General features: G+C 39.6%; 1 protein-coding gene across 2 annotated transcripts; it reads left to right on the forward strand.

Annotated features, from left to right (window-relative positions):
- Nucleotides 1–22,121: 22,121 nt before the first annotated feature.
- On the forward strand, nucleotides 22,122–97,567 carry LOC124596196 (AN1-type zinc finger protein 4-like). Of its 2 annotated transcripts, none has more exons than XM_047135241.1 (5): nucleotides 22,122–22,743; nucleotides 69,611–69,812; nucleotides 78,221–78,370; nucleotides 85,892–86,012; nucleotides 95,676–97,567. In XM_047135241.1, the coding sequence occupies exons 1-5, from the start codon at nucleotides 22,581–22,583 to the stop codon at nucleotides 97,227–97,229; spliced, it is 2,190 nt and encodes a 729-aa protein (XP_046991197.1). In that variant the 5' UTR covers nucleotides 22,122–22,580; the 3' UTR covers nucleotides 97,230–97,567. The 2 variants fall into 2 exon arrangements, with proteins under 2 accessions (XP_046991197.1, XP_046991198.1); XM_047135242.1 differs by having other exon boundaries at nucleotides 95,679–97,567.
- Nucleotides 97,568–144,179: the final 46,612 nt, after the last annotated feature.

Consider the following 144,179-nt stretch of genomic DNA (forward strand, 5'->3'; position numbering starts at 1 on the left):
AAAACTGAATCAAAGCTTAGACAGGGTTTCTGGACCAAAAGCAAATGTAATTATCTGTGGTGACTTAAACATTAATATGATGAAGCCTGATAAGGCTAGCAACATATATGTGAATATTCTAAGCTGTTACGGAATATCCTCCCTTGTTAATTGTCCAACTAGAATAACGAAAGAATCCTCCTCATCTATAGATCATGTAGCTACAGATATTGATAGTAAAAAATGTCATATTGTTGTCCAAAACCTGGGCCTAGCAGACCACCTCTGCCAGATCTTAAAAACTAACATTCATGTAGAAACTCCTCCTAAACTTTGTACATACAAAAGAATGTTTTCCAAATCAGCCCTGCATCAGTTTAAATCCCAGCTAGAATATGAAGATTGGAGGGAAGTCTATGCAGAAACCAACGCAAATCAGAAATTTATCAAGTTCATGTCAATTTTTAAACTCAGATTTGAAGAGATGTTTCCCAAAACTCTTTATCAAATTAAAACTACAAAGAGAAATCAGTGGGTGACTACAGGTATCAAAAAATCCTCAGAAACTCTTAGATATCTCAACTCCATAAAAAATAATCAGTCTAACCCAGAAGTTCTGCAATCCTACAAAAAGTACAGGAAAATTTACAGAAAGGTGTTGCTAGCCGCAAAAAAACTTTCAAACAACAAAATATTACTTGAAGCTGAAAACAAGAGCAAAGCAGCCTGGAACATCGTCAAACAGGAAACATCTAACTCTGCTAAAAAGGACCTCAATTCACATATTAAAAACAAAGATGTACCAGTAGGTAACCCTAAAAAATTAGCTGATTTTGTAAACTCATATTTCAGTAGTATTGCAAAAAAATTACAGCAGAAATTTCCAGATACGTATGATTTACCTACTCAGAACCAGCCAACAAACTCAATGGTGCTCTTGCCAACTACAGAAAGGGAAGTGGCACTAGTAGTACACCAACTAAAAAATAAAACTTCAGTAGGACTTGATGAAATTCCAGTCTGCGTAATTAAAGATTGTATAGACTCCATAAAGGGCCCATTAACAGACATAATTAATGAATCTTTCGAGTCTGGATACTTTCCGGAGTACCTAAAACAAGCAAAAGTTATACCTATCCTTAAAAACGGAGATGTGGAAAATGTAGAGAACTACAGGCCGATCTCTATACTGTCTATCATTTCTAAAATAATAGAAACACTAGTCAAAAAGAGACTGCTAAATTACCTGAATAAATATAATCTTCTTTCCAATGACCAATTTGGTTTTAGGCCCGGAAAAGGCACACAATATGCTATAGCACAGTTCACTAAAGCAATTTTAGAAGCACTGGACAAAGGTGAAATTTGTAAGTGGTATCTTTTTAGACTTGTCCAAGGCCTTTGATACAGTTGACCACAAAATCTTACTTCATAAATTAGGGCAAATAGGAATAAGAGGTGTGACAAAGAAGTGGTTCAAATCATACTTGGAAAACAGAGTTCAACGAGTTGAGATATCACAAGTTTCAAACAATTCCCTTATAAAACACCTGTCTGACCCAGAAAATGTGAATATAGGCGTCCCACAGGGAAGTGTATTAGGCCCAATATTGTTTCTTATATACATTAACGACTTCCCACAAAGTATCAGACATGGCGAAAAAATACTTTTTGCTGATGATAGCAACATAGTAATAACAGGTGAAAATCCAACACAACTGTCAGAAAGAGCAAACGAGGCTCTCAATGATGTCCACAACTGGTCATTAAAAAATAAAGTAACCCTAAATGTAAAGAAAACTAACTATATTAACTTCCAATTGAACAAAAAACACAATGCCACTAGAATAAAAGTTAATAATAATGAATTAGAATGTGTAACAAGTACCAAATTCTTAGGGATGAATGTAGACAGCCAACTGAAATAGACAAACCATGTCAACATTTTGGCAAAGAAATTATCCACAGCATGCTATGCTCTTAGAATCCTTGCACCGGTATGCAATAATACCTGTCTTAAAATAACATATTACGGATATCTACACTCAGTCCTCAGCTATGGGATCATGTTTTGGGGAACAAGTGCCAGTAACATACAAACTGTGTTCAAAGTACAAAAAAGAGCCATAAGGATAATAACAAATAGCAACAACAGGGCCCACTGTCTAGAATTATTTAGAAAGCTAGGAATTCTAACTGTTTCTTGTGAGTATATCTTTCAGAACATAATGTTCATTAAGAAAAATCTTAACATGTACAACACAAACAGCCTAATACATGACCATGAAACAAGAGCTTGTCACCACATCCATCTAGATAGAAAGATCAAGGCAAAGACACAAAAAAGTATATTTTACAATGGGATAAAACTGTACAACAAAGTACCACAAGAAATTAAAGAAATAAATGAGCCCCTCACTTTCAGACAAAAGCTTAAAACCTTTTTAGTAAGTAAAAGTTTTTATGCTGTAAAAGAATATTTAACATAGATGTAGATTATTAGCAACATATGACATTATCACCAAAATATTATGTAAATCATAAATATGTGTATGACTAGTTATAAAAACTACACAAAATATGAGAAACCTGTTTAATTGTAAATGTAAATGTGTGCTCATGTTTTGTAATCTGACGACATCCATACAATATTTATTGTTCCACGGATGAATAAATAAATAAATAAATAAATAAATAAATAACTCTGTAAGTAACATATCAGTATGAACATCATTATCATCATCATCTAAAACATTCTCATCAGAAACATTATCATCACACTTAATACTATTTTCAACACCAAACTCATTTCTCTCTTCACACACTTCTTCAACAACCTCAACACTGTGTACTCTGTTCTACCCCATCTTCATTTTCCTGTCTATTATCTACTGCAATTTCATCTGGAATTATTCTGTCATTTTCATTTCCATTCCCAATCACATAAATACCAGCTTCCACACATACAGCACCATATCAGCTTTTTCACTCATTTCACAGTCACTCAACTTTCCCACTAAACCATACTCATCAGATCTGTTCTCATTACTATCAACAACTACTACTGCATTACTACTGTTAAAGAAATTTGTCAAAATGTTTTCTTCTGCTTTTAATTCAGATTTTCTTTTCTTTCTTTGTTCATCTTTGTTTTCAGATAGAAAATTCTCCCAAAATTCCCTTTCAAAATTTATTCTGTTCACTTCAGGTTATCTTTTGGATGCATAGTTTTGGTATGTCCTGTTTGTTCTACCCCTTCCCTTTCTGAAATTGCAGGCTCTGTTTCTACTTCTACTGCCATCTTGCCTGTCATTATAGATTTCATTTCTTTCCCAGGATAAGTCTAAAAGGTCTACAAATCTTAAAAATTCCTCAATAGTGCTGTCAGGACCATAGGCCAAACTCCACTGTACCCTATGTGGCAATCTACATTTTAAAGTATCTTTTTGGATCCTTTCATCAAATGGTTTATGAAGATATAGTAAAGTTCTTAACTGTTGTTCACAAAAGGTTTTCATGTGACCATTACATTGCTTGAAATTTGACCCATTAAAAAATTCTGACTTAATTCTGGTTTGTCTAGTTTCTGACCAGAATTTGTTCATGAAAGCTTGTTCTACCGCATTAAACGATATTTCGGGTTTGATTGATTGGTTCACTCATGAGAAAGCCTACCCATCTAAAAACTTTTAAAAACTTAATTTTCAAATTATCGCTCATTTTATAATTGAAATTCTCTTTTATCTGCTACATGAAATCAACTGGATGTATATTTCCCTACCTAGTAAATGTTTTAATGTTAACATTATTCGACAATGTACTGTTACCCGGTAACTACAGAAATATTTCACAGTGACAGAAACTTCGATTTCTTGGAATTTAGTTTTGAAGTTCGAAATTTCGCCTAAACAAGTGCCTACATCTTCTTTTAATTCTGCGAAATTGTCATTTGCAATTTTAGTGAAATTTTGTATACTTCGGTCTGTTTCTGTGAATTTCTTTATGAAATCTTTGTTAAGCTTTTTCAATTGTAACACTTCAACAGTAGCAACTATTTCGAAATTTTCCATGGAATCTAGCCTCTCTTCGAAATTTTGGTGTTCCTGTTTCAAGGTAACAATTTCCCCTTCTATAGTCGACACATTTCTGATATTTTCATTCACTTTTTCCTGGCATTTCTCTAAATTCTCTTTTGTCTCAAAAAATTTGGATTCCTTGTTTGTCTAATTTTTATCGATCGAATCAAGCTTTTGATCAAGGGTGATTCTATGCTCATCAGTTGACCGTTTTTATTCTTCCATAACCTGAACAAACCTATCCAAGGCTGATACATTAGGTTCAAATCCACGAAAGGGTGAACATACACTATTGTGATCACTATCCTCTCCGATTTCATTGTCCCAATTAACTACCAGTGCATTATTATCAGTAATATCTACGCCATTTTGAATGTTTCCATTAACCTCCCCATTATAGTCAACTTCCCTATTGTTGTTAACCTCACTGTCATCCTCTATAATGACAATGCAGATGAAAAAACAATTTCCAAAAGTAAAAATTCAAATACGTTTTGTACTTACAGTTAGTTCTCCAAGATGCGTTTTCACACAAGTATCATTAAGTCCTTTGTAGTGTTACTCACTTTCTTCATTGTCCAGTTTTCGAAAAAATGGAATAATATTTCAACAAGCGTATTAACTCTGAAACAAAATACAATTAGTTTACAGAATTACACTGCATCCCAACTCCATACACCACATAAAACGTTACTATGCGTTAATTTAATCATCGTAGCAGGCAATCTGTTGCAGCAGAAGTCCTGGAAAACAGCAACTGTAGGTTTTTATTACAAAGTTCTGGAAACTATATGTTTTCTGTCCAAATACACACTAAGTACTGACCCCTTTGCCAACATGGCTGTAACTATTTATACATTCTTAACAATCCCGAACAATCCTCGTAATTGTTTAGAATCATTTTTGTTTAATTAACAATTAAAATTGACATAGAAAAGCTGAAAATACATATATAAATGTGTGTTTACTCCAGAACAGCTAGTACACTACGATATTAGTACATGCCTGTTATTTTATTCGAGAATAACTTCTCGAATATGTATTTACAATAATACATTTACATTTGTTATTAATCACTAGAGACTCCCTTCAGGGGAATTGTTCCCTTCATTTACAGAGCTTCTACACTTTGAAGTGAATGAGATTAAACAGTTATTTTTTCAGTTATAATTTTTTCATGACGTGTTCCATAGTTTGTTTACATGTGCGATCCTGAATTAGACTGGAAAATGTTCGTTTTAAGTGGATCTTAATGGGCTGTTACGTTTCAACAAACTCTTTGTATTCTGAACATAAGATTTTGTAGCGTTGCTTGCAGATATTGTATTCCAACATGTCTGTAAATCATTCTATAGATCTTCAATATTATACACATATCAAAAGAAGTTTTGCATCACACCGGTTCCCAGAACTCTTGAGGATAGACGTTGACTGTGGATATTGTGTCACAGACACAGTCCCTTTGACTGTTCAGAGATGTCACTAAATCCGCCCAAAGATCAAAGATATAAACAAACATGCATGGGCGGCGCCTATTAGACGGAGGGAGTCCAACAGCCCATCAGTTCCAGTCATTCCACTAGGAAGGAGGTACGCAGCTCGTGTTGTCTGTAGTTCAAACGTGCCTAGATGGTCAATACCGCTGTTCGATCGAGTCCATATTGTTACTTTGTGCCAGGAAGGGTTCTCAACAAGGGAAGTGTCCAGGTGTCTCGGAGTGAACCAAAGCAATATTGTTCACACATGGAGGAGATACAAAGAGACAGGAACTGTCGATGACATGCCTCGCTCAGGGCGCCCAAGGGCTACTACTGCAGTGGATGACCACTACCTACTTATTATGGCTAGGAGGAACCCTGACAGCAACACCACCATGATGAATAATGCTTTTCGTGCAGGCACAGAACGTCATGCTACGACTCAAACTGTGTGCAATAGGCTGGATGATGCGCAACTTCACTCGGGACGTAGATGGCGAGGTCCATCTTTGCAACCATGACACCATGCAGTGAGGTACAGATGGGTCCAACAACATGGACTGCTCAGGATTGGCATCACATTCTCTTCACCGATGAGTGTCGCATATGCTTTCAACCAGACAATCGTTGGAGATGTGTTTGGAGGCAACCTGATCAGTCTGAACACCTAAGACACACTTTCCAACAAGTGCAGCAAGGTGGAGGTTCCCTGCTGTTTTCGGGGTGGCATTGTGTGGGACCGACGTACGCCGCTGGTGGTCATGGAAGGCGTCGTAATGGCTGTATGATACGTGAATGCCATCTTCTGACCGATAGTGCAACCATATCGGCAGCATATCGGCGAGGCACTCGTCTACATGGACGACAATTCGCGCTCCCATCGTGCACATCTTGTGAATGACTTCCTTTAGGATAACAACATCGCTCGACTAGAGTGGCTACCCAGTTCTCCAGACATGAACACTATCAAACATGCCTGGGATAGATTGAAAAGGGCTGTTGATGGACGACGTGACTCACCAACCACTCTGAGGGATCTACGCCGAATCGCCATTGAGGAGTGAGACAATTTGGACCAACAGTGCCTTGATGAACTTGTGGATAGTATGCAATGAAGAATACAGGCATGTATCAATGCAAGAGGACGTGCTACTGGGTACTAGAGGTACTGGTGTGTTCAGCAGTCTGGACCACCACCTTTGAATGTCTCGCTGTATGGTGGTACAACATGCAATGTGTGGTTTTCATGAGCAATAGAGAGGGCGAAAATGATGTTTATGTTGATTTCTATTCCAAGTTTCTGTACAGGTTCTGAAACTCTCGGAACCGAGGTGATGCAAACTTTTTTTGATGTTTTTATTACCACAGTTTTCTGTACTCTCTGTCAAGTTCTTCCCAAAAGAGTCCAATGGGATATAAGTCAGATGACTGACTTGACCAGAATGTGTTCATCAGTTCTCCACATTTATCTTCTATTGACATACTCCCTGCACAATTTAGAAGGATGTTTCGGATCAGTGTCCTGCTGCAGAATAAACATGTGACCCATAAGTCTCTTGCCAGACAAAACTGCAATCGTCCTGTGATATTCTTCCTTCTTTAATGTTCCATTAATTATCACTAGACCACTGATTTTATCACCCACAAAACATCCCCATACCATGACTGACGCTCAACCATGCTTCACCATTTGTGTCATGCACTGTCTTCATATTTTCTCCACAAAGTCGACGAGCAAACATTCAACGATTGCTTCCAAAAACTTCAATCTTAGATTCTGCTATGAATAACACTTTGGACCATTGTCGTCCACTCTAGTTTTTATGTTGCTGTGCCCATTATAATCTGTTCACCTTATTTTGTTTGTATAATAAAAGTTTTTTGGTCGCTGTGCACCCGTTTGAACTTTGTTCACATAGATGGCATTGCACTGATGAGATAGAGATTGGAGCAGCTTGTATACTCATTACTTCCCTACGAATTTCAGGTGCAGTACGACTCCTCTGAAGTTTACTCTGTACATATATTAACTCATTTTGCCTGTATGATGTTACTCAGGGTCTTCAATATCACGAAAACTTGCTTTGGTATCAGTTTGCTTGAACTGATGCAGCTTATACACCACTATATATTGGGCTATGGGAACTTCTGTTGCTAGTGTCCTTCTAGAATAGCCTTCCTGATATAGAGCTACAATTACAGCACTGTATTAAATTCTGGTATCCCCCTTTTGTCCCATTATGGTTCAATGTGGTATCAACATGATCAGGTATACAAACACACTGCTAGAAGCACATAACATATTGGAACCTAATGCGAACTACTTGCTACACTCTGTGTAGGAATAAGGCCCATTTTAACAGAAAATCTTAGGTAAAGGCATGTTAGTATTGTTATGGATACTGATCAGTGTCCCTCTATGCGAACAACCAGTCAAATACACAACAGATGTGCTTAGTCTTTACATGTTTACATATGTTTTGTTATCAGAACAGGAGTATGATAGAGTATTCAAAATGGAGTCCCTGCTTTAACTACAAATCCATAGTTGTGATAGGTAATCGAAATCTTTTGGCTGTTAGTGTATATGTAAGGTATTGTAATATACTTCTACATTCATTTCATAATGCTGAATCTTGAAACACTTTAACTAGGCTTTCACGGATAGTTGGAATCTATCTCCATGTGGCTGCTAGTTCCTATTTTTCAGATATCATCTCTACAACACTCTGCCATGAATCATACAAATTTGTAATCATACGTTCTGCCCTTCTGTATAAGTTTAGTATCACCTCATGGTTCTATTTGGTAGGGGTCCCACACGTTTGAGTAACATTCCAAGATGAGTTTCAAGGGTGTATTGTAAGCCCCTCATTTGTAGACCAACAGCATTTTCACAGTACCCTACGAATGAATCAAATTCTACTCCCTGTTTTACCTATGACTGAGCCTATATCGGTTTCCCATTTAATATTCCTACAAATTGTTATACAATCGAACCTGTATAGGAGAGGCCTTAATGAGCGAGAGAAAAACTCTTATAAGACAGTCTAATCGTCAGGATGCATCATTTTCACTCCATAAAACCTCTGCAGAGGGGAAGGTAGAAACCTTCCTATAAGTCAGAGTCATTTTTCATGCTTGGAACTCTGTAAGTGGGACCACCTGACCTTCCACTTCTATAAGCGATTGTAACTTGAGGGAAATACAGAGAAACAATTTACCTAAGTAGTTATTTTACCCAGAATTTTAAATACATACACAGTAAACATGTGCCTATTGTTAAAAATGACTGAATCTACATGCATTATAACATACTGGAATCTAATGTGAACTAAGTGTGTGGATATGAGACTAAGACGAATTAGTTGCCAAAGGTACCCATCATGTTCTCAGGATATTGAAGCAAAAAATTAAACTCCTTGTTAAGAGGCAGACATAAATGTCGAGTGTGTTTTAAAATAGGAAGTAATGAAGTGAGATTCCACAACAGTTTGGGTTACCTTAACACGCCTTTTACAAGATCATTATAAGAAAAGCATGCCACATCAGCTCTGTATTCTGAGGGACATGAAAATATTAAGGGAAATAGAACCATTGAATTTCCTAATTTTGATCAGAATGTTGTGGAATGAATCAAACAAACCCTTGCTAAAAATATTCTCATAGGTGGACCACTGTTGCAAGTAAAAGCTCATGACTTTGATAAAACAGAATTTTTCAACTATCAGTGGTTGATTAGACAGTTTTAAAAAGTAACAATGAAAACAGTCCTTTGGATCAAGGTGTATGTAAGCCAAGAAGGGAGATGGCCTTGCGTAGACTGAGAATAAGCACTGACTGGTGCCAAGGGGCAAGACAGTCCGCCTTCTTTTTGAAGCCGAAACAAGGGTTCCTCCCTTAAGACCCTGTGTGAAACTAGCCGTCTCTACTTAAAGCCGGAGGAATACTCATAATCAGACAATTGAGAGCCTAATTTGTTGATACTTATTCGTCGAGCATTGATTACATCTTGGCGAAACAAACGATCATTTTAATTTAAATCGAACTTTTAGCTGTTACAATTAAAAGTACAAACAGCACAAGATCCCTCCAATAATTTCACTTCCAAAAAGTACAATTCTGAGGACATAACCACCGAAATGGCGCTTCTTAGTCAGAAGTAATGTATAATAGTGTATGAAAATTGTTGATTGAACTTATGTGCAACTAAGCATCATCACTCAAATCAAAAGCTTACACTTGATTTCAGCTAAAGTTTAGCTTTGTCTCTCTCACAAATTTTACCTCTTCTATGAATGTTTAGGTTATTCTATACACCATCAATTTAGTTTGAAATTTTGCTCAGTCAGGAATATATGTTTCAGCCTTGATTTTAATTAGCCATTATAGTCACTGGTGCTCTTACGCTCAGTTATGATGTCTGTAAAAAGGAATTTTAACAACGAATGGGTTAGATATTTAAATGACTTTTTTATATGCTACAAAACAATACTCCAGCGCTTTATGAAACTAAATTTGTATTTCACTTGCAGAAACAAAACAAATTTGAATCTTATTAACCAGCACACATTGTCGTTCAAAGATAATTAGATTATGGTATTCGCATTCACTTTTGTTTCTGTGAGAAAAAGATTTTCAGCACTCTCACTCCATGAGCCACACTAGACTGTAATACCAAGTGATTATCTGGTGGTGACCACTGATGTCTCATGAGAGCAATGAAGTTCAGTAATAAAGTCTTGTTTAAATACTTATCCATAACTTCACTCCTAATTAAATCAATAAATTCCATGGAGATACATACTACATTACTTCTGAAACTAGGTGCCACTTATTGTTCTAAGATGTGGAAAGTAAGATGTAACCCTGGCATATTTCATATACTCTTACAGAATAAAAGTTAAGAACTGATGTAAAAGACCTCAGATCTGAGCCACATTTTGTAAGAACAACAGAACATGTTGTCTTGGCAAACTGAAGTGGAAACTCTTCATTTAATTGGGAATTCTGAAAAGTCCCCCACCTGTTAATGAAAATATAATTTATGGTTTGAAACAAGTTTTATGTTTGAGCATAAGCTCCTCTCATATCAATACTTCTCATTCAGAGGTGTTCCAGTGCCATTATCCCCCCCCCCCCCTCCTCTGTAGTGTTCCTCTAGAAATTCTGCAAAGAAACCACATACAGCAGCAATGGTGTCTTGATTGCAAGAAAAGTGCTGACCAGTGAGGAATGTCTTCAATTTTGAGAGAAGACGGAAATCCTAGGAAGCTAACTCTGGGGACTTGGGTGGATGTTTAGTGATTCATAGTGGAAATTCCTCAATTTACCCACTGTTAAGACACTTTTGTGGGTAGGCGCAGTGTCCTGATAGAGGATGACTCTTTTTCTTCTTTAAGGTGAGTCTGTTTTCAAGCATTCTTGCGACTACTTTCATTGAAGGTTGAGATTACTACTCTCTAGTTATGGTTTTACCTTTTTCAAGACAGTAAATGAACAAAATTCCTTTCGCATCCCAAAAGGCCGACGCCATGGCCTTCTCTGCCATTGGCGCTTTCCTTGCCTTTTATGGGGCTGAAGAACTGGCTTCTGTCCACTACATATATTGCTGCCTGGTCTGGGGGGAGGGGGGGAGGTGCGGTGATGAATCCATATTTCATCCACTATCATGTATCGGTGCAAAAAGTCGCTTCTGTTTTTCTTAAAACGCACTAAGCACGTTTCGGAAAGTGTCATGCAAATATGTTTGTGATCTGCAGTGAGCACACCTGCCACCCAACTTGTGGAGAGCTTTCTCATGTTCAATTACTGTTGCAAGATGTGACAAACATGTTCCTTTGATATCCCTAGAGCATTAACAATTTCACGCACCTTTATATACCTATCTTCTAAAATCATATCACGCACTTTGTCAGTGAATTCCGGTGTGCTTGCATCTTTTGGATGGAAGATCTTGGAGCCTTTCATGGCCATGTTTAAACTAGGGCGCCCATTCCTTCACAATGTAAACTGAGGGTGAAGAATTGCGATTGGTATTAAACCTTCTTTTACAAAGAATTAAATCATTGCACAGTACTCGATTTTTTCCATTTTCAAAACCACACACACCACAACTACTTCAAATGACTGTCTACGGTCAGTTGCTGCCTGGAATACTTGCAATTTTACTTGGTACCTACTAACACATGTACCAATGAAAGGGGGAAAAAACTACATGAGTAGTGCTGCAGCTCCTGACTAAGACCGAGAACTCTGAAGACAGACCTTGTACACTGAGTACAATGTTAAGCACTGAAATACTCTGCATCTATGTAGTTTTGCAAGGTCTTTATCACGGTTTTCTATCTGTTTGCGTGTTTACTTTACATTCAGTGTACAACTTTCTCTTGATATGGTCATCTGTGTCAAGAGGTGGTGCATCCGGGCTGAGGGGAAAGTCGTTTGGAAACATCAAAAAACATACAGATGTAAAAAATTGGCATTTCTGCTATAAAATTAGCATTTCTGACACAGAAGTTTCCAAAATAAAGAAAACTCTCCCAACATAGCAATTACCACAGAGCAGGATAATTATATCTGTGCAAGAAAAGAATTAACATTTTGAAAATTTTTAATGAATAATTTTTTGCCTAGTCACACCATTAATTCATTGGATTATCTCAGACACAAAACATTTAAATAAAATATGCTGTGTGTGGACAGCTACTGTGACACCAGCTGCCAACAGTAAAGGTAAACTATTTTAACATCAAATTCTGTCAAATAAACATGTGTCATACGCTGAAACATTACAATCATTTACGAAAAATCTAGGGTAAACGAAAAAATGCAAGACTCTAATGCAAACACATGATGCTGAAGTTCGACCAAATTGAATTTAGGAGAAACGATATGAACATATTGTGCTAATATGACTAGTTTTCAGTGCTTTAATCCACAAGCTTTTCCTTGCGCTCTTCTTTATGGAACCTACATATTGTAAACAAAAAAGTGAGTGAGACATCGAAATGAACTGACCATACCTAAACCAGCAGTAATATCTTAATTAAAGCATTTACTTGTAGAAAGTAACAGCAGAGTTTCTGCTTCTATTTGTGCATCCATAGGTAACATGACTAACCATTTCACTCAATATTTACCTTTGTTTTTAGATGTGTATCACTAGAAAACACACACACTGCTCACAATGAATTTGTCTCAGACATATGGCAGAGTGTACAGTCGCTGGCCCCACATTTACAGTGTTAAGATATCTCCATAGATACAGATTTCTTTGATGTAAGCAGTGTATTGAAGACCTAACAATACTTTTAGTTGGGTATCATCCAGACATCACTTACAGTGGGAAGGAGAGTTGTTTTTTTCTTTTTTTTTACGGCTTTCAGGACAAAATCTATACGTTTAGGGGAGAAAAGTGCCAGTGAGATAAACAAAGTAATGAGCATCTCCCTATTACTACTTTATTACTAAAATCTGCATCATTATGAGTCATGACTGGATAGACTGTGTCAAGATTACATAATATATGAGTTATTTACGATTTTTCATATGCATGAAGATAAATGAAACAGTATTATTTTGTCCATTCACTTTGGTCACTATTGAAGAATTCTCCAATAGCGTATAATGGGCACTCTTCCAGGTCCTGTGCTATTTTCCTTTTGATTGGTCCTGATGGTAGGGTTTGCACTTTTCGGAGTAATGAGTTAAACATTTATAAGGCAATCACTGAAAAACTGTCTCATGTTCCAGACAGTCGACGGCTTGGTATATCAATATTCATTCCTCTTGTTACAGGTGTCATGATTATGTATGTCTTGCCTCACCATGAAAACCACTTCGTTTTCTTTTACACTGATGAGGATGAAAACAGCTCTGCAGCGGAGTGTGTGCTGATATGAAACTTCCTGGTAGATTAAAACTGTGTGCCAGACTGAGACTCGAAGGCAAAGGTCCCAAGTTCGAGTCACGGTCTGGCACACAGTTTTAATCTTCCAGGAAGGTACTGGCTGAAGATCGTCATTATTCCTAACCAGGTGAACACAGGCTCACAGTGCTCCAGTATTTTTGTTCATGCAACGATTCTGACTGTTTTATTTTGTAGCATTAGTGCATCCATGCAGTCTGCAGAATGTCCCCATAACAGTAAACCATAATTTATATGGTATGAAATGGTGCGTAATACAGTCTAATAAGGAAAAGGTCAGTTAATACACCTTTTAGTCTCCTCAGAAGGTATATTACACAGGAGAGTTTGGAGCACACATAAACTGTGTGCTCATTCATTAATAGTGTGGTATCAGTCTCGAATCCCAGCAGTTTGACAGCCTCCATATTATTGTGGTACACAACGTTGCATATCAGATGTTGTGTTTTTCTACATTCATTTTCATTTTGTTATCCATGAACCGTTCTTTGATGTTTTCAAAGGGCACATTTGTTGTTTTCAGAGCTTGTGCAGCAGCTTTTCCTTTTGCAAAAAGAATGGTGTCATGAGTAGACTGTAACATGTGGTTCTCCTCCATATAAACGTAAATGAAGTGTACACATTGCTTCTTTTCGTCATCTGGAAACCAAAACAGCACAGATGTTTTACAGGTAAATTTGCTATACCATATTGCACAATCATTGCATATACTGTACCAGATGTTTACCTTTAAGTACGAGATTAGGAGCACAGCGATGCCACCCATGCAACAGTTTACTGCATTATTGCACTACAGCACAGTAATACGAAAGTGAAGAAAACGTATCTTATTGCAGAAAACGAAAAAACTCTCTGCATCTTTGCATGATCAGCGTCTTTTGCAAAGCAGATCTGGCCAAGCTTATGGAGGGCAACAGTGATTTCTGATACTATTGGTCTCGTAATGAATGGGAAACCTTTTCCTCTGCCCAAGTAATTCTAATTTTCTAGTGGGATTAATCTTCAGGTACTTTGAACGACAGGGAGCGAAAATACTAATTGAATTTATAGTATAGTAATTTCAATAATATGCTTTTGTCTTTGCCATATTTTATTATTATACTCCTTATTATACAATTCGCTTTAACAACATCATCAGTTAGATCTTCAGTACAAGGGACTAACATTAGAATGAATGAAACATATTTTTATAAAATAACTATTATTAGAGTAATTACGGTGACACGTTAGTTGAATTACATACCTTATGGATGCATGGTGTCCAGTCAAAGTTAATATCTTACACAACATCAGAAGGCAAACTGCCTCACACCATGCAGCACATTACAAGGGAAACATGTTTGGCCATGAGACGGCTGAAGTAAAAGAAGTATATTGAATATGATTATATTTTAATGTGAAAAAATTATACCCATCATTAATATTATAATTACTGCCTATATCTTTTACATGTTATTACTTTACAGTAAACGTTTATGTGAATCAATAGTATTTAGCTTGAACAACATGATACTCCATTTATAAGGGGCAATCAAATGAAAAAAGATCGCCCACCAGAATGGGACAATGGAATGGGTCCACACACTACATGCGTTGAAACTTTTATCCCACTGGGAGACAAGACACTTAGTTCCATTTTCGTAGAATGTAGTTGGCCACTGATGGATCCACAACTGCACCCACTCTTGCACTTCCTCATCTGACGTTCACGCATGTGTTTCTTCAGATCTACAAGGACCTGAAAATCACACTGTCAAACATCCAGGATGCACAGAGGATGTTCCCGCGCTCCCCCAAACAAGTTGCTGAAGTGTAGCCGTCGTCTGATTAGCTGTGTGGGGCGGGCATTGTCGTGCAGCATGATGATTCCATTCAATAGCATTCCAACAGCCCATGGGCAAAAGGCGAAGCAAACAGTGGAAACATCTCACATCACCCCCACCAAAGAATACCAAAGCTGTTAACAGACCTTCCGGTAAATTCATGGTGACCTTCTTGTTTCGACTGCATCGCTATGAAGACACTTTGCTGAAACTGCAACGTGCTATGTAGCCAAAACGCCCAGGAATGCTGTTGGATGTAATTAACATGATTCATTATAATGCACGACCCCATGTTGCCAATTGGACGAAGACTATGCTTTTGCCCTTTTGTTAGAAAACACTGCAACGTCCTCCAAACAGCCCGTATCGGACATTGGTTTCAGTTAGGTGAGCAAGTGCAAGAATGGGTGCAATTGTGGAGCTACTAGTAGCCAACCTTGTTCTATGAAACATGAATTGAGGATCTCGTTTCCCAATGGAATAAATATCTTAATACGTGTGGTGACTACTTTTGAATGGAATCATTCAATAGTACTGTTGCGGCAGGTGTTCGGTTTTCGTTTGACTGCCCCTCATTCACTACATTTTTAAAAATAAGCAAAATTACAGTTAATACATGTACAGTAGAAAACATATTACCACAATATTAATAACATAAATCACGACTGTGATATTTATATTTAGAGGAGGTGGGAACCTTATTTTGAGGTCAGAAGAAAAAAGAAATCCCTTGTATGACATCCTAAATAGAGGATCATATAAAAAAACCTGTAATGGCAGTAATGACTGTAACAACACAAGTGATACTGAACAGTACAGACAATAATAATACACAGTGTGACATGGCTGTCAGAACTGTTGTAAGTCTAACAATCTTGTGAAACTTATTTGCAATAGACCCATTACTAATATTTGTCATAAAAATGTGTCTAATACATGTAACTTTGTCTGGATTTTGAACAAAAACAAAAACAAAGCATCAACACTATGTGCAATGCAGCAAGTGAGATGCATGATTACAAGACAATCTTGCATGACAGGGATGTCCATTATTACATATACAAGCAAACGAAATGCATTATGAAGAAAGCACTGCTCTATGAGAAAATAATGGCAGCAAGATCACCAATAGCTTCGTTAATTGTCACTTTATGTCTGGCTCATAGTCAAAATTACACAAGTGTAATACTGCAAGGAAGGAGTCAAAATATGTTAGAAAGCATATCTGAAATAGCATCGCATATGTCAAAGTTTCGAAAACACCATTTAATCTGTCAGCCAAAAAAGTCATTTGAAAACCATGATGTCCACTGTTACTCTCCAGGAAAAGATTCACAGTGAGACAGAGGCTTACTCAAACCATATGGGTGCCATAACAGTTGTCAAAGTCGTCAAGGAATCCACCTCCCACGGATCCACAAAATATTATTGAAGCAAACATGGTCGCAGACACAATGCAAGAGCTATGTCCAAAGTAATTTAACTGTTCACAGGTGTAAGGGCTCTGCTGCTTGACTATGACAGTAATATGAAGGCTTGGATGACAAAGGAAACATTTATGGGGTGGTTGAAAGAAGTTGATAAGAAAATGAAGAGCAAAGGAAAAAAATCATTCTTTTTATTCACACCTGCTTTGTTCACACGGATTTTCCAATACTCATGGTCATAGTAGGTTCTAACAGTTGGATCATGGTATCTTACATACTTTTGGGCTGTGGAGTGTAGACAGCCTCCAAGATGGTGCCTCTATGGAAACGGTTTGCACAAGCAGACAGCTAAAAGTCTACACAAATGGCGACCACGCTAGATGTTGCTTCTCTCACAGTCGAAAACTACAGAGGTGGCCATAGAAACCAAACAATAGTACCCCTAAGAAGCCCCACATTAAAGACATGGGTTCTCAGGTTCGCGTTTGCAAGTTAACATAGAAGGCTCAGATAGAGACAAATGCGAGTAGCTTAGTAGATTAGCGATGGATTTTAATATAGACATTGTAGCCATGCATGAAACACACTTAAAAAATAACTAACAAACTGATGTTTGAGGAGACATTTTTGGACATAGGAGTGTAGCTGGTTTAACATCTGATGTCTATGGTTCGATGATGTACCCAAGAGATGTACCTTTTGATGCGAAAGAACTGGAAACCTTTCAGTCTGCAAGATGGCAAACTGATACAAAACCAAATCTTTGCACAGTAGCAACAAATAATTCAGGAACTTCTTTGCAGCACACAAGCTGAGTTCTGCCGAGCTTCGCAAAGAGCCACCAGAGCAAGTAATACTTAACATAAGATTAGAGCTGCCTTCAGCAACCAAAATGTAATTTCAGGAAAGCAAACTGGGATGGAAGCACCAAAGAGATGAACCCTCACATCCAATGGATTACCCCCACAGCAAAAAATTACTCTCTGTTCACTGCAGCATTGATCACAGCAGCAAAGTTCAACATACCTTGGAGGCTGAGGAAGAAATGCGTTCCTTGCGGGAACCACGCCACAGAATAACTGTACATGGAATACTAAGACGAATGACCAAAAACTATGAGAAGACATACAGCTATCAATGAACAAAAAACGTAAAGCGAGATGGGAAGAACTAACAGAAAAATCTAGACTTCATCTACTGTAGCCAGAAAGTGTGGTTTGTAATAGGTAAATTGGGAGCTGCAAACAATTTACAAACAGGAAACTTAGATGTCTTCATCTCAGATTGCCTTACATATAAAATAATGAGCACAAGAAGTTCCCCTGTACTGTGAGTTCAAAGATGAAACAAAGCGACATATAAATGAACTATATACTTAAGTTGAAGAGGATGCCAGTGTCTCTGTTTCATTCACAGAGCCCGAATTAGAAAAGGCTATAAAAAAGCTATTGCCGGTGCATCGCTAAATGTCTGCTATAAGCTATTAGAAAAGCTCATCTATAACAGAATATTGATGAGGGTGCCCCTTCCTACCAGGCAGGATTTCATACAGGGCATAGCTGCTGTAAGCACATTCTGGCCTTAAACTTACATAGACTAAATTTCTTTCGTTTTTCTCTATAATCACAAAATTTCCTGGTCCTTAGACTTCTGGATTCAGTGGTCGGTATTAAGAAATCGATTTACGAAATCCCGTTTTGGGAGCCCCATGTAAATGGCATGATTGTTGCGGATTGTGTTAGCACGCCCTAGAGTAGAAATAACAATGATTATGAAGACGATTGTACAAACAAAACAAGAATTTTTAATTGCGATAGAGACAGTCTACAGATTTCAGGAACTTATCAATTTATACCGATCAGTCAATGTTCAAAGTAAGAAAATGAAAAAAAAAAAAAAAGAAACTAAGAGACTGTCAGTTTCTTTAATTAAACATATCATTGTACATAGTTTTTTTCTAGGTAATCATGTTACAAGTCGTTACTACATTCCTTGAATATGAGTGTATTTCTTATCCTGTTTCTAATCTTCTCTTAAACTATCATGAAAGCCTTCCTAACGCAACGATCTGTCTGCGCAGATATCTGCGCAAATGTTTGTACATGAAATAGATTGCTGCAAATATGGTGGGTTCACATGACACAAGTTCCTATCCACTGCTCACCCGCCATCTGTCGGTGTAGAAAAGAAATTTCAGTGGCAAGCGACTGCGCTCTCGTAACTTCAAAATTTACTTCATGTATTCAGAAATAGAAGAAATTCTACCATGGTCTGTGTTTGCAATTTGTGTTGCAAAACAGTTGCAAACAAAATGAAAGGCACAGGAAGACTGATCGAAGTGCCCTGCTTATGAGATCGTAGTTCTCGCACATAAATTCACTTCATGAGTTGCAGGCCGAACCCAACGACCGCTGTAATTATTTGCTGGTGGATTTGGAAATGAATGGTTGTCTTTTGACATTCATAACTCCTCATATAATATGAAAAAATACTTGTAGGCGGACAGCAGTTTCTGCACATGAGAGCCTCTTAGTGACTTTAAGATTCCTAGAATCAGGAAGTAGCCACAAATACCTAGAATTTTCTACTGCAGTTTCGAAACAGAGACTGAAAGACATCATATCCTACATATGCGAAGCTATTTACCCATCCTGCAGGATGACTTCATGAAGGCAAGTACAGTATTGAACCTCAGTTCTGAGTTACAGATAATATTTTTACAGTTTTAGACGTGTTTGAAGCACAATATATTCTTACAAATTGTATACGTTGTCAGTGAGCTACAGTTTACTTTGTTTCCGAGTTGGGATTTTCTGTTCCCTGCCTAAAGTGTACCAGGAATCTGTAGGATTTTTGCACCAGAATATATAACTTCGTTCTGAACTGTAGACAGGGATTCCCAGTTTATCCGGAAATTTTTACTTCTAGTATTGTGGTAGTGAATTCTACAGTTCACCTCTCAAGCACTTTTGACACAAACCACATATTATATCAGGAAGTAAAACAAGCGTAATTATCCGTATGTCCCTAAAGCCACTGTTTCAACGCATTGCATTTTCAGTTTAACACAATATTCCGACAGAGCTCATCCTTAGAGCAAATAGGGCCTACTCTTCTTTTTCCGGCGCCAGATCGAATAGATTACGTTCCTGTGTTTAAGCCCGGTCCACACGCAACGATCTGTCTGCGCAGACATCGGCGCAGATGTCTGTACATGCAAAAGATCGCTGCAAATGTGGTGTGTTCACACGACACAAACCCCAATCTACTACTCGCCCGCCATCTGTCGTTGTAGAAAAGAAACATCAGCGACTACGCTCCCCGTAAACGTCAAAAATTTAATTCAGTTATTTTGAAATATAGAAACGGACGAAGTTCTGTTGTGGTCTGTGTTCGCAAATTGTGTTGCAAAAAAGCATTCAGACCAACCGTAGGAAACAGAGAAAGCGGTCAAATTGGTGTAGACAGTGGCTGCTAAAGCGAAAGTAGTTCTCTCACGTAAATTTACTGCGAGAGTTGCAGAGCGAACCTAACGACTGGCGAAATTATTTGCGGATGGATGTCGAAACTTATAATTATCTCTTAAAGCTTGTAACCCCTCATATGAGAAAAAATACTTGTATGAGAAGTGCAATTTCTCCTCATGAACGGCTGGCGGTAACATTAAGATTCCTAGCAACAGGAAGGAGCTACAAGTATTTGGAATTTTCAACTGCAATATCGAAAAAAGCGTTGAGTGAAATAATACCCAACACATATGAAGCTATTTACACTGTCTTGAAGGATGAGTTCTTTTTATAACAGTAGTTAATTTTCTATTATGTTTTCACACAAATATATTCTTTTGAATAGACTTTTGATAAACGTATGTGAAATATATTGTTTTACATTACCTCGCGTTCCGTTTCCTCGCACATTGACACTCCAATTTCGTCTTCAATTGTACTCCTGCTTGGTCTAGTCGTTTCTTGATCAGTAAGAAAGCCAAGCAGATCAAAATACCATAACGTTGGCTGCTATACTTGATCTAATCCTTCACCAGATCTTCTAGATTTCTGAACTTTGGATAACTCTTTTCGGTAAACAGTTCGCAACCAATTTTTTTTATTACAGTTTCTCTGTTTGCGAGGCGTCAACTGCCCGCAATTTTTCAAGTATAGCATTGTATGCTGCTGTCTTTTTGCCTCGGTCACTATATTCTTTACTTTTAATCTTCGACAAACATGGGTGGTTTCTGTATATTTCAATGAATTCACTTACAAACTCTCGAGAACACTGACGAGTATCAACCATTTTAAAGCCCTGTGCGCACAAATACAAACACTAGACTGAGCAAACAGCTGTTTCGCGCCAGATTTGCGGCGATCTCCTGTCCACACGCTCCAACTTGTCTGCGCAGATGTGGTTTGAACCCACAGATTTGAAAGGTTTCGCACACACCTCAGGTTGGTGCAAATCTTCTGTCCACACGCAACGATCTGTCTGCGCAGATGTGATGTGCGCAGACATTTGTGCAGACAGATCTTCGCGGTAAACAGTCTGCAATGAATTTATTTATCATTTTCATTGCCGTTCCTCTGCTCAACCGCATACTAAAGAATTGTAAGAAGTTACTTTCTTATGTCTTTTGCTGTATTCTCTCCTGTTAATTTTTCACATACGTATATGACTCGTGTACATTTCTACACACTCGGCAATGACCTCTCTATACCACTTACGTGTACCTGAAGTTTTAAAATTCGCTATGCACACACGGACGAGAAAGTTTGGGCTGAACAAACGTCTAACTCAAACACGTTCGCGCGCCAGAATTCTGACGATCTCCTGTGTACACACTTGGACTTGTCTGTGCAGGTGTGATTTGAACCCACAGATTTAAGCAATTTCGCTGAGACCTCCAACTCCAGGTGTCTCATATCCATGCAAATCTCCTATTCATACGGAACGATCTGTCTGCGCAGCAGGCATAATGTGCGCAAACATTTGCACGGACAGATCGTTGCGTGTGGACGGTTCTTACTAAATAGACATTATAATTGGCTCTGTTAAAAATATTCTGTTATGAGCACGTCCGTAATCAGAACTGCACCTTGGAGATTTCTCCAAAAAATTGTAAATAATCGTCAGCGATACTTCGTGCAGAAAAAACTATAATTTACGAGTTGTCTTGAAAGTTGTTCAGAAAATTGAGGTCATAGTATTTGAATATTTTATTTGGTACTTTGCACTATTCTTCGTCACAATAATCTTCAGCTCGTTTGCTAATTCAAGCCGGTTTCTTATCCATAACAGTATTGTGTATTTAATTTCCTACAACATTTGAAATACTGAAAACGCTTTGTAAATAAAAAGTTTTATAGGCTAGAAGCTGTGTACTGAAATGTGACCTTCATTACCATTGGCAACCCTGCAAGATTCTTTGGAGTTACTAAAGAAACTAAAAGATGGTTTAGAAAGATTTGTTTGTGAATTGAAACTGTGAAACAAAAAAATATATATTGTTGATTCTGTTGATTTAATCTACACACGAGTTGATCGTTCGTAAATTACAGGTTATAAACTCACTACTCTCTGACAGCACCGAACTTGATTTGCTCTTTACACATTTAACTTCAAAACTGCTGAAAGCAATTGTGGATATAATAAAGTCATATGTGAAGTACTTGTCCGAATAAATCTGCTTCATTGGAAAATAAAATATCAAGCTCATCGGGACATGTGTACAGTGATATAACGTCAAAAAAATGCAATGTTCCGTAAATTATGCGGATACGCCATACACAGTTCCGCTGTGTTCCTCAGAGAATATAGATGATGATGATTAATATTGCGCATTTAAGCGATTAGATTGGGAAAAGTGCAAATGTATGATGTCGCAGCATGGATCACGGCCGAAGTATCGGTCATCATTACAACAAGAAGGAACGATGGATCTTTTCATTGAAACACTTACGGGAACAGCATTCGAAATGACAGTGTCACCCTTCGATACAATAATGTCCATCAAATCTAAAATCCAACGAGTTGAAGGTAAGAAACTAATGAACTACTTATGTTGTAGTTATACTTGTTATCACATGGCAGTGAGTAACCTATAACTGAGTTAACATATTGTGGGTTAAAATTATATGTGACATCAGAGGCAACCTTGATTTTAGAAACCAGCTTACAAACACCAGATCGAAATTGCCCTAGCCGTACATTTAATTGTAACATTTCACTATTTCCTGAATGAATGAGAGTAGAGTACTTGTTTTGCTTTCCTTGGCCCCTTATTTATGAGATTCTTCCCTTTTCTGGTACATTAGTGAGAAATTGTTTAATTTTAACTTTTATGTTTGTTGAATTTTTGTCGTAATTACATGACCTATTATTAGGTTCATTTGCGAACCTGCATAACTGTACCTTAAAATTTAAGTGTGATTTCCTTTTGTACATAGGTCTCAGCTGTCAGACTCTATCTGCCCTTGCCCCTATACAAAATGGTAACCCATATACAAATTGATGGAGCTCTAAGCATAATTATCTGTTTACCGTTGCTTAGTGAGGCGAGCAATATATTTGTACTTGCAATACTGTATAACTTCAGGTGTTCCTAAATAATATAATCATTTGCATATTTGATACTTACCATCATTGTTCATAGGACACCTTCTGTTGAGAAACACAGTATTTTATCAAAGCTTGCGTATGTATTCATGATCACTATAGAATTTTCATTGTAAATGAACTAGCATACGCTTAAGTTAATTCTTAGTGTTTTGTCGCCCACACAACAAAATGAACTATGGAGAGAATGTGTGTGGTAAACTTAACAGGGCAACACAAAACATATCACATAATTGGTATTCCATATAGGCCTAACTAGAGCACGTATCTGCAGCTTTGGCTTTGGGAAGGAAGAGTACACATACTCCGCTACCTTCTGACCTTATTATTTCTCTCATTGTGTTTTATTATTGTCATTCCAGCCGATGTGCACTAAGTTTCTAGTCTTCTCATTTTTACTATTGTTAATCTCCTGGCTAGAAGGCATTCTCTACTGTTATTTTTGCACTTAAACTGGTTGGTGCAGGGGGGGGGGGGATGACATAGGAAACAGGTGGTGTTTCTCTCACCACAGATGAGCTCTGAGAGATCCTTTGTCTGGACTGAAACAGGTGGTGTTTCTCTCACCACAGATGAGCTCTGGGAGATCCTTTGTCTGGACTAACCTACGTACAAACACAACCTGTATATTTTTACTTCTCCTTTAATTATTGCTTAGTTCTAGCATCGTATTGCTTTCAATGCCTTGATTTTTACCATTCCTTTCATAATCCGATTAAATTTCTGGTGGACGTCACTAAAAGCAAAATTTTACTGTACAAAGTTGGTTAGTCAGTGAAGTAGACTATTTTAAATTCTTAGGACCAAGGCTAGACAGACAGCCTTTTTGAAAGTATCAAGCTCAAGATCATGTGCAGAAAGTGAATGCTGTCATCTTCACTATTAGAGTAATCTCCTGTGTGTCTAACACTAAAACACAAAGCCTTTATTGTGCTTACTTTCACTTTATTATTTCATTTGGTGTTATATTTTGGGGCAACTCTGTGTACTCACCAAGAGAATATTCTTAGTCCAGAAATGGACAGTCAGGTTGATCCACGGTGTCAGTTTGCGAACTCCATGGATGTCTTTGTTCAGGTGTCGTGCGCAGTTCCAACTGTGCCATAAGTGTACATATATTCCATCATGGGTTTTGTTGTGGACAGTAATGACTCATAAGAAGAAAATATAACATTCCTTCACTGAACAATAGGTGGAAAAATGTGCTCAACTGAAGAATGGGATACAGCTTGTTGGCTTTGACCAGTGACATCATATTTGTCATAGATGAGCCATAGATGATAAATCAGTTATCTTCTGCATCAGAGTGTCATAATCATAAATTAAAATAAATGAATGTGTTATTAAGAGATAGATATTGTGTAAACTTTTTGCCATTTGTGGCAGTTTTAAATAATTTGTGTATCGTTTTGAATTATACCTTTGTGTGACAGTAAATTGTTCCAGTGGCTGTTTCCTCTGCAACTTTTTCGTATCCTATTCAACTGAAGACTAGGATATTAGTACTAGTGAAAGCAAAATAAGCGACGACATCTTGTACCTCAGTTGAAGTATGAAGGTTGTGTCCTACTGTTCAGTTGACCTGTATACGTCAGCTGAAGTACAGGTTACAAATTTAATGTTTGTCACTTTTTTCACCTTCACTAGTACTAGCATCCTATTCTTCAGTCAACCTGTGTAGGATACAAGTACAGGATACAAATTTTACATTTGTCACTTTTTTCGCTATCGCAAGTAGGCCTACTAGTATCCTATTCTAGATCAGCTGAAGAATGTGATACTAGGACTTTATACTGCAATAAAAGCAATATATGTAACATTACATTCAAAGTATATAGACATGTGGTATTTATCCATGATCTGTTTTCTCTGTACTGCATTCCTCTGTTTGTCAACATTCATCTAGCTGTCTTTGCAATGTATCATCTGTGATAGCGCATGACGTCATTTTTCAAAGTTGACAGATTGTATGCCCCTTTTCAGTATTCCCAATAAATGATATGTGCTATTCAGTGGATTTCATTTTCAGTAGACTTTCAGCAGGATTCTTTCCTATAGTTGTTCTGAACATGTGTTGGGCACATGTGGCGCAAGGTTAGGTTCACTGGTAGATTGGAGACAAATCATATTCTTGAGTAAAGAGGGCAAGTAATTTATCATCGATACATGCATTTCACACATGTGGAGTAGATTCCAAGACAAAGGAAACATTTAATAGCAGTATGAGCAAGGTTGACAGTGTACAACCAGACATCACCAGGATTATTTTCTTATGTTATGCATGTAAAAATGTCCACCTGTCATAACACATGCCCTGGTTAAAGACTTCATAGATCACACATGTCCAATGATACTGTATATTCGCAGCAGATTTCTGTAGTCATTGCAGTCACAGCCTGGATATATCATTTTGAAAAGATAAAGTCACTTTAGCTGTAAGTTTGTAACAGCTTCTTCTTTTCTTCTGTAGTGGTCAATCCAAGGATTGGTTTGCAACAGCTACAATGGCAGCTTGTCTCCATTCTGTGTGTCTTTCAGCTTTTCTCTTCATTTCTTTATAGGTGTTAGATCCCACATCTTTCACGATTTGATCCATGTACCTCTTGGTCTTTTTCCCTCGACATATCCCTCTGATTGTGTACAGGAGTCCCTTGTGTCTTAATAGATGGCCTGTAAATTGCACTCTTCTTTTACCAATGAAACTCCAGAAGCTTCTCTTCTCATCTGCTCTTTCCAGAACCACTTCTTAACAACTAAAGTGGACGTATCTTGTGAAAATGAAATGCTGGATATTGTCACCTCGAAGAGGTCATCCTGTATGCTTTATTACAGCCAGATGTGTTCCCGTCACACAGAGGCACCTTCTGGGTCATTAAGTGAATGTTTTTTCTTGTGCACCATGGATGGACTTACGAGCAGTTAGGTGATAACCTGTTTGCAGATGATTTGTGGTTTAGCCTGGAAAATGATTGTTGCAGTAAGTTAATCTGATACACCCCTTTGACATGCTGTAACCTTGCCAATATTGTAGAAAAGGACTGATATGACAGAGCATGTATTCTCATCAAAAGTGGCTTTGCGTTAGGAGCACACATGCCATTGTATGTCTTTTATAGGGATACTAAGGAGACTTTGGTCTATTGGAGTGGCAGCCTATGGTAATGCAAGTGCCTCTCATCTGATGGATGATAAACTTGAATACTTGGTCTGGCCTTGTGTATGAGTACGTATAGCATCAGAATAATCTCCAGCGTATCTAATGCTGAAACATGAAGGCTTGTTTACTGTGTTTACTTTCACTTTATTATTTCACATGGCGGTATATTTTGGGACAACTCTGTGCACCCACTAAGAATATTCTTAGTCCAGAAAAGGACAGTCAGATTGATCCGCGGTGTCAGTTTGCAAACTCCATGGAGGCCTTTGTTCAGGTGTCATGCGCAGTTTCAGTTGTGCCATCCATTTACATACATTCCATCACAGGATTTGTTGTGGACAGTATTGACTCATTAAGAGGAAAATACAATCTACCTTCAGTGAACACTAGGTGGAAAAATGATATGCATTATTTAGCGGGTTTCATTTTCAGTAGACTTCTGCCAGAACTGAAATAATTGAGTGGTAAACCGAAGTGTTAACATCTAAGTTGAAGAACTTCGTTTGCTATCTGTACACGAGTTCCTCAGACTTTTTTCTTGGCTGTGTTATTTATTAGTATACTCTCTGTTTTTTGTTTTTAATTAATTCTTTGTTTATAAATTTTGTAATCAGCATTCTGTAAACTATGTTCAGAATGTTTCCATGAACAAGTAGCCTTCTGTAAGCATCTAGCCTTCTGTTGTAGCACCAAGTTTTTAGGCATTTCCACAAATGCACAAATCTTATTTCCATATGATCTTAACAATAATATGAGGGGATATATTGCTACGCACCATGCAGAGGTGGCACTTAGTCACAGACAGGCACAATGCAAAAGACTGCGAAACATTTAAGCTTTCAGACAAAAAAAGTTTTTCTGAAACAAAAAACATACACACTCTTCACAAGCACAACTGGCACACACATGGCAGCTATCTCTGGGTTGTGGTGCCCAACTGGTGACTGTAATCTGTGTCTGATGTGAGTAGCAATCTACTGGGGTGAGTAGTGGGGTTAAAGAGGCGGCATGGGGTGAGGAGGAGGGGAGGAATGGGTGGGGAAAGATACTGTGCTGCCTGTTTTATGTCTACATCTACATCCATACTCCGCAAGCCACCTGACAGTGTGTGGTGGAGGATACTTTGAGTACCTCTATCGATTCTCCCTTCTATTCCAGTCTTGTATTGTTCGTGGAAAGAAAGATTTTCGGTATGCCTCTGTGTGGGCTCTAATCTCTCTGATTTTATCCTCATGGTCTCTTCGCGAGATATACGTAGGAGGGAGCAGTATACTGCTTGACTCCTTGGTGAAGGTATGTTCTCGAAACTTCAACAAAAGCCCGTACCAAGCTACTGAGCGTCTCTCCTGCAGAGTCTTCCACTGGAGTTTATCTATCATCTCCATAACACTTTCGCAATTACTAAATGATCCTGTAACAAAGCGCCCTGCTCTCCGTTGAATCTTCTCTGTCTCTTCTATCAATCCTATCTGGTATGGATCCCACACTGGTGAGCAATATTCAAGCAGTGGGTGAACAAGTTTACTGTAACCTACTTCCTCTGTTTTCGGATTGCATTTCCTTAGGATTCTTCCAATGAATCTGTCTGGCATCTGCTTTACCGACGATCAACTTTATATGATTATTCCATTTTAAATCACTCCTAATGCCTACTCCCAGATAATTTATGGAATTAACTGCTTCCAGTTGCTGACCTGCTATATTGTAGCTAAATAATAAAGGATCTTTCTTTCTGTGTATTCGCAGCACATTACATGTGTCTACATTGAGATTCAATTGCCATTCCCTGCACCATGCGTCAATTCGTTGCAGATCCTCCTGCATTTCAATACAATTTTCCATTGTTACTACCTCTCGATATACTACAGCATCATCCGCAAAAAGCCTCAGTGAACTTCCGATGTTATCCACAAGGTCATTTATGTATGTTGTGAACAGCAACAGTCCCACGACACTCCCCTGCGGCACACCTGAAATCACACTTACTTCAGAAGACTTCTCTTCATTGAGAATGACGTGCTGCGTTCTGTTATCTAGGAACTCTTCAATCCAGTCACACAATTGGTCTGATTGTCCATATGATCTTACTTCGTTCATTAAATGACTGTGGGGAACTGTATCAAACGCCTTGCGGAAGTCAAGAAACATGGCATCTACCTGGGAACCTGTGTCTAAGGCCCTCTGAGACTCGTGGATGAATAGCACAAGCTGGGTTTCGCGCGATCGTCTTTTTCGAAACCCGTGCTGATTCCTACAGAGTAGATTTCTAGTCTCCAGAAAAGTCATTATACTCGAACATAATAAGTGTTCCAAAATTCTAAAACTGTTTGACATTAGAGATATAGGTCTATAGTTCTGTACATCTGCTTGAAGTCCCTTCTTGAAAACGGGGATGACCTGTGCCGTTTCCCAATCCTTTGGAACGCTACTCTCTTCTAGGGACCTATGATACACCGCTGCAAGAGAGGGGGGGGGGGGGGCGGCGGGCGGCAAGTTCCATCATGTACTCTGTGTAATATCAAGCTGGTATTCCATCAGGTCCAGCGGCCTTTCCTCTTTTGAGCGATTTTAATTGTTTTTCTATCCTTCTGTCATCTATTTCGATTACTACCATTTTGTCATCTGTGCGACAATCTGGAGAAGGAACTACAGTGCAGTCTTCCTCTGTGAAACAGCTTTGGAAAAAGACATTTAGTATTTTGGCCTTTAGTCTGTCATCCTCTGTTTCAGTACCATTTTGGTCACAGTGTATCTGGACATTTTGTTTTGATCCACCTACCACTTTGACATAAGACCAAAATTTCTTCTGCTAAGTCAGTACATAGAACTTTACTTTCGAATTCATTGAATGCCTCTCGCATAGCCCTCCTCACACTACATTTTGCTTCACGTAATTTTTGTTTGTCTGCAAGGCTTTGGCTATGTTTATGTTTGCTGTGAAGTTCCCTTTGATTCCGTAGCAGTTTTCTAACTCGGTTGCTGAACCACGGTGGCTCTTTTCCATCTCTTACAATCTTGCTTGGCACCTACTCATCTAATGCATATTGTACGATGGTTTTGAACTTTGTCCACTGGTCCTCAACACTATCTGTACTTGAGACAAAACTTTGGTGTTGAGCCATCAGGTACTCTGAAATCTGCTTTTTGTCACTTTTGCTAAACAGAAAAATCTTCCCACCCTTTTTAATATTTCTATTTACGGCTGAAATCATTGATGCAGTAACCGCTTTATGATCGCTGATTCCCTGTTTTGCGTTAACTGTTTCAAATAGTTCGGGTCTGTTTGTCACCAGAAGGTCATATATGTTATCGCCACGAGTCTGTTCTCTGTTTAACTGCTCAAGGTAGTTTTCAGATAATGCACTTAAAAAAATTCACTGGATTCTTTGTCCCTGCCACCCGTTATAAATGTTTTGAGTCTCCCAGTCTATATACGGCAAATTAAAATCTCCATCCAGAACTATAACATGGTCGGGAAATCTACTCGACGTATTTTCCAAATTTTCCTTCAGGTGCTCTGCCACAACAGCTGCTGAGCCAGGGGGCCTATAGAGACATCCAATTACTATGTTTGAGCCTGCTTTAATCGTGACCTTCACCCAAATTATTTCACATTTCGGCTATCAGTCAATTTCCTTCGATACTATTGCACTTTTTATTGCCATAAACACGCCTCCCCGTTCACTATCCAGCCTGTCTCTATGGTAACCGGAGTTCATTACTGTTTACATGTGGTTTCAGCCAACTTTCTGTCCCTAGTACTATGTGGGTATTGTGACCGTTTATTAATGAGAGCAGTTCTGGGACCTTTCTATAGACGCTCCTGCAGTTTACTATTACCACATTATTATTGTTATTCCCTGTTGCATTTTGCCTACTGCTACCTTTCCGCGTCTCAGGAGGGGTCTTGTCGGGCCTAGGGAGGGAATTGTCTAACCTAAAAAAAAACCACATGTGCACTCCACACATACTCCGCTACCCTTGTAGCCGCTTTCTGCGTGTAGTGCACGCCTGACCTATTCAGGGGGGACCCTACATTTCTCCACCCGATAGCGAAGGTCAAGAAATTTGCACCCCAGATCTCCGCAGAATCGTCTGAGCCCCTGGTTTAAGCCTTCCACTCAGCTCCAAACCAGAGGACCGCAATCAGTTCTGGGAACGATACTACAAATAGTTAGCTCAGATTCCACCCCGCGAGCGAGGCTTTCCGCCTTCACCAACTCTGCCATCCACCTGTATGAACTGAGGATGACCTGTAAATCCAGATGGCAGGAGTCACTGGTGCCGACATGAGCAACAATTTGCAGTTGGGTGCACCCAGTGCTCTCTATTGCCGCCGGCAGGGCCTCCTCCACATCTCGGATGAGACCCCCCGGCAAGCAGACAGAGTGAACACTGGCCTTCTTCCTCGACCTTTCCACTACTTCCCTAAGGGGCCCCATCACCCACCTAACGTTGGAGCTCCCAATCACTAATAAACCCCTCCCACCGTGTGCCTCCTTGGACCTTGCCGAAGGAGCGGCCACATGTCCACTCACAGGCAGAGTGGGCGATGCCATACGGCCAGCCTCCACATTGACCCTCCGCCTCGTGCGCCACGAACGCCGCTGAACCTGCCACTCCCCTTGGGGAGAGGGTGGCCCAACCGCGCCTGGTACCTGCGAAGATGTCTCGACAGCAGGGACCATGGGTGAAGCATGTAACACCTGGGGTATACCATGCGACGCATCAGACTCCCCACTGCTGCTACATTCTGAGGCAGCAGCCTGAAGAAGGCTGACCGTGACCATCAACGCGTTCAGCTGTTCGCGAACAGTGGACAGATCCTCCTGTGTCCGTACACAGCAGTCACACATCCTATCCATCCTAAGAAATCAACAATTTACTGTAGAGAGTTAATGAACCTTTAACTAGACTGCTAATTCACTAAAGGCGGCTGATAGCTGACTAAACTGTGGTTGCTAGACACTTCTTGTTGAAAACAGTGAAAATACGCACTACTGGTACTACAGCTGACTAAAGGGACTCTGACTGTATTCAAAACAAACACGAAATCTATGGTACAACATTACTAGTACTCAAAAATTAAAGCTTCCTAAAAGCAAAAACACATGGAAGAAGAAGTGACAAGTAAGAAAAATACAGTTAATACTTAAATTAACGTAGCTCGCAGCACAGCAGATGTGAAGTAGACGGCAGTTACGCCGACACTGTTGGAGTGTGCAGCGACATGGTGGGGCCAGAACAGGCTGTTAAGTGCAGAGTCAGGAGGCTGTGCTGGAGAGGGGCCATGGAAGAAGGGAGAGAAGAAAAGTAGAGAAGGGGAAAAAGACTAGTAGGAGTAGTGGTGGAATAGAAGGTGTCTGAGCTTGAGTGAGAGCAGTGTAGGAGATAGGAAGGTAGAGGACAGGGATTAGTGAAGGTTGAGGTTGGGGTGGAAGAGTGGTTACTGGAATGAAGAATGTATTGTTGGGAGAGTTTCCATCTGTGCAATTCAGAAAAGCTGGTGTTTGTAGGAAGAAACTAGATAGCACAGGCTGTAATGCAGCCAGAGGAGTGAAGCATATTGTGTTGTGCATGTTTAGCAGCTGGTTGGTCCAGCTGTCTCTTGGCCAGATTTTGGTGTTGGCCCTTCATGCGGACAGACAGCTTATTAATGGTGACACGGTAGTGTGTAGATTGCAAGACTGGTTTCACAGGTAGCCCTGCCTTTGATGGGATAGAAGATGCCTGTGACAAGACAAGAGTAGGTGATTGTGGAAGGATTTAAGGGACAAGTTTCACATCTAGATCGATCTCAGAGATTTGAGTCATAATGCAAGGGATTGGGAGCACGAGTGGAGTAGTGATGGACAAAGATATTGTATAGGTCCAGTGGGTGGTGGAATACCACTGTGGGAGGGGGTGTTGGGAGGATACTCTTCATTTCAGGACACAAGGAGAGGTATTTGAAATGCTGGCAAAGAATGTAGTTCAGTTTCTCCAGTCCTGGGTGATTCTGAGAATCATGAGAGGAGTGTCTCCAGTCCTGGGTGGTTCTGAGTCATGAGAGGAGTGCTCCTCCGTAGCCATACAGTGGATCTCTGAGAGGTGGTAGGTGACTGGAGAGAGGAGTCATTAGAGCTCTGTTTCTGTATGAGGTTTGGAGGTAATTTCAGTCTCGGAGAGTCTCAGTGCGACCCTTGGCATATTTGGTGAGAAACTGCACATCACAACAGATGTGATGACCTCCAGTGGCTAGGCTGTGTGGAAGGGACTTCCTAGTACGGAATGGTTGGCAGTTGGCGAAGTTGAGATATCGTTGATGGTAGGCAGGTTTGTGCAAACGACCAACTACCGTGAAGTGTATAACAGAGGATATGTCTCGTTGTAGCCATTATTTGGGTTTCTTCCCATTCCATTCATTTATGAAGCATGAAAACAATGGTTTTTTGAATGCTTCTGTGTTTGCAGTAATTATTCTGATCTTATCCTTGCAGTCCCCAAGTGAGTAATAGATAGGGGGTTGTAATATATTCCTAGAGTCACACTTCAAGCCAGTTCTTGAAACTTTGTTAACAGACTTTCTCAGGACAGTTTGTCTGTCTTAAGGGGACATGCTCGTGAAAATGACAAAAAATTTGAAAAAAAAAAATTAGTGGTCTATAAAAAAGAGCATTTGACGCTGATTTCAAAAATGTATAGTCTATGGGCATTATTATTTTCCGTTCATTCTTAAGTTGAGGTTTGTAATGTTGCACAAGGGCCACACCGATCTGTCAGTTTGAAGTGTCAGAATGCATGATGCATTATTTTGTTGTTCCTTTTTTCTGTTGTTACTTACAGATTGTTAACACAAGTGTATTGTAGAAGGCGCTGACTCCCGGAACCAAAGTACAGACATGTCTAGGAGTCTGTTTCAAATGTAAACAAAGATCTGAGAATATATGATTTTGAAATTTCATACACGTGTGGTTTTGTAGTTATTGTGTGCTGTTTTGTTTCTCTCTGTCTGTCTGTCACTGTGTGTGTGTGTGTGTGTGTGTGTGTGTGTGTGTGTGTGTGTGTGTGTGTGTGTGTGTGTGTGTGTGTGTGTGTGTGTTTCCTGTGGTACAAATACCGAGAGTAAAGAAATTTAGCCCCAAACGAAAGTTTCGCAGCAACCAGTTCCAAACACAACCGAATAATACACTTCAGTTGCTTCAAAAGTTGCCCGCGAAAACTGTGTTCCAGGCAGTGCTTCTAGACGCTAACATCGCTTTCTGAATGTAATAAGAACACGCCTGGTAGTATTGTGAACAGCAATAACGACAGAAATGTTATTGTGAACCTAAATATGCTGTCAAGACTTGAAGAGTGCTGTGAAATGTAAGTACTGCAATTGTGAAGATAGTATTGATGTTTCTGAGGACATTTCAGTAAGGTAGGGTCTTTAAATTTGGTTAATGATTGCCTGTAACTCGTGTAAGACGCGCAGTGATACTGTAACATTGCCAGTAACTGATAGTCGATGTTACAGTGTAAATATTCAGCTTGCTTATGCAATACAATGTATTGGAAGGAGAAGAAGAGCTCCCCAGGCTTTTTGTGCAGTGATGGATTTGCCTCCATCTCCACTGAGGTTTGACAGATACAATAAATTAATAGATAATGCTTAATTTGGTGTAAGTGAACATTCAATGAAAAGAGCAGCAGAAGAAGCAGTAGCCTTCTCTGAGACCACAGACCTTGTAGCAGCATTTTTATGGATCTTGGCATAAGTGAGGTCATACTTCTCTGAATGGGGTTGTAACTGCCACATTTATTGAAGCTGGTAGGATACTAGATTATGATTGTCTGACAAAGCACTGCCAGGGTTGTTCAAGTAAATTTATTGGCACCCATGTTTGTGTAAATAACTTTGATGGCCCAAGTGGAAACATGGAAATGAAAGGTGTTGTAAACATTTTTAGAAAATTAGAGGTTAGTCATGGTGTGAGGTATGTAGGCTACATTGGGGATGGAGACTGTAAATGACACACTACTATTGTTAATGACAGACCATATGGGGACACTCAGATAGAAAAGCCTGAATGTGTTGGTCATGTACAAAAAAGAATGGGAGCTCAGTTGAGAAAATTATGTAAAGACTTCAGTGGAAAAAAACTGTCAGATGGAAAACACACAGTGGTCCAGGTTATCTTACAAAAAGTGAAGTTGATTCTTTGACCCAATATTATGCACTAGCAATAAAGAGAAATGTAGGAGATTGGGAAAACATGAGACGAGCAGTTTGGGCAACATGGTTTCACAGAGTGTCAACAGATGAAACCCTACAGCATGGTTTGTGTCCAAAAGGGGAAGATTTGTGGTGCAAGTACTGGTTGAGCAATGCTACAGGCATTCCTTACCACCTGCTGACATAGGGATCTGGCAAATAAATGTATGCATGGTCCCTCTCAGAATGCAAATGAAAGCTTCAACAGCTGTATATGGAAGAGAATAATACCCAAAACTGTATTTGTTGGGCTGACAGTGCTGAAGATTGGTGTAATTGATTCAATAATTACTTTCAATGATGGTGCAATTTCAAGGATCAATGTTATGAAGAAATTGAACATCCAGATGGGAAGGAATATGACTTCAGCTCTAACTGCTATTGATAAGTGGCAGGTAACCGAAGCAGAGACAGCTGCAGAAGCTGCTATCAAGGAGTCAAGGATAAAGAAATGAATGAAGAGAGAGAGTATGGAGGATAAGGAAACAGGAGGACAACTGGAGTATGCAGCTGGAATGTTCTAAATGAGCATAGTGGTAAGTTAATAAATCTGTAAATCTTCTTTTGCAATTTACCAAAAACTTGAATTTTCATCATTCAGGTACACTTTTCTCCTATACGACTGAAGTTAAACTCACAAAAATCGGTACAGATATTTAGAATGACCTCCTCTACCTCCCTTGCCTACTATTTCCTGAAAAATTTATAACATTATGATAATGATGATGATGATGATGATGATGATGTCGGTTATATTTGAGGTACATTTTTAAATATTTTTGTTGTAAAATAAATTACTAGTATTTTTCAAATATCAGCATCAGGGAAGGAAATTGGAGGCATAAAACACTTATGTGAATGTTGTCTGTACTCTGACTCTCTTTCCAAGCTGTGCAGTCAGTAGTTCCAAAGAAAATGGTACCGCAGTGAAATAGTATTCCGTTTTTTATAATATTATAAATATTGTTGTCAGTACCAAAATATAATAAATATCTCGAATGTTTTTTTGGGAGATGCTTTGACTAGTGACCCTAATTGTGTATAAGAATTTTGAGTTATCTTTTACTTATAGATCAGTTGCACTATGAGGGTGAAGATAATGCTAAAAATGCAGCCCGTTCAGGGGCATGTCCCCTTAAGGAATCTTCCAGTTCAGTTCCTTCAGTATCTCTGTGACACTTTCCCCACAGATCAAACAAACCCATGACTATTTGTGCTGCGCTCCTCTGTATGTGCTCAATATCCCCTGTTAGTCCTGTTTGGTACAGGTGCCACACACTTGAGCAGTATTCTAGAACTGGTCACATGTATGGTTTGTAAGCAATCTCCTATGTAGACTGATTCTACCAGTAAAACCAAGGTCTACCACCTGCTTTACCCACAATTGATCATATGTGATCATTTCACTCCATATCCCTACAAAGCATTAAAAGGTATTTGTACGAGTTGGCAGATTCCAACTGTGACGCTTTGATATTAGTCACAGGATACAATTTTTTAAGTGCACAATTTTACATTTCTGAACATTTAAAGCGAGTTGTCAATCTTTGCACCACTTTGAAACTTTATCAAGATCTGATTGAATATTTATGTAGCTTCTGTCTGACAGTACTTCATTATAGATAACAGCATCATCTGCAAATGCCTGAAGTTACTATTATTGTCTGCAGGTCATTAATATACAAATGAACAGCTAGGGTCCCTGCACACTTCCCTGGTGTACACCTGAAGTTACTTCTACAGCTGACAGTAACTTTCTATTCAACATAACATGCTGTGTCCTCCCTACCAAAAAGCCCTCAGTGCAGTCACAAATTTCGCTTGATACCCCATATGATTATGCTTTCAATAGTAAGCATAGCTGTGGTACAGGGTCACACACTCTTCGGAAATAAAGATATAACGCATCTACCTGACTGCTTTGATTCAAAGCTTTCCGTATCTTGTTTGAGAAAAAATGAGAGTTGGGTTTCACATGATTTTTTAAAATCTGTGCTGGTTGGCATTGAGGAGGTTATTCTGTTCATTATGTATGAGCTCAGGACATGTTCTAAGATTCTACAACAATCCAATGTCAAGGATATTGGACAGTAGTTTTGTGGATCACTTATACTATCCTTCTTGTAGAGGGGTGTGAATTATGCTTTTTGTTCCCAAGAATTGGGCATGGTTATTTGTTCAAGGGAGCTACAATAGATTATAGTTAGAAAAGCTGCTAATAATCTCAAATTCAATGTAGAATCTCACAGGGATTCCATCAAACCCTATAGCTTTTCTCTGTTGTAACGATTTCAGATGTTTTTGAACACCACTGACACTTACAGTGATTTCACTCATCTTTTCAGTGGTATGAGGAATTAATTGGGGCAGTTCTCCTGGGTTTTCCTGTGTAAAGGCCCCCCTCTGGGTTCGGGGGTTAGAATAGGCCCGTGGTATTCCAGCCTGTCGTAAGAGATGACTAAAAGGAGTCTCAAATGTTTCGGCCTATATGTGATGGTCCCCTCTTGGGTTTGACCTCCATATTTCCAAATTCTTCCGAAGAGAGAGGCATTTGGGGAAGGATGCCCTTCATGGTGCATTGTGTCCATCGTGCATTGAGACCTGTAGCCAGCTTTCTCGTTGTCGCATTGCCGTCCTGCTCATTCTCCATCTCTTGGGCGAGGATACATTCATGGGTGCAATTTCCACCATGCATTGTGCAGTGTTGCTTTTTGCGGAGACGATGACCATGAACTTCCTTGCACCTAATATCCAGCACGGTAGCCAGTCCATTGTGGTGGGGCCGCCATGTACCCTGTTGGTTGTAGCCCCCTGTCGACACAGGGATCGCTCTGCTGATTCCTGTGCCGTTAACTCCCTACATATGCCAAGGAGTGGATACCTATCTCCCTGGGGCATCAGGACTCCTGGCAATGGCCATCGTGCCAGGTGGTCCTTGCTGAGGCTGGGTGGCGACCGTGGGGAGGGCCCTTGGTCGGAGTGGGTGGCATCATGGCGAATGCCACGCAATGAAGTGTGGTACACCATCTCTTGCTGGTGGCCATCCACCAGCAGTCTCTAAGCATTCTCGGGCTCAATTCAATGCTCAGAAATATGATCCCAAATCGTTCCCCTCCCTGGCCACACTGTGGGAGGAGCGTAAGGCTCAGGCTGGCCCCGGTTCCTAGTTTGTACGAGAGCTGATGGGGAGTCTTTCATGTCAACAAAGCCTCAATTCTTCGTAGAACATTTAGAGGACAAGTTTGGGGAGGTGGAGGGCTTGTCCAAAATGCGCTCTGTGTCAGTATTGATAAAAGCGGCACTTTCTTGTGACAAGTTGGGGGATGTTTCAGTTACCATCACACCCCTTAAGAGTTTAAATATGGTCCAGGGTTATTTTCCATACGGACCTTCTTTTGCAGTCTGATGACGAGCTGTGCGCCAATTTAGACCGTCGAGGTGGTCATTTCATCCGGCGCATTCATCGGGGTCCGAAGGATAATCAGATTGCTACCGGTGCCTTCATCTTGGCCTTCGAGGATGATACATTACCGGAGAAGGTCAAGGTGATGGTCTACCGCTGCGATGTGAAGCCCTATATCCCTCCCCGATGCAGTGCTTTAAGTGCTGGAAGTTTGGCCATATGTCTTCCCGCTGTACTTCCATGCTCACATGTCAAGATTGTGGACTCCCATCACATTCCAATACTCCATGTGCCCTGCCTCCCATCTGTGTCAACTGCGGAGAGCATCATTCACCTTGCTCACCAGACTGCAGGATCTTATAGAAAGAGTGGAAAATCATGGAATAAAGACCCTGGACTCACTAACCTATACTGAGGCTAAGAGGAAATATGAACGACTCCATCCTGTGCGAATGTCTTCCTCATATGCCGCCGCTACGACAACCATGATAGCCCCATCAGTTCAACGAATTCCAGTTGGCTCACTGAGCCGTACAACGCCACATGCCCCCTTGCCCATCGGGGTGGTACTACCCACCCTGTTGCTCCTGCACCACCTACCTGGGGTGCAACACCCCCCAACCCATCGGGGGCATCTGTCCCCTCTTCTAAGCCGGAGAAGCATCCAACTTCTTCGGCTCCTCTCACTCGCAAGGGGTCCCTTGGGTCCCTCCCTTCCCAGGTTTTCACAATTGGGAAGGATGACGCCCGGAAGTGGCATAAGTGCCCACAAGCAGCTGGTTGTAGGGCTTCGCGATCCTCCTCCGTCCCGGAGACTGAATCAGTGAAGCCCTCCCAGCCAGTGAAACCCAAGTAACAGCGAGAAAAGTCCAAGAAGAAGACCTCCAAGATGAAGGAACTTGTGGTGGCACCCAACCCACCACAACCTAAAAGCTCTGCATCTGAGGGCAAGGTAGAGATTCTGGCGTCCGCTGAGGACCTAAATCTCGCCGGACTCTCAGACACAATGGATGTCACTCGAACAGGTACTCAGTTGGTGGCAGCAGTGACCCAGTGGCGTAATCTGCCTCCTCGGTCCCTTCACACCTTTCTCAGCCATGGACAATATCTTCCTCCAGTGGAACTGCACCATCTTGCTGAGCTCCAGCAACTTCTCAGCCTTCACACTTTCTTCTGCATTGCTCTTCAGGAAACTTAGTTTCTGATGATGCGAACCCCTGCCCTCCGTGGCTATTGGGGTTGTTATAGGAATCTGGCAACTTATGAGAGGGTATCTGGTGGTGTCTGCATCTACGTCCTTCACTCCCTTTACAGCGAATCTGTCCCTCTACAAACACCTTTAGAGGCTGTTGCTGTTCGGGTGTGGATGCCTCACACTGTTACTGTCTGCAGTCTCCATCTTCTACCGGATGGTGATGTCCCACAGCATGTCCTGGCAGTGCTGGTAGCCCAATTGCCGCCCACCACCTATTTTGTTACTGGGCGACTTCAACGCCCATAACCCTCTGTGGGGTGGCTTGGTGGCAACAGGCCGAGGCAGCATCGTTGAGCAAGTATTGGGACCGCTCGACCTTTCTCTTTTAAATAATGGTGCCTTCACACATTTCAGTGTGGCGCATGGCTCTTACTCAGACATCGACCTTTTGATCTGAAGCCCTAGCCTATTACCATCTGTCCAATGGAATGTACATGACAACTTGTGTGGTAGTGACCACTTTCCGATCTTCTGTCACTGCCACAGCGTCACTCTTCTGGGCGCCCCTGCAGATGGGCTATGAATAATGCTGACTGGGACTTGTTCACCTCTATTTCCACTATTGAGCCTCTTTCCAATGACGCCATTGATGCGGTGGTTGACTCGGTCACCACCAGCATCGTTACTGCTGCAGAATCTGCCATTCCATTTTCTTCTGGGTCCCCTCAGTGGAGGACTGTGCCTTGGTGGTCGCCCGAGATCGCTGAGGCGATTAAAGATCGCAGGTGGGCACTCCAGCGTCACAAGCGGCATCCCTCATTGGAACACCTCATCGCCTTTAAATGGGTCTGCGTGCGAGCCCGCCGCCTCATTCGCCAATGTGAGCAGGAGTGCTGGGAAAGATATGTCTTCACCATTGGCCTCCGTACCTGTCCATCGCAGGTTTGGGCCAAGATTAGGCGACTCTATGGCTACCAGACCCCAGTCAGCGTACCTATGCTTTCACTGAATGGAGCAATCTGTACTGACTCCAACACAATTTGCAAACTGCGTAGCGGAGTGTTTTGCTTAGAGTTCCGCTTCTGTGAATTACCCACTGGCCTTCTGCTCCCTGGAAGAGCAGTTGGAATGTCGGAGCCTTACATTTCACATGCTTCACCTTGAATCATACAATGCTCCATTCAGTGAGTGGGAATTCCAAACTGCCGTAGCTGCTTGCCCTGATACGGCTCCCGGGCCAGATCGCATCCACTGTCAGATGCTCAAATACCTCTCGGTGGACTGTCAGCGACACCTCCTAGACCTTCTCAATTGTATCTGGGTTGAGGGTGAGTTCCCGTCGCATGTTGAAACCTGTCAAGAATGCACTGGAGGTGGACAGCTACCATCCCATTAGCCTCACCAACATTCTTTGCAAGTTGCTCGAACGCATGGTGAGCCGGAGGTTGAGTTGGCTACTTGAGTTTCGGGGCCTTCTGGCTTCGTCCCAAGGTGGGTTCCGTAAGGGCCGCTCTGCCACCAATAATCTGGTGTGCCTGGAATCTGACATCCGTCCAGCCTTTGCCCGCCATGAGCATCTGGTCGCCGTCATTTTTTACATGCGGAAGGCATATGATATGACATGGAGACATCACATCATCTCTACGCTTCATGGTTGGGGTCTTCAAGGTCCGCTCCTGATTTTCATACAACATTTTCTGTCGCTTCATTCCTTCCATGTGCAAGTTGCGGCCTCCCATAGTCCCTCCCGAGTCCAGGAAAATGGGGTACCGCAAGGATCTGTCTTAAGTGTCTGCCTCTTTTTTATTGCAATTAATGGGCTCGCTGCGGCGGTGGGAATGTCTGCCTCATTTTCCTTGTATGCTGACGACTTCTGCCTATACTATAGCTCCACTGGCATTGGAGCTGCTGAACGGCAGCTGCAGGGCGCTATCCAGAAGGCGCAGTCTTGGGCTGTAGTGCATGGCAAGCGCATGGCTTCCAGTTTTCGGCTGCCAAGACCTGCATTATGCATTTCTGCTGGTGACGCACTGTTCACCCTGAGCCACAGCTTTATCTCGATGGCAAACCTCTTGCTGTGGTAGAGACGCATTGGTTTTTGGGATTGGTTTTCGATACCTGGTTGACTTTGGCAGCATCCCCTTCTGCATTGCGGTTGCTGGACCCCATCCTTCATAGCGGGATCTGACTCTCCACTGGAGCTTTCCGGACAAGCCCTGTCAACAGCATACTTGTGGAGGCAGGTGTCCCTCCATTGCAGTTCTGGCGCCAACGATTGCGGCTGCTTATTCTACACACGTTTGTAGCTTGCCCAGGCATCCCAATTGTCTTCTCCTGTACCCTCAGTCGGTAGTCCATCTTCAGGAATGGCGGCCCTGGTCAGGGCGTACGATCGCGGTTCACGTCCGAGCTCTTCTCTCTGGGCTTGAGGTTTTCCGTCTTCCACCTCTTTTCCAGGCCCCTGTGCATAAACCCCCTTGGTGTGTGTCCCGCCCGTGCCTTCGGCTCGATTTGGCACAGGGCCCGAAGGATTCAGTCCCTCCTGAGGCCCTCCGCCGCCGCTTTCTTTCAATCCTTGCTGCGTTTTAAGGCTCTGACATTGTCTACACTGATGGTTCGATGGTTGCTGGACGTGTCGGTTATGCTCTCACTCTACGGGATCTTTATGAACAACACTAATTGCCGGCTGACTGCAGTGCTTTCACTGCCGAGCTGGTCGCCATCTTTCGCGCCCTAGAGTATAACCACTCCTGCTCAGGTGAGTTCTTCGTTATCTGTAGTGACTCCCTGAGTGGTTTACTAGCTATCGACCAGTGTTTCCCTCGGTCTTGTCTGGTGACGGCTACCCAGGAGTCCCTTGCCCGTTGCAGCCGCTCTGTGGTCTTCGTGTGGACCCCGGGTCATGTAGGCATCCCGGGAAATGAACGTGTTGACACACTGGCCAAACAGGCTGTCGGTACACCAGCCTTGGAGATTGGCCTTTCGGAGAGTGACCTCAGGTCAGTTTTGCAGCAGAAGGTACTTCGCACCTGGGGTGAGTCATCAAGGAGGCTACCAGTGCATGGCGCTCCTCCGTGCGTGTCTCTCACAAGGACTCTGTTGTCCTCTGCCACCTGCGCATTGGCCATACCCAGATAACGCACAGCTATTTATTGCGCCACAAGGACCCATCTTTATGTCACTGCGGGTCAGCTTTGACTGTGGTCCACATCCTGTTGGACTGCCCGCTTTTAACTCCGCTCAGGCAGACATTTGCACTGCCTGACATGCTTCCTGCACTTTTATCAGATGACGTTGCGATGGCGGATTTAGTTTTAAGTTTTATTCGTGCAGGGGGTTTTTATTGCTTGATCTAAGTGTTTGTTCTTTTTTTATGTTGAGTCTGGCCTTTGGCCTATGATTTTAGACTGGGGTATTTAGTGCATTTCTTGGTGGTTGGCTTTTCCTTTTTTGTTTCTATGGTCGGCCAACCACTGTCACACTCAGTGTGATTTTAATTCCTTTTGTCTGGTCTCTGCCTGTGTCTTTCTTGACCTGTGTCATCTCCATTGTTTGTTTTTATTCCTTGTGGGAGTTTTAAGTTCATGGAAAAAGGGACCGATGGTCCTAGTAGTCTGGTCCCTTCAATCCAACCTACCTACCTACCTACCTACCTACCTACCTACCTACCTACCTACCTTTGTAAAGGAAATTTGAAAACAGAGCTAAGCATTTCATTTTTCACTTTGCTACCCTCAATTTCCATTCCTGTTTCATTCGCTAGCGTCTGGACACTAACTTTGGTGCCACTAACAGCCTTTACATATGACCAGTATTTTTTAGATTTTGTGAACTATCATTTGATAATATTCTGCTACTGTACACATTGAAGGCATCACACATTGCTCTCTTGACATCCAAACACATTTCGTTCAACATCTACCTATAGCCATACGCTTTGTTTTACACCTATTACGCAGTAATCTCCATTTCTGTAGAAGTTTCTTTACAGTGGTTGTATACAACTATTCTACATATCTATCCAGTGCATGGTCAGCTATTCTTTTAAACTTGAGCCATAGTTCCTGTACATGCTTCTGTCCTGTGCTGAAAGTGTCGAGTTCCTCATTGAGGTACGAGACTACTGACTTTTTATCTACTTTACTCAACATATTTATCTTTCTGCTTGGTGTAGTTGTCCTTTTTACTTTGGTAATCATTGTTGCCACAACAACACCATAGTCGCTGATACCAGTTTAAATGGGAACATCCTAAAAGAGGTCAGGTGTATTGCTATTAGATCCAATATATTTCTATCGTGAGTTAAGTTGCTGACTATCTATTCTAAGTAGTTTTCAGAGAAGGCATTTAGTAATGTTTCCTAGAATGCCATATCAGCCCACCACAAACAAAACTGTAATTTTCCAAATTAATTGTTGGATGATTAAAGTCTCCACTGATGATTGCAGTATGATTTGGAAATTTACACAAGAGTGAATTGAGGCTGTCTCTGATGTTTACAGTTACATCAGGAGGTGAGTATGGTGGGCAATAGAAGGATCCAATTACAATTTTATGTGCACCTCTGATACTGAGTCTCGCCCAGACAATCTGACATGCAGCTACAGTTTTCATCTCAGTGGATTTGAGTTTCTTGTCTACTGTGATAAATACAGTGCCTCCATTTCCCTATCCGTCCGAGACACACGTAAATAATCCCCAAAACTCTCTGATATCAATTTCAGGTTTCAACCAGCCTTCTGTACATAGTATTATCTTGTTTTACGGACTATAAGATACTAGAGACTATAAGACACACCCTAAGGCGAGTTATAATGGAAAAACAATTTTTTTCACATTTTCGTATTTTTTATCTCATTATAAAATTTGATATTTTCTGAATAACTGTTGCCTCATCAGGAAAGAGGGAAGGAGAGGGAAAGACGAAAGGATGCGGATGGATATGTGTGTGTGTGCGAGTGTATACCTCTTTTTTCCCCCTAAGGTAAGTCTTTCCGCTCCCGGGATTGGAATGACCCCTTACCCTCTCCCTTAAAACCCACATCCTTTCGTCTTTCCCTCTCCTTCCCTCTTTCCTGACGAAGCAACCGTTGGTTGCGAAAGCTAGAATTTTGTGTGTATGTTTGTGTTTGTTTGTGTGTCTATCGACCTGCCAGGGCTTTTGTTTGGTAAGTCTCATCGTCTTTGTTTAAATGTTAAAAAATTTAGGTACATTACTTCAAGATCTAATAAAATCAGTAATTTTTTTTGTGTAAAAGGCTGTGTATTGCTGTGTTATAAAGGTTAAATTACGTGTTTGTGTTGGTAGCACTGTCAAAAACCGTATTATATTGTTTCGTAGTATAAACACGTGTTGTATGTCGAAGTGTTAACGTTTTTCTGAGGAAAAGTGATGAATACATTGGTAAATCTCTCAAAAAGTAAAGTATGATGCCGAAACAGTGTTTTTAAGACATACGGGTTTCATGGTAAGATTTTCGAATAAAAGGAAACATTGTGTTCAATATATGGCATGTGAAGTTACAGACAATGGAAAAACAGGTAAACTCATCAGTATCTAGAGAAACACCCATTAGTGCTTCAAAGATTAAAATAAAATGTTGTGATACACAGTTTTCTCAAAACAAAAGTGATGTAAATGGTAGGTTAGGTTATATTCTGATAGTTTTACACATCCTAACAAGGGTATTAGGTGAATGTGTGTGTTGTAAAATATGTGGAGGGCTAGTTAGTTTACATGAAGACATTGCAGTATCAAATGGACAACCCTGGAAACTTATCATTAATTGTGCCATTTGTAAATATAATCATTCGTTTTGGAATTCTGCTAAGTGTGAAGTTAATTATTTTAAGTAAATGTTAGGCGGTTTTATGGATTGAGAGCTATTAGCAAAGGACACACTGTAGCAGAAACAATGTGTGCCGTGATGAATATGCCACGCCCACCTTGTAAAATCGACAAGTATGCAGGATTTATTGGAGGTGCTGTGGAATCTGTTGCATGAGAGTCAATGAAGGGAGCTGCAAATGAAGCTGTTCAAATAAATGATGATATGACTGACATACCAGTAACTTTTGATGGTACTTGGCAGAAGCATGGCTACAGTTCTAAGAATTCTGTTGCTACGGTGACCATTGTGGATAATGGAAAGGTAATATATTTCCAAATTTTAACCAAACATTGTTGTAAGTGTACATCAGGGAATGAAGAAGGGCATATCTGTGACAGAAATTATGAAGGAACAAGTGGTGGTATGGAGGCCTCTGCAGCTGTTTTATTTGATCTGTGAACGAAAGGGGAGTGTGTTACACTAAGTCCGTAGGTGATGGAGACTCAAAAGCATATAACAGTGTAGTAGCCACTCAGCCGTATGGTGAGAAGATTATCACAAAACTGGAATGTCTTGGTCATGTGCAGAAGAGGATGGGCACCAGGTTGAGGAATTTGAAACAAAGTTTGAGAGACAAGAAACTTTCTGATGGTAAAACCTTAAGAGGCAGGCTGACAGACAAAATGATGGATGGCCATTAGAAATAATACTGAGGATTTGTTGAAAACTGAAGCAGGCAGTATGGGCTACCTTCTTCTGTGGACTGTCAACTGATGAAACACCAGTTCACCACATTTGCCCTCCTGGACCTGATTCATGGTGCAATTACTGCAATGCCCAGTACTCACAGTTCATACAGCCATAAACATTCCATCCCAGCAGCAGTCGTGGATATCATAAAACGTATTTACGGAGACCTGGAAAACCCTGAATTACCGAAGAAATGTCTGCATGGTCAGATTCAAAATCCCAGTGAGTCGTCCAATAATATTTTATGGACTCACTTACCAAAATATGTTTTTGTTGGAATGAAGACACTAAAGTGAGGGGTCAGTGATGCTGTTATTGCTTTTAATGATGGCAGCATTGGTGGGGTGAAAGTGCTACAGCATATGGGAATTAATCCTGGAGCAAACTGCATCAGAGAACTTGAACAGATGGACAAGGTTTGCATATGCAGTACAGTGGCCACTAAGGAGTCCAGAAAGAAGAAAAGAAGAAAAAAATTGGAAAAAGACCAAGAGGATAATATACAGTATGGTGCAGGGTGCTTCTGAGTGACTAAAAATAAAAATGAAAAAATTAAGCACATATTAAGCGAGTTACAGTCTTTCGAAACTTTAGAAAGCCATTCCTGTAAATTTACATTTTCTGTTGCATTTTCCCCTAAATCTCAGAAACCACTTTGAGTAGAGTATTCAAATTTTCAGGGAGTAATAACATACATACCCTGAGTCCACTGAATTAAAAGAACAACATAATGTTATGTATAATTAAAATGATTTCGGATAATGTACAAAAAGTACACAACATTTTAACTGAGTAATTAAAAAATTGTATTTCTGAAAGCAGTGGCTGGAATGCAATTATTGTAGTTCAGTAGACTCAAAACATACAGTTTAATGTCCTGTAAAAGTTTCATGTCAGTGGCTGCAGTGGTTCCTGAAATACAGGGAAGCCAAGTCACTAAATTTGACATTGCCAGGATAGGGCGTTCCAACTCCCCTTAGCTCTTAAGCATTTTTATTGTTAGATTGAGAAGCCATACTAAAAAAATTCTGAGTTCGTAAAACTGAATTGATCTTAAAAATCCCTGAAAATTATCATTTAAAATTTCTTCTTCTTCTTCTTCTTCTTCTTCTTCTTGTTCTTGTTCTTCTTAACCATTGTCCTCTTCATATGTAACATGGCCTTCACTGTTGTCAAAAGCGTTACTTATACCGCATTTCTTGAAAGATTTAACAATAATTGCTTCTCTCACTCTAGACCATGACTGTTTTATCCACTGACACACTAGTTTGATTGTAGGTCGTTTTCAAATCTCCCTTCACTGTGAATTCATGTTGGGTTTCATCCATCAGCCATTTGTTCCATTCCTCTCTTATACTAGTATACACTTTAAATGGTTTATTTATAGAGACATCAAGAGGTTGCAATTGTGAAGCAAGTCCTTCTGTAATAGCAGCAAGCTTTGGATTTCTGTGTCTCAGTTTCTCTTTCGCAGAATTTTTCAAATGACTACTAAGCTGATGTAACACAAGAAGAGAACTCTTCTTCAATAAAGCATCTTTCCTTCTCCTATGCATTCTGTTAATCCATAATTTCATACCAGCCTTGCCCATCCAACCCTTGTCATGTACATGAACAATCCACCTGACGGTATTTCAGAAGGTTTTGGTATTGTTTTGTGCATGAAAATAATCACTGGATTAAGCTTAGTACCAACAGCACGACATGAAAGGACAACAGTGTAGTACATTTTTTTCACGTCCATTTTTTGCGGTTACGGTTTCAGCATCTTTCGTTCCAACACTTGTTTACTCTGCACATAAAGTGTCAGAGGTGTTTTGTCCATATTCACTATTTGGCTTAGTTCCACATTGATTTTCTTTCGGTGTTCAATAATAAAGTAATGGAAAGATAATATTTTCTCTTCATACTCTTGTATCATTTTCTGAGATATTTTGATTTTATTTCACATGCTAAGTCCATGAGGCTTCACAGACTGGTAGCATGAACCAAATCCACCCTTAAAGTATGGTAAGTTCCACTGTAGTGTAGGCATACACACTGCATTCACCTGGTGTCCTTTGTTACCATTTCCCTAAGGGATACCATCATTCGCTATTCATTTGAACTGCTGATGATTAATAGACCCCTACCATTTTGCATTTACCTCTTCTTAACACCAGACAGAACCAGTGTCCCCAAAACAGGTGAAGTGGGTCCCACTGGCTCAATTTCAGTTTCACCGAAAGACAGCAACTCAGACTTAGGGGGATCGGTACAACACCATGAGTCCTCCCTGGTCCCTGTCCACCCTGTACAGGAGACCTAGATCTACCATTGATACGCCACTCGCAGTCAAGTGGCTGAGTAATGACAAACCCTGTATTTTCTACAGAGGAGATGGAACCCGCAGGAGAGGAGAGTACTTGGGGTATCTCTGATACCTGTATCACAGCTACACGACTCTCAAGAACTCTTCCAACACACTGATTCACAGTAGCTGCCAACCATTTGACAGTAGTTAAAGCAGTTTCCAGCTGTTTGAGAACAGTATTCACATTGGGGCTGCATTTTGACGAGTGCAATGTATTACAGGGCAGTGAAAAAAACTTTAAAGTAAGCTCCTTAATTATCTTTTATTCTGTTGAGTTAAAAGATTGCTAATTCCCTGTAAGAACTGAAACAAGTACACAAAATGAGGTTTCTATTAAAGCAACACAAAAACCTGTGGCAAAAATTACTAGTTTCCTAAAACGTTTTGAGGTTAGTTATAGTTGGTAACAAACTTGGAAACAAAGTTATTATATGACAAATGTAGGAAATATATAGGGCTACTCCTTGTTAAGGAGCATCTATCCTTTACATGTTGTTGTTATTCCAACCTGGACTTAACAGTGTTTCATTTTTTCCCTTAAGAGATTAAGCAGGTACAAACAGCTGTTAACAATTCTATTATTCCCCTCCTCCAGGAAGAGAGAAAGTAAGTTTTGCTCTGCTGAGTATAAGGTCATATGGAAGCTGACAGTTGAAGCAGCCATGACCAAGTGAAAATAAAGGAACTAAGTTGGGAGATGAAAAGGACAGAGGTTTGTCACACAGAATGTAGCACAACAGACTATCCCTTTGAAGGCCATTACATCAATGTTTAGGCAGAAATACACATCAGAAGGGAATTAATAGTTGGAAGGAAGGAAGCAACAGTAAGCTGTGGTAAGTAAATGTAACTATTTTCCTATGGAACACATTACTTCTCCAGCTATATAGGCTGGAATTATGGTCATACATCAACAAATGGGACAGTATCCTGTCAAATAATGGCTTTTCAAAGAGTTATGGCATTCCCAAACCTGTGCAGATAGAATATCATTTACTGTATACTACATTTACCATCATCTTTCTTGCTTGCTGACGGAATGGCATCCTTTGGAATGTATGATCAGTTTTGAGTATAAAAGTGTGCAGTGTATTTGAAATTACTGTACTCTCAGAATGGTCACTTGAGCTGACAGAAGTAATTTTTGTAACATCATAACATAATGACTAATGTCTAAACTGTTCCCCCTCCTGCATCCACAAAATCACTTTGCAATTGATTACCTTCAGGAGGCGAAAGCTCAATACTGTTGATAGACGCATTTAAAAGTAAGAAACTATTCCTAGCTTGGAGGAGAGAGGTATATGTTGAGGATGATTGGAAAGGAGGGGCAGGTCACTCAGATATATGGATGACATGATCTTATCTGTTGTGAATACGAAGAGAAACAGAAATGAAACATATCTCCACCTCCCACCCCCTCTTGCAGGGTTCTGTAACTCTGTCACAATGAGCTAGTGCTGCATTTCCTCTTCATTTCCCATATTGCTTCATTTTCATTCTTCAGCTATCTGTTGTGTGTCTCGGTTCACCCCAGCGCTAAAGGTTTTGCACTGACCTGGCTATTTCTTATCTTCTGACTCAGATTGCTCGCTTTACTTTCTTATATCATCTTTTTAGGAAATTAAAGTGTGGTACTCATTATCAGGTTTGACTCCTGCTTTTCTTCTTTCAAAACTTTTGCAGTTGTGTGGGTCATAGGGGAAGAACACCTTGTAGGACACACTACCACCCTATCCATAATCTATGATGACAACCTACACATTGTCAGTATTTGGACAACCACTCCAGCAAAAAAGTGAGTGTGCTAACCAATGCAGTGTGCTGAAGTTTGTTGTGCACCCTCTCAACAGTTAGCCCTCTGTCAATGCAGATCTCATGCGGGTGATGCCCGGTCTGTTACTTAGTCACATACGCCAAGGAGTAGAGCCTATCCTTTAGGGGCAACAGGATTCTGAGCAATTAATTAATTAATTAATTAATTAATTCACTGTGTTCTGTATATCTCATCAAGAAGGAGAACCTTCTGGCATATGGAATGAATCGAGGTAGACATTAAGCAGACATCTTTGAAACTTAATGCGTATACTGTAATAGCAATAAATTATGTTTTTCACACTTGTTTCATCCTCAATTTTATTTTATAGCTGTTATTTGTCTGCTGTTAATAATTTAATATTTACTCGGTTGTGACTAACATGCCAGGTGGACATTGCTGTCGCCCATGGAGAGAGCCCCCAACCAGAGTGGAAGCATTATGGTGGACAACTCTCAAATGAAACAAATTAAATTTGCCCCATGTAATGGCCATGTGGAACTGACTCTCAGTGAGTGGGAAAAGAAAATTTAATGTGGACTGCCATAACCACAACTTGGGACAAGACACTGTCCAGGAAACAAGACATAAAAGAATTTACACTATATTTAGTTTTCTCTAGGACAGTTGGTGATACTTTTAAAACAACAAAACCTATGCTTTTTTTGTGGTGGTCATTGAAGGAAGTTCACTGAAGTACGAGTACGTGGAAAAGAAATGTGGAAAGTATCCTTATTAATTAAAGCAGCAACTGAAACACAATCTCAAACACTCCAAGCCTGTACTGAGCTAGGAGATATCCCTGTTACTATTACCTCATACAAAATTCTGATTGTGACCAAAGGCAATGTCTTTCACAGAGATCTAACCCTCAAGTCTAATGTTTATTTTCTACAATGCATATGGAGAGGGCCAAAGGAAAACAGAGTGGACAGAGGTGCTTCATATTTGCATTTGAATGACATGGCATACTGGAAAAAGTAAAATTTATGGTGACCCTGTGGTGTCAAATGCTAAAATCGACCCACAGTAACTCCTCCCTGCCTTGAGAGGTGATTAACAGGAGTCCTGTACCTACTCAAGGCTTCACATTGTTGACTCAGCTATTACTAGGACAGCTGTCATTATTATCTCACATCATGATTTCTCTCTCAACCATTTTGGCTTAGTTCCTTATGGTCCCCTTTTAGGATTTGGTGTCCACTTTTCTAAATTCACAGAAAATCCGGGTGTTTGGAACAAGACATCTTACATGCATCGTTATCTGTTGGTGGGGTTGTGCTGTGATCCCATGCACCTACTATTAGAGTGGATTTGTGTTTGTACTTTTTGTACTTTTCCATCTCCATAGCCGTGTGGTCAGCGTAGAGGGCTGCCATGTGGAGGATCCATTTTGAATTCCTGGTACTACCAAGGATTTTTCTTTCATGGGAGGACTGACACAGGGCCAAAAGAGGAGATTCGTAATTGAGAAGTAGCAGCTCTAAGATCTGGAAAGTTTGCAAAAAGTCCAGCAGTGTTGTGCTGACCACATACCCCTCCGTAATGCATCCGTATTGCAAAGGATGACACAGCAGCTGGCCAATATCCCTTGGGCCTTCAAGGATTGGGTGAGGAGCACATTCCCACCTGAAAACCAGTGCTGTCATGTATTCTCGCACGTGGAGACTACTGTCAATACTAGGATGGCACTGCTGATGCTTGAGCTGCAAATACCCCTCTAACTTAACTCAGACTTTAAAATCATAACACTGACTGTGAAACAGTGAATGCAACTGGTGTTGCATAAAATACTAGGAAAACACCAATGGTGCAGTACCTGGCTACAGTGTAATATCAGCTGCCTGTGATCTATGGGATATCATCTGTACACTGTTGGACAATAAAGACTCCGGCACAATATTATTTTTAGGTTTGAAAAAGCGTATGACTGCATAAACCATGAATATCTGATTAAGGTACTGGCAAAGATGGGTTTCGGCCAATGTTTCATCAAACTATTACAACACTTCATTTCCAAAGCCACATCAAATATCTTGATTAATGGCCACCTGTCCGACAAAGTTGTAATTTGGAGATCTACCAAGCAAGGCTGCCCCCTATCAGTGGCATTATACTCCATTGCTGTAGAATCCTTACTTGTAAGCATAACCCAGCAACCACTTGAAATCAACAGTGGCTTGCATTGCTTATTCCAACGATGTCTGGTTCGCAGTAAGATCTGTAGTGTCTGATGGAAGTGGAGAACTTCATCACTGGCTTCAACACAATCACTGGTGCATAACTAAACAAGGTCAAGGTGACAATGTTGCATGTAGGAGGAGGCATTGATGATGGTATCCATCTCAATTGGTGTGCAATGAGGGCACAACACAAATCTCTCAGTCTGCTGGGGTACAGTACCAGACGTAATGGCAACAAAAAACCAGACAAACATGCTGCACAAGGTCAGAGCCGCAACGTGCATTTATTGTGACAGGGAATTAGATCTCCTGCAAAGAGTACACGCACTCAGAATATCTATAGCGAGCAAAATGTACTTTGGGGCCAAATCCTACCAGTCTTAAATCACCTAGCAGACAGCATGCAGAAGGCATTCTGTTGGTATGTCTACAGAGGCCGCATTTTCAAACTAAGGTTTGAAATGTTGTTTTGTAGGGCGGGCAACCACAGCCAAACCTCAACATTTTTTCAAAGAAAATTCCGCACTGGCTGTATGAATGATTTTTGTTAAATCTGCAACTGGTTTCGCACCACTTATCGGTGCATCCTCGGTCAATATAAGCTATTTATAACATAGTAACGTTGAACATTGCCCTTTAGTCACTCCCCACCATTCACGTCCGATATACCGTCGTCTGGTGAAAGTGGTAGTTAAAATTTAAATTTTTTTTAAAAAAAGAGACTCCTCTCAACTTGTGTGGTCATTGCCGCTCTCATCATTTAAAAAAATTTTAAAAAAGATTTTTAAATTTTAACTACCGCTTTCAACAGATGACGGTATATTGGATGTGAATGGTGGGGAGTGGCTGCAGGGCAATGTTCAACATTACTATGTTATAAGTAGCGTATATTGCCTGAGGATGCACCGATAAGCAGTTCAAAACTAGTCGCAGATTTAATAAAAATCATTCATACAGCCAGTGCAGAATTTTCTTTGAAAAAGGCTTTGAAATGTTGACCTTATCAATCTCACGAGGCGAGATTCATCTCGTCAGTGCCAGACATAACTGTCAGATATTACTAATAAACCGTATGCATAAAACTATCACCAATGGCACACACAGCTTAAGAACTTAACACTAAATTGGAAGCCACGCAGTATAATGCCACCAATTATTGAAGCTATGATACCCAATCTTTTACCACATTAGACTCTACTACTGTAAGTTTCATTACATACAACAAGCTGACAACATTCATCCACCTTATATCAATGCAAAAATCTATAGTTTTCTCACAACAGATGGTAGAGAAAACTGAGTCATTCAAAAATACCTGCAAGCTAAGTGGAATACCATCTGGCAAAACATCCATAGCTCTGTATTGCTATCACGTGTCCGGACTACATGGTGTCTAATCATCGACGACAGAGTTCCAACCAATGAGAACATCCACCTGAGCCCCACACCCCGTGTATGATATGCGGTCACATATACACCTTAATTCACAGGTTCACCTGTTGTCACAGTACACATGCCAAATAAAGACAATACTTGACCACACGGTCCCACCCAACATCGACATCATGAAATTAACTAGACCAGAAAAATTAAGATAACAATGCAGGAATCAAAATGCCACCATTTGGATTTTAGATCACACAGCTGCTTATATTATCAGTCATCGTTGCACAACACTTGAAGAATACTGTGCATGTATGGAACACAAACATGCAAAGATAAGAGGACAAGGAGATTACGTTGACACGTATGGTAACATGTTGGAAATTATGGTGCTGATATGAATCAATTTATTTTAGTCACTATTTAGTACAAAACAATATATCACAAGAACATGGAAAACCAGCAAAGCTGACAGCACTATACTATGTAAATGTTCTTATTATTTCCAATTTTTTTACTTCACCCGGCAAGGAGTCAGTATTAGTTTCTACAAGAAGCCATTTTAAATCATCAGAAGATAACTTTCATCTACTTGAAGACAGGTATCATTTGCCATACTGACATGGCACTATTCTTTTTAGTTACGGAAAAGGTTAAGAAAAATACAGGAAGACAAAAAAGAAAATTTCTGTTTCACAGCTACCCAGAAGATTATTTTGTGAGCGATTGCAGGGTATTGCTTGAAATTTGTTTCTGCTTCTGCTGGCTTTTTCAAGCTCCTGTTTCTGCCATTACAAATATCAACACCCTATATTTATGTGCAAGACAAAATATTTTTCAACAAGAATATTTTGAAGATTTGATAACTAGCCAGCCCATTGTGGATTAATGCACTGGTGTGAGGAATATTAAAGATTCTAAAAGACTATTTCGTAAGATCCACGTGTTGCCACCTGTATACAAGGGATTAATTTATCTTTGTGGTTCAATGATGGATGTGGAACAGTTTACTACAGGAAAAGGAATTCTTTACTTTAAAATACTGTTTGAATATAAAACTATTGGAAACAATGCAAAAATAATTTTGGTGAATCCTGTTCTTAATCCTTACAAACTGTAAATTGTATGTGCATTTAGCACATATTTGTGTGTTCACATACGAAGAAAATTTTCCTATAAAGTAAACTTAAGGTACAGTTTGCACATTTAACTATTGGATACAGTACAGAAATATTTCCTTTGTGAATCTAGAACAAGTTCTTTTAAAATGTTAATTGTGTTTGCATTCAGTGCTTATTTATGTATGTTTACATTAAAATGCTCGTAGGTAACAAAAAAATATATACTGAGTAGTAGGTGCCTGTCCGATCTACTGGCCATTATACCATGTATCCTTTGCCATGGTGACATGGCAAACCCAGGGAGATCCTCCAATCAGAATGAGTGGCATCAGGACAGGCGCTACACAATGAAACAAATGAAACTTACTCATACCGATGGCAATGCCAACACGGCCATCTCAGGAGACAGAAAACCAGGTTTCAATGTGGAAACTTAGATATCTGTGGTGTTTCCATCTCTGACCACACCATGGTGTCATGGTGATTCCATGGTGACTCATGTTCTTTTGTAAATCATCATTACAAATTGTGTTATTCAGGCAAAGATCTTGAAGTGCTATTTAAGCAGGAAAGAGCATTAAAATTAAAGAACAAGAATGTAATTTATGTTGTTACCCATGTTACAAATTTGGGACACCCTATTCCTAATGTGCATTTGAGGTCAAAAGTGTCCTCAAACTATTAGGAGTGTGGATCTGGTTTTTATCACAGAAAATGCATATTAGGTTGGTATTCAAATCAAAGAGTTACAGATTTCTAAAAATATTTATACAATGTGAAATATTGTAATATATTGAAAAAGGCGCGTGACTCGATGTTACATGACTCGTGTTACTTGCTGCTTCTTGTTGGAAAAACTTTTTTCCTACAAGCAGAGAAATGAAAATGTGACAATATGTGCCGAATAAGATAAACTTAAAATTTCACTTTTCAAACACTATGAAAAATTATAAGAGCATGGCATTTGGGAAAATGAACTGTAAATTCAATTAAAAGCCAGAGAACTGAAAATATTCTCTTGCATTGACAACATCAAGTGCATTAATTTTCTTTATAATTTCACCACATTTTACAGGCCATTTCCAATAGTGCCCAGAACACTCCATTGCACTGATTAAGTAAGAAAGTCCAAAAACTGTACCTACTTCTCCAGCATTGAGTTTACTGTCATATTCTACTTAGTACCAGTCTCCAATTTTCACACTTTCTATAGCTTCTTCACTATGATGATCCGCAGCAGCAGAATTCTTTGGAGACAACAGATATGTTCGTAGTACTCCTTTCTTGTAGTGGAAGCAGTGAATGCTTTTTATGTTTGGTACTGATGGTGCTGAAGAAAATACTTGAGCCAGATTAAGTTTCACATTGATTCCTTGAATTTCACCCATACACATGGAAAAACCTGCATAGTTGTGGTACTTGCAGCTACCTGAGCGAAAGTTGGTGCATCACTTACTATGAATTTTCAGGTAGATGCAGCATTCCCCACTAGCTGTTCTGGAACTGCACCAATTCCATCTATGGCTCCTTTACAATTGAATTTAGCAAATAAGTTCTAATAGATTTCCACATTATGAAATGATTGAAATTGGGACACGGCAGCAGTAATCTATTTGTTTTTAAATTGTGAGGCAGATCGATCTGAACAGATTGAAATTGCCTTCACATTTTCATGTATAGTTGACAGTACCATGCTCATGTAAGCAATTGCAGCACTTGAGCCATGGCTTTATCCAGAGCACTGTGTGACTTAATACGGTGACAAAATTGATTTACTAGGTTGCTGATCTTGCATCCTATGTTGCCTATGTTTTCTAACTCTCTCCCTATTTTTAGTTCTTCTTTCTTCAACTAAAAGTCCTTGCTTATGTTGACTCAACTGTGGAAACATTTGTTTCTGCTTCTGCTGGCTTTTTCGAGCTTCTTCCAGATGCTTCTTAAATTCTTCATATTTTCCTTCACTTTTTAACATTTCCCTCCTCCTACTTTGTCTTTCTGCTGCTGCTAAGGGCATCCTCTTCTTCTAATCTTAAAATAATACAACTGTGACTCAGATTATGTGACTCACATTACAAATTTAATTTTCTGTTTTTACAATATTGGTTGAAATTGGGAAATTTTTAGAAGTGATATTAGGTACACATTTACACTAAGAAGTAAATCACTGAACAAGGTAAAGTTATCTCTAATATCTGTCATGGTATAAAAACTTAATTACATGAAAGTAAGTGTTGTTACATGAAAGTTCATACTGTTGTATTATATTGTTTACCTCAACCTATAATTTACCTACTTCAGTTTTACACTCTTTGTGCAATGTGTTATGGTATATAACAGTAATATAAATAATGATATGCTAATTCTGATATGTCAGTTAGTTGAAATGAAGATCCAAAATCTCCAATAATTCACTCTCTTATCACATGAAAAACATACGGCGTTATAAAAATGGCTACAAGTTATGGAGGGAAAGCAATAATGGGCCACAAACCATTGTTGCCATACAGTAAAAGGTCCAGCCTTTTCAAAAAATATATAAAAAGTACCAAATTTTAAACTTTTAAATATCGTAAGTGTATTCTACTTTAAATGGAATATCCCAACAAGAGAATCAGGCAAGAAGAAATGGAGATAAACAGTTCGCCCAGTACTTGAAATGCTCCAGTACCGATGAAGGATCTTTTGCAACAGTGAAGCCACTGTTTTTCATTGAAAATGTTGAGGGTAAGCTTGGGGAAGTTGCTGCAGCAAAGAAAATGACTTCCATTGGGACAACAGATGAATAACTGCACACTAACCTAGAGCAGTGTGTGGTAAATTTTGTTAGTCACATTCAGAGAGGATGATACGGAAGACACTTGACTTTGTGTCTGAGCATTCAGTGGAAATTTTTTACCCGAGTAGTTAAGGTAATTGTGTATAGGTGTGATCTCAAGCCCTACTTCCATACATCTACCGATGCATGAAATGTCTGTTGTCTGGACACATGTCCTCCTGCCATACAAATCAACCTACTTATGGTATGTTTGGAAGGACAGTGCATGAGCATAGGCATTGCAAAGAACCCCCAACGTGTATATACAGCCCAGGATACCACCCTTTCATTCACTAACAAGTTTAGTTCTCAAGGAATAAGAAGAGAATATAAAACACTTGACTGCAATATGAAGATGCTGAAAAAAGTTTTAATGACTCCTTCTAATCAACATGACATCAAACTTCACCAAAATTATGAAAAAAACCACCCCTAGCCTGATGACAGTGAGGCATCAAACACCAGCTCCTCACCCTAGCTGCATATTAAAGTCTGTTACACAGTTGAGGGAGAGAACATCAACTCTCTCAGTCCATCTGACCCACAGAACAAATGGTAACCGTCCCACCAGTGTTGCCAGATACACACCATTCTCCTCTGGCATTACCAAGAAATAGGACATCTACCAAGCTGCCCCCCTCCAAGGATGAAACAGACAAGCAGTCTAATGCCAGCCAGTACCTGAAAGAGCCACCGGCTGCAGGTCATAGAAAAGGGCAGTCATCTTCCGTCCCAGAAGCCAAGACAGGAAATACTCAAAGAAACAGAAACCTTACAGGGAGAAAAGGGAAAAATCAAGAGAGAAACCAGATTCAGCTCTTCAGTTGATCTGGCTCACATTCCTCCTCAAGATTGAGCCTCGTTAGTACCAAGGTAGACCTGAGCAGTCAAGTGGAGCACAAATCAACATCAAAATAATTCATACTGTAGTTTCCTTTTTCTGTTTCCCCACATTACAGTGTGATTCAGTTCATTGTAATTGTAATAGCTACCTTCGTCAACTGACTAAACACTTTGACTTATGGCTTCTTACTCGACAGTTGGTGTGGTAACTCAGGAGACACTGGTGTCAGAAACTCAACTTCCTAATATTAAAAATATTCAAATCTTGTTATTAATGAGGAGGCATCCGGAGTAGTCTTCATGCCTATACGTTGGTCAGTTTCAATGAGTAGGTGCCTATAAATACTGTATTAGAAGCTGTGGCAGTGTTTATCTACTTTTTAGTTGGGATAATAGTGGGTAATATCTCTCTAACCTGAGAGAGAGAGAGAGAGAGAGAGAGAGAGAGAGAGAGAGAGAGAGAGAGAGAGTATCATGAGCTAGTGAATCTAATGGAACAGATTCTCAAACTGTACTCCTGTTGGGAGGCTTCAATGCCCATAACCCTCTGTGGGAGCAGCAAAAACACACTAGCAGGGACCAGTTAATAGAGCAATTACTATCACAACTACAAGCATGCCTACTCGACACTGGAGCTACTACACATTTCAATATGGTCCATGGAATATACTCAGTCATAGATATTACAACCTGCAGCCTAAGCAGCTCACCCTTGATCCAGCGAAATGTCCATGGCAACCTCTGTGACAGAGACCACTGTCCTATTACCCTTTCTTTCTCAAACCACTGATCAATGTGACATGCACCATGTTGGTCTCTTTGTAAAGGCAGCTTGCAAGCTTTTACCTCTAATGCAACTTTTGAGGCCAGTCGAGAGAAGGAAATCAAAGTATTGGTACAAGATACTATTGATAGAATAATAAGTGCTGTAAAAGCAATGAAACCCTATTCTTCAGTTCCTCCCCTCCAGATACCTGGGCCATGGTAGTCCGAAAAAATAGCTGCAGTTATTGAAGGTCATAGAAGGTTATTTTAATAACACAAATGCCCTCCTTCTACAGAACATTTAGTAGCATTCAGAAGAATTCAAGTGAAGGCATAGTTTTTAATTAGAGAGAGAGAGAGAAAGAGAGAGAGAGAGAGAGAGAGAGCACAAGCAGGAGTGTTTGGAACACTACATATTGTCTATGAGGGCTCATACCTCATTGTCTCAAGTGTGGACTAAACTCCATTGCATCTGCAGCCACCAACCATCCACAGTAGTTTCTGGCACCTCCCTCAGTGGCAACATCTGTAATGATCACTGCTCATTGCTGAATGAATGTTCTAAGGCACACTTTTCCAAAGCAACCAGCTGCAATGACTATCATCCTAATTTCCTAACTGGGAAATACATGGTGGATCAAAACTACTTATCCTTCCACGTACAAGGCTTGTAAACTTACAGTGTTCCATTTAGTGCATGGAAGCCCCACAGAGCTTCAGCAGAGTGTTGAGACAGCCCCTGGCCTGATAAAATCCATTGTCAAATACTTAAACACCTTATAAATGACAGTGTAAAACACATCATCAGGGTTTTCAGTCATATTTGTCAAGGAGAGTTTCCCTCCCAATGTTGGGAGAGTGTTAGGTTTCCTTTCATAAAACCACCGAAAGGCCTACCAATTTTGCCTTAATTATTGACCTATCTCTTTAACGAATGGGCCCTGTTGGCGTGTGGAAGTAACGGAAACGGAAAATTAATTGCAGTTTCGAAGCAGCCTTTGGGCACTCTGCTCCATCACAGGCCAGTTGATACACCTGGATTCTGCATTGCAAAAAGATTTTGGACATTGCCAACAACTGATTCCCCTGGTCTTTGATTTGCAGAAGGTGTGTGATACTACTTGACGGCATCACATCCTCTCAACATGGCTGAGAGCAGTTTTCAATGTTGCTTACCCACTTTTATACAGAATTTGCAATCTCTCTGACCAGATAGGTTCAGCTCATGTATAGAGAATTTCCTATCTCTATGGCTGTTTTGGTTCCAGATAGTTTCAGCTCTCAGCAACCAACATGTGCTGGAAAGGAGTCCCTCAAGGATCGGTTTTGAGTGGAACCCCCTTCACCTTTGCAAGCAATGGCATCGTCACTGCCATGGACAGTGGTCTCACTTTCACTGTATGTGGATAACCTTTGCCTGTATTACAGCCCCACAGCATTATGCATCGTAGAGTGCCAACTTCAGAGAACCACACAAAAAGTATGAAACCGGGATCTGAATCATTGGTATCCATTTTCTCCCATACCCACGTCATGCACTGTTGTCGACTCAGGACTGTGTTGGAACTTTACCTGGGTAACCAGTTACTTGAAGTTGTTGCAGATTTCAAATTTTAGGCCTTTTATTTCACAATAATTTAAAATTGTTATCACATGTATGCCAGCTAAAGGCAAATTGCATGAGGAAACTAGATACCCTCTGATTTCTAGAATGAAATTTCACTCTACAGCAGTGTGTGCGCTGATATGAAACTTCCTGGCATATTAAAACTATGTGCCGGACCGAGACTCGATCTCGGGACCTTTGCCTTTCGCGGGCAAGTGCTCTACCGACTGCACTACCCAAGCACAACTCACACCCCATCCTCACAGCTTTAATTCTGCCAGTACCCTTTGATTTCTCAGCAACCGTTCCTGGGGAGCTGACCACTCAGTTCTTCTCCAAGTGTACAAAGCTTTTATCTTAGGCCACTATGGATGTGTTGTTTACGGATTGACCATGCCATAAGTACTGGGCTTGAAATATCCTGTACAGTACAGTGGCGTGCGATTGGCAACTGGAGTCTTCTTCTATTCAAATATCATGGACAGCCTCCTGTTTCAAGAGGGTAAGTTGCCAACAACTCTCGGGAAGCTATTTGGTCACAGTCTGTCAACTTCATCGTGTTACTTGATTCTCTTTAGCGACAAACAGATCAGACTGTTTATGAGTTGCCCAAAAATACGTAAACCAGTTTGGGCTACATTGGAGGGTTTGTGTTGGACCTCCAACTTCCCTCTTTTTATCTCTATATACAGAGTTCCCCTTCAGCATACCCCCACCCAATGACGTGTACCCAATTCTGTGGTTTGGATGGATTTCGTCTGTTGCTCAAATGAAAATACAGACTCCACCAATCTCTGACACTTATTTCATTTGATTCTTCATGACTGCCACAATCTGAAATGCATCTACACAGGTGGACCGAAAGTCGGTTATAAAGGTGGCTATGCTTTTGCCTATGCAAGGGAGCACAAAAAAACATTCTGTGCCGAGTGCATGCAGTGTGTACACTGTAGAGTTGGTAGACATATCTCACACTTAGGAACACATCAAAACTCTTGCAGAAAAGAGCTTCCTGGTTTGTAGGAGCTCCATTAACTGCTTGCAAGGAATATATCAGTGCTTCCCCAGAAACATTTTTTTCACTAACACCCAAGATTTGCTAGTTGACCTCCATCTTCAGAACCAGTATAAAATTCATCTGGACACAGAACCACATGGGCATACTGGGAAATGAACTCGCTGAAAAATTAGCTCAGGAAGCAATCACAAGACACAAACTTGTACTCAGAGTACAGATACTGAAATATGTTTGCAACTGAGACATCAAATTTTGAAAACATTGGATATGAAATGGCAAGCTACCGCAAGCCTCGACAAGCCGAAGGCAATCAGTGGGACCATCAAGGCATGACATACTTCTCTCCAAGGCTATTGGAAAGATACAATTATTCTGTGCTGACTGTGTGTCGGCTGTAACAGATTTACCCACAAGTTCCTTTTGCATCAAGATGATTCACCTCATTTCACTTGGGGTCGACCTCTCATGGTAGCCAATATTCTCACAGTGTGTACCCTACTGACTAATCTGAGACAAGCCATGAATCAGTCTTACCTCCCTGACCATGATACTTGGCAGACAATGGCATAGCTGTTAAAAAAGTCATACTTTTCCTGAGAGAAACTGGGTATTAACAACAAAATTTAATGCACCTCAATGTTAGGTGTCAGAGATGGATGTGGAGGGAGCACCTCTCACCCTGATATGCGCAGAATGGTTTCCAGCTGTGTCCTCCCCCAACACTGGCATGCATTTTTAAATTTCTGTGTAGCTATTTGTTTATCCAAGTGTTTAAGCTACTAAACACTCTAATCAAGTCTTCATTTTCTCACCCTATTTTCGTCATACTGAATCTGATGACTCTTCCTGGTGTACCCTTCAGTTACATTGGTGTGGAATGTGCATGGAGTGCGTGCTTCCTGCCACAGGTAGCTGTCATAGGTAGCCACCAGCTATGGTCACTTCCACAGCAGCAACCATTACCTGTGACTGGCTACAGGTTTAAGCTGTCTAGGTTTTATCTCACTTTCAACCCTCTGAATTAAATGTTTACTAGTACAGAGCTTGCAACCTGCCTACTATCAAAAACCATCACTTTCTTATGGGCAGATAAAGTTATATTAGTGCTTCAGGGGGCATTGATCAGAACTTATATTGGAAAATACTTATTGTAGATCTTCTCAAACAGTTGAGTTTACCATTTGCCCTATTATGCCTAATTGATATGAGTGTGATCACCATGTATCTAATAAAAGGAGCAGGAACCATTGGCATCCACAGAATTTATTGGTTATGGTGTGTCTGGTGTCTGGTTGGAAAGCTTTGAAGAGAGATGGTATGAGCTGTAGTTTTTTTTCCCCCCCTTCTTCTTCTTCTTCTTCTTTTTTGCAAAATTTGTGTTCATATCTACTGGATGAAACTGGACAATAGGAGCCCTTGATACTTCTCCACTGTTAACATTTCAGTTTTCAGCTAGACACAGAGATGATATTAAAACACTTCGGCTGTAAATTTGCAAATGAATTTTTGTTGGATAATTGTGGCCACACACTGTGTTATTCTTGTAGAGGGTTGTGCTTGAAAGTAATGCCTCTGAATTCTTTATTCTGTTCTCAATGTCAGTTGAAGCGTTACACATCATGCATATTATTCGGTTGACTTTACCACATTTACTGCCCTCAGGGGCTCAGCGTACATTTGCCGAATATGTGCTTTCCGACTGTGGGGTTCGTGAGTTGGGGACTGGTAAGCACTGTCAGTCATCTGTCATTGTAAGCTCTGGGCATGCTTCAGCAACCACTGAGCAGTGCGGCGGTGGAACATTGTGTGTCTTAGGGAACAGGGATCTTGGCTTGACCACCCAGATCCCAAGGTTGGAATAAACCTGTATTAACAAACCTCATCTCAAGGTGTGTTGCCAGCTGTTGAGATACATGGCTGTTGAGATGGAACAGTCATTAGCAGGCAACCTCTGGGGAACCTGCTGCCCCTTAGTTGTATAAGGCTTATTCAAGCACATCGGACTCTGTCTGAGTGGACCCTTATTTCCCTAGCTGCTCGTGGGACCAAGGTGGAACCCTTGAAATCATCATCTCCTCCTCCTCCTACCAGTGGAAAGGGTATACCATATAGGGTAACCACACCCAATCCTCCATAAGAATGAGGGAGGCTAGCCCTGCTGATAATTGGAATCAAAAGGGCTCAAGGAGTCATAAATCAGAATGTAAATTTTGGTGATGAAGAGGAAGGAAGTGATGTTTGAAAAAGTTTCCCCCTTCTATATCCATAAAGGCGTGGAAGGACTTGCTGGAAGCCTGAAGTCTATAAAGCAGCTGAGGTATGGTACCCTACTGGTAGAGACTAAGAGGGCAAAGCATGTGGAACTACTTAGGAAGTCTGAAAAATTGAGTGAATATGACATAATTGTTGAATTGCATAACTCTCTTAACTCCAGCAAGGGTGTTGTCACATGCTGTGACATTATGGACATCGACATAGCCGAACTTAAATGGGAACAGGCGTTACAGGGAATAGTGGACGTAGAGCAAAGGATGTGTAGGAATAATGAAGAAATTGAGAAGATTGCTACGTTCAGTTCTCCAATGCTGCCTGACCACATAATAACAGGGTTCCTCTGACTTAGAGCTAGGCTTTATGTACCTAACCCCATGTGCTGCTACAAATGCCAGCATTTTGGTCACACAACTCTTGCAGGTTGCAGGTGTGAAGCAACCTGTAAGAAATGTGGAAAGGCAACCCATGAAACTGGGATTGACTGTCCACCTACAGCAGTCTGCATTAACTGCTCTGGGAGCCATCCATTCTGGGGCCAAGACTGCCTTATTTTTGCAGAGGAACAAAAAATACAGGAACTAAAAGTTATCAGGTGGATCCCTTATGCAGAAGCCAAAAAGGCAAATAAGGTGATGACACCTCCCATCTTTACCACTTCGTATGCTTCTATGGCTTAAAACCTGTTACTTGCATGCGTACATGCCAAGAAAAAATGAATAAGGATAAAGCAATCCAAGAAGCTGCCACATAAAAGACCAGCAACAATTCTGCACTGAGTGTCAAAAAGACGCACGACAAGCAGAGTGCCTCTCAAGCCCCCTTTACCCCTCATCCTCGAAGGGACAGGGTGCAGGCAAAGGTTCGTGACATTTGGTCAAAAGCTGTCCTGAGCGCCATCAGACATCATTCATTCATGTCTGGCTGATGAGAAGGACACCATGGAGCTAGATGTCTCAGATCCAAGCAGCTCCTCCCTATTGCTCTATAAGTGCTTCATCTCTGCAGTGCAAAGATAGGGTAAATTAAAACCCACATTGATGAAATGGCTGCCATACTACAGTGAAACTTGCAGGGGTTCAGGACGCATGTGGAGGTACTCAGTCTCTTTTCTTAGGGTTGACCACTGTGTCTGCATCTCCAGGTGACTAATTTCCATCAGTTGTACACTCCTGAGCTACAAGGCTATGTACTCCACAAAATGGATGACCTGAGTGGAGAGAGAGCTAGAGGAGGTGTAGGCATATTTGTCAGTACCGACTACCACTCCTCGCCTCTCCCCCATACAATGAATTTACAAGCAGTTGCTTTGACAGTGCACGTGCATCATCCATTCACAATATGTTGCCTTTACCTGCCCCCCACATTATGTACTCGATGAAGAGGCCCTAACCAACCTTATTATCCAGCTCCCATGCCCACTTCATCCTCTGTGGTGATTTTAATGCACACAATGTGCTTTGGGGCTCTGCAGCTGCCTGCCCCAGGGGAAGAGCAGTTGAGAGGCTTCTCATGTCATCTTTCACATACTTTCTAAATACGGGACAGAGCACACATTTCTGCACAGCAACTGGGTCGTTCTCTGCCATTGATCTCTCACTTTGCTCTACAGCTTGTACTCACACTGCTCAAATGGAAGTGGTTGATGACTTGCACAGAAGTGATCACTTCCCAATCTGGATTCACCTGCCAGGTGGAGAGGAACCCAAAAGGAAGCTGCCGTAATGGGTGCTCAGTAGAGCAGACTGGACACTTTATAACCAGTTGGCCCAGTTTGAACATTGTGGCAATGTTGAGGCATGGGTGGATCATATTACCAAAATGATCCTCTGTGCCACTGCAGCATCCATTTCACAGTCCATGGGACAATTTAAGAGGCAACCTGTCCCTTTATGGAGTGACGAATGCAACCCTGCAATAAGGACCAGGCGTGTGGCTCTACATAGATTCAGTTGTCGGCCAACTGCAGAGAATCTTGCAGCCTTTCTGGTGGCTAAGGCAAAGTGTTGCCTGATTATTCAAGAGAGCGAGAAGAAGTTGTGGCAACAGTTCCTGAACACCATTGATCGTTCCACGAAGAGTTCCGTTATATAGGAGACCATCAGGAAAATTTCTGGGAGAGGAGGGAGTGTTCTATGGCTGCTGTAATGGGGAACAGCACTCTCCAAACCAATTCGCGAGACATTGCCCAGACTATGGTGGCCCATTTTGCCACAAGTACTACAACCACTAGGCAGGATCCAGGTTTCCAGTGCCAGAGTGGTTGCTGAGAGTAGTTGTTTGGACTTACAGTCCCCCTCTGATGAAGATTACAACTGTCCATTTTCCCTGTGGGAACTGGATTCTGTATTGTCTGCTGCTCGTGACACATCCACTGGTCATGATAGAATCTATTGCAGTATGCCTCACAAGGTGAAACAGACATCCTCCTGGCACTTTTTAATGTCATTTGGGCATCGTGTCACTTTCCCGACTCATGGTGTGAGGCTGTTTTAATTACTCTTTTAAAATGTGGAAAAGACCGTACATGCTCAAGTACTTATCGTAGTGTTTTCCTCACTAGCTGCATGGGAAAGACCTTGGAGTAGATGGTTAACTGCCACCTCGTCCGAATCTTAGAATCCAGGTAACTCCTTAGTTGCTTTTAGTACGGATTCAGGAGGTATCGCTCCACCTTTGATAATGTGGTCCTCCTGTAGGCAGCTATACAACAGGCTGCCCTATGCAGGCATCACCTTCTGGATATATATTTTGACATAGAGGAGGCCTACGGTACTACATAGAGGCATCTTATCCTCAAGCAGCTTCACGAATGAGGCTTTCATGGAAGTCTTCCCATTTTTATCTGGTCCTTTCTCTTGCCATGGTATTTTTGATATCGAGTCGGTAACATCCTTTCTTATTGCGTTGAAGAAGAAAACGGTGTCCCTAAAGGTAATGTTTTTACCTGTAACTGTCTTTGCCATAGTTATTAATAGTATTACGTCAGTAGTGAAAATCCTGTCAAGTGTTCTTTGTTTGTGGATGACTTCTCTGTGTTTGGCTCTTCTTCAAGCCATGCTGTGACAAAACGTCAGTTGCAACTAACTCTTCGACGTTCAGATGAATGAGCGCAGAAGAGTGGTTTTAAGTTCTCAACCGAGAAATCTGTGGTTGTGTTTTTTTTAACCATTGTTGTTCCATTTTAAACTTTCCTGAGTTGGGGATGAGGGACATTGTTCTTACTTCTAAAGATGCAGTGAGGTTTATAGGCCTCATATTTGACTGTAAACTTACATGATTGCCACATCTTATGAACCTGGAAAAATGGTGCCTTAAGGCTCTAAGTATTTTCAAATTTCTTGGGCACAGTACATGGGGAGCAGACAGGACTTGTCTGCTGCGGTTTTACAGGAAGTTGTGTGATCTCGGCTTCATTATGGGTACTTGGTGTGTGGGTCTGCGAGACCTTTTTATTTAAAGATGTTAGACATGGTGCACCATGAAGGGATTCGGTTGTCCCCTGGTGAATTCAGAACAAGCCCCATACCAAGCCTCTGTGCAGAGGCTGGTGAATCACTATTTCACATCAGACGACAACTGCTTACGATGCGCCAGGCATATAAAACATTGTCCACACCATACACACCCACGTACCATACCATTGCTTGGCATCCAATGGAAAGGCTTTCTCGTAACCGGAAATGGGCAACAGGGCCCTAAGGGATTCATGCACAGGAGTACCTTTTGGTATGGATGTGGCCAGTCTTCATGTTTTACATTGCAGTTGGAGCAGTTTTCCACCTTGGCTCCTCCGGAGGCCCAGAGTTATTATAGACTTGACCAATTTTAAGAAATATCATATGTCAGATTTTACATTTCGATCTGTTTTTTAACATTTTAGATATACAGCACAGTTTCACAGTAATGTACACTGATGGCTGCAAACAAGGCAATTCCCTTGGCTGCTCTGTCATGTTCCTGACCATGTCGCAGGGATTCGCCTTTGTAATGGGAATACAGTTTTCTCAGCGGAGCTCCACAAGATCTAGAAAGCACTGGAGCAGGTGTGTCATATTCAGGGCAGACAGTTTCTCATCTCCTCCGATTCCCCCAGAACCTTACAGTTGTTACAGAATCTGTGCCCAGCTGAAAAATTATCCCAGCTGATGTATGACCAACTATACATTCTCCAGCGACAGATAAAGCAGGTGTCATTCTGCTGGGTGCCAGGTCATGTAGGGATACAGGAAAATGAACAGGCCGAATGGGCTGCCAAGGAGGCCTGCAGAGGACAAGATGTGGCAAATTGTCCTGTTTCCTTGTAGGTTGTCGTTTCTGCATTATATAGGAAGTCCATGCAGGTGTGGGGGTGATGCATGGCTGCAGTGATGGACAATAAGCTGCGGTTGGTGAAGTTAACTATGCGGCCATGGCGTTCCTCCTGCCAGTTACTCAGGCGGGATGAAGTGACCTGTACACATCTTCGCATCGGGCACTGCCCTCTTACATGTGGCTTCTTACTATGGTGAGAGGATCCCCTGTTTTGTGATGCTTGTGGTGTGCAAATCACCATATACCATATTTTAACAGATTTGCATTTTATACTGTGATGCAAGGGAATGGGCAAATATCGTTGGTGTCTGCCCTTTATTGTACCTGATGATGAGATGAATGTGACTAAAGTTTTGTGATGTGTCTGGACCGTTGCCTAAGCTTTTAGGCTGGAGGTTTTAGTGTGTTGCAGAGTGGCTGGCCTCTCCTTTTTTATTCTTGCGGTCAGCCAGACACATCCATCTGATGTATTGTTTTAACTTCAAAAGGAGGGAGCACCAATGGAGTTCTGCCATAAAGGATCACCAACAACCAAAAAGTTAAAGACCATGCCACCAACAGGCAACATCATGCTCACAGTGTTCTGAGATATTCAGGGTGTGGTCCATTTGGAATTCATACCTAAGGATACCACCATAAACTCTGTGAGGTACTGTGAAAACCTCAGAAAACTGAAAGCACGAATTCAAAGAGTTCGTCCACGCCTGGAGAACCCTCTCCTTCAGCATGACAGTGCCAGACTACACAAGAGCTCTGTGATGTCTGCAACATTCATACCCCTTGGGTTCATTGTTCATCCTCCATGCCGACCCAACTTGGCCCCATCTGATTTTTATCCAAAAGTTAAAGAACACATTGGAGGAATTCACGTTTGTAGTGACGAAACAGTACAAGCAGAGGTGAGCTGTGGCTCTGTCAACAAAGTCAAACATTCTGCAGTGATGGTATCAACAAACCGATCTCTCGTTGGGAGAAACATTTTCATCATCAGCGTGATTATGTTTAAAGATAAATGTGTAGCCATGAAGAATGAAGATGCGGAATGTTGATAAAGTTAGTTTTGTTTAAAAATCTTTGAGTGTTCACATAAAAAATTCATGGGCATTACTTTTCAGCACATCCTCATAGATTTTTTAGTATTATACATTGTTTAATGTAATAGAAAGATTTCTTACTCAGAGCTTTTAATCTTAGATTCTTCATTAACTGAGTTTCATATTTCTTTCAGGAATCCCTGTTTCTCAGCAACATCTTCTGTACAACCTACAGGAACTTGATGACTCTTCATGCTTGGTAGATTATTCAATTAAAGATGGAGCAACACTTAAGCTTGTGCTCTCGATGCGTGGAGGACCAATCAGCACAAGACGGCTTCCACCGACTGATGATACCACCTGGAAAGAATTAAGAGATTTTGTTGAAAGTAACAGGTAAAGTATACACGTATATTGGAAGTTACTAGATTTTGTACAGTTTTTTTGTATCTTGACATAGCTTTGTGAACATTGTTCTGTAATTTATTTCTTGCATCTGTACTGAATTTTTCACAACACTCTCTCTCTCTCTCTCTCTCTCTCTCTCTCTCTCTCTCTCTCTCTCTCTGTGTGTGTGTGTGTGTGTGTGTGTGTGTGTGTGTGTGTGTGTGTGTGTGTGTGTGTGTGTGTGTGGCCTGAAACTGGAACTTATAACTTTGCTTTCCATGGGAAGTACTTTGACTGACTGAGTTATCGGACACAATTCATGACTTGTCTTCACACCTTGAATTCTGCCAGTAATTGTCCATACTTTCCAAACAATACAATAGCTCTCTTGCATGATCTGTGCGATGAACACTTCTGGAAAAGGCCATTATGGAGAAATGGATTAGCCACAGACTAGAGCAGGCCTGTTTATTGATCTACTGGTATGATGGGAGGAGTAGTAGTGAGGGTAAGAGAGGGGAGTGGCATTGGAACAAGACAGCTTCACAAAACTCTATGGCTGATTGTAATGTTACATGGAGATGTATCACTTCAGTCACTTATTAATGTGTGTCATGGAAAATGTATTTACTAAGACAGTTGTATTAATGAGAAGTGACAATGAACTGAAATGTACAGCTACTTTAATATTTTAATGAAGCGAAGAACATGGGGCAGCTAATTATGAAACGTGATATTTCTTAGGATTAATACAGCTCTGTGATGAATGATGTTTTAGAATGAAATTTGAATTGAAAGAAATTTGTATTTTGAAACCATTTTATTTAAACATTAAAAATAAAAATGTAGGATGTCAATGAATATTAGGTATTTTGCTTTTCACTAAAGCATCAATATCTGGTGCCAGTTTCTGAACAGTGCTAATTCAAAGAAAAGCTTTTAAACAGAAGTCTGTCAGTGAGCTTCTGTGTGTAGATTTCATTCCCTTCATAGCAGAAAAAAGTTTTTGATGTAATTATATTGATCTGAACATCGACATAATCAAGCTACAGCCTTATAAGATCATGGAAATTTCTCTTGAGGATAATTCATATAAAAGTCATGGAGAAGATCACTGAGTATATTTTGATACTTTTCAAAATACTGCTTTGTTCCCATCGCTAAAGATGACAATATGGAAAAATGAACTGTGTTCCCACTTCCTAGCTGTCTATTCCACAGAGAGGGTTTCATCTTAAAGCTCTGAATGTGGTCGTACATCTCAGTTATTAACTTGTTTTTATCTTGCAATGCCAAATTCAAAACATTCATATGATGCATAATATCACACAGGAAGGCCAAATCTGCTATCCGCCATTCGTTTTTCAATTCAGCAACAGCGTTACTATTCATTTCCGTAAATGTACCTATCTACTCTGAATTTAAAAGAAAATCTCTGACTCTTTACCATGACTCAGCCAGCATATTTCACTATGATATGTTACATCACCAGTGTGCTTTCCAAGTCTTTCAGAAAGGTTTTGAACTAGTGATATTTGAGAGCATGTTGGTGGATAAAATTTGTTGCATACTGACAACATTTATCACTTCCGTCATGTTCACACTTATAGCACATAAATTCTCTTGATGGAGAATGCAATGTGTTGCAAAAATCTCATGTGGAATGTACAACAGTTTTAGTACCCCTCATAAAGAGCCTCAAAACCAATATTTCGGCCATGTGTAGCCACTGCACAGAGGTGAGATTCTTCCATTGCAGACCCATATTTTCAGAACTCTTGCATACAAGTGAGAATATCTGCCCCATTTGAATTGTTTTTCATTGATACTTACTGTAAAGAAGACGTGTCAAGTTGCAGAGTAAATCTTCTATGGGGATGAGACTACTATCAACTAAGCAAATGTAAATCACCAACTGAGCTGTCAGAAATGTCGTGCACTCATCCAGTGCCAAAGTAAAGGCAATAAAATTTTTTGCAAGAACCACTACCTTATCTGAAATGTTGTTTGCAATTTCTTGAATTCTGCATCCTTAAATTCTGCATTGAATGGTTGACAGAGAGAGTAACCACTTAGAACTCTTGAAGTCTCTCACGAGCTGCAGACACCAACATGCCTTTATAAACTCTCCTTCAGTGAAACTACACAGTTCTTTGGTGATCTGAAAAGCAGTATGGTAACATGCTCAAAATGCAGATGCATTTGTTGAATGTTCCTCCTGAAAACAAAAATATATTTTCATAGTGAAAATTTTGGAGAAGATTATTCAGACATATGACTTAACAGAGCTTGCACTTCTGCTTCTTTCTCCTCGCCTTCCAAGTGTCCTTAATCTTGTGTGTGGAAGGTATGATAATGCCTTTGTAAATTGTTTGGTATATTTAGAGAGGGACTGCTCGTCACTGCAGATGCGACGACCACGGGTGGCTAGGCTGTATGGAAGTGACTTCTTGGTATGAAATGGGTGGCAGCTGTCGAAGTGGAGGTATTGCTGGTGGTTAGTAGGTTGGATATGGACGGAGGTACTGATGTAGCCATTTCTGAGGTGGAGGTCAACATCTAGGAAGGTGGCTTTTTGGGTTGAGTAGGACCAGGTGAAGCAAATGGGGGAGAAGTTGTTGAGGTTCTGGAGGAATGTGAATAAGGTGTCCTCACCTTCAATCCAGATAGCAGAGATGTCATCTATGAATCTAAACCAGGTGAGGGGTTTAGGATTTCCAACAAGCCACCTTCCTAGATGTTGACCACCACCTCAGAGATGGCTACATCAGTACCTCCTTCCATATCAAACCTACTAACCACCAGCAGTACCTCCACTTCAACAGCAGCCATCCATTTCATACCAAGAAGTCCCTTCTGTACAGCCTAGCCACCCGTGGTCGTCGCATCTGCAGTGACAAGCAGTCCCTCTCTAAATATACCGAGGGTCTGACTGAAGCCTTCACTGACCGTAATTATCCTCCCACCCTTGTACAAAAACAAATCTCCCGTGCCTTATCTTTCCAGTCTCCCACCACCTTCCAAAGTCCCACAGTCCAGCCACAGAGGAGCATTCCCCTCTTAATTCAGTACCATCCGGGAACGGAGCAACTGAATCACATTCTCGGCCAGGGTTTCGATTACCTCTCGTCGTGCCCTGAAATGAGAAATGTCCTGCCTGCTATCCTTTCCATCCCTCCTACCGTGGTGTTCTGACATCCACTGAACCTACACACTATACTCATCCATCCTTACACAACACCTGCTCCCAATCCCTTACCTCATGGCTCATACCCCTGCAATAGACCTAGATGCAAGACCTGTCCCATATATTCTCTCACCACCACCTTCTCCAGTCTGGTCACAAACATCACCTATCCCATCAAGGGCAGGGCTACATGTGAAACCAGTCATGTGATTTACAAGCTAAGCTTCAACCACTGTGCTGCATTCTATGTAGGCATGACAACCAACAAGCTGTTTGTCCGCATGAACGGCCACCGACAGACTGTGGCCAAAAAACAAGTGGACCACCTTGTAGCTGTACACACTGCCAAACATGATACCCCTCATCTTAATGACTGCTTCACAACCTGTGCCATATGGAACCTTCCCACCAACACCAGCTTTTCTGAATTGCGCAGGTGGGAACTTTCCCTGCAATACATCCTATGTTCCTGTAGCCCTCCTGGCCTCAACCTTCGTTAGTCACTGCCCTCACGCATCCACAGTGTTTCGGCAATCGACCACGTTGCCATCATCAGGTGCACTGATGTACTAACTGGTGGTGGGCCGGTGGCATGTATATATAGGACAATCCCCCTCCCGCTCCTCCCTCAGGCGCTTCCTATGAGTCGGTGCGGTCCGCGCCCCGCGCGCGGTCCAGGTACAGGAGAACGGACGTTGTACCTGGACTGCGCGCGGGGCATGGACCGCACCAACTCATAGGAAGCGCCTGAGGGAGGAGTGGGAGGGGGATTAGCGCCGGCCCACCGCCGGTCAGTACATCAGCGCACCTGATGATGGCAACGTGGTCGATTCCCGAAATATTGTGTCCTATGTACACTCATACCAGGCTGTTCACCCGAGATTTATTTTGTGACAATAGTGTCGTTTAAAGGCTGTGTGACAAGCAGAGAGAGGTCATGTCTTTACGTGTAGAATGTGGAAGGCTGAGAGTGAGACAGCATTTGATTATGATGGGCAAGTGCAGCAGCAAGTAACAGGCGCACACACGTGAGAGCAGCTGACTTATTGCACATACAAGTAACATCAAATTTGCAGTGCACCGAACTACAAATTGTTTATTTTCTTCTTTTGTCAGTTTACCGCTATTTAATAATTTTAGAAACTCCACATTTTAGTTTAGTACCATCACTCGTCATAACAAAACTACTGACATGTATCAACTGCTTGTGGTCTTGTGTTCCAGCCAACAAGTCACTGCCAATATTCATGCTTGATACAGAGTCCCCACTGCATTATGTGCAGTTGTATTTCATAATGGCAGTTTACAAGGGGGAGGAATCTCTCCATAATGCCACAGTTCTTTTACACTAACAAGTATTTACACATCCACCAGTACACCAACTTGACACGAGTTACGCATCGACAGACTGGAGCAGAGCTTGGCAAAATGTTAATCAAAAACTCTACTGTCAGATGTCAGTTCCACTTGGTTTACTGTAATCTGTGTGAAGTTTCCTACTGTAGTGAAGCTGAACATCATCAGTCTAACATCAGATCATGTACAGAAAATGTAGATTCGTTTGTTCAGATCAAAATGCAATTTGGTCACGGACAAGAAAGAAATGGGCATTAATTACCAGAATGTGCCTCTATCACCATCGGTTTGAATGCGGTTTCCGAACCGGACTGGCGCATGTTTCTTGGGACAAAACACCACTCACAGGCTTGGTATGTGATTCATTTCACTCACTACTAAATTCCCGCAGTTACTCCGGACCTACTGGACTACCAGTCTTACGTTCAACAGCGACATTGGATCATTAGAGAAAGGTGCAGCAGAAAATAAGTTTAACCATTCCAAAAGTTTTTAATCATCTTTGTGGTTTCCACTCACAAATTATACAACTTGGAATTCAGTAAGGACTGACGACACTTTTGGAATGCTAATGGTCTTTAATGAACCGGAATGAATATCAGAAACTCAAAGAAAGGACTTTTTTTATTTTTTCCATTTTAAACATGAAGAGATTTAATTTCCAATATTAACTAACTAAAAAGAGGAGAGGAAAAAAAAAGCACATTGACTAGTGATGTGAGAGTCACCGAAGTTACATCAAATAAATTCGCTGCATATTGTATGTGTTGTAATAAAGTGAATATGCCCATGTCCCACTGCACGAACTGCGTGGATGTGCTATGCTTACCCAGACAAGCAGATATGTTAACATAGCTGACTTTATTGCCTCTACAACAGCTTACTTACCGACGATCCATGATCTTTACAAAACTATTGATAAGTGAGCACAGCCATGGGTAACAGCTAGTAACTGAAAAAAATAAGAAATGAACATGTGTGCTATATTTCATTATCACAATTATCTCTCAACACAGCTGTGATCACTGTCAAACCTAGATAGAATTAATAATACTGACAATTGTTTGGATGGAACATTTAAAATAAATTTCTGAAAACATTAATTTGACAGTACAGTGCAACATCCGTGTTATTATTGCTCTTTTTTAACATCTAATGGCTGAATATACAAGGGGAGGAAATGAAAAGGAGATGAAAAGAAGAAAGAGGAGGAGAAAATTGGGGTTTAACGTTCATTCAACAATGAGATCTTTAAAGACAGAGCAAAAGCTCTGTTTGACATAGGATGAGGAGGAAAATCAACTGCACCTCTCAAAGGAACCATATTGGCATTCACCTTGAGCGATTTAGGTAAATCGTGGAAACCTAAATTTGACAAGCATTTGAATCAATGTCATCCCAAATAGAATTCCAGAGTGTCTACATTGCGCCACCTTGTTCAGTCAGTGTACTGAGGAGACAGATAAATGAAGTTGCCATAAAATATAAAATGATAACATCGAATGAAACAACAAGTTTACTGTTACCAGTCACTGTTTATTTATCTCCACAATGCATTTCAAAGGTTTGAATCTCCATCAGGTGTATATACATTTGTTAGTATGACATGTGTTGTGTTACAGTTTTTGGAGCAACCTGTGGCAATGTCTCCAGCAGTTTGTTTATAAAGTATGACAGTGTACAAGTGATGTGTTAAGACAGTGAAAGGAACCTGTGACCACTGGAGACAGTCGCACAAGTTCCTCCAAAAATCGTAATACAACACACGCGTATCTCATACCGACCTGATGATGGAGGTTTAAACCTTTGTAATGCATAGTGGAGATAAAAACAGTGATTGGTAACAGTGAACTTGTTGTTTCATTTGAAATCAATAACAATCACGGTAAAGCCTAACCTGCATTTAAAAATAAAATATTGACTGAAAAGCCAATACATTCTTACTACTCTGTGTGCTTCTTGGGAATGCACATTCAAGCATTGGAACATAGTAATGAATTTAGATGAATGTGTAGCACTATGTAGTATTTTGTGAGTCCTGTCATTAACAATTAAGAACAAACTGCTGCTGATCATTAGGACAGCATTCTAGCTAGTAAAATATCTGGTGGCAGAGAAATTAGTGTTTATCAAGTACTTATCGTATTTACTTGAATCTAAGCCGCACTTTTTTTCCGGTTTTTGTAATCCAAAAAACCGCCCGCGGCTTAGAATCGAGTGCAAAGTAAGTGGAAGTTCTGAAAAATGTTGGTAGGTGCCACCACAACGAACTTCTGCGGCGAATATATGTAACGCTACACCGGCATGCTTTGCAGGCACAAAGATAAATAATGGCGCCAAAACCTCTGAGTCAGTAAATAAATTTTAAAAAAAGGTGGAAGACGAGCTTTTTTCTCCGCCCCGAGTTTCGACCACTGCATTTTCATACATTATCCAACGAAGTAAATACAAGTTCCGTATTGTTCATCTTCGAATGTAGCAGCATTTCAATGTACTATGAAAATCCAGCTGGCAGGACTGTTTGGGATGTTTGTCAATATGGCCAACTCCACGTTCTGAATTTTTTCCTACCTTTGAGAAGAGATGGTTGCTAATAGGAACTTTTATGAATTGTGAATCACATGCAGTATTCTCTTCACCTTAAGAATAATACGAATATAAACATTTTGCAATGTATTCTTTCGTGTTTGCTGCTATCTCATTTAAATCCTGTCTTCATAATAAACTACGAAACTAGTGAGAGACAACAGCAAACGTGGAAGAATATACATATCATGTCATGATTATATTCGTATTATTCTTATGCCTAATAGCGATACAGTCAGAAATGAAGCACGACAGTTGACTAGATTTTTAAATCTAAGATGACTAATTTCTGTGCAGAATGTAATGTACAAAAGAGGCGTCAGCAAAGATTTTCAAACGGCGAAAAATTTTGGCTAAACTCTCGTTCAGAACATCCTCTATCGTACGCAGTCTATTATTTGGTTCTTGTTGATCATTATCAAAGAAAGCAGTAGTGTAAGTAACAACAAATAGCAGTCTCTTGCCATTGTTTCGCTCATGAGACAATTCCTTTTTTTTTTTTTTTTCCGTAGGCGGCGGTAGCGCGCACAAAAGCAAGCCATGCCACGATCGGCGACAGGTCGTAAACACACATTATCAGAATGCGACAAACAATGCATGGCACAGTACAATAACGCATTTTCAGCTTAGAGGGACGTAAACACCTATAACAAAGAGAACAACAATTATCAGATCAAAGAAAAATAAGCAATCGATTCAAACCAGACGAAGCACGTGAAAAAGGAATGGGTACCCGTATAAATATGGATGGAGCGCCTGACGCATAGCAATGGCTACCTGGTGAAGCTTAACTGCTAAGCTTATGACTCGAACCACACTACTGTAGCTGTATCGTCATTCATTTGATCTAAATTGTGTCTCATATTATAATGGACCAACTTTGTTTCGATTTGGAGGTGCGGCCTAAAACTTTTCTCTCCCTTGAATTTCGAGTCTCAAATTTCAGGTGCGGCTTAAATTCGGGAATTTTTTTTCCTTGATTTCGAGTCTCATTTTTCAGTTGCGGCTTAGATTCGAGTAAATACGGTACATTATTTTGACCAATCTTTGCTGTAATTACAAAAATAGTAATGCAAAGCAGTTGAAAATCATTTTAATTTTTTGGCATATTTTTAATATTTGTTATAATAAATTTACTGTAACTAAATGCAAACTGCATAATAACTTTATTATTCTATGCTTGAGAAGAACCCACATTTCTGTTGGTATTGTGTGTTATATGCAGGTCATCAATGAATCTCAGAAATGAGGTAATACTCTGTTTATAAATTTGGCATCTTTGTTTCAGGGAGGATGTTTTTGAACATTTACCACCAGGATGTCGTGTTACAGTTCTTGTATTTAAGGATGGAGATCATGTTAATTTGTTTAGGGTGATTGAAAATGGCGATGGAACTTATTCTCCGCTTTCTGAATCTTGGAGCGGCTCATCCATTCGGTATGACTTCTGTTACTTTGTAAAGAAATGCTTTTATTAAAGTTTTGTTTCAAATTCAATTAACAATTCTTTGGAAATTGTTCATAAAAATATATTTTGTGAGAGACAATAAAATCATTGAGATTTACTGTACTAGTGCTACGGATAGAACTTGAAAGGGAATGTATTCTTTTACTGCTTCTTACCACATACCAGAAGGAACATCGGTGTAGGGAGGGTGATGACATATCTATTATGCTATAAAGCTTATGGACAGTAGGTATGAGACACATCTGGAATATTTGTGTGGCTCATGTCTTAATCACGTAGCTGTAAGAAGTGTGTACCAATAGGTTTCCAACTTGTGATTGACAGGTGCAAATGGAATGTTCACATCAGTATAGATCTCATTTACAAGGATATCTTATGGATTTGTCCTCTTCGATTTTCTTCGTACTTACAGGATGTGAAGATATTTGCCCGGACATCAGTGTCTTAAAGCAGTACATCACAGTAGTCAAAAGAGGTCCAAGAAATCTGCTATATTGGAAGATTTATGAGAATCTGTTCACTGCAAAAAGAAAAAAAAATGGAGTTTATATGCAAACTTGTTGCAGCCCATAGAATAATGGATTGCAATTATAAAGTTGCTGACTCAGATCTCACTTGTAGCATACTTGTATGAATTCCACATCTATTAACAAATGAAAATGTGAATTAATAAATAAGAATCATAATATTCTAATAAAAATAATATCTTTTTATATTTAATTATAGATCATATGAAGATAAATTAAAATTTGTTGCATGAAAAATTGTGTGCATCAATAAATAATAATAATAATAATACAGTTCAATGTTAGGAAATAAAAGTGTTTGATTTTGTCTTTCATGTTTACCATGATTGTACCAAATTTTAATTTATTGTGAATATTCACATTTCTGGTGAATAAGCATTTAAGAAAAATGTTTTCATTAAAAATTTGATTCCATATATGGTAAATAACATAACATAACCATGTTTTAATAAATATATAATTTTGAAAAGTTAAAAAAAATTATAAACTAGCAAGATTCAAACCAACGACTTTACGATTACAATCCCATTTTGCTACACTCTGAGTTATCGACGAATGTCTTATGCTTAACAGTGCTACGACTAACTCAGTGCTCACTCTTCAACAATGAAAATGCTAAATAAACAATGCAGCTGATTCTTATCTATTTGCATCTCTCAAACCCAAAAACAAAGTCATAAGTGTCCATCACCTACCAGTTTTTTTGCAATATTAAAAAACAACTATTTTCTCATTTATTAGTGTAGGGTTCTAAACACAGTCATTAAATATATATATTATTGTTTGTGACATCAGGAATGACAAAAATGTTCAATAGTGACCTTTTCCTCACAATAATGGCTTTCCCGCCCAGATCATGATTTGCTGCAACAACAGATAAGGGAGGAGGTCTGTTACAGATGAGTGTCCTGCTCAGTTGCCAGAGGAGTAGAAGCTTTATTTAGTGATAGAAGCTAATTATATGTGTTCCTCATGTGTGAATTGATAAGTGTAGTGTCAGCTAATAGTGTGTTTTCTTAACCCCTAAACATACAACCCCAAGTTATCTCATTTTTATTATTTTGACAGAAATCCTGAGTATACACATGCAACTTAAGAACAGACTTCCAAAAAATGAATAAAACCCGACTTATAATATCTGTGTCTGCACTGATAGTTAAGTGTTCAGCCACTAGAGAGCATCTGGTCGTACATTTATAGCCTGGCTGTCGTGTTTTGGTTGAGTTCGTTGCCACTAGATACCATCTTTACTGTGTTCAGCTTTGGATATGTGACAACATAATGTATGCTTAGAGCCGCTGTCCTGTATTGTTGTTTCGGCAGTGCTTCCAGGAAAAGGGTGGCTATAGTTATCATGAGTTTGACATTGAATTTAACAACTCAGAAAGTGAAGAAGAATATAATGTTACATAATTAGAAACTGAAAGTGATGACAGTTTGTCATTCAAGTTTCAGTGGAACGAGGTAAATACATCCACTGTGCTCCTACCAGCTTCTCCAGGATTTGTGTTCACAAGAAGCTGTTGTGAAATACATCATTAGACTCCATATTTACAAAGAAATTAAAAAATAATTTCAGGTTTCAGGATATTTTAGTCAAAAGGCAGTGCATGTGTATTCTCAAGATTTTATTATTGGTGATCTTCAAAATTTTGTAACTTATTATTATGAGCTGCAAAAGCTATCTTCATATGTCTGTATGTAACATCATTCATTATGTGATATTTGTCAGTAATAAAACGATTATTTTTTGGAACATAATTGAGGGGAGGGGGGGGGGGGGATCAGTGTATGAAGTGGTTAAACATTGTGTTTCAGAGAAGGAACATGTCTCCCAGATATGTAAATAATAAAAATAGTTTTTGTTACATTTGTGGCTAATTGCAGAGGCAAAACTGGACTTTTCTAATAGAGAGCTTGTGACTGTTATGTTGACAATGAAATAGACCAAAATAAGTTTTGAGCTCCAGAAATCTGTTGTGCCAAAAGTGTAACGTTATTTACTGGCTAATTAAAAAAAAAAAAAATCCGTCATATGCCCTTTGCCATTCCTTTGATAAGGCGGGAACATGAGGATCATGTAAGAGACTACTGCTTCTAACAATGAAAAGTATTATGGCTCAAGAAAGCAGTCATGTGTGCATGAGGTTGATTGCTTGTGTGAATGTGTGTGTGTGTGCTTCTTTTCTGAAGAAAGCTTTGGTTGAAAGCGTCATGTGTAACAGTATTTTCGTTGGGCGTGTCTGCAACTTACATGTCATCTTTACGATGAGTAGCAATCTGTCCTTTTCATAGTATTGTAGACTGCTACTTCTGCTTGACAAATATATCTGGAATTAGTCCAAAGTCCAAACATACTGTTAAATATCCATCTTTACAGTGTCTCATGGGCCAGGCCTTCCCATACCATCTCCACCAGACGACAAAAATGTGGCAGATTATTTTGAAAATGTTGATGACATTAGTGAATTACAACAACAGAGTTCCCCATTGTTTATGAAAGGAACTATTACAAATGATCCTCACTTTCTAATAGAGGGGGGTCTAAATTGACTTGGTTTGTTTTCTCAGGTTACCTAAAAGTAAAGCAAAGTTGTTGCTTCAAGAAAGGCAACACATGCTTAATGGCACCAAAGTGAGTTCTTTCCATCAGTGCCAAAAAGGGATTTGAACATCTATTTTCTAAACAGGATGACCCAGTTTTCTGTTGATCCTTTGGTGGAGTTACTGGATGATGAGTATGTACCTAAAGATTGGAGTTGGTTCATTGGCTCCTTGAAAACCAGCTTGAAAGGTTTTGCTGCATAATGAAAATAAGTTTCCATCCATTCCTATAGTTCACGCAGTTGGTATGAAGGAAAGTTACATGAACATGCATTTCTTGCAATACATTTTCTGATATGATGTCTGTGGAAGATACGTGCAAGTTTCAAAGTGATAGCTATTCTGCATGGAGTACAATTTGGCTATAAAAATTTTTGTTGGTTCTTGTGAATGGGGTTTAGCAGAGATAGAAGTAATCATTAGATTAAGAAAAGCTGACCAGGGAGAGAATCTTTTGATCCAGGACAGGCAAATGATATTCATCAAACACTAATAAATGCTGACATAATCTTATTGCCTCCATTACATATCAAACTAGGTATGACTAAAAATTTCGTGAAGTGAATGAATGGATCATGATGGAACTGCATTTCTCTTTCTAAAAACCTAGTTCCTAAAGGTCAGTGAAGCAAAATAAAGAGGGAATATTTGTTGGTACTCAGATTAAGAAACTTATGAAAGGCTCACAGTTTGAAAATCAAGAATTGGCTGCAGGCTTCTCTTTCAAAAATGTTGTCATAACTTAGGAAATTGCAGATCTAAACATTACAGAGAACTAAACAGTGAGTTGATTGTGAACTATGGTAATGGAATGTAATATGTCATTGACAACACACATTGGATTCCTATCTTGATTTCTTCCCTGAAAACTGCGGCACGGCCAGTGAAGAACATGGCAAGCATTTGCACAAGGACATTACTGAAATTGAAAAATGCTACTTGGAAAAATGGATTCCAAATATGCTGGCAGACTGCTGTTGGAACTCAAAGTGTAGTAAAAAAATTGCTTCATATACAGTGTACGTAGGGAAAATCTGTTCTACCCAACGTTTTACACTTACTAAAATGTATAATTGCCAGAAATGTTATTTATGTGGTTACTAACAAACTGTTGGTGATGGAAGAGATTTGAAATCAGCAGAAAAACTCAGTAGAATCACTCCATTATACTTCCTTTAACATTAAAAAACTTAAATTTTGCTGCATTTTACTGCTGTTGGAAATTGATGCTTGGTAGGAGAGGGGGGGGGGGGGGGAGGGGGAGAGAGAGGGGGAGAGAGAGAGAGAGAGAGAGTGGGGGGGGGGGGGGTGAAACAACTTGCTGCAGACTGTGCCAGCATGGGGAAGGCTGGGAAAAAGCAAACAGAAATGTAGTATTTCTATAAATTCTTCCATAACTAAGTGAAACGAAAAAGAAACAGCTCTGTGCTTCCCACTTCCACTCCCCCCTCCTTTGTGCCCCTTCACATTTGATGCTTCTCTTGGTCCCTTAATATTACTGTACTCAAAATGTAGTTTGATCTAGCTATGTATTACAACATTTGTGACAGATTCCCTTGTACTCCAGATATTAACTCTTTGGAGAGCAAGCTCAGGCCATAACTGTGTGCTAAAAAATCACACTCAGATATAGGTCGGACTGTGATTTTCTCGATGTGCGAGCCACCTATCACCGAAAACTGGACTCATTTTGCCTGAGAACAGTGTAAGGACATTGTGCTACCTGTCTCCTGACTGGTGGTGCCTTCAGTTGTCAATTTCTAAAATTATTTCGAAAGAAACATTAGCGGGCGTAACAGCTGTTGTCTTAAGTGGCTGAGGCAATATAATCACACTGATCTAATTCTGCTGCAAATATGTAAAGTTTGTTGAGTGAGAAAGAAATTTTGGATGCCCAGTAGGAAGAAATTGCTCAATCATTCATCTTTCACTTTTTTCTTGGGAGGATAGTTGTAGTTTCTGTCATTATTTTCAGATTTGTAACCTATCAAAGAACTGAAGTAAAAATGAAAAATAGCCCCTTTTTAGTATGTATTAACTCTCAAAAAAAACATTAGTTACGCATGTGCCTGTAAAGGCATAAATGGCCCTTTTCCTAGGCCCAATGTTCCTCTAAGTTGTCAGCCTCCAAAGCATTAACATTGGTTTTAGATCTATTTGTGTAGTAAATGAAGGCTGAAATTCATTTTAAATATGAACTGAGCTTTTGAAGGAACACAAACAAAAGTGTTTGCCATTCCTTAGATTATGAATTAACTCTTAGAACAGAATATGAGGTAGAGGTGTTATGGAAATTTGGCAGTAATGGACATAGACATAACAATTATACTACAAATGGAGAAAACAGCATGATGAAATTTAGCATTGGTTTGTAGAGAATGGAGTCAGTACAGTAGGGAATCTATAAAACAGTTGTACTGCATTCTTATCATCACAATAGCAGGTGGTATGGGATGGGTTGTGTGACAAGTGCAGTTCTGAATGCAGCAGGTATATTGCTATTTGAGATTACTGTAGAAGAAGAGTGTGTTAGTGGTACAAAAATATTGCATAATGGTCAGGCATAAATGAGTATCTTTAAAGTACCTATAGGAAATGTCATTTGGGTTGTGTAAATAGACAAAAATTATTAAGTAGAGCTGTGGAAGGCCACAGTAAGAACTGCGAAAGTATATAAATTATGACATAACACTGTGGAGTGTATTGTTGTCAGTAAGGGTGATTTCTGTTAAATTAGAAATTTTTCAGTATGCAAATAGTTGTTGGTGATGGTGATTTTACTACTTCAAGAAACAGTGATAATTGCCCACTGTGATAATGCACAGACTGCTTCATCAGGTTTTTGCACACAAGGAACTCACAAAAGACATTCACTGTTCTACAACAGTGATTTTTGGCGCTACAGAACTGTATGATTACATAAATTTTAATATAAATCATTGTCTTCTGATATGGGCAAATTTGCAGCTAAGAGCACAAAAGGCAAAGAAAATGTGCACAGTGTTTCAGTATATGTCAACATCACAGTTTGGTACTTTAGCAATGCTTAGGAATGTTGGTGAACCTTTGTTGTTGAGTAGTACGCAGGGGAAAGGGGAAAGAAATCCGTAGTCATCATTTGATAGAGGCAATGCCATCAGACAAGCAGCTGTTTTGCTTCCATTTAACATGGCATATTTTGCAAGAAATCGCTTAATTTGGCACACACCATTTAAGAAAAGTTCTCCATTTTCTGTTTTTCCTTCAGAATCATAACTTTTTTTCTGTAAATTATTTGTGTAATCTAACATTTGGTGTAAAGAAAAATGAGTATTCCAATTTTAAATTGTGAAAACTTTCAAACATTTTTAATTTCTTGTTTTCCAACATTCTAGTCTGTAACTTCCTAGACAACAGCAATAACATGTTCATAAGCATCTATACAAGTTTTTACCGGTTTCATTTCACTTATAAAATTTCTCAGCATGCTTTTTCAATACTTAAATGGCTTCAGAGAAGTCTTCTTTCAAACTGCCTTGAATTTGACACTCACAGTTGACCTTTTGATCTTCTCAGTTAAGTTGGATGTTGACCTTACAATTGAATTTTCAGTTTTGGCAAGAGGAAATAGTCTGTAACTGACAAATCTGATTAGTAACAGGTGTGGGACAACATTGTGACTTTCTTTTCAGTGAGAAATTCGCAAGTCATTATTGCTTGGAATTGTACAGCAAGAGAGAGTCACAAAAGGTGGAGAGATTTGAGCAGACTTGGATGCAAACTAGAAATTGTTTAAACACTGCCAGATAGGATTCCTTATTTACTCTTCTAGGTGTAGTGACATTCTTTAATGTGGAAGCAAAGTGGTATTCCCAGCAGACTTTTATGTATAACTCTTTGAGTGTTACATTGAGGAAATAAAATGGGAAGATTGGGATTTCAAAAAACAGATATTATTTACCAACAATGGGGAATAGTTTATTGCCACTGCAATTGCTTATCCTGCAAATGACAACCAGCATACTGAACAAAATATTATGCACTCATTAGAAGCAGGAGACTAATGAAATAAAGTAACTTCTTTGAATTCAGGAAATTAACATATTACAATTTCCCCTGGTCATTACGAAGCCACATTAAGTTTATAAACAAATTGGGAGACATAGATTTCTCAATAGAAGATCATTAAAAATGTGTTACTTAATAATTTTTTCATTGGATGAAAAGCTAGTATAGGTGAAATTCTGTCATATAGCTAATCTAAGAAATATTTTCATGTGCTTGTAATTATGTATTTCTCTATGTATCATTATTTAACAAAAGTAGCGTGCACTACAAGATGTTGTCTCCTGCTGTCATTTTGATATATCATTCTATGCAGAAATTTGTTTGCTGAGGATGATCCAGAAGAAAATGCAAAAAAGTTCCATGAGAATTCTGTTACAATGGGAAAAATGCGTGACCTGCGCAGTAAGATGGAAGCATTGTCACTTCAGAGAAAGGTACATTGTAAAGTTAATTTGAATACTCTGGAAACTATAGCTTCTGGAATTTTTAAAGATTAGCTTGCAAGGATAAAGGGACATAGCTTAAACTGTGTCAGATGAAGGTGAGGTTTAAAAATTTTTCAGGGTCAGGAAAGATCTCTCCAAACTTAGGGACAAAAGAGAAGCTTGGTGAACCGAAGGATTAGTGAATAACAATACTGTATCAGTTGAGTTTCACACATTTAAAAATTCCAAAAGCTAGACATATTCATGTGACTTCCAGTTTACATGTCTGTTGGTTCTGTTCCTGTTTCCGTTGCTGGTGAGTATACACTTCACTTCTCTCGCAAATATAGCAGACAATTTTTTGAAAGGCGTATAATTTAGCTAAGTTTCTTTGATGACTCTATTCTTATAATGTCAGTCATTTAGAATAACTGTTTACACTACAGATCTTAACAGTATGCTGCTGCATGAAGGTTTATTTTCAATTAAAAAAGCACTCAACATCGTCATCATTTGTTTGTTGCCAGGAGGACTGGTGTGTTATGTTGTACAATGTTGTAAATTGATAGAAAATTGGTTTGCACTCTATATCAAATTGCTTATTGTTTACTTGTGCATAGAAATTCTGATAGCTTGAGCTGAAGTTCCTTGATTCTTTATAAAACAGTACAGGAAAACAGACATGTAAGAAATCTGCTCCTTGAAATTAAAATGTAATAAAGAGAATGAGAGATAAAAGTATTTATTTGAGAACTTTTGAAAAGAGTAAGTGCTATGTTATTCATTTTTCTATATGTTTTCTGTAAATTGCATTTTTGAAATTGCCACTAAGCCGTGCATAATGCAACAGCTGAAATGGCACAGATGTAATTCATACATGAACAAGGAAATAAATTACAGTAAGTGTGTAAGTTCCATTGAACAACACAGTTATACAGGTATAGTAAAAGCTGTAATTTATATAATCACCACTAATCATTTCATTGAGTATGTATTCACATATATGCATTGTACAGCAGGCATGGGCAACCTCTGTGACCCATAGGCTTGATTCACATACTTACTTATGCATATGGGGTAGGCCGCCTCATCACTTGATGCAACAGCAGAGCTCCTAGTGCATGAAATCAGAACTGTAGTGTCTGTGACGTTAATTTTTATTGACTAGTGCACCAAATGAATGACACTGGATTCATGACAATCCATGTGTTTTTGAAAGTACATTCATTTTATGTCACACGATCTTCAGATGTTAACATTATTTACATTTCATGAGGTTTTTGCAATACATAATATTCACCTTAGAAACCTCCATTGCAAAACTCTGAATGCCATTAGTAAAGAAACAATTTTCACGGCATGTAAATAAATGTAAACATCTGAAGATGTGAATCCAGTCCTCTTGAAATTGCACCATGGAAAAATAAACACTTGCGGTTGCAGATAATTCATTATAAATTATCTTCAGTTTCAACAACTGCTGTGTTCTAATACGTCCTGAGCAGAGTACAGTGTGAGAATCTCACTTTCAGTACCATGAAATTCATCTGTGGGCTGGATTGAAACCAATTGCTAACTGGATCCTGCCTGTAGGTCATTGGTTGCCCACCCACATTCTACAACTTTTAGTTGTATAAAATTATTTATGTATGAAAGTATGTCTTCCAAAAATCTTGTAAAAGTACAAATTACTATATTCTTGTTTGAAGATAGTCATGTGCAAATAAGATAAGGAAAAGTGTCCTGATTTTTCCAACAACAAATGTAGTCTAATAAGATGAAATTTAAACTGATGATTGTAATATGCTTACAACACATTTAACTCTACTTGCACCTGTGAACACCTACCTCTCTTTCCCCCTCCCCCCAAGTGCGCGCGCGCGCACACACACACACACACACACACACACACACACACACACACACAAACAGCATGAGAATCAAAAACTCTGTTGCAGAAATAGTAACAATTCACTTTCATTGGTATTTCTGGTGTAAAAGATGTTATAAGTGATAAACAAAATCTATAAAAAAATTATACAAATGTCATATATTTGTATTAAATGAAAAAGTTATCAGAACAATATTAGTCTTGTGACTGTTCCTTCAAACTTGAAGAAAGTAAAATGTTCATTTTTTTAGTATTATTTTTAATGTTCTTGTATACCTTAGACTTTCAGATATTTGCAGCTTTGTTGTTCCTGGTGTTTCCTACCATTAATTTTCTCATGTTTCACTTACATGAGAGCAGAAAAGTAATTAAGTGGTTAGAATGCCAAACCTGTGTTCAGCAGAAGGGGTTCCAATCCTTGCGCAGCAAACTTAGTCTGAAAAATAAGAGAGAGCTAGTGACAGAAATGATGCATGAAGGATAGTGTGACTTGCCAGAATAGCTCAGTCAAAAGAGGATTCCCACGTAGAAAGCAGTGTTCTGGGTTTGAGTCCTAGTGCAGTGCACAGTTTTAATCTGCCCAGAAGTTACAAAATGGCATGTACTTCACTGTGAAGTGAATGTTTAATTCTAGAACTACTACATTAAGTTATTAATCTGTCAGGTTTTCTCGACTTGATTGATTAATGCTGTGCTTCTGGATGTTCTGCTGAGCTGTTATTTCCATTTTATGCATAATATTTTGACAAATGACCCAGCCATGTTCCTCAGGAGTTGCAAATTATGCTGTTTATGTACCCTGTGCCTGGACTTCAACCAGACTGTTAATTTTCTTTGTCTCACACAGCTGTTTATAGCAGAGTTTGATTCCTGACACCTACTATACCCTTTAATGCTCATTAGTTTTTCAGAGCTCGCACTGACATTTGTGAAACACAAATCCTCTCGGCATTTTCCAACTCTGGTGGATGTGATGACCGATGAGTTTTAATAGACTGAGAGCAGGACCCCAAGCGTCATTTAAATTGAAACCTCTGCCCCTTCTAATTCTGGTTTTCTGACATTATTATTTCAATAGACTCTTCAGTCCTTTCATTGCTACAGATGAGCTCTTTGCATTCTGTGCTGAGGCTGCTTTTGTTATGACCGCACTGCTTGCCAAATGCTGGTACCTGTGCTGAGTGACGGTGTTCCAGCTGATATGAAATACTAATCGTCCGATTTTTCAAAACCTATTAGGTGAAAAAAATTTGAGTTTTGCCAGTCTTACTGACTGATATCTGCTCTAGATAAAGAATGGAATTTCTTTTCATTATCCATCATCCTTGCTGCACTGCATCAAATTAAATAACACATTGCACGAAATTTTAGTGTGTATGCAGAAGTAAAAACACATTGCATGAAAGTTGTGTGTACTTTATCTTAGCTTATAGATGGCAGTGAATGAAATGTAGGTAAGAAATAATAATTTTATTTAAAATTGAGAGCAGAATGAGATTTCATTTCATTCTCAAGTTATTGGGGTTTATGTCCAAAGGACAATAGTGCTCAACGTGCCCATTCATGTCCTTGCACATTGCATATCATATTGTCATAACAATCGTCATATCTCATAAACAACTCAAGATATCAAAATGAGGTTTTCTGCAAAATAGCATGCAATGAGGCACGTAAGTTGTATAATAAATACTCAAAACTTTTTTATTCATCAAGATACGAAAGTAAATCGTGTGCACCAGTGAGAGGTCGGCGGCTCGGGACGCGTTCATAGAGAGTAGAAAAATCCAAGCAGCATGCATATACACATCCATAACACCTGAGGAATGGCGTAGCAGGCTTGTACATGCCCGCACCAGCAAAAGGGTTAATTATGCTGCTCCAGAAACTTAGCACTTGAACTAAAATACTGGTCTCATCATGTTTCATTTCATGATTATATTCAACATAGCACTCAGCGTCAGCTGATTTGCTTGGTTACTGGTTGGGTGTGTCACTGAAGTTCCATGTATCTCTTCTTGACTGTACTGATAGTCTGCCCCATGTAAGACATGCCACATTCACATGGAATGTGATGCACACCCAGCTTTCGGAGATCTAGATTGTCTTTAATATTATGAAGCATAAATTTTACCTTAGTTGAATGGAGAGTAGTACACTGGATGCCATGTTTCTGTAGGAGTCTACCAATCCTTCCGGATATAGGGCCAGCATAAAGTAGATAAGCAGTTTGTAGCTTCACTTTCTGAGTCTCTCTCTTCTTCTTTCTCAGGCATTCTTGATTTTGACTGCATCACCCATTCAGTTTGGTGATCTGAATATCCATTCTTTTGAATCACTATTCATAGGTGTTGTAATTCTTCAGGGAGGCTTTCCTTGTCTGAAAGTGTCTGAGCTCTGTGAGCCAGAGTCTTTAGCACAAAACTGGCTCAGTACAGAGGTTAGTGTGTGTAGGTTCTGTATACATACTGTATTCCAGGGATCTGTCCATTCTTCTTGTAAGTAACACATCAAAGAACTTGGTCCTCTTTTAAAAATGTACTATCATTATTTTTGTATTACGATGTATAAAGTTTCATTGTTCTAGAAACTCTTGAACCTTCTTCGTTCCCTGTGGCCATACAAAGAATTTTTCATCCATTTACTGATTGAAACAGGCTGCTTTCAACTTGGCAGATTGTAGTACTTTTGCTTCAAACTCTTCCTTGTGTAGCTTCACCATGATGGACTACCCATCACCACATCTTCATTTTGATCATACAGTATTATTTTCCGTCGAACGGTTAATACTGTAAGTTGATATCAGAACATGTCAAAAAGTTCTTTACTGCAGTTAGTTTCAGTAAATCATAAACTGACGATAATATCCTTAGCCTGTAGCCCCAGTTGACTGAGACAATGTACAAAGTCAGCGGAGTTGTGAATGTTGTCTTCACACTTCCCCCACATATTCTCCGAGAATGCGTTTCTGGTATTTTACTGGCTGGTATGTGGGTTAGCCAATATTGCTAACTATGGGTCTCAGAGTAATTCCTTCCTTTTGTTCCTCAGGAAGGCCATATAGGCATGGTAGCACTGCTGCTCATGTTTCAAGATCCTTAGTGATGATACTTGGCAAACTGACTCAGTGGGAAGAGTCATTATCATCCTCTCGATTTTATTTATAGGATAAACATCCATCTGTCTATATAGTACATCATTCAAAAGATCAAAAATCGTCTTATTATAGTGCAGACATGACATTAGGACTGTAGAGTTGTCCTTATTGGCTGGAAAAACTACAGTTTCCTTGACATCTTGCAGATATTGCAATGGTATTCATCTCCCTTGGAGATCGGTGCTCTACAGCTTTGTTGTGAACTCTCTTGAATATGATGATGAAATGAAATATGATGAGACTGGTAGCATAGTACAAACACTAAGTTCCTGGGCCATCATAATTAACGAATCTGTTGAAATAAAGAGGTCAGGAAACCTAATAAGAAGGGACAGAGGTTCCAATTTAAATGATGTGTGGAGTCCAGCACTCAATTTATTAAAATCTCACAGGCCGCCACATCCAAAAGAGTTGGAAAATGTTGAAAAAAATTGCATTTCTTGGAATGTCAGTGCGAGCTCTGAAAAACAAGAGCATTGTGGGCATCAGGATCATACTCAGCTATAATTAGCACCACAAGACAAACAATAGTTCACAGTGTGGTTAAAATCCAAGCAGCAAGTACACATAACAGCAATACTCGCAGCACCTGAAGAAGATTTCTGGGTCAGTCATCAAAATATTGTGTATAAAAATGAAATAACAGCTTGGCAGGACACCTAGAAGTACACCATTAATCTTAAGTTATTTTTTCTTTGGTTTTTTTTGGCCATTGTTCTGGAATTTGAACAATCAACTGTGGTAAGTCGCAATTATCTTATACATTTTCAGTCAACTTCCATACTAATAACAGCCAAACCAGAGTAATCCTTGCAGGAGTCATCTGCTTAATTAGGCTTCACATTTAAAAAAATCACTAAGGTTTTCTCCACCTGCATGAGCACATCTCTGTTATAAAAATGGAGATATTTTTTTCAGTTGTGATCGGGCTAGATTATAATCGGTTTAATACTGTTGAAAAATTAATAATTCACAAGCTGTTTGTTGTTCTTGATACTATGATGAATGTACTTAACTGTAGCTGCCAACAATCAGTTTGTTGCACAACAGAGAAAAGAGGTGATTGATTCAGAGGATGATTCTCTTAACTACAAAATTAGATAGTTTTATCATGTAGTAAATTTAAAGACAAATGAATTTGAGTATTTTCAAGTGTTTACAGCTGTAAACTTATTCTAGCTATTGACAGTCATTATAATGTAGCACTTCGACCATACAGTATCATGTAGGTTGGCACCATCATTTATCATCAGAACATATGGCATTAGCCCATTCATTTTAATTATATAGACACAATCTGGGTTTTACCTCTAGTAAAACCAGCCAAATCCTTTCGGGAGGTTTACTGATTTCAATAATTTACTGTAATTCGACTTGCTCTTGGCCATTAAAAATTTATTTCCACATGTAGCTCCTATATTTGTTAGATCATTTTTATGTTAATATTTTGCATAGTAAACAATTACCTTCAGTTTTTGATTATATAAAATGAAGGTTTTTCTGTGTCACTTGGATTGCCTGCATTCACGCTTGATATAAGCCTGGCATGTCTAACTTCAGTTTTTAATAGCAGTTTTTGAGTAGTCATCCCACCATGCTGTTTCTTTTAGAATACTTATTTAACTCCATCACTCACATAATTTCTTTACAATTGCTGCCATCACCTCTTGTAGAGTATCCCCACTCTTCATTTGATAATCTGTTTCCCTTTCAGGGGCACAAAGTGAGATGGTGCAGTGGTAAGACACTGGACTCATATTAAGGAGGCCACTAGTTCAAATCCTCATCCAGCCATCCACATTTAGGCTTTCCATAATTTCCCTAAATAATAATGCAAGGACAATTTCTTTACCCATCCTTCCCCAATCCGAGATTGTGCTTCACCTCTGATTACCTTGTTGTCAACTAGACATTAAACCCTGTTCTTCTTTCCTTTCTTCCTTTCTTTCAGTAACAACCTACCACTTTTCCCTTTTGTTTCTTCTTCTCCACCAAGTTTTTATTTTTGGTGATCTCTGGTTACAAAGTTGACGGAGCTTTTTCAATATTATATATACAAATCTCACTCCGTGATCTCCATTTGTATGTTCACTTGATATTGCACTACCTGACAAAAAAAAAGCACTCAGAAGACATGGGCTAATGTGTATGTAAAATCATATACACGTATACACCATCAGCAGGTCTGTAAATGATTATAGAGTTGCAGTTCTGTGTAGTGATAGTAGAACATCCACCAGAGTACATTAGTGTTATCTTTAGTAATGTCACCACGCCTCATAGATTATATAAAGGATACAAACGGCAAACAATGTTGGAAAGATGTGGTGGTGTTTACTCATGTGAGACAATGTTATCAGCACCTGACAGTGTTTGAAAAGAGCATCATTGTGGATCTCCATTTGGCCGGCTGATCAAATCTTGCAATATCCAGATTTGTGAGCCATTCAGGCTTGACAGTGGCCCATTGTTGTATTGCATGGGAACATGAGAACAGGCATACTAGTCATCAAGGTTCTGGTTGAACATGTCTGACCCCACAATGGAGTGTTACAGTACTGGGTACCAAGAACATCATAACCTCTTCACATTTTTGCCTGCCTTTCGAGAACAAGTAATGGACTCCCCATAACATTCTATGTCTCGCCACACCCTTGGTTGGAGACTAGCATCAACTAAACTGCAGAATTACCATCCCATACATAGGCTGCCATTAACACCACAATACAAATGGCTCCATTGAAGTGTTGCCATGACCAGGAAGATGGACTGCTGATTAATGGTGAATCACGCTCCTGCACTACCACAGATCTTCGTCAGTGAATGTGACAGCAACCTGGAGAGAGTCCCATTGTTCCAGTGCAATGTTTCAGAGAGGCACTGTGGTGTTCCTTTTGGCAACGTGATTTGGGTAGCCTGGGTATGATGTCAGGTCATAGCTGGTAGTGACAGGAGCAGCTCTGGCAGTACAACAATACATAATGGGCGTCTTGCAGTTTTGTATCAGTTTTAAGGTGCCATTTTTCAACAGGACAATGCTCATCTACACATGGCATGTGTGTCTATGAATTGTCTGCATGTTGTTGACGTACTCTTGTGGCCAGTGGGATCCCCAGATCTGTCCCCGATAGAAAGTGTGGGGAACCTTTTTATGTCCACTCCTTGCCAGTGTTAGTAGCCAGGATATCAAGGACCAGTTACAACAGTTGTGGATAATCTTACCTCTGGAGAGGATACAACAGCTTTATGACATCCTTCCCGATGTGCATCAAAGCTAGAGGGGGTGCAACATCATACTGATAAGTGGACTCACACAGCTAAGTTCTGTGTAAGTTGGACTTGATTTTGTCTCAACCAGTAAAGTTTCACTTCATTTCCACCTCATTTTATGGATGCTTCACTTTTTTTGTCAGGCAGCGTACTTTAATACCACTGATAATCTTCCAGACTTTGGGATATGTTAAAATTTATCTGTGATACTTCTACTTTTAGCACCTTAACTGTAGTGATTGTTGGTTTTAATTCATATAACTGACAGTTTAATTGTTTATTGAATAGGAAACTAAATGTCACTGTAAATGTGTGGGGTCTTTTAAGTTATTTGAACATTCCTCTATTATCATCATTATCGTCATTATTATTTTATTCATAGGCCAATGATCTCTTTATCCAAGAGGGATATTACTCATTGCAGTTTTATTCTACTTGGTCTCATTAATTCCCAAACTAAGAAAATTTAATTCTTTCCTCTTCGGTTATTCAAAGCCCAAATTTTGCAGAGGTCTATCTCCAGGTAGTCAGCTACTATCATTTGCACTTGATGTAAGGAGATTCTTATTACAAGATGCACTATAGCATAAATTATGAGTCAATCCATCTCTGACCTCCAATACTAAATATAATTACTTGAGTTCCACCAATTGCCACTTTTAAGGTTCCTTGAAGGTTCTCATATTCCTAGCAACATGCACATGCCTGCACAGGCAGTTACCTACTTCGTACTGTAGACAGTCTCCCTCACCTTTCATGAAGGATTAGACCTTTAAAGAAATAGTTTCTATGATAATAATGTGGGGGAAAAAGAGATTGCTATATTCCACAGAGATGACACATTAAGCTGCAGACGGGCACAACAAAGAGACACTTGCACATTAGCTTTCAGCCACAGCCTTCATCAGAAAAAGGCGCACACACATACATTCATTCACACAAGCAAGCACACCTTATGCACACATGACCACCATCTCCAGCAGCCTCGGGCCAGAATGCCAGTACTCTGGTCCGAGCTGTTGGAGATGGCAGTCCTGTGCTGCGTAAGGGGTGTGTGTGTGTGTGTGTGTGTGTGTGTGTGTGTGTGTGTGTGTGTGTGTTTCTCTTTTTTTAAAAAAAGGTGTCTTTTAATTGTCTGTCTTCAACTTAATATGTCATCTTAATGGTAAGTAGGAATCTATCGTTTCCTTACCTTGTTGATATTCGAACCTGGAGTTTTCATTGTTTGTTTAGTTTTTGTGATAACGTATTATTTTTTTTTTTTTTTTTTTTTTACATTCATTTTCCATTTAGGTGTTTGAGTTGACATTTAACAAAACACATGTATGTAATGGAAATCTGTTAAATTCTGTTTCAGCAGCCCAAGAAGTCTGCACCAAGAGTACTCTCGGCAAAGAAGTCATTACTTCATGTTCGTAAAGGGACACCAAGACCGTGTAACAAACCATCCTCACAAGAACATAGAGAGGACATGAAAGGAAGAGCATCACAGAATTTTCTTCAACTTCCACCACTGGTGTCACCACCACCACCACCACCACCACCACCACCACCAGCTTCATCATTATCATCATCAGCAGCAGCAGCAACACCAGCAACGTCAGCAGCAAATCCATCCATGCGATTTCGACTAGCTCCTTTAAATACCAGCCTTAGTTCTATGACTGCTGTGGATGCAAATCAGCCAGATTGTTGTGAAGAAAAATCTCTTGATAATAAACAGAACTTTCAACTCCTAAATAACAGTAATCAGATTCACCATACTTTAAAGAAAGAACCAAAAGAATTAGAAAAATTACACAGTCTTTCACCTTTGGCATCTAGCACAGTTAAACACATAATAAACAAAAGATCAAGTTACTCAGGAGTTCACAGTGGTAGTAGTTCTAGTCGTGATAATGTCCAGAAAAATAGTGAATGGAATAGAAGAAGTCTCCCATCATTGGAGAAGCACAAGTCTGAAATGAAAAGGTCAGGTAAACAGTCTGTTAATCATGTTATGGTTAACAGAGGTAAGAATACAAATGTCTTGGGCACTTCAAATATAGCGATTGTTGAAGAGGAAGGTGATTCCAGTGCTGTAAATGTAGACCCAGATTTTTCACCACCGTCAAATGCCATACCAGTTCCTTCAAAAGAAGCAACCACATTTACTTTGTCTCAGGTTCCACGAGAGAGAATAACATCTGTTGGTAGTGGTAGGTATCGTGTGTCTCGTCTTGTTTTGGATGAAGAATGCCGTCCAAAAACGTCCCCTGACAAACTATCACAGCATGAAAAATCAACTCTTGAAATGTGGGGAATTTTGACAGACACAAAGTGGCATAGGCATCGTAGACGGTCATCTCATTGTAATTCAAGTGTTGATTTACTTGGATTCCCTGCCAATAAAAACAAGGACAATGAGAACCCTGTAGCTCATAACAGAGTAAGTGATGAGAAGCCACTGTCATTCAGGTCATCACTGTCTGATCTACCAGCACGTTCACCAAAGTTTGGCCGAAGAAGTTTGAATAGCAGTGTGGATGCCACCAAAGAACAGAAAAGATCAGAATGGTACCAACCAATGGCAGCAGAAAGATCTGTGCGTAAGCCACTGCTTCATCTTAGCCCAAAAATGAATTCAGAGGGAAATACTCTACAGATTCTACCAGTCCTTGAAACAAAGTTACCTCATTTGTCTGTTCCTGAGGCACCACTTCCCAAGAAACCTATGCGCATTCGCTGTGCTGAATGCAAGAAAAGGCTTAACATTACTAACACATACACGTGCCGTTGTGAGAAAACCTTCTGCTCTGCACATCGCTACTCGGAATTGCACAGCTGCACTTACGATTACAAGTCTGAGGGCCGAAAGCTGTTGGAACAGTCTAATCCACTGGTAACTGCACCAAAACTTCCCAAGATTTAGTTCACATGGAAAAATGGGCGTTCATTTAAAAAAAATCTTCCAGAAATTGTATGTATATAATGTAAAGCTTGTTGTCTAGTGTACTCAAAGGTAATGTAAACTGTAATATTAACTTTTTTTTTTTTTTTTTTTTTTTTTTTGACAAATCAGTTGCTGCCTTTTGTATTGTCCTGATGGCTTTGCTATTAATGAAGTACTGTTGTTCAACTTCTGTTAATTTGATTAAATTTTTTATCATTCAGATATATTTTCTTTTCTGGTGGTGCATCTAAATACCACACACACACACACACACACACACACACACACACACACACACACACATTTTTAACAAATTTTCTCAGCAAAATATTCTTAGAATATTGGAAATACAAAGAATTTTTATAGGTATATTGAGTCTGAAAAAGTTTAGAACTTTGGGATAATATAAAACTTCTGCTCTCCAAGCTGTATGATTTTCAATGTTGACATTGATGTAGTGTTCGAGATTCAGATCAAATTTTCTCCAACTTCTGTGCTTCTCAAGGTGTTCTCCTGTAATTGGCTTTGAAATATAAACACAGTATTAATTATTACTGAGCTGCCAAAAAGTATTTATAAAGAACTGTCCATTACAACAGTACTTAAAGTGTTATGAGATACACATGTTAGCTAATAAATTCTGTGATCTATGTAAGCATAATAAACTATTTGCATTGTTGTTTTTCATAATTTCCAGTATTTTTTTCTTTTTTTCTCCTTTGTTTCTCCCTCCCATCCTTACCCCTCCACAGAGTTATTTCGTTGCAAGTTTCAGTGAAGAACAAAATTTTAAATTTCTCTATATATGGTCACCGATAATGTGATTGAATGGAATTTCACCCACCATTGCCTTCCTCTCATTTAAGTTGTAGGAACTGGTAATTAGAGAGAATTTCCTTTTATAATTTCTTATGATATTTCATTTTGGTAGTATATGTGTGTCGCATGCTTGGGTACAGTTTCTATCAGCAGATGCCAATTTGGAATGTCGTTATACTTAAAATCTGGCTGAGATTATTATTATTTCATATTTTTCTGAAATAAAGATATTGACATTGAGGCTTAAGATACGTAAATAGACACATCAACACTGAAAAAGGGATTTGATGACAGATAGTCCATGAAAAAAGGAGATGGTCAATAAACTCAATGTAACGGTGGTCCTTTTTTTGGCTCTGCAGAAATATTATTACCTAAATGTACCATCTCTGTCTGCCTGGAAAAAGATGAAAAGCTGAAATTAGTCACTGGCCTAATATACCTGCACACTATATGACATATGTGGTTCAGCCAAAACACTTTCTCATTTGTACAATGATAAGAATGCCCACTCATAATATTGGAATGAATCTATACTAGATCACTGCACGGAAAACTAAGTCATACATCAGCACACTATTTTGCAAGAGAGTGATTCCATGGAGGGCGTTTTAAGAGTTCTGGATAACATGAGAAAGAACTCGAAACATTATTCTATGATACCACTTTACAAGTTTTAATAAAACTAGGGTACACTGGATTACAGATGGGGGATGGAGAGATGAACAGAGGGACGGGAGGTGAAGGGAGATAGATAGGGGGAGGAGCAGATGAACAAAGAAAGGGAAACAGATGGGAGGATGAGAGTGTAACATATACCCAATGCCCATACATATTTAGCAGTTGTGAAGCATTGCCAGATTCTTTAGTAAAATGTAAAAACAACGAAATGTTAGACAGTGTTGACGCATGTGAGTAGTATTAGACATCCGGCAGATAAGATAAATACTCCTAGTACACATTTTTACGAGTTTGGTTCAGGGTAGTGCTGCCTGTGAATCGAAACAATCAAACTAGTCAGTCAAGTGTGGGACGCCAGTATTGTACACTCAATCTCGAAAATCTGAAGATGATCTTAATGATCGTTTTTATGCTGAAGATCCTGCGTATGATTTATCTGATTCAAGTAAGAAGGTTTCTCTAACTTCTTATGTTGTATACATATTTTGTTAGCATAATGTATCTGATGAAATAACATAATACAGTAAAAACTCGATTAACCGTCACTCTTCAAACCGTCAGTTTCTGTTAACCGTCACTGCTGTAACATCATAATAATACTGTAATAACAGAATGCTCTAAGGTGCAGTGACGCGTTCGCTTTGTTTATTTACTCTATTTTAGTGGGAAGTGAATGTACCCGCCCGCCATAGAATGGTACATAAAATATGACCTTCAGTTGACGTGCTAACACATCTCCCCCTTTTCTTGTCTTTGTCTCACGTGTGAGTCAACAATCACCACTGGATCGGTTTCCAGTTGTGGCAAGAAGACTGTAATTGTCGCAGTGTATCTAACGGGCTGTGCCGTGTTACGTGTTTTCCACTTGAATAAGCTTTATTGACTAATATTTTACACTACCGTATTTAGTGCAGGTGTGTGTGATACAGTGACTTGATAAAATGTCTGTAAAACATAACTTGTTGTTTTAGGACTTAAATTATAAACACTTAAGAAAGGGCGACACTGCGACAAGTGTAGTGCTGATTTATGGTATTGGAAGAACAACCGTTAACGATATAAAATGTGATGCTGATAAAATAGAACAACATGTGTCAACAACGCAGAGCATGGATGGAGATGTATGAACAAGAAAGACAATGAAACCTGCAAAATATGATGAATTGGACACTGCAATGTACCAATGGTTTATACAAGCAAGAAGTCAGGGGATTCCACTTTCAAGGCCTATAATAATGGCCAAGGCTGTTGAAATGAACAACAAACTTGATGGTGACTCTTCTTTTAAAGCAAGTATCGGATGGCTCGACAAGTTTAAATTTCGTCATGGCATTCACCAACTTGATATCAGTGGAGAAAAACTCAGCGCAGATAGCTGTGTAATTGCTGAGTTCCGGGAACAATTTAAAGAAAAAGTGGCTGAATTGAATCTTGTTAGGGAGCAAGTTTACAATTGTGATGAAACTGGGCTTCATTGGAAGGCTTTACCACAAAAGACATTAGCATCACTCTCTGAAAAAGCTGCTCCAGGTTTCAAAGTACAAAAAGATCGCATCACTGCTATGGTTTGCGCAAATGCGACCGGCAATCATAGGCTACCCCTACTTCTGATTGGGAAATCAAGAAAACCTCGTGCATTCAAGAATTTGAATTTGAATGCTCTCCCTGCACAATACTACACCCAGAAGAGTGCTTGGATGGATCAATCAATTTTTTTCTGACTGGTTTCACAAACAATTTGTACCTCAAGTTAGAGCACATTTGGCTGAAAAAAAGTTGCCACAGAAAGCACTATTGCTATTAGACAATGCCCCAACACACCCTACTTGTGAAATGGAAAGTCATGACGGCAACATAACATGTCTCTTCCTTCCAGCAAACACAACTTCACTTATACAGCCCATGGATCAGGGAATCATCGAAAACATGAAACATCGTTATAGAAAAATATTTATCAATAGTTTGCTCTCATCTGATGAATCAACATCTGTAAAACAGTTTTGGAGGTCTTACAGTATTAAAGATGCCATTTTCAATGTTGCCAGTGCATGGAGTGATTTGTCAGTGTCAAATCTCAAGAACGGCTAGAATAAACTTTGGCCTCAACCTAGAGGTGAAGAATCGGAGGAACCTGAGTGTGTGACAGCTGACGAGATGGTTAATTTGTGCAATAATTTACAAATCAGCACAAATTTTACGTCAGAAGAAGTATCACAGTGGTTAGAGTGTGACTAAGTGGACGGGGGTTTTCAAATTTTGAGTGATGACAAAATTGTTGCCAGCGTAAGTGCCACCAAAGAAGAAGAAGAAGAAGAAGAAGGGGCTGATGAAGACGAGTGTTTAAACTATGAAGAAAAACAAACTATTAGCCATTCAGAGGCCGAAGCAATGCTGTCCAAGTGTATAGAATGGTTTGAAAGTCAAGAAGAGGCTAATGCAATGCAGGCACTACTGCTCCGAAAAATACGAAATATTGCCGCAGTGAAAGCTCGAACATCAAAAAGGCAGAAGAAATTGACTGACTATTTCCAAGCTAGATAAACTATTTCACCTGTAAGTTTATAGTACAGTGCAGTACTGTACATTACGTATTTTGCAACTTTTGTAGCTACTGTACGGATGTTTTTATCATGTAATAAATAGTTTTATTTGCTATTAGAATTGTGTTTAATTTGTTTTCGCTCCGAAATATTATTATGTTACTGTGAGAGTGATATGTGTCTATACATAAAATAATTGATTGAGGTTATGTTTTGGAGGAATACAGTGTTTCTGTTATCCGTCTATTCGCTCAGCCATCATGACCACGGTCCTGAAGATGACGGTTAATCGAGTTTCCACTGTACAATATTATTTTTCGTTTCAATATTTCTCTGCTATTATGTTGGACATGGTGTTGTGTGTAACCAAGTTTCCACACAAGAAGGAACTATTAGAAATATTAAATCATTCTCATAATGTATCCTTCCTTTTCACTGTATTAGAGACTTAAACTCTTGCCCCCCCCCCCCCCCCCCTCCATTTACTCATAAACTGTAAAGAACATGCTAGAATTCTTTCTTTCTGCTCACCCCCGTGAATAAGGCAATTTTTTTCACGCCCTGCAATGACGAGAGGCATAAAAGAGGGACATTTATTTAAAAATTAATTAATAAACTTCATTCTAAAGTAAGAAAAAACTGTTTTACTTTGTTTCTTGAGATACAAGAGTGGACAATTATTCTGAAAATGCCTGGCAGTGAATAGAGGAGACAGAGATAACAGGCTGGCACTGGGGTAAGTAGATTTACATAAGTGACTGGCACTCAGAGTGTTAATAATAAAGGAAGGGGTGAGGTTTTTGCAATGACATATTGGTATGATGTGTTCTGGCAGTCATCTGGAATAATTTGGGAAACCCAAAATCAGAGTTGCTATCATGTAAACCAGTCTCTATCCTCTAAATTCACAGTGTTTATTCTTCACAGTGCATTTTAGTGATTACAGTTAATTGTATTGAGACACAAAAGCAAGGCTAAAGTTCTCAAATCATCAGCTATTTGTTATCTACTGTCAGATAAAAGCCGCCTCTAGATACTACTATCCATTACATTTTTCAGCTATGCACATGTAAGATACCGCTACGTGTGTCCTATTACTCCCATTAGGTAACCATCTCAGCCCTTCCTTATTTCTTGAAATCTCGAAAGAACTTGCTTAGTCCATCAATTTGCCTTTCTTCATTGATTTTCTACATACATAAAAAAAAAAGTGTCATCACCCCAGTTCCCAGAACTGAAGATAGATGTGGACTGTGGATATTGTATCACAGACACACTTTGACTGTTCAGAGATGTCACTAAACCTGCCCAAAGATGTAAACAACCATGCATGATCAGTGCCTATTAGACGGATGGGGTCCAACAGCCGATCAGTTCCAGTCATTCCACCAGGAAGAAGGTACACGGCTCATGTCTGTAGTTCAACCATGCCTAGACGGCCAATACCGCTATGAGATTTTCACTCTGTAGCGGAGTGTGCGCTGATAGGAAACTTCCTGGCAGATTAAAACTGTGCCCGACCGAGACTCGAACTCGGGACCTTTGCCTTTGCCTTTCTACCAGAGCACTTGCCCACGAAATGCAAAGGTCCCGAGTTCGAGTCTCGGTCGGGCACACAGTTTTAATCTGCCAGGAAGGGCCAATACCGCTGTTCGATCATGTCCGCATCGTTGTGCCAGGAAGGGCTCTCAACAAGGAAAGTGTCCAGGCATCTTGGAGTGAACCTAAGCGATGTTGTTTGGACATGGAGGAGATACAGAGAGACAGGAACTGTCGATGACATGCTTCGCTCAGGCTACCGAAGGGCTACTACTGCAGTGGATGACCGCTACCTTCTTATTATGGCTCAGAGGAACCCTGACAGCTATGCCACCATGTTGAATAATGCTTTTCGTGCAGCCACAGGACATCTTGTTACGACTCAAACTGTGTGCCATATGCTGCATGATGTGCAACTTCACTCCTGACGTCCATGGGGAGGTCCATTCTTTGCAACCACGACACCATGCAGGACTGTACAGATGGGCCCAACAACATGCCGAATGGACCGCTCAGGATTGGCATCGCATTCTCTTCACCGATGAGGTTCGCACATGCCTCAACCAGACGATCGACAGAGATGTGTTTGGAGGCAACCCAGTCAGGCTGAATGGCTATGATCCAGTGTCCAGCGAGTGCAGCAATGTGGAGGTTCCCTGCTGTTTTGGGGTGGCATTATGTGGGGCTGATGTACGCCGCTGGTGGTCATGGAAGATGCCATAACGGCTGTACAGTATGTGAATGCCATCCTCCGACTGATAGTGCAATCATATCGGCAGCGTATTGGTGAGGCATTCGTCTTCAGGACAATGATATTGCTCAACTAGTGTGGCCATCATGTTCTCCAGACATGAACTCAATCGAACATGCCTGGGGTAGACTGAATAGGGCTGTTTATGGACGATGTGACTCACCAACCACTCGGAGGGATCTACGCTGAATCGCTGTTGAAGAATGGGACAATCTGGACCAACAGTGCCTTGATGAACTTGTGGATAATATTCCACAACAAGTACAGGCGTTCATCAGTGCAAGAGGACATACCACTGGGTATTAGAGGTACCAGTGGGTACAGCAATCTGAACCACCACCTCTGAAGCTCTCACTGTCTGGTGGTACAACATGCAATGTGTGGTTTTCATGAACTATAAAAAGGGTGGAAATGATGTTTATATTGATCTCTATTCCAATTTTCTATACAGGTTCTGGAACTCTCAGAACCGAGGTGATGCAAAACTTTTTTTGATGTGTGTATTATGGCTGTAATTAAGTTTTCCATTCCTATCTGTCCCCTGATCCACTTATTCTTTTTCCTCTCTATCCTAGTGATTGCACACATTGATCATTCCATTTCTAGCAGTGCAATTCCGTGTGAATGTCTGACTTTCACATTAAAAGTTCTTGCCTCATTGTCATAAGTGTGTTCTCTTAAACTCTCTGCTAATACATCTATTTCAGAGAATTACACTTAACGAGCTAAAACATTATAACCACTGCCCTCTGGGAAACTGAATTCTGTGTGATGGAATCGCAGGGGTGACACAGTGATGAAAGCAGAAATGAATGGGGAATCATTCTAGTGACAATACGGGGTGCAAATGGGGAAATCCATTGACAAAAGTTACTTTGACAAAGGCTAGATTGCTATGGCCTTGGTTCTGGGGATGGACATCTCAGAAATGGCGAAGCTGGTTGGCTATTGACATGGTACTGTGATGAACATCTGTGGAAAGTGAGTGAACAGTGATTAACTATGAGTAGACAAGATGTTTGACATAAATACTTCATCACAGTACTTGGTAGCAGAATGCTTGCTTGCCCTGCAAAGCAAAATGGCATGGGGATGGGCATCTCAGAAATGGCGAAGCTGGTCAGCTGCTCACATAACACTGTGATGAGGAATTATTAAACTATGAGTAGAAAAGGTGTTTGACATCCATGTCTCATCACAAGACATGGTGGCCGAATGCTTGCTCACTCTGCGAAGCAGGATAGGAAGTGATCTGTTGTAGATCTGATGACAGAGTGCAGTACTAGTATAGGCACAAGTGTTCCAGAACATAATGTTCAGCACATACAGTTAACCATGAGGTCCACAGTAGACAAGACCTACATGTTCCCGTACTGACCACTGAGTAAGGTGGTGCAAGGGTTAGCACACTGGACTTGCATTCGGGAGGACGCTGGTTCAGACCCATGTCTGGTCATCCTGATTTAGATTCTGTGCGATTTCCCTAAAAAGCTTCAGGAAAATGCTAGCATGGGTGACTTCCTTCCCCAATCCATTGGGTGTAATGACCTCATTGTTTGGTTCCCTCCACCAAATTAACCAAGCAACCCATATTGACCCACTGACATCATTAATTATGATTGTAGTGAGCACAGGATCATCAAGATTGGCCCATGGATCAGTGGAAATGTGTCACCTGGTCAGATGAATCACACTTCTTGTTATGTCAGGCAATGGTTATGTTTGGATACACAGTCATCCAGATGAACAACTGCTTGAAACATGCACTGCACAGTGGTTCCAAGCTGGTCGGGATGGTCTTATGCTATGGGCAACATTCTCCTGGGCTTCAATGGGACCTTACTTTATAATCGAAGACACCATGACGGCTGTGGACTATGTGAAAATAATTGCAGACTACTTGCATCACTTCATGCTTGATGTATCAAGAGATAACACTGGCATCTTCTAGTAGGATAACTGTCCATGTCACAAAGCCAAACTTGTGCTACAGTGGTTTGGGGAGCATGATAGCGAACTTGTGTTGATTTTTTCGCCAAACAGATTGCCCATGGGATGGATATCTGGGGTGCTATCAGACACAAACTCTGTACCCAAAGACCACAGGCCCATAATTTACAGGAATTGTGTGTCCTGTGCATAGCAGTCCCTCCAGAAACCTACCAGGCACTTGAATCCACGTCATGCAGAATCGCTGCTGTACTGCATTTCACAGGTGGACCTTCATGTTACTAAGCAGGTAATCATAATGTTTTTCCATATCAGTGGAAGGGAACCTAATTTTTCACATGAGAAGTGGAAGTCATTTTCCAGAACAAAAGCCTTCAACATGGTTTTGAAAACATGTGATTTGTCATTAACAGCCCTCAACTGTGGTAGAAGTACATTGAAAATATTTGTTACAGAGTTTTGCAGGATTGTATGATTTGTAGTTAAGACTGTTTTCCAAAAATAAATAAGGTTCCTTTGTTTTACGGTCACTGACCAGTTGCTATTGTCCCTCATAAACAGTTGCTCTAATGAATCACAAATCTCATCGGCAAGTTGATGTACTACAACATCAGTGTAAGAATTCTCAGCCTACATTGACATAGTAATCAGAGAATTGACTCATGAAGATAACATCTTAGATCTGCTGGTGGCAGACCCAAACTTTTTGACTCAGCACAGTACAAGCAATCGGTGATCATATGGCTATTGAAGCATCACTGAACATGGCTATAGACAGAAATACCAAGAAAGGCAGGAAGATCTTTCTCCTTGACAGAAGTGACAAGAAACAGATTTTAGATTACCTGAGTAGTCAACACAAGAATTTCATCTCTGGCACTAACAGGAGTATCAATATGAAGATGGTATCTGTTCTTTTGGACATGTCTGAAAGAGCAGATACCATCGGTGACCATGCAGCGCTCTAGAATGAAATGATAATTAAATCAAGACCCTAAGCTGCTGACAGGGGACTCTGTAAGATTGTCTGCTGCGAGTAATGAGTGTAAAGGGCAGGGGCATTATGAATGCAGTGTGTGGACATTAAGTTGGGAATGTGGGTCTCATGGGGAGCGTGCAAGGGATAAGTCCCTGCAGTCGCACTACCCTCTGTGCCCTCAGTAGCTCAGAAGTATAGAGCGTCTGCCATGTAAGCAGGAGATCCCGGGTTCGAGTCCCAGTCGGGGCACACATTTTCAACAGTCCCCATTGATGTATATCAACGCCTGTCGACAGCTTAGGGTCTTGATTTAATTATCATTTCATCAGGAGTATCAAAGGTGAAAGGTCAAGAGCATTTTACAATACACATTAAACAGATATGTGCTAAACAAAGTTGTAAGGGATGGAAAGACTCATTGTGGTTCAACAGCTGCATTAGAAAACTGTTGCGAAAGCATAGAGAGCTTTCCTGTAAATTTAAACGTAGGAGAAGCCTCACAGATAAACAATAATTAAACTAAATCAAAATTAGTGTAAGGAAAGCCAAGCGCGAAGCATTTGACAAATTGAAAAGTAAAATTCTGTCTAACAACTTGACAGAAAATCCTAAGAAGTTTTAGTCTTATGTTAAATCAGTAAATGGAATGATGCCATTTGTCCAGACACAATGTGGCCATATTGGCACTGAAACGGAGGACGACACAAAAGGCCAAAATACTAAACACCTTTTTCCAAAACTGTCAAACAGTAGAAAATCCAGGATGGAATGTGACAGTATAATGAAAAGGACAGTTGCTACACACCATATAACAGAGACACTGAGTCGCAGAAATGCACAACAAAAAGACTGTTGGAAAGTTAGCTTTCAGCTAACAAGGCCTTTGTCAAAAACCGACAACATACACACACACTCATGCAAATGCAGCTCACACACACGTGACCACAGTCTCTGACAGCTGGAGCCAGACTGAGTGACTTGCATTTGCAGTGAGAGAGAGAGAGAGAGAGAGAGAGAGTGTGTGTGTGTGTGTGTGTGTGTTTTTTTTTTTTTGTTTATTTGTGACAACAGACAAAGGCCTTGTTGGCTGGAAGTTAACATTCCAATAATCTTTCTGTTGTGCCTTTCTGCGACTCAGCATCTCTGCTATATGGCGAGTAGCAAGTATCCTTTTCATTATACTGTTATTTTCCAAAACTGTTTCACACAGGAAGTTACCTCTTTCAAATCAGTGCATGAATGACAAAGTGGCTAATATCAAAATAAATTAGCAAGGGATAGGAAAGCAACTGAAATTGCTCAAGAGAGGAAAGTCCCCGGACCAGACATGATACGAATACTATTCTACTCAGAATATGTGAAAGAACTTGCCACTTTTCTTCCAGCAGTGTGCCATAGACCTTTGGAGGAGCGAAGTGCTCCTGGTGGTTGGAGAGAAATACAGGTCATAACCCATTTTCAAGGAGGGTCATCAGACAGACACACAAAACTATAGACCTCTATCTCTGATGTTGGTCAGTTGTAGACTATTGGAAAATGTTTTACGGTCGCTTATCATGACATTCCTGGCAGCCAAAAATCTCCTCTGTAAGAACTAACATGGTTTTCAAAAACAACAATCATACCCAGCTAGCTCTGTTCATCTGTGAGATCCAGAGATCAGTAGATACAGGCACCCCAGTAGATGCCATGTTCCTTGACTTCTGTACTGGATTTGATACAGTTCTGCTCTGGCTCCTAATGAACAAAATACGAATGTGTGGAATATCAGATCAATGGTGTGATTTCTAGCAAACAGAATACAACACGTCATTCTGAACAGAGAGAAGTCTTCAGACGTGCCACAGGGGGTTGTTATAGGACCATTACTTTTGACAATGTAGATAATGTCAAAAGTTCCACGAGGCTTTTTGCGGATGATGATGATGTATACAGAGAAGTCACAATGCTAGAAAATTGTAGCAAAATGCAGAAAGCGCTGCAGAGGATCGATGCTCAGTGCAGAGTGTGGCAATTGTATGTATGAATATAACATACTGCGAATACATAGACAGAAAGGCCCTGTGTTGTATGATTACACAATTTCAGAAAAATGATTGGAAGCAGTTTCATAAAATATCTAGGAGTATGTTTATGGGGTGATATGAAATCGAATGGTCACGTAAAATGAATTGCAAGTAAGGCATATGCTAGACTGAGTTTCGTTGGAACAATCCTCAGGAAATGTAGTCCACCAGCAAAGGAGGTAGGTTACAAAACACTTGTTCAATCAATACTTGAGCATTGTCCATCAGTGTGATATCCATACCAGATCGGACTTATAGAGGAAACCGAGAATGTCCAGAGAAAAGCTGTGTGTTTTGTTACAGATTCGTTTAGTAAGTACGAAAGTGTCACAGAGATGATCAACCAACTGCAGCTGCAGATGCAGCAAGAGGGGCATTCTGCATCATGATGTGGATTTCTGTTCAAGTTCCGAGAGTATACATTCCTAGATGAGTCAAAAAATATATTGCTTCCTCCTACATATATCTCACAAGAAGACCATGAAGATAAAATTAGAGATATTGAAAAACACATTGAGGCTTACTGGCAATTGTCCTTCCCGGGAACTGTTTGCATCAGGAACAGAAACGGGGGAAAAGACAATGGTACAGTAAGTACCCTCCATCACAAACTGGGGCTTGTGAAGTATAGATGTAAAAGTGAATGAATACCAAATAAGGTCTAGACTGCTGGCTGGCTTTTGGGCCAAAATTACACCCGAATGGAGTTGCCCAAAATATTGTCCCGTATGATGCAATGGAATGAAAGAGTGCAAAAATAAAAGCTTCTGTGTATCACTTGTGCCCACTGTGGAAAAAATGTGTTGTGTTTTATTGTTATTAAGAATCAGCTTATTAGATGTGTATCAAAAGTTAACATCTACAAGCAAAAGATCTTTAGAATTATTTGTTACTGCTGGAGACAAATTGCTGACATATATCAGGAAATAACTAGCCCTATTATTTTATGTTGTGGAACATGCCATGTTACTGTGTACCATCCAGATATCATCTCATTTTTTTGAAGATTCACAACTACTAATTATGGGTGAGTGGTTGTCTATCCTCTTTCTTTTTTAAAAAAATATTGTGTGTTTTTGTGACAAGGATTTACCCTTAGAGGACAAAAATGGTCATTAGTTCTCATATTCATGTTTGTAAATACATGTATGTTATGTAATAACAGGAAAGCAGTAAAAGTAAGTCAAACATAACCACATGAATTTCAATATATAGATCATTGAAATAGTTGTTAAAACAGAAAAAGGTAATACTCAAGCAGTCAAAATTACTAGTTGAAATTTTTCAACTATTGGTTTGCACTATCTGTATGACAGGAATCATTCACTTTTTTGTATCATAAACCTCTTTCACAATATTCTTGTGATTACAGGAAATTCTGTTTTCAGCCATTTATAGAATGGAAGTAATTCTAAACCTCTTAGTGCTTTGTGTCTCCAATTGTGAGTTGGGGAGTGTGGTTTGTAATGATGGCCATTGTGTCAAAATGCCTCAAAGGGTCAGTGTGAGCTTAGATAGTATGTACAAAGTCGCTTTACAAGAAAAGTGTCATCGACATAGAAAGTTGCTTGTTGAATTGATGTATGCCACAGTAATGTTATTGAACATTCGATTGCTATCATAAGGCACCAGATCTGCATCATAGTAGCTGCCTACATATTAATAGCGACTTACATATTATGATTCTCAGATTTCCAAATTAAAATGAATCAGTAAGGCATGCTGCATTTTTTAGGCAACTGGGAGGCCAGTATCAACCTGTACAATACAAAACAATATCTGTATCAATAAATTTGACCTCTAGGTTTCCATTACAAATAACAGTACAAGCATCTCAGCAGCCTGAGGGACAAGGGATCAGATGGCATGAATCCTGAAGCAGTGTCATCAGATTCTCTTCATCCACGAGTGCAAGATTTGTCTGACACATAGTAATTGTTGTAGCAGAGAGTGGAAGCTGCCAAGTATCAATGTATGTCTCAGATATACATTCTATGGCTTCAGCAGTGAGGTGTTTCAGTCGTGTTCAGGGATAGTAAAATGTACAGAAATCAGATGCCTCTTGTCACTAATGAGGGTTCATGCATTATCTGAACTTAGCCCTCCAACCTATTGTCCAGCCTTACTGTCAACATTTTGGCACTGGGTTTGTTTTTAAGGACAACAATACACAAGCGCACTGCATCCAACTTGTGATCAACCTTCTCCAGGAGGCAGAAATCAATTGAATGGAATGGCCTCCAATGACTGCTGACATGAAGTTGACTGAGCGTGTTTGGGACCAGCTGAAACTTGGTGTCTGTCATTGCAGGAACCCTCCATACTGGATGGCCACCAGAGGACTACTGTTGAAGAGTGGGACAGGCTGAAATGAAAAAATCTGAACCACTCTGCAGACAGCATGCCAAAGAGCACCTACCCATGTTACAGTTCACTGTTTAGAACAACAAAGTATTGAATGTTACCCAGCAGTGGACTTTCTTTTCTCAGATGTGCACTTTTGAACAGGTTACCTATATTTTTATCGCTGTTTTGTTTTTATTTAACAGGGACATTGTTTTTTAAAGTTTTTTATGGGTTAAAGTTTCATCCCTTAGTCCCATTTGTGATGGAAAAACAGATTCTTCCAATCTGTTATGTTTCTTCTATTCCCAAAAATAACTAATTTCTTTTTCTAATTTTTATCTTGCTGTCAATACATTTATCAACTGGTATGCATTGCTAGCTGCAACATGCAGAAGATGTGCTTTGATGGTGCTGCACATTTTCTGGATATTGAGCGAGATAAACTCATGCTACAGTGTTCTTCTCCAGCACACCAGTGTACAAGTTTGCTCTGAAACAGCTAAGTAAAAAAATCCATGCAGGTCACATGTTTGTTTATATGTAAAATCCGAATTCGGAATTTTCCCTTGCGCGAGGCAGTGTGTTCAAGATTCGTGTCCGGTTGTAATTCTAGATCCATGTATTTTAGTGCTGACATTGCTTCTGCATAATCTTTCATTGATTGTGTTGATACCCATTTGCATTGTGATACATTGTGGAATTTTGAACATTCACGAGTGCTGCAATAATCTCCTCCTGTTATCCTCAATCGAAAGCTTAAACTTATTTGTGATCTTTTAAAATCTTTGAGAACAGTAGGCCTATCCTCATTCAAAAGAATCATTCTCTAATTTCATTGTATACTTGCATGAGAAATAGGTAATTCTCAAGAATTTGTGGATGCTTACAAAACTATATTTTTGTAAGTTACCAGTATGAATGGTTTTGGATTACTTATTTCATAGCAAATCAGCATTTGTGATTCACAGTTACTGCCAAAGAGTAGGTCATCCCAAATTTCATTATATATCAATGCAAATAAACGAGTTTTTTTGAGAATTTGTGAAAGTTACCATTGTCCTATGAATAATTTGTAATAGATCAGTGTTTGTAATTTTCTACTGTAGCAAATATTATAAATAACATATTGTTTTATATCTAGTTTTCCCTTAAAGAGGAGTATGTAATAGCCACATTTATCATAAATGAACTCTTATTTTGGAGTTTGTTAATTACTATAATTAACCCCAAAAAGTTTTAGGAAATTAGTAATTTTACCACAGGTTTTTCTGTTGCCTTAATAGGAATCTTATTTTGTGTATTTTCTTCAAGTTGTACAGGGAATTAGTAATTTTTTGGTTCAACAGATATAAAAAATGGTCATCAGGTTTAGTTTATTGTTTTTTCTTCACTGTCCTGTAATACATTGAACCAGCCAAGTGCAGACCCTCTGTGAATGCTGTTCTTGGACACGGGATGAGTTTGTTGACTTTCATAAGCAGATGGAAACTGCCCTGACTACTGTCAAACAATTAGCTGCTGTGAATTGGTATGTTTGAAGAGCTCCCAAGAGTCATGTACAGGGTGTCTCATGAAAGACGTCCAGGGGGGATCCATGGGTCGTGTGGTGCACTTGCCGGCTGTCGCCGCTGCATTTGCTGGTTGTCGCTATTCATAGTTCTCAGATATCAATACTTTGCACATGCCCCCTATACTGTGCAAATGAGTGTACTGGTGTTTTATTTTGAGATTTTCTGGCAAGTTTAATCACTTCAAATATTATTGCCAGATATCATTATTATAACTGCTCCGAGTCTGAGGCTTTCCCTCCCATATGAGACTGGGCACAGTTCTCAGACAGAAACACCATGCGCATTTCTTCTATATTGTGTGACTTAGTGTTTGGGTGTTTTGTTTTGAGTTTTCTGTCAAGTTTACATTTGGTATTCTATACACAAAGGATAAACAAGTTTTTCTTGTGGTGAACTATGCAAAAACGGAATCACCTGTGGAATGTTGGCTTGAATTCATGGAAAAATTTCCCGGAGTGCATGATTCAATGATACACAGATTAGTGAAGAAATTTCAAAAGCCTGGATCTGTATTACACAAACAAAGGCCTAGAGAACCTAGTGTTTCAACCAAACATAAATTAGATGAGATAGGGGAGGCCTTGGAAAGGAGGCTGAGAAAATCTCTGCACCATTCGGCACTTCACACCAGTGTTTCAAGAGCATCTGCGCACAAAGCTATGTATAAACTGAAAGTGAAACCATACAAAATAACAGTAGTGCATCAACTGAGGAACTCAGATACTGTTGTTCAACATTGTTATTGCAACTGGCTGTTACAGCCTCTGTACAGTGGGGAAGTTAATCCTGAGATGACTTTTTTCTGATGATTCACAGCTGCATTTGCCAGGGTATGTAAATTCTCAGAACAGTCAATGCTGGAGCCCTGAAAATCCTCAGGAATTACATCAACCACCTCTAAATGATGTGAAAAGGTATGTGGTATGCAACTAGTGCAAGACGAATTAATGGACCAATATTTTTCCACGAAACATTATGTTCTTACAGGAATGTGAACAATATATTACATCCTTTTATTTTCAAGAACCAACATCCAACAAAAAGATGAATGGTTATTTCATGCAGGACAATGCAATACCACACATCACCAATGTTTCTGTGACAGCAATATGAAATGTTTTTGATGACAGGATAGTTGACCACCCTCCTCATTCTCCAGATCTAAATCTGTGTGATTTTTATCTTTGGGGACTGTTAAAAGAGAAAGTGTATGCAGCCAATCCTCACACACTCAGAGAGATGGAAGACAGAGTTCCACTAGTTATTTTCCAGATTTCAGCCACTGAAATTCTTTGAGAATTTGCTAATGTGCTCAGGAGATATCAGGCTGGTCTTACGACAGAGGGACATCATTTTGAACACCTACTGTAAATAAAGGTAAGCTTAAGTTTATTAGATGGCAACATTGTTTGTGCATAACTCGGGGGAAGGGTGCAGCGGTGGCTGGTGGGCACAGTGGTGGCAGCCAATGGATGCAGTGGCAGCAGCTGTTGAACATGCCGCATGACCCGTGGACCCCTAGGCGTCTTTTGTGAGAAATCTTTACTTGTACAGGTACTAAAGGTACCTCAGGTACTGTCCTCTTCTGTGGATCCTGTCTCCTTTGCAGAAAATACAGGATCTGTCATGACTTGTCCACTTGACTGTAAGTAGCATTTCAATGGTAAATCTAGGTGGGGACCAGGGAGGACTCGAGGTATTATACAGATCGCCCTAATCAACAACGTTGCGGTGCTGTCTTTTATTGAAACTGAAATTGAGCCAGTGGGACTCAGATCTCCTGTTTTGTCTGGTGACAAGAGGGGGTAAACGCAAATAGAGCAGGTGTCTATTAATCATTGACAGTTCAAACATACAGCGAACGATGGTATCCCTTAGGGAAATGGCAGCAAGGGGCAGGAAAGAACACCAGGTGTATGCCTGGGGGCCTCATTCAATATGTTTAAGAGGCTATTCCTGCAGCCATTGAGGGGACAGCTTGCAGCTAACTGCAGATTGCGGTACACAATGGAACAAATGATGCTTGTCAACTGGGCTCTGAGTTCGTATTTAGGTCATTCCAGTGACTACAGAGAATTTTGAGAAGACCAGCCTTGTGCAAGGAGTTTCAATGAAGCTCACAATTTGCAGCATTGTTTCCAGAACTGATTGTGGCCTCTTGGTTCTGAGCTGAGTGGAAGTGTTGTAACAAGCTAGGCTGCCACTTTCTGGACTTCTGCCATAGGGTTGAGAACTGTATAGTGCCTTAAATGGATCAGGTGTGCACTACACATCAGCAGCTGCTAACCAGGTAGCTGACTGTGTGTGGGGTACACACAATGGATTTTTAGATTAGGCAACACACCATCCAGTCCAGATAACAATAGCTGTAAGAATCCCAGAAGTATCAGTGCAAGGTAGAAGGAAATGCCTCCCACAGGTGAGAATATTAAAATCCTAGTGGTTAAGTGCCAAAGCATTTACAACAAAGTGACAGAGTTCAAAATGATCCTGAAAGGCAGTAAAGCTCATATAATACTAGGTACAGAAAGCTGGTTGAAACCTGAAGTTGATAACAATAAGGATTTTGGGAAAATTTAAGTGTATGGGTTAATGGGAGATGGAGGTGGTGTATTTGTCACAGTAGATAAGAAACTCAGATTCACTGAGATAGAAATTGAAGCTGCAAGTGAGATTTTTTTGGTGGGACTCAGTATCAAGAGTGGTCATAAAACTGCAGTTGGATCCTTCTGTCGCCCACCAGACTCATCTCCTGATGTAACTGAAAACTTTACAGAAAACCTCAGCTTGCTTATATGTAAACTCCCCAGCCATATTGTAATCATTGGTTGAGACTTGAATCATCCAACAATTAATTGGAAATATTACAATTTTGTTAGTGGTATGTGTGATACAATATCCTGTGAAACATGCCTTCTCTGAAAACTAACTAGAACAGATAGTTTGGACCACGACTCATGATGGAAAAATATTGGATCTAATGACAACAAATAGATTTCACTTCTTTGAGGATGTCCACATTGAAAGTGGTATTAGTGATCATTAAGCAGCTAAATAAAAAATCGGTAGTCTCATACTCCAGTAAGTAACTTGAAACTCTCAGCATAGGGAAGGAGCATGTAGAGGAACTGTGGCTCAAGTTTAAAAGGATAGTTGATTATGCACTGGATAGACATTTACCCAGTAGAACAGTTCATCATGAGAGGGGCCCTCCATGGCATACAGTCACTGCAAAGATACTTCTAAAGAAACAGAGACTATGACATAACAGACATAAAACCAAGCATAGGAATCTAGGTAGAGAGATGCTGAATGAAACACATTTGGCTGTCAAGAGGGCAATGCGTGAAGCCTTCACTAACTGTCGTAGCAGAATATTGTCAAATGATCTTTCACAAAACCCAAAGAAATTCTGGTCATATGTAAAGGCTGTTGCTGTCACCAAAGTTAGTGTCCAGTCCCTGGCAAATAAGACAGGAACTGAAATTGAGGATAGTGAAGCAAAAGCTGAAATGCTTAACTACATTTTCAAATGTTACTTTACAATGGAAAACATGGGAGAATTGCCACAATTTGATCCTCATACCACTGAAAAGATGAATCAAATAAGTATTAGTGTCAGAGATGTTAGGACACGGCTGAAATATTAAAACTGAACAAAGCTCCAGGACCTGAGGGAGACCCTATCAGATTTGATACTGAATTTGCAGCTGAGTTAGCCCCTCTTCTAACTATAATCTATAATAGGATCTGTCAAACAAAAAGGCCATGCCCAGTTCTTGGCAAAAAGCACAGATGACACTTGTAGGTAGGGTAGTAGAAATGATCCACAAAACTACCATCCAGTATCTTTGACACTGATTTGTTGTAGAATAGTAGGACATATGCTGAGCTCAAACATAACGAGGTGTCTTGAACGTAATGACCTCTTCCATGCTAACCAGCACAGATTCCAAAAACATTAGTCATGTGAAACCTAACTCGCACTTTTCTCACATGACATACTGAAAGCTTTCAATCAAAGCAGTCAGCTGGACACAGCATTTTTTGGGTTCCAAAAAGCATTTGACTATGTATCATGCCTATGCTTGTTGTCAAAAGTTTGATCCTGTCTGGTATCAAGCGAAATTTGTGACTGGTTTGAGGACTTTTTGGTAGGGAGGACACAGCATGTTGTTATGAATGGAGAGTGACTGTCAGATGTAGAAGTGATTTTGGGTGTGCCCCAGGGAAGTGTGTTGGGACTCTGGCTGTTCATGTCATATTTTGATGACCTTGTGGACTATATTAAAAATAACCTCAGACTTTTTGCAAATGATGCAGTTATTTATAATTATGTAAAGTCTGAAAGAAGCTGCATAAATACTCAGTCAGATCTTGATAATATTTAAAAGTGGCGGAAAGATTGGCAACTTACTTTAAATGTTAAAAAATGTGAAACTGTGTACTTCACAAAATGAATCCTCTTGTTTACATGAATAAGCAGGGTACTACAAATTACAGTTCATTATTTGAAATTATTAATTAGTGAGTTAATTAAGGCTGAACCCACAGGGGCTAAGCATTTGTTTGCTTGGTATGGGCTTGGTGATACTGGGGTCCCTGAGCTGGGGCTGGTAAGTGTCACTAGTCCTCTGTTACTGTAAGCTCTAGTCATGCCTCAGTGACCACCTTGTGGCACACCAGTGGAAGTTTGCATGTCATGAGGAATGTGGATCTAGGCTTTACTATCCAGATCATGAGGATGGTAAAAACATCTATTAAAATCCCCTCAATCTCAAAATGTGCTGCACACTGATGAGACATTGCTGTTGACTTGGAATAGGCATTAGCGGGCAACCTCTTGGGAACCTTACTCACCTCATTTGTATAAGGCTTACCTATGCATGCAAGGCTCTGTCTCGGTGGACTTTTATTGCCCTAGCTGCTTATGGGACTGGGATGGATCTTTCAAAATCTTCTGTTCTTCCTCCCAATGGAAACAGTGGGCCATTGATAGGTACCAACACCCAATAAAACAAGGGGCCTCACATGTCAGTCCTCCATAATTGGAGGTTACACGGACTCTTCCAGTGTTGAGTAACAGCACACATGCTGATGGCCAGAATGTGTTTCTTATAATAAAAAGGAAAGAGGGCAGCTTTGAGAAAGTTTTGTCTTTTTATGTATAAAAACTTTTAGAAAGAATTGCTGGAAGTTTAAAATTTGTCAAGCGCTTGCGAAATGTGACTCTGTTGGGAGAAACATCTGATTCCCAAGTGAAGAACAGCCAGAAAGCTCACTGTCTCAGGGAATGTGCAATAGAAAGTGAACTGCGCAACATCTTGAATTCTAGCAAAGGTGTTGTGACTTGCAGTGATGTGGTTGATATTCCTCAAGAACTGAAAGCTGAGTAGTCCCAGAAAGGCATCGTTGATGCACAGAACATAATGATGTGGGTGTATGGCAATCTCATGAAATTGGACTCATTTATACTGACTTTTAGCAGCACAAAACTTCCAGACCATGTTACGGATGGTTTTCTTTCCCTCAGCATTTGGCCTTATTTTCCTAACCGTATGCACTGTTTTACATGGCAGTACTTTGGGTACACCAAGTTGTAAGGGAGAAGTCACCTGTGGGAAACATGGTAAGGCCACCCATGAAGGTGTCAGTTGTTCTTATCCTCCAAATCATCATGTCTTGAGTAGGAACTGCATGTCTTCCTTGAAGAAAGGAAGATATAGGAGATCAAAACTACTAAGTTTACCTTGTATGCTGAGGCCAAAAAGATATGTAAGGCTATGCAGCCCCCAAAGCTTGTCATCTCCTTTGTGTCTGTTCTTAAACACCCAGTTCAAAAGACCAATATTGCTACACAAATGGAGGTTGCTAGTGCCAGTGCTAGTACCTGCATTTGCCAGTGCACTTGTCTTGCTGCAGTTCCTTCAAAGCCTACACTTCTTTCCAGAATATCGGACAAGGCCATGGTTGCTAACATTATGGAGCTCCCTGCTCCTCCAAAGGTTCAGTCTGGTCCACTGTCCAGCACTATCACTACCACTTCCATGGTTGTCATTCCAAATCCTACCCAGGGCAAAAAATCAAAGGCCAAGCATCCATCACTGACAGAGTTGGGAAGTGAATAGTCTGATGATGTTGACATCATCCTATCTGATGTCTCTCTTGACCCTTTGTAGGGCTAATGGACCTTGATCTCAGACTGGGGTAATCATCCTATCTGAAAACTGAGCACCCACCCCCCTTTACAGGCTCCCTTCTCCATTGGAAAGACTGGGTGAAAGTGCAATCCATATGATAGATGGCTCCCATATTAGAATAGAACATTAATGGGTTTAGGACGCATGTGGTGGAACTGAAAGTGCTAGCACAGGATCATCCCCTGTCACTGTGTTTACAAGACACATATTCTAAAGCCGCTGATGCTCCTGTGCCACAGGGCTATACCCTTCACTGAAAGGATGATCTGACTGGGAACAGAGCCAACAAAGGGGTTGCTGTGTTTGTCAACAATGCATATCACTCCTCTGCTCTCCTCCTGGTTACTGACATGTAAGCAGTTGTTAAAATTCATGTGTTGGGGAGGTTCAACTGTTTGTTCACTGTATCTACCTCCGCAAAATGCAATAGACTCTGAGATTCTCACTGATCTTATGGGACAACTCCTGTGACCATTTTTCCTACTGGGAGACGTCAATGCCCATCATGTCTTGTGGGGCTTGACCTCTACTTGCCTTTGGGGTTGGGTTTTGAAGAGCCTCTGATGTCTCATGAGCTCATGAGTTGTGCATTCTCAACACAGGTACTCACACTCATTTCTGTACTGTTAATGGGTCATTCTCAGCCATCAACCATTCTTTCTGCTCTCCAGCCCTTGCAGACTGTTCAATGGGAGGTCATTGATGACCTTGATTCCAGTGACCACTTCCCATTCCACATTCACCTGCTGGATAGAGCTGACTCTGCTCAATGGGAGTTCATTGACAACCTTCATTCCAGTGACCAATACCCTCTCCGCATTCACCTGCTGGATGGAGCACTGCCTGAAGAGAAGCCATCAACATGGATGGTCAGCAGGGCTAAGTGGATGCTGTTCAGCCAGCTGGCTGTGTTTGAACACTGTGACAGCATCCAGGAATGGGAGGACCACATTACACGTGTGATCCACCATGCCACTGACTTATCCATCCCAAAGTTCTCAGGTCATTTTAGGAGGCTCACTGTACCTTGGTGGAGCAATGAGTGGTGCTCAGCAGTCTACATCAGGTGTGCAACTCTTGGTAAGTTTAAGTACCCACCCAATAGCATTTTGAGTCGCAAGGGTCAAGACTCAATGCGTTATTAAGGAGAGCAAGAAAAGATCATGGTAAGTGTTCCTGGACTCAATCAATCATTCCACTTTTCTATGAAAGTACGGTAAGGCATCAGAAGGATTTCTGGTAGACACAGTCTTTTACTAATAGCAGCAGTGCTGAAATGGGTGTATCCAAATGATGCCTGGAGAAATTGCACAGATGCTGGCAGAGCGTTTTGCAAAAACTACTGTCAATACCAGCCAGGATCTACTACACCACTGTAGAGGGGGCAAGCTGGACTTCAGATTCAACAATTCTGAATCTTCCAACTACCCTTTCTCCATGAGGGAGCTGGAATCAACACTATCTGAGACTCATGTTACTGCACCCGGTCATGACCAAATCTGGTACTGACATTTGCCAGCAGTGTCAAAGGAATTCCCTCTCAACTGATTTATTTTGACGTGGCATACAGATCACTTCCCCAACTTGTGGAGAGAGGCAAATTTGATACCTCTCCTCAAACCAGGAAAGGACAGCACGTGCCCCATAGCTACGAGAGTATTGCCTTAACGAGCTGTGTAGGAAAGACCCTGGAGTGAGTTGTTAATGGTCATCCTGTCTGGTTGTTAGAGACTAGGCAACTCCTTAGCCACTCTCAATGTGGATTCTGGAGATTTCAGTCCACAACAACCTAACCCTCTAGAGGAGTTCATTCAGCCGCCTTTCCTACATAAGTATCTCTGAACTGACGTATTCTTTGATATCAGTAAGCATATGATACTACTTGAAGACACAGTATTCTCACACAGCTGTATCAATGGGGCTTTTATGGCCTCCCCTTCTTCATATGGTCTTTTCTGTCTCAGCTGTTTATAGGTACCAAGCCGGTGACATGCTGTCAAATTATTTTGAGTAGGAGAATGTTGTCCCTCAGGGCGGTGTTTTATTAAATGTTATCCTCTTTGCCATAAGTATCAATAGTTTCACATCTACCATATGGAGTCCCATACAATGTTCCTTATTTGTGAACGATTTTGCATTTTCTGTTCCTCCTCAAGTGTCACAACAGTGACTCGTGAGTTGCAACTTAAGGTGTGGAGGTTAGAATTGGCTGCAAAGACAAGTTTGCAGTTTTCTGCAGATAAGTGTGTGTGTGTTCATTTTTGTTTGGGTTCAGTTTAATCATTCTCATCATATTTTTAATTTTCGTAGCCTGCATTTGAGGGTCACCATTCTACAATTTAAAGACTCAGCATGGTTTCTGAACCTCATTTTTTACTCCAAGTTATTGTGGTTACCACACCTGAGAGACCTGAAAGCTTATAGGTCTAGCCCTGTACCCAGTCTCTGTGTGGAGGCTGGGGAGCCACCACTCATTATCTGGTGGCAGCTCCTCACAGCGCATCAAGCATGTAGATTCCTTGCAGCTCTAATTCATCTGCATTTGCCTCTGGAATGCCTTTCCTCCATTGTCCATGAACAACAAGACCTTTTGGGATCTGAGTGCAGCATGTGCTGGAGTCCCTTGGCGAGGATCACAACCAACCCCAAACCAGGGCTCTAACTGCCTGCCACCATGGTTACCACAGAGGCCCACGATAATTTTAGATTTACTGCACCTGGACAATTGTAGATTTAGTGCAGTTGTAATACTGGGTGATCAAAAAGTTAGTATAAATTTGAAAACTTAATAAACTATGGAATAATGTAGATAGAGAGGTAAAAATTGACACACATGCTTGGAATGACATGGGGTTTTATTAGAACCACCCCATATTGCTAGATACGTGAAAGATTTCTTGTGCACGTCGTTTAGTGATGATCGTGTGCTCAGCCACCACTTTCCTCATGCTTGGCCTCACAGGTCCCCAGACCTCAGTCCATGCGAGTATTGGCTTTGGGGTTACCTGAAGTTGCAAGTGTATCATGATCGACTGACATCTCTAGGAATTCTGAAAGACAACATCTGACGCCAATGCCTCACCATAACTTCGGACATGCTTTACAGTGCTGTTCACAACATTATTCCTTGACTACAGCTATTGTTGAGGAATCATGGTGGACATATTGAGCATTTCCTGTAAAGAACATCATCTTTCCTTTGTCTTACTTTGTTATGCTAATTATTGCTCTTCTGATCAGATAAGCGCCATCTGTCAGACATTTTTTGAACTTTTGTATTTTTTTGGTTCTAATAAAACCTGATGTCATTCCAAGCATGTGTGCCAATTTGTACCTCTCTATCTACATTATTCAATGATTTATTCAGTTTTCAAATTTATACTGACTTTTTGATCACACAGTACATTGTATATTCCTTGCTACTGTAGTGTTATCTTGAAGCTGTGAGAAAGGAGGACAGGCGCTCCAAGGTGTGGAAGCAGAGACGATGCCAGGGGCAGGTGAAACTAGGGGAGATATGGTTACATGAAGTAAACCATAAGGGGAGAGCCTTGCAAGAATGCAGACGCCCCCAGACATGGTCCCATGGCACTAGTTGCTCTTCAAGAAATTAACATGTAACTTCATATGTCGTCTAGATCCTGTGGTAGGTTGCCACCATAGAACTTTGTAACCAAGAGGCACGTACTAGCATATAAAGCCTGCTTGATACCAGCCCTGAGAATAGCAATATCAGTAGGCTCACAAGGGTTAGAAAGAGAGTGAAAATGTCAAAAAACTGTTGACCTAGTAGTCCCTACTCTGGGGAGCCTGAGGGGCGGGGCTAAATGACGTATAACAATAATCTTGCAAGCCTTATTTGGCAGAGCAGTTACGTTTTGCTTTCAGCTGAACAATGTTGATACCAAATATGGACTTACTTAGTGCAACTGCATTAACATCCCCGCCTTAGGAGCAGTAGTGGGGACCTAACTAAACCGTGATTGGCAGGTGCCTGCAAGAGACCTGTGGGATTGGCTGGGTGACTTTAAGTGGGAAAAACAGTGCCCCCAAGCAACTCTTTAAAACCCCTAGATTCCACATTTTGGCGGAGTTCTCAGTGAGATGATCTGGGCACCAAATCCATGTCCGTTGACTCCAGCCTCAGTCCAGCTCCGCATAAGTCTGCTCCCTCACTTGGAGTGCCTCAGTGTACAGTGTCACATTCAGTATGTTTTGTTTTGCAACTAAGTTGTTGCCTTAAGATGCTGCTAGTATTTGCTACTGCGATTAGCATCCACTCCTGGGACTTCTGCACTGGATTCTGTTGTAATAGTGTAATTCATGCTTTTTCTAACCTAGAACTAGCCTCCAGTGTATTTGTTAGTCCTGTCTGGAATAAACAACTATTTCAAAATCCTGTTTGTCCAAGAGTCTCCACAATGAGTTCCCTACCAAGTCTCACCATCTGCATTTCTAGTAAATGCCCATACCAGTGTTGGCTCAGATATAAGAAAACAATCAAATGCCTTCACTCTGAATTGTCCTTCTGACTTTTGCTGTGGACCACTTGGGAGCACAGACTGACCAGTAACCCCTTTTCTCCCTCTCCCACCTATGTCAGGACACGACACAGTACAGGAGAGATTGCACTCCTCTGTGTGTTTTGATACTTTATTTTATGGCATTTTAACTGAGCACCACAACTCTGTAGCTGTCTGTACAGATGGGTTGAAACAGTGGACTCCATGTCTTCATTGGTTGCTCTGTTGTTTTCCCTGATCATGTCCTCAAAGCCTGACTGCCTCAGGATTTTACTGCCTTTGATACATTATTATATATGATCTTGCAGGCACTGGAGCAGATGAGATGTGCTTCAAGTGCTAAATTTCTTGTCTGTTCTCATTCTTTGGGTGCAATTCACTCTCTACAATTCTTGTACCCAGCAGATAAGGTAGTCCACAATATCCAGGACACCCTCCACCAATTGCAGTGGTTGGGGAGGGAGGTGTCATTCTACGGGTTACCAGGGCAAGAGTTATTGTGGGGAGTGAAAGGGCTGATGTTGCAACCTAGAACATGTGTCATGATCCTCAGTTAATTCTGTGGTGTCACCGCCAGACACCACACTTGCTAGGTGGTAGCCATTAAATCGGCCGCGGTCCATTAGTATACGTCGGACCCGCGTGTCACCACTGTCAGTGATTGCAGACCGAGCGCCACCACATGGCAGGTCTAGAGAGACGTCCTGGCACTCTCCCCAGTTGTCGCTCTCATTTGCCAAGATGATAGTTAGCATAGCCTTCAGCTACGTCATTTGCTACGACCTATCAAGGCGGCATTACCAGTTTATATTGAGAGTATTATTGATGTATCAACAAGAGCAATATACACCAATTATGGATTAAAGTTAAGTATTACATCAACTACATACTTTATTTGCTACTATTAATTCCCTTAACTGTTCCAGACCTCGCGCCAGCCTGCGTGAGCTTAATCGCGTGCCTTTCAGCTTCCTCTCTTAGTGACTTGGCTGTCTTGCCAAGTCACAACAAATTCACTGTGCATCTCCCTGCATTCTCTCTCCTTGCTGTTGAGGTGCAGAGTCAGGCGTCAATTGGAAGACAAATGGATGGATGCGACAGATAATAATCTGCATCTAGTAAAGCCCATTAATAGCCATTTCATATCTCCTCACAGCCACAAAGATTGGATGAGGTCCTTCTCACTCATCTTCACATAGGGCACAGTCTTTGTTCTTGTCCTATTGCGATGACCCTAAAAAGTGTGGTGCATGGGTGTACAGATCATTGTGCACCAAATTTTACTAGACTGTATTTTATTTTCAGATCAGAGGGCAGTGTCAGATTTGGTGGCACATCTGCTCTCTATTTTAAGTGACACTTAATGGGTGTGGTTAGAATTTTAAAGTTTTTTGAATTGTCCAACTTATTACTGCAAATTCTAAGGAGATGTTCTTAATGTGTTAAAAGGTTGACTGACTCATCCATGTTTTTGTAAGTAGTCAGTTAGTCACACTTCCCTGTGCCTTTTTTAGCTATTATATTGTTTTATTTCTGTTTTACTCCCACGTCTAGCTTCTTTCACCCTTCTCTATTGTATTAAGGCAGGTGAGATAGAGCAATTGTGTGGGTCAATGCAAATGAGGTGGGAGAGAGTGAATGAGTGTCATTTTGAAGGTTTCCTTTTCACAGTGTGATAACAATTTTAATTATTTTATCCACATTCATTTCTTTTAATATATGTAAAGGCACTTATCACCTTGATGTCGAGCACTCAGGAGGTCAAAAACACACACGCACACCATTTTGTACAGAAAAGTAGTCAGAAGTCAGAATCTAACAGTGGTTAGGCCAAAATCTGCAGTGAACACTGTTAGTGGCATAGAACTTCAAGTTTAATTATTTTGGAAGATAATTAGTTTCAGGTAATTTAAGAAACATTACTGGAGAGGTGGAATGCTTAGCTTTCAACTGGTGTAGGTCATATTTCACAAATATACCAATTACCAGTAGCTCATAAGGTTTTGCATGTTGCAAGCTGTAATAATGACATCAATTACTTGTATTCTCAAATTACAAGTGCTGTAATAAAAACTAATTATGTCAAATCAAAAATAATGACAAAATTGATAATCTGAACAATAAATTTAAGTGAAATTAAATCTAAATAAAGTCTTGAGATTTTCATGCATGTTTTATATCTACATTCGTACTCTGCAAACCAGTGCAAAGTGCATGGCAGAGGATATGTTGCATTGTGCCAGTTATTAGGGTTTCCTCCTGTTACATTTACATATGGAGCACAGGAAGAATGATTGGCTGAATAACTCTGCACATGCTGTAAATATTCTAACCTTGTCCTCATTATCCCTACGTGAGTGATACGTAGGAGGTTGTCGTATATTCCTAAAATCATCATTTAAAGCCTGTTCTTGAAGCTTCATTAATGAACTGTCTTGAGATAGTTTATGTCTATCTTCAAGAGTCTTTCAATTCAGTTTCTTCAGCATCACAGTAACTTTTCCACTGGGTCGAACAAACCTGTAACAAATCATGCTGCCCTTCTCTGAATATGTTCAATATCCCCCATCAATCCTGTTTGGTATGGGTCCCACACCCTTGAGCAATATTTTGGAATGGGTCATATGAGTGATTTGTAAGCAATCTCCTTTGTATACTGATTGCATTTCACCATTATTCTACCAGTAAACCAAACTCTACCACTTGCTTCACCCACAGCTGAGCCTATGTGATCATTCCATTTCACATCGCTACAAAATGTTACCCGCAGATATTTGTTTGAGTTGGTCAATTCCAACTGTGACTCAGTGATATTATAGTCATAGGATATTACATTTTTTTCATTTTGTGAAGCACAGAGTGTCCTTGTGTATTTCTAAATTTCTGATGAGTAATATTTTTTTATAGTCTAAAATTCTACTGGTTCTTATATTGCATCAAAAACAGTTATATTCAACCTAACATTTTTAAAGCATTGTGTAGTTCCAAAGTATCAATTTTTTCTTTTGCCTATCTTTGTAATATTGTCTCGATCACAAAACTTCCAGTTCAACATTAGGAAGCCCACAACTACACATTATTTCAGGTGCCCTGCCAGTGTTGGCTCACTCCACAGTCACGTACATTCTGTTCATGAAAATACACACATTGGCATCTGTGAATCTCAAGAACTTTAATATTTAGAGCAATTACTGTAACTCAAATTAATGAATATTTTAACTGATCTGTGTTATGATGAACAAGTGGTGTAGAAAGTTATTTGCCAATGAAATAAATGACTGTTTGACATGTTGATGCTCATTATTGACTGCCATAATGAACTCCCACAGTGCAGTTTTCCTGCGATAAATTACTATAGGACCGTAGTAAGTGCAGACTGTGAAGTTCTTATTAAAATGTATCTGTCTTATCTAGCTACAAAGAATAGACAACTTGCTGTTTACTGATGATCGTAATTTGGTTGCTTATCTCTTCATGGCAATTAGGCTCTCTGTAATGTCAGGGTCAATTCATTTTGGTTAATGAAGTCTCCTAAATGATGTGGCCAAAACTAAAAAGTGTGGGTAGTATCTTATTTCTTTGCACCACAAAGATCACATAACATTGATTCAACAAAATCTGAGACAACTCCAGCCATGTCAGGGTTGCTGTCACTGATCCTTACATATCTTACAATAATTGAAATATAAGTACATTCATTATACAGAACAGTAATTTTGAAGTTTACGGTTAAAAGTTGATTGATTTTCCAAAAGAAGTTACGGAATTTGGATTTATAATTTGTTATGGTGTTTTCAGAATAATAAGCATGCTGAAACATTACAGTTATCATTGCCAAATTACATGAAATACTTTTTCACAATAATGTTTGATTTTGAAATGTTTATAACTTTTTAAGTACAGGATTGTTTTTGATACTAAAATGAATCCTTTACACATATCTGGACAATAATTAGAATGATGTTTCTGGGTACAAATTTTGTAAATACAAGTTTTATCATTGGTTTCCATTTGTTACACATATTTTTGCTCTGAAGCAACATTTAACCAATATTCTACAATATTTCATTATTATTTAGCTCCAGGTATGTCAGTTTCATTAATTCAGTCAACTAATATAGACGCAATGTGTGCTTATTAAGTTGTATAGGTTTGCATATACACCGGGAATTAGTATCAGCTACTACTATACAGTCTGTATCACATGCCTTGTTATGCGTGATCGCATTCTGTTTACTTCGGCATGCACACCCAAGGTATTGCACATAAGAATGATGGGTAAGACTTTATCACAGTATGCATGTAACAAAGCAAGAGTATGTTATACAATCATTTTGTTGCTTGCATCTATTTGCATTCCGAATTGGTTATGAGTATTATTGCTAAGCATATAACATAAATCTGCTAACCAAAGAACAATTTAAGCAAGTATTTACACAATGTCTCTACTTAAATTATTAAACATTACTTTGTTGTAAATTAATTGTGGTGTTTGCATCTATTTGTGTTGCAAATTGCATGTATTATCGCTAAGCATATAACATAAATTTATTAAGCAAAGAACAATTTAAACAAGTATATACACAATGTCTCTGCATAAATTATTAAAGATCACTTTGTTTCACAAATGTGGTTCCTCCATGCCCTTTCTCTTCTGAGTAGAATGAGTAATACAATGGGAATTTGTAATCAACATGTCATCAGGTGGAATATCATTTCTTCTTGAGTCTTTTCAGAATCTTTCTTTTTCTCTGAAACAACATGCCGTTTCTATAACCAATATCTCAATCAGAACACAACAGATAATTTATAAAATGATTGAAACACAATTGAAATCTTACAAGTTTGAATGGTTTAAATTAAAATTAAAATAGCTCAACAAATTGTACTATCTACTAATTCAGGTATAATGCAAAATGATATCATACATACATTGTTAATAAGTAGAGCATTTCCTATAGTGTAATTTATGAAAACAGCTGCTCTGTTCTCCAACCAAAATGGATCATATGATAGAATATTTTGTTCCAGCAGTGGGGGTGCACGTAGGTCATGTGAAGCCAAAGTTTACAAAATGAGGTAATAATGAAATGTAAAACTAACTAAATTCAATTCTGGTGCTTTTTCAACTTATCTATAGGTAAGCACAATGTAGTATTATGAATAAACTTATACTAGTATTTTCTGCATCCTCTTATCTTTCATATCCATGATGTGATATTATCTTCCACATGAAAATCAAGTATTTACACTTTTAGTAATCACTTCATCTTCTTGGAAAGGTGTAAATTGCATTTACTCTTAATAACATGTACTCAGCTTCAGTGCTAGCCAATATTTTCCAGTATGGCACTTCATAGAAATAAGTGTTGGTGTACTAGTTTCATAGTTCATTCTGAACAGTCTTGTAGTAGAGTCATCAAATGTAGTATTCCAAATTCCCATACACAGTTAAGATACACAGCATTTTTGTACAAATGGTTAAAGGCATATACACATAAGTCAGAGTAAAATTCAAGCATGTAGCATCACATGTAATCTTATGTTAGTTCTTCTTTTACAAAGGTATAGTTCATTTGTCATATCAAAATTTCTCTCCTTTCCTCCGCATATCTCCACAAGTGTAACAAAACTCTTGTATCTACATCCAAGGAACCTTATATCTCCTTCATTTGTTTGCCATTGAAATTAATGAAGGTGGGCAAAAACTAATCATGGAAAAACCTTCACAAAATTGTTAATATGAATGAACGTGTTAGTTATTTATCTGCAGATTAATATAGAGTCTCTATCTCTCTCTCTCTGTAACATGTATGACTTTACAATCCATCTTGATTCAGCATAAATACATTCTCATAAAAATTGCAAACCAATAGTGTAGTATTGTATTTTCACAGTGTATCACTGATATAGCAGTTTCAAAGCACATAATGCTTGTAACATGAGTAATAACTATAGTGACAATCTAAATATTCACATAGTATGAGTCATGATTTCACATAAACACATAAATTTCTGTGTTCAACCCATGCATAAGTTGTGTGAGTGTACAACCATAACCATCAAAGTGTTAAGACTTCTGAGCATTTCTTATAAATTGTGTTTGCAACTAATAAAATATTAGTTGAATAAGTGTCCAATTAATTCTTAAAGTCTTTTTGTGTGTACATTGTATAAGGACAGTGTGTGTGTGTAATATATTTCAACATAAATGACAATATTCCATATGTGTGTTTAACAACTTTTCAAAGTGTACCTATTCAGCATCATGAGGAACTATAAATTGTCTACGATTCATTAGGATGACTATGCATGTAATTTGAATTGTAGGCATCTGATTTCTTTCAGTGATGTAAGACATTCTTTTTTTAGGTGCATAGACATATATTATGATATTATCATTTCTGACAAAGTTTCACTTGGAAGACAATTTCATCACAAACAAAGAATGAGAGTGGTATTATCAGTTGTAAATGTGTATCATTTGCAGTGTATTTCCTTGGCTTACTATTACATAGCATTAAGTAAATGTAGTGTGTATGTAAATATATTTCTCTTGCACATCTCTTTTAGGTGCATAGACATATATAGTCATAATATCATTTCTGACAATGTTTTGCATGAAAGACCCTTTAACCCAAACAAAGAATGGGAGTGGTATTAACAGATGTAAATGTGTGTCATTTACAGCGTATTTCCATAGCTTACTATTCCATAGTGATAAGTAAATGTAGTGTTTATGTAAATATATTTCTCTTCCACATCTCAAATCATTCTACTCAGGAATGAACCACCAAACCAGTTCTCTCTCTCTCTGTATATGGGTGTCTGAGTGATTTTATATTTGCAAGTAATTATAACTGTCTTGTGCACAACTGATGATAGAACATCATACTGCTGTTGGCTGGATATTGTTTTTGTTTACAGGGCTTCAAGCTAGTGGTGTGGTATTTTCACATATTTCCTTTGCTTGAATGGTGTTAGGCCACAAAAAAATCATAACCAGTTACAAACTCTTCATAATGCTCATAGATTGACATTATAGTACTTTATACAGATCATCTCATTTATAGGACAAAGTATTAAGCTAAAGTCGAGCACGTCCCATGTGTCCTCTGATCGGTCCACTGCTGTGACCTCCCTGGGTACTGCCTGCACTGAGGTTGACCCCTCACTCGTGGTCGAGTGGGAGATTATTCCAGAATCTGGCAGACACCGAAAAACTTTCCATGGGGCCAATTGTAGGGCCTCTCCAATTCGTTTGACGAACAGGTTTCGGGCGTTATCTGTGGGTGACAATGTCTCAGAGCCGGATGCATTCGTCCACCCCATTCCAGAGGAAGCTTCTCAGCCGGCAAGGTCTGGGCATTCACAGAGGGTCGGTTTGCTGGTAGTTGGGAGCCCCAATGTTAGGTGCATAATGGGGCCCCTTAGGAACATGGTTGCCAAGGAGGGGAAGGAAGCCAGTGTGCACTCTGTGTGCATTCTGGGGGTAGTCATTCTGGATGTGGAAACGATGCTTCCGGATGCCATGAAGAGTACAGGGTGCAGCCAACTGCAGGTGGTGGCTCATGTCAGTACCAATGACGTGTGTTGCTTTGGATTGAGCAGATTCCATCTGCTTTCAGGCGGCTAGCAGAAATGGTAAAGACTGCCAGTCTTGCTTCCGAGATTAAGGTGGAGCTCACCATCTGCAGCATCGTCGATAGCACCGACTGTGGTCCTTCGGTGCAGAGCCGAGTGGAGGGTCTGAATCAGAGGCTCAGGTGGTTCTGTGACCTTGTAGGCTGCAGATTCCTTGACTTGGCCATTGGGTGGTGGGTTTCCGGGTTCCACTTAATAGGTCAGCTATATATATATGTGCTAAATATATATATGTGTGGATGGATATGTGTGTGTGTGCAAGTGTATACCTGTCCTTTTTTCCCCATAAGGTAAGTCTTTCTGCTCCCGGGATTGGAATGACTCCTTACCCTCTCCCTTAAAACCCAGATCCTTTTGTCTTTCCCTCTCTTTCCCTCTTTCCTGATGAAGCAACCGTTGGTTGTGAAAGCTTGAATTTTGTGTGTGTGTTTGTGTTTGTTAGTGTGTCTATCAACATGCCAATGCTTTCGTTTGGTAAGTTACATCATCTTTGTTTTTAAATATATTTTTCCCACGTGGAATGTTTCCCTCTATTATATTCATAAACTATTAATTGGATTGTTTTACCAACCCCCCGACTCAGAAGACATAGTTGCTGAACAATTTGAAGAAAACTTGAGTCTCATTTCAAATAAGTACCCCACTCATACAATTATAGTCAGTGGTGACTTCAATCTACCCTCGATATGCTGGAAAAATTATACATTTAAAGCCAGTTGCAGGCATAAAACATCATCCGGTTGAACATGTAGTTGATGAGCCCACTCAAAGCGTGAATGGTTGCGAAAGCATACTTGACCATTTAGCAACAAATAATCGTGGACAAATAGTGAGTGTTGTGACGAATACAGGGATTAGCAACCACAAGGCAGTTGCTGATAGGCTGAATACCATAACACCTACAACCATCAAAAAGAAACGCAAAGTATATCTATTTAAAAGAGCTGATAAAAATGCTATTAACACCTTTTTAAGAGACAGTCTTCATTCCTTCCGATCTGATCATGTAAATGTAGAAAAGTTGTGGGATGTTTTCAAAAAAATAGTATCAACAGCAATTGAGAGATATATACCACATAAATTAATAAGTGATGGTACTGCTCCCCCATGGTACACAAAACAGGTCAGATCGTTGTTGCTGAAGCAATGAAAAAAGCATGCCAAATTTAAAAGAACGCAAAATCCCCAAGATTGGAAAAGTTTTACAGAAGTTTGAAATATGATGCGTACTTCAATGTGAGATGCTTTTAATAATTACCATAATGAAATTCTGTCTTGAAATCTGGCAGAAACAGAAGACCCAAAGAGATTCTTGTCATATATAAAGCACACCAGTGGCAAGACACAATGAGTACCTTCACTGCACGATAACAATGGTGAAGTCACTGATGACAATGCCACTAAAGCAAAGTTATTAAACATGGTTTTCCAAAACTCCTTCACCAAAGAAGATGAAGTAAATATTCCTGAATTCCAATCAAGAATAACTGCCAAGATGAGAAACATAGAAGTAGATATCCTTGGTGTAACAAAGCAACTTATATCACTTAATAAAGGCGAGGCCTCCAGTCCAGATTGTGTACCAGTCAGGTTTCTCTCAGAGTATGCTGATAAAATAGCTCCATATTTAGTAATTATATACAACCACTCACTCACAGAAAGATATGTAACTAAAGACTGGAAAATTGCTCAAGTCACACCAATACCCAAAAAGGGAAGTAGGAGTAATCCGCTGAATTACAGGCCTATATCACTAACGTCGATTTGCAGTAGGGTTTTAGAACATATACTGTATTCAAACATTATGAAGTACCTCGAAGAAAATGATTTATTGACATATAGTCAGCACGGATTCAGAAAATATCGTTCTTGTGAGACACAGCTAGCTCTTTATACTCATGAAGTAATAAGTGTTATCAACAGGGGATGTCAAATTGATTCCTTATTTTTAGATTTCCAGAAGGCTTTCGACACCGTTACTCACAAGCGTCTTCTAATCAAACTGTGTGCCTACGGAGTATCGCCTCAGTTGTGCGACTGGATACGTGATTTCCTGTCAGAAAGGTCACAGTTCGTAGTAATAGACAGAAAGTCATCGAGTAAAACATAAGTAATATCTGGTGTTCCCCAAGGAAGTGTTGTAGGCCCTCTATTGTTGCTAATCTATACTAACAACATAGGAGACAATCTGAGTAGCCACCTTAGATTGTTTGCAGATGATGCTGTCATTTACCGTCTTGTAAAGTCATCAGATGATCAAAACGACTTGCAAAATGATTTAGATAAGATATCTGTATGGTGCAAAAAGTGGCAATTGACCCTGAATAAAGAAAAGTGTGAAGTTATTCACATGAGTACTAAAAGAAATCAGCTAAATTTCGATTACATAATAAGTCACACAGATCTGAGGGCTGTAAATTCAACTAAATACTTAGGGATTACAATTACAAATAACCTAAATTGGAACGATCACATAGATAATATTGTGGGTAGAGCAAACCAAAGACTTCTATTCATTGGCGGAACACTTAGAAGGGGCAATAGTGTCACAGACATGATATGTGAATTGGAGTGGCAATTATTAAAACAAAGGCGTTTTTCGTTGCGACGGGATCTTCTCATGAAATTTCAATCACCAGTTTTCTCCTCCGATTGCGAAAACATTCTGTTGGCACCCACCTACATAGGGAGAAATGATCATCATGATAAAATAAGAGAAATCAGGGCTCGCACGGAAAAATTTAACCATGTTTTTCGTGCGTGCTGTTCGAGAGTGGAACGGTAGAGAGACAGCATGAAGGTGTTTCATTGAACCCTCTGCCAGGCACTTTATTGTGAATAGCAGAGTAATCATGTAGACGTAGACATAGGCATTTGATTCATATATATAAAACATATATTGTAATAATACATATGGTAAATCATGAATCAGTGAGCTAGTGATGTGAAGCCTAGATGAAGACATAAAAATTCAGTTCAATTCCATTTATTGCTCGTAAAATGTAATTTTACATGCATGTGCATTTTCAGGTAAGTATAAAGTTTTTACAATTACATCTTTTTACATTGTAATTCATGATAAACTCAAGTTGTAAGGGCGTTTTTGGATAAACCAATGCTTTACTCGCTTTTTAAAAGTATCCTCTGTCAATATCGTAACTTTATTTGGTGACAAGTTATTAAAAACAGCTCCTTTAACATAGATCCTTTTCAGTGTTAAAGTTAATCTGTTGTTAACCATATGAAAATCTTTTCTACACCTTGTTTCATCGTTGTGAACATCCATGTTTCTTTTTGTGATCTTAGTGTCTTCTTTCACTAGCGTTATAGTTTCTAGTACATACATGGCATAAAATGTGAGAATATTGTGTCTAATGAATACGGGTTTGCAAAAAGTTGCTGGTTTTACTTTTGCTATGATCCTCAAGGCTCGCTTCTGCAATACGACAACCCTTTTCATATTAGTTTGGCATGTCCCACACCACAGTACTATTTCATAAGACAAGAAAGGATACACTATTTCATAACATACAGTCCTTAGGGTTTCAGAATAAAGGTATAGTGATAATCTACTTAATACATGGAGACTGGGTGTTATTTTTTTGCAGACATAATCAGCTTGCTGCTTCCATGAAAATCGATCATCTATGCATAAACCCAAGAATTTACAGTCTTTACAGGTTTTTCGTAGAATTTCATCAGTCACAGTATTTTATCCTATTGGACCACTTGGTTTAAAATGAATAATATTAGTTTTTTTCTATTTTTACTCTTTCAAAGTGAGCTCTTACCTTTTCAATAAAGTAATGTATCTCTACAACTAGACTTTCTTCTGCATACATACTGATCAATTGCTTGTTGTTAAGAGAAATTGGGAAATCATTTACATAGCTTATGATTAGGACTGGACCTAAAATGCAGCCCTGAGGAACACCAGACTGTATATTTCTTATACTTGACCTTCTACTCTCCAGTATTTTTCCATTAGAGTACATAATCTCCGTGCACTGTTGTTTACCCTTTAAATATGTTTCTAGCAATTGCATGCGTTTTTTAGCTACACCACTCTTTACAATTTTCGATAAGAGCTTTGATTGATTGATTGATTTCTTTATTAATCCATGTAACAATTTACATTGTGTGGATTTCGTCAGCAAAATCATATACAATACAATATACCTACAATTATACACATAAAATTAGTATTTACACACATTTTTGAGGTATGTTAAATTAGTTTTATATCCTTGTGTAATTTGTAATTTTCTTATAGTACTGTACAATTTTTGATTACATATCATAATTATTTCCTCATGTATTACAATGCAGGCTACTTTAATTACACTACATGTTTTAATTCAGATAGTCCGTTACTGCGTAATAACTTTTATTTAATAAAAAAAATTTTAGTTTTGTTTTGAACTGTCCGATTGTGTCAATATCTCTTATTTTTTGGGGTGATTTATTATATAATTTAACAGCATTGTACAACAAGCTCTGCTGAGTTTTAACTTTATTTTTCCTCTCTAGATGCAGATTGAATTGGTTTCTAGTTTCATAGCTGTGTACTAATGAATTTTTCATATAGCAGTCAATATATTTTTTTTTACGTACATAACACTTTGAAAAATGTATTCACAGGGGACAGTTAGGATTTCCAGCTTTTGGAAATGTTCAAGGCAGTGAGCCCTACTGCCACTCTTGGTTATTACACGAATTGCTCTTTCTTGTAATTTGAAAACTATTTGAATATTTTTACTGTTGACTCCCCAAAATATTATTCCATAGGTAATAACAGAGTGGATATAAGAAAAATATACAGATCTGACACATGTAGTATCACAAACTGCAGTCAGAATTCTCAGAGCATAGCATGCTGTAGCGATTCTGTTACTAAGTATTTTAATATGTTCTTCCCACTTTAACTGACTGTCAATATGCATACCAAGAAATTTTGTGTAGTCTACACATTCTATAGTTTCATTGTTTAACTTAAAGTTGTTAAAGTGTGGTTTTTTGCAGACATAGAAGTTAACAGCATTTGTTTTTTTAAGATTTAGTGTTAGTTTATTATTGGATGCCCACTCACGTACACTGTTTAGTGTTTGTTCGGTTTTTTCTTTTAGTGCATCTGGTGATTTGTCACTGATTAGAACATTTGAGTCATCTGCAAACAATATTGTTTGTCCATGCTTGATGCTCTGTGGAAAGTCGTTTATGTAAATGAGGAATAGTACTGGGCCAAGGACACTACCCTGTGGGACACCTATATTTACATAATTTGGGTCTGAAGCATACTTTACAATATAGTTTGAGCAACTTGAAATATGTGAGATTTCAGTTATCTGTCTTCTATTTTTTAGATATGACTGGAACCACTTTTTCACAAGTCCCCTAATTCCAAGTTCATCTAACTTATTTAACAATATGTTGTGGTCTACTGTATCAAACGCTTTAGTTAGATCAAGAAATATACCTGTTGTGTAGTTCCCTTTATCTAATGCTTCTAGAATGTGTTTTGTGAGGTGTGCTGTTGCTGATTCTGTGCTTTTCCCTGATCGAAATCCAAACTGGTCAACAGACAGTAAGTTGTATTTATTCAAATAATTGATTAGCCTATCTTTCATAATAGTTTCTAATATTTTTGCAAAGCATGATAGTAGAGAAACTGGCCTATAATTTTCAATTATTCCTGCATCACCTTTTTTGAAGAGAGGTAGTAATTTTGCATATTTTAAATAATCTGGAACGTAGCCCTGCTTGAAAGATTGATTTATAATATCAACTAAAAGTGGAAGTAGGCTCTTGATACAGTCCTTAATTATAAAAATGGGGACTTCATCCAGACCAGCTGAGTTTTTGTTTTTCAGTTTGCTGACTGCTTTATAGACTTCTTCCTGTGTTGTAGGGAATAACACCATTGAGTGTGATACACCATTATTTGGCTTTTTGACCTGAGGGGCTGTTAGAAAATTTTCCTGTAATTTTATTCCTATGCTACTAAAATAATCATTTATATAGTTTGCCAAATATATTGGGTCTTTTATTAAAGTCCCTTCCTCTTTGATTTTCAAGTTTGACAGATTCATTTTCCTGGTACCAGTTTCCTGCTTCACAATCTTCCATACTGCCTTATTTTTGTTTTCAGCAGAGTGCACTATTTTGGAGTTATGAGCTCTCTTTGCTGCAAACAATATTTTCCTATATGTTTTCCTATATCTTCTATAAAAGAGTGAGAAAGCAGGATTAGTTTGGCTGTGTTTAATGGAGCTCAGGTACTTTAGTGTTTCAGATGATTTTTTGATTCCTTTTGTGACCCACTTGCTTTTTCCTGCTGTTGGTAATGGACATAATACTTTAGGAAATGTTTCTTCAAAATTTAATTTAAACAATGTCATGAAATTTTTGAATTTTTCATTTGCATCTACCTCTGAGTATACTGAGTCCCATGTTTGTCCTGCTATCTGTTTGGCAAACTCATGTCTATTTTTTTTAGAAAAAATTCGTCTGTAAATATGCATTTTCTTTGTTTCTTCTGGAGCCACTTTAATATTAATGATTTGAGCTGAGTGATCAGATAATCCTAGCTCTGCTACCACCACCTCACAGTTTTCTTTGCCTAAATCTGTTAATACCTGATCAACAGCTGTCTTTGAGTATTTTGTTATTCTGGTTGCACTGTTAACCATTGGAACTAAATTGAAACTTTGAGCAAGACTTTGTAATGAGTCCCATGTAGAATCAGGATTCAGTTTATCCACATTTAGGTCTCCACATATGAGAATGTGGTTCTTTGGAGTGGATATCTTGTCAAGAACATGATTAAGTTGGGAGAAAAAGATATTGAAGTCTCCACTAGGAGATCTGTATATACATAAGATAATCAAATTCCTACACCTGTATTGGTCCCTGATTTCAACTGCTGCCAGTTCAAAATGTTGCTCTTCACTGATTACACATAAATCGCTTCTGGTCTTATACTGATAATTTTGTTTTACATAAATACAACACCCTCCACACTTCATAGAAGTCCTACAGTATGCACACGCTAAATTATAAGACTGCAAGACTAACTGATTAATTTCAGCCTCATTGCACCAATGCTCAGTGAGACAAACAACTGAGCACTCTGTAGACTCCAGCTCCACTTCTAGCTGTTGGGTCTTATTTGCTAGGGAACATATATTTTGGTGAACAACTGTTAAGTAATTTTTTCCACCGCTATTTGCATTCCCACTTTTTTTCGTTTTAATGTCGTTCTGTTTTGGTTCAACTGCTTCCTTATTACGATTACACTCACGTTTTTTGTTTGCATATGTTATTCTTGGATAGTCACCCCCTGCAGACCGTATTAGTTTCCCTTATTTTTTATAATTTTACATAAATCCAGGAGCATTTTACTGAAAGTCATTGCACCTAGTCTGTTTAGGTGCAGGCCATCCCTACCCAGACATTTGTCGTCGAGAAATTTATTTGGGTCAACAAACACAACACCAAGTTTGTCGCACTGTTCCCTAATGCCGGTGTTTATTTTGTTTGTATACGCGTTACTCACCGATCTTCTTTGTAGAATTCCATTGATAACAATTCTGGAGCTTGTAAACAAACCTTTGGCTGATCGAATTACATTACGACTATCATTTATGATTTCTTCTTGTCTGCTGCTTCTAATAGAGTTTGTCCCTACGTGAATTATCACGCCTTTAAAATTTGTGTTGGAATCATTGTTGTTTTGGTTGGATTTTTCCGTGTTCCTAATGTTGTTGAAATGTTTCACAATCTGCTGTGGTCGGATTCCAGGGTGTACATCGACTTTACAGTTTACTCTATCAAAAGCCCTTGAGATGTCCAGGAATACTCCTGCTGCTTGAGTTTATCATTTATTTTTTTCAAGTACATGATGTACAAATTGTAGTGCTGCTAATCTCATCCATCATAACATTACACTGAAATAACATTTCATAAAGATCTGTGTACTGACAATCATTGCAAGTGGTGTGTAGCATATCAATGTAGATCAAAGCATAAGTAACATTATAGGTTGTAATTACTCTGCACATAGGCATGTTTCTAAGTGTTCTAAATTCATTGTACATTACTTTGAGGTGTGAAGAGAGAAGGGGATATGCATTTTATAGCACAGAATAAAGAATAATGTGATTCTGAAAACCCAAAATTTTGAACTGAGAATCACATGGCTAGGAACCTAGTGCATGCCACACACTTGGTGCATAAAGAAGATGCATCCCCCTGAAGATTGGTTTAAACTTCTACAATTATGTACAAATCTCCATCAACTCATTTGCACTGTCATCATTCCTTTGTAATGGCAGACTTTATTTACCAGTTTTAGTTGCACATTGGTATGGCTTCAGCTGCACAATATTTCTTAATCCAAATAATTTTCTTAACTTACTTGTCACAGTAAGTTAGCCTGCAACCATTTGGATGAGGAATGACTAATATATCAAATGATCCAATATCAATGTCAAAAAAATTTCTCAATTTTTCCGCAAACTGCCCTTGACTTTTCATTGGTTTTCACAACAGCCGTTTTTCCTGCCATAAAATGGGTTACTGTTACCCTCCTATCCTGTTTCTGTTTCCTAACATTGCACTGTTCCTCTATATTCTTCTTGACTATCTCCTCTCCTTCCTGTGCAGTTAGGCTTTTGTATGCAGGAAATTCTATCATTTCATCAATTAAATTAGTAGGTTTCTTCTCACATATTATCTCAAATGGTGAAAAATCCAGTGGTTGAATGCTGTAAAGTGATTAGTATATGCACAAAAGTACTTATATCCAATCCAACTTAAGTGCCATTTACTGCAATAGGCCCTACACAGTCTGCCAATATCTCTCATGTATCTTTCAATGGGGTTACTTGATGGATTGTGTGCTAATATTAATGCATGTTTTATATTTTCCTCCTCAATAAAACTTTTCCATGATTTGGAAGTTAACTGGCTTCCACTACCAGATAGAATAGCATTTGGAATTCTTACCCTTCCAAAATAATCTTTTTTTCTTTGTTGGATATAACTTTATGAATTTTGAAAACAGATCTACCATAATGAACATGTGACTGTAGCCCCATTTTGCTTTTGGTAATAGGCCAAATGTAAGGATGTAGAGGCTTGTCTCACTAGGGGTAAGATAGATACTGCCTACAGGAAAATTAAAGAGACCTTTGGAGAGAAGAGAACCACTTGTATGAATATCAAGAACTCAGATGGCAACCCAGTTCTAAGCAAAGAAGGGAAGGCAGAAAGATGGAAGGAGTATATAGAGGGTTTATACAAGGGCCATGTACTTGAGGACAATATTATGGAAATGGAAGAGGATGTAGATGAAGACGAAATGGGAGATCAGATACTGCGTGAACAGTTTGACAGAGCACTGAAAGACCTGAGTCGAAACAAGGCCCCGGGAGTAGACAACATTCCATTAGAACTACTGATGGCCTTGGGAGAGCCAGTCATGACAAAACTCTACCATCTGGTGAGCAAGATGTATGAAACAGGCAAAATACCCTCAGACTTCAAGAAGAATATAATAATTCCAATCCCAAAGAAAGCAGGTGTTGACAGATGTGAAAATTACCAAACTATCAGTTTAATAAGTCACAGCTGCAAAATACTAATGCGAATTCTTTACAGACAAATGGAAAAACTGGTAGAAGCGGACCTCGGGGAAGATCAGTTTGGATTCCATAGAAATGTTGGAACACGTGAGGCAATACTAACCTTTCGACTTATCTTAGAAGAAAGATTAAGAAAAGGCAAACCTACGTTTCTAGCATTTGTAGACTTAGAGAAAGCTTTTGACAATGTGGACTGGAATACTCTCTTTCAAATTCTGAAGGTGGCAGGGGTAAAATACAGGGAGCGAAAGGCTATTTACAATTTGTACAGAAACCAGATGGCAGTTATAAGAGTCGAGGGGCATGAAAGGGAAGCAGTGGTTGTGAAAGGAGTGAGACAGGGTTGTAGCCTCTCCCCGATCTTATTCAATCTGTATATTGAGCAAGCAGTAAAGGAAACAAAAGAAAAATTCGGAGTAGGTATTAAAATTCATGGAGAAGAAGTAAAAACTTTGAAGTTCGCCGATGACATTGTAATTCTGTCAGGGACAGCAAAGGAATTGGAAGAGCAGTTGAACTGAATGGACAGTGTCTTGAAAGTAGGATATAAGATGAACATCAACAAAAGCAAAACGAGGATAATGGAATGTAGTCAAATTAAATCGGGTGATGCTGAGGGAATTAGTTTAGGAAATGAGACACTTAAAGTAGTAAAGGAGTTTTGCTATTTAGGGAGCAATTTAACTGATGATGGTCAAAGTAGAGAGGATATAAAATGTAGACTGGCAATGGCAAGGAAAGTGTTTCTGAAGAAGAGAAATTTGTTAACATCGAGTATAGATTTAAGTGTCAGGAAGTCGTTTCTGAAAGTATTTGTATGGAGTGTAGCCATGTATGGAAGTGAAACATGGACGATAACTAGTTTGGACAAGAAGAGAATAGAAGCTTTTGAAATGTGGTGCTACAGAAGAATGCTGAAGATAAGGTGGGTAGATCACGTAACTAATGAGGAAGTATTGAATAGGATTGGGGAGAAGAGAAGTTTGTGGCACAACTTGACTAGAAGAAGGAATCAGTTGGTAGGACATGTTCTGAGGCATCAAGGGATCACCAATTTAGTATTGGAGGGCAGCGTGGGAGGGTAAAAATCGTAGAGGGAGACCAAGAGATGAATACACTAAGCAGATTCAGAAGGATGTAGGTTGCGGTAGGTACTGGGAGATGAAGAAGCTTGCACAGGATAGAGTAGCATGGAGAGCTGCATCAAAGCAGTCTCAAAACTGAAGACCACAACAACAACAACAATAGGCCAAATAAATCTGTTCTTTCCAGGGCCATCTGTTTCTTTCGAATAATGTTCTGCATGTATCCTCTATTAGTTTGGTTACTTATTTTTATACATTGACATTTAGCACAGGTGGTTCAAATACTTCTGGCTCTTCTGGTAAAGTTATAAATATTTAAATTTTGTTGGGTCTTTTGAAAACACTTCAAAATTCCATATTCCATAAGTATGTGCATTTCATGCACATACTTAATAAGACTATGTGTATACTATTCAGACTAACACAGCTTCCACCTGTCACTGTCTGGAATATTTCTCCTAAATAACACTTCCTTATAAATTTTATAATATTGTTCTACATTTTTCATTACCTTTCTTTCCCATAAGACTCATTACAAGTCCCCAATTTTTATTGGGGTTTTGGTTTCTTCTTATCTCGCTACAGATCTCCTTACCCTCAGGGGCTCGGTGTTCATTTTCTGTGTAAGGGCTGGGTGACCCCTTGGTTCCTGAGCTGGGGAGTGGTGAGTGCCACCAGACCTCCATTACTGTAAGCTCTAGTCATGCTTCAGTGACTATCAAGCAGTGCAGCAGTGGAATGTTGTGTCACAGGATATGGGGATCTGGGCTTAACCACCCAAATTGCGAGGATGGTAAAACATCTATAAAAAAAACTCAGTGTCAAGGAGTGCTGCACGCTGTTGAGATGAGATGCGTGACTGTTGAGGTGGAACCTCTGGGGAACCTGCTGCACCTCAGTTGTATAAGGCTTACCCAGGCAATTTGGACTCTGTCTGGGTGGTCATTCTTCCCTACCCTGGCGGGGTCAGGGATTTTCACCTGCCTCAAGATGAGTGGGTGTTTGAGTTGTCCTCATCATTTCATCATCATTCATGAAAGTGGGAAGGTTGGATTGAGCAACAGATGGTAATTTGTATGGTCATTGATAACTGCGCAGTTGAGCACCCCACAAAACAAACATCATCATTGTCATCGGAACTCCATACAGCCTACATCTCATGTTTCTACTCACAGCAGTTTGGATGGGCAATGTTAATACCCAATATCTTAAGACACTTATTGTGGCTAGTCACAGTAATGAATCACATCCTGTGGTACATAACATCTTTGTTGTAATCAAATATGTTTATGGTTCTTTTGAAAAATTGTTACCATTCTGTATCCATAAAGCTCCACAGAGGCTGTTGTGGGGCAGTTCAATCTATCAAGAGGCTGTACAACAGTACTCTCATGCTTGAGACTTTGAAGGCTCCTCAGACACAGATGCTGTTGAATGCCAAGCTACTTGGAGAACATTTCATTTACAGTGAGCTTCACACTGTATTATAAAATTTGTAACATGTTGGGATATTATTGGTATGGATAAAAAAGAACTGTGATGGGATTTGGAAAGTGCATGAGTGACTGAAGTACAGAATATTATGAAAAGGGTTGATGGTGTGCTTCAGAAGTCAGCTTCTTTTATCCTGACATTCAGTCTGCTGAAGTTGCCTGAGTACATCACAGGAGACTTTCTGTGTCTTAAAGTTAGACCCTAAGCCCCAAATCAAATGTGTTGCTTCAAATGCCAATGCTTCAGTGATACCAATATGGGTTGTAATGGTCAGGCTATGGTGGAGTATGTGGAGCCATGACCCACAGACAGACTTTCCACTGCACTGTCCCTCCCAGTTTATGTTACATTGGCCTTGCAATCATGCCCAAAATACAAGCTGGGGAAGAAGGCCAAAGAGATCTACAGGAAGCCACCAGACAATGAAACCTTGGTCCTGTGTGATGGACCTGATGATGACCATTCTGTTGGCAGTATGGACATCAGTGTTTGCCTGAGGAAATCAGTGAGTCCCTTAATTGGCCCTCCCCATCCACCCCCCCCCCCCCTCCCTCCTCCCCAACACTGCTGCAGTCTATCCATGATGACAAAATGACATGGGGAAAAACAGAAGGGAATGTCGCCATTAAAATGGTTTCCATACTGCAGTGGAACTTGAATAGTTTCAGGACACAAGTAAAGGAGCTACTCTATTACCACAGGGTAGACAAATGTGTGTCTGTTTTCAAGAGACACATTTTAAATCCTCTGACACTCCTGAGCTATGTGACTACACTCTCCACAACAAGGATGGCCTCAATGGAGAGAGAACTAAAGGATGAGAGGCTGTTTTCATCAGCAACGCCTACCACTTCTCGCTTCTCTCCCTCATAACCGCCTCCAAGCAATTGCTGTCTCCTTACATGTGTGTCATCAGCTGACAGTACGTTCACTTTACCTGCCCCGCTTGAAGTGCTCAATAAAGAGGCTCTCCATGACCCCCTTACTTAACTCCCCCACCCTCTCATCCTGTGTGGTTGATTTTAATGCGCATAATCTGCTGGGCTTTATGGCTCAGCAACTAGGAGTAGAGCAAATGAGAGGCCTTTCTTGTCCTC

The sequence above is a fragment of the Schistocerca americana genome, chromosome 2, assembly GCF_021461395.2.
Source record: "Schistocerca americana isolate TAMUIC-IGC-003095 chromosome 2, iqSchAmer2.1, whole genome shotgun sequence".
Lineage (NCBI taxonomy): Eukaryota > Metazoa > Arthropoda > Insecta > Orthoptera > Acrididae > Schistocerca > Schistocerca americana.

Coding starts and splice junctions, on each gene's coding strand:
- LOC124596196 (XM_047135241.1), top strand. CDS start 22,581: ATGATGTCGCAGCATGGATCACGGCCGAAGTATCGGTCATCATTACAA. Junction 69,813..78,220: donor GATTTTGTTGAAAGTAACAG/GTAAAGTATACA, acceptor TCTTTGTTTCAG/GGAGGATGTTTTTGAACATT. Junction 86,013..95,675: donor CATTGTCACTTCAGAGAAAG/GTACATTGTAAA, acceptor ATTCTGTTTCAG/CAGCCCAAGAAGTCTGCACC.